Source organism: Chiloscyllium punctatum, chromosome 38, assembly GCF_047496795.1.
Source record: "Chiloscyllium punctatum isolate Juve2018m chromosome 38, sChiPun1.3, whole genome shotgun sequence".
Taxonomy (NCBI): domain Eukaryota; kingdom Metazoa; phylum Chordata; class Chondrichthyes; order Orectolobiformes; family Hemiscylliidae; genus Chiloscyllium; species Chiloscyllium punctatum.
In genome coordinates, this window is record NC_092776.1 from 73,501,979 (window position 1) to 73,646,157 (window position 144,179).

General features: G+C 44.5%; 2 long non-coding RNA genes across 5 annotated transcripts; one reads left to right on the forward strand and one right to left on the reverse strand.

The window, feature by feature from the left end:
• Nucleotides 1–16,935: 16,935 nt before the first annotated feature.
• On the reverse strand, nt 16,936–81,903 carry LOC140463690 (uncharacterized). The gene is made up of 8 exons (XR_011954736.1): nt 81,782–81,903; nt 80,684–80,799; nt 73,068–73,507; nt 52,374–52,510; nt 48,416–48,544; nt 42,313–42,427; nt 26,129–26,239; nt 16,936–18,184 (listed from the first exon to the last, which is right to left on the reverse strand). It is a non-coding gene; the product is annotated as an uncharacterized lncRNA (long non-coding RNA).
• A 16,601-nt stretch (nt 81,904–98,504) lies between these two features.
• On the forward strand, nt 98,505–124,533 carry LOC140463691 (uncharacterized). 4 transcript variants are annotated; one of them, XR_011954739.1, is made up of 7 exons: nt 98,505–98,593; nt 99,231–99,337; nt 102,730–102,812; nt 104,569–104,668; nt 106,395–106,480; nt 119,360–119,477; nt 123,756–124,533. It is a non-coding gene; the product is annotated as an uncharacterized lncRNA (long non-coding RNA). The 4 variants fall into 4 exon arrangements; XR_011954740.1 differs by lacking the exon at nt 106,395–106,480 and adding an exon at nt 115,188–115,236; XR_011954737.1 differs by lacking the exon at nt 106,395–106,480.
• The last annotated feature ends 19,646 nt before the right edge of the window (nt 124,534–144,179 follow it).

Genomic DNA, 144,179 nt, shown 5'->3' on the forward strand with positions numbered 1-144,179 from the left:
CTCACTGTCCTGCATGTACTCAGAGGGCTGTGCAGAAATAAACGAAAATGCAGCTTAAGTTCCTTTGTAGAACAACATTATTCAACCATTCCCTTTTCAAATGAGAGCTGCCATTCTATTGTTCCCATCAAAGTACACAACATCACATCTCTCCCAATTGCTCTCCATCTACCACATATTATCCAAGTAATTTCACTTGTCTCAGTCACTTTGGAGCATTTTTACATCTTTCTCGCCAACTCACATGCTGACGTTGTTTAGTGCTGTCAGCAGACTTGGGAATATTGCATTTGAGCCCGTCAACCAAATATATGATTTGTATTGGGAATAGCTGGGGCCCAAGACACGAACCTTGCTATATCCTCCTAGCCTTCCATTTTAAAAAAAAATGTTGTTTTATTCCTGCGCTGTGTTTCCTGCCAGCTCTCCCATTCTAAAACCATGACCATACGTTAGACCCAGTCCCACAGGATTCGAATTTGCACAATAGGCTTGGGGCTTTATCAAAAATCTTTCTGAGATTCCACTCGTATTACATTGACACCTTCTCCATAATGTTGCTAAAAGCCACTTTCTCAAATATGATTCCCATTTCATAAATCTCTGTTGACTTTGTCTACGTCCATTAATTTCATTCCAATACTTTCTCTAAACTGTTTAGTTGCTAATTTCATTCTATTCCCCTTTTCTCACCAGACTAAAGATCCCTAGTATTGCCAGGAAGTTTTCTTTTTTATTTTGTTTTCCTCTGTGAAGGCATGACTGAAACTTTTGTTACATAGTTCTACCATTTCCTGGTCCTCAATTATCTGACATCAAACTATAAGAAAGCTGTACATTTCTTTCTCTTAATTTTGCCATTAACATATTTTCAGAAAATATCGTAAGTTCTGTCTTATAAACTTTGTTAAGACATTCTTCAGAAACCTATCAATTCCAATTTTAAGGTACTCACTGATTGGCCTTCTACAGTCATACAATCACAGAAGCAAAGACTCTGTACTATCAGAAATACAACATGGTCTACATAAGGCCTACGTTCCAACACAATACACCTAGCCGTGTATCTTAAGGCACTTCAAGTGCACAACCGTGTATTTTCGAATGATTTTGAGTTTGTCATGACATCTCCCCTCTCAAGAAGTGCACTTCAGACCCCAATACACACTGGCTGAAAAGCAATCCTCAAATCCTCACTAAACCCCAAACCCTTCACTTTATAAGTGTGCCCCCTTAACTAAAAGGAACAGCTGCTGTCCATCCACCCTGTCCATGCTCCTCGTAATCCTATCCTTCAGAATCACGTCACCCTCAGCCTCCTCTCCTCCAAACTAAACAACTCAAGTTTATCCAGCCTCTCTCTATAGCTGATATGCACAATCCTAGGGAACATCCTGGTGAATCTCCTCTTCAAACCCTCCCGTGCAGTCACATCCTTCCTGTAATATGGTTCCCAGAACTACACACAGTATTCCATCTTGGCGTCAACAAAGTTCCGCATAGCTCTTATAATCTGTGCCTCAATGAATCAAGGTTATGTTTACAGTCCCCTATGCTTTCCCAAATTGTGTATGAACCTGTCCATCACATTCAGGGATGTGTGGAGAAGCACCCTCTGACCTTCCCAGTGTGCTGCCATTCATTGAGTCCTCTCCTTCTTCCAAAGTGTACCACCTCATATTTATCAGGGTTACATTCCATGTGCCATTGATCTGTCCATCTGACCATTTCATCTGTATCTTCCCGTTACTTAAGGCCTTCCTCCTCACTGCCAGCCAATGGCCAATCTGTGTATCAAACACAAACTTACTTATCACACTCCCCACCCCTCGTCCATATTCACAGCTACATCATTTATGAGTACCACAAATATTAAAGTTGAAAATCACACAACATCAGATTAGAGTCCAACAGGTTTATTCGGAGGCACTAGCTTTCAAAGCGCTACTTCTTCATCAGGTGATTGTGCGCTTTGATGAAGAAGCAGCATTTAGAAAGCTAGTGCCGCCGAATAAACCTATTGGACTATAATCTGTTGTTATGCAATTTTTAGCATTGTCCACCCAGTGCAACACCAGCATCTCCAAATCACAAATAATAAGGGATACAGCACTGATCCCTGTCGTATACCATTGGACACTGGCCTCCAGTCACAAAAGGAGTCAACCACCACCTTGTGTCTCCTACCACTGAACTTCATTTTGATGCAATTTGGCAAGTCACTAATGAGACCTACCTGTTTCCTAGTTATTCTGTTCCGCTGAATACACTTGTAGAATAATTGGGAATCCCTAATCTTGCCCTGCCAGCAGGTTTCCATGCCCCTGTGTTAGTTAGTCCCCCTACGCATGCAGAATTTCCTCCTTATTGCAGTCTTAAATGGTCTGTCCTTTGTCCTGCCATTATTTCCCTTGAATGTGGATTAGGCAGCCGGAGAAGCATCCTGTTAATTTCCAACTTGTCACGTGTTTTGTGAATTTTATACATTTCACAGTGACCCATCTCTAATTCTTTGAAACTCTAGCGAACGCAGGTCGAGTTTCATTATCACGCAATCTCGCCAACTGAGGGATTAATCTGGAGAATGTCCATTGTACTTCCTCTGTGGTCAGTATATTCTTTCTCAGATTTGGTGACCAAAACTGTCCTCAATATTCCAGGTACAGTCTCACCAACACGCTGTTAAACTGCTTCAACATGTCTTTACATCTATATTCTGACTTTCTTAAAGCAATGCAATCCAAACTTTAACTTACCACTTGCATATATTCCTCCAAATACCCTTCACATTCATTGCATTTCCAAACTCATTGTGTGAGTTCTTATAGAAAACCTTCTGATAATCTAAAATATGCCATTTCTACTGGTTCCCCATTATCTGTGCTGTAAGAATCAACTTCAAACAATTCCAAAGCTTGTCAAGTATGATTGCCCTTTCAGAAATACATACGGATTCTCTCCAATGCTGCTGTTAATTTCTAAATAGCGAATATCACATCCTACATAATAGATTCCAACAGTTTCCCCACAAATGTCAAGTTAATTGGTCTGCAGTTCTCCACACTATCTCTTCTTCCTTTTGTAGATGCTTGGATCACTACCGTTCATCTATAGTGCTTGGATCCAGACTATGCAGAATGCACTGGGTAATAGAGCAGAGTCATCGACAATGCAATTAATACTTCAATTAGTGGTTTATTTCTGAAGATTTTGGTATGAGGTACATCTGGTTTGTCTAGGTTAGCAATGCTCAATCCAGATCTATGTTCAAGTTGAGCCTTGTTACTGATATAAATTGACTTTATGTCTTTCGATCCACAAGTTCTGTACGATCACTTCGTATTTCTGGGTGATTTTCTGGATCTTCCTCCATAAAGACAGATGCGAGGTAACTGGTTATTTGCTTGGCCATTTTCCTGTTATCCATAATAAGCTCGTCTCTCCTGATTGCAGATTTCCACATTTGACTATGCTTTTCTCTTTCCTTTGAAAAATAGAACCTAGATTTATGCAGTCCTTGTGTTCCTGTTTGTTTGCATGTATGTTCGCTTTTTGATTTCATTACCCGTTTCATGGCCCTGCTTTTCTGGATTGTAATTTTCTGAGAATTCTCAGGATTCCACAATGTCTGGAATTCTTCTGAAGTTACTTCCTGTGATTCGTGTGATCTTTAATTTATTATGCTAATCATTGTTAACTCACTTTCTCACTCTTGGGTGTTTTACCTGAAATAAATAGACATATTTTTCAGACTTTGCAGTATTTCTATCAATCTCCTGGTCCTGACCATATATATTCAAGAACACTGCAGGAGGACAGGAAAGAAATAGCAGGGGCCCTGGTTGGTACTCTTGCATCATCGGTCGTCAATGGGTAAGGTCCTGGAGGACTGGAGGGTAGTGAATGCTGTGCTGTTATTCAAAAAGGGCTACAAATAAAAACCGGGGAACTATAGACCAGTAAACATAAAATCTGTAGCAGGTAAGTTACTTGACAAGATTCTGAGGGAGAAGATATACATGCATTTGGAAAGACAGGGCCTTGTGAATGGAGGATTATGGCTCACAAGTTTGTTAGACTGCATTGATGAAGTGACCAGTAACTTTGGCAAGGGCATGGTTGTATATATAGATTTCAGTAAGGCCTTCAATAAGGTTCCACATGGTACGCTGCTCTGGAAGGTTAGATCACATGGAATTGAGGGGGAGTTGGCAAATTAGGTCCAACATTAGCTTGATGATAGGAAGAAGAGGGTGGAAGGATGCTTGTCGGACTGGAGGCCTGTGATGAGTGGAATGCCTTAGGGGTCGGTGCTGGGACTATATATTCATATATTACACATATCTATGATTTAGATGAGAATGTACAGGTATGATTTGTATGTTTGAAGGTGACTCTAAAATAGGTGGTATCGTGGACAGTGAGGAAGGTTATCAGAAATCTCAGAAATTACAGCAGTACCATGATCAGGTGGGGAATTGGGCAGAGAAATGGCAAATTGAGTTTAATTCAGGTAAGTGTAAGTTCTTGCATTTTAGAAAGCAGGAGTTTCATGGTGACTGGCAGGGCCTTAAGGAGTGCAGTGGAACAGAGTGACCTTGGAATTCAGGTGCACGATTTTCTGTAAGTGGAGTCCCAGGCTTTTGACTCACTGCCCTTCATCAGTTAGAGCACTGAGTATCGAAATTAGGGAGTTATGTTGCAGTTATACAAGATGTTGGCGGGTCCATACTTGTCGCGCCATGTTCAGTTTTGTTCACTTTGCTCGAGGAAGGATGTTATTAAACTGGAAAGAGTGCAGAAGAAATTTACAAGGATGTTGCCAAGACTCAATGGTCTGAGTTATAGTGAGAGGTTGAACAAGCTAGGAGTTTGTACTTTAGAATGTATGAGGCTGAGGGGGATCTGATAGTAGTGTGTAAGATCATGGGAGACATGGATAGAGTCAATGCACTCAGTCTTTTTTCCCCCAGGATTGGGCAATCACGGTCTAGAGGGCATCAATTTAAGGTCAGAGGGGAAAGAGTAAAAGGGAACTTGAGGGGCAATTTCTTTTACACACAGGGTGGTATGCATATGGGATGAGCTGACAGCTGTAGTTGAGGCGGGTACATTCACAAAATTTAAAATACATTTGGACAAATACAGAGTTAGGAAAGGATTAGAAGGATATAGGGAAATGGCGGGGAAATGCGGTTAGTGCGAATGGATGCTTTTTCCGGGATGGACCAGTTTGGGCCATTGGGCCAGTAGGAGAACAACCATTGTTCTCCTACTGAATGTTATATTGTACTTTCCCAATTCACTGGAGCGAACTTGACACTCACCCCTCTGGGTTTCCATGATGTTTGACCAGAATGTTCAAACATTCCACATTGAATGCAGACGCCGTGTAAAATATAACATATTACTGTCACATTTCCTCCAAAGCTGCTTCAGAGGAAGGTTAGTAATTAGTCCTTCCGATCACACAATAGATAATAAACAATAGGTGCTGGAGTAGGCCATTCTGCCCTTTGAGCCTCCACCACCAATCAATATGATCATGGCTGATCATCCTTAATCAGTATCACACAACACCAAATCCGAAATAACCTGCTCTCTAGTTTGGTTCACAACATACTCTTCAAACTACCTGATATACACTTAAGGAATTTATTTTTCACAACATTAGCAGTCATTTAGTTAACTCAGTTTCGATGCAACTTGACACCATTCATTATTACTGCATAACCCACGAGTATTTGTTACAAATTCACAGGATGGGGGGCTTAGCTGGATAACCAGCATTTACTGGCCATTCCAGACGGCAGTTAAGAGACAACAGCGTTGCCTTGGATCTGGAGTGACATGCAGGCCACATCAGATAAGAAGAGCCATTTCCTTCCCTAAAGGACATTAGTGAACCAGATGAGTTTTTCCAACAATCAGGAATGGATTCCTGATCATCATAAACCCTTGATTCCAGATACATATTGAATTCAAATTACACAATCTGCCATGGCAGGATTTGAAACCATGCCCCCAGAACATTACCTGGGTCTCTGGGTTAAGAGCCCAGCGATAATATCATTATGTCATAGCTTCCCTTTGAGTATAGTTGCATATATAATTTCCAGAGCATATGATGCAAAATATTTGCGCGACAGTTTTGGTTCAGATATACAACATAACAAGTTTGTTTCTCCTTGCTATTTGTAAGACCCACCCAAACTCATTCTATGGAATCTGAGGGACAGAGCCTTTGTCGTTATTAGTGATAGACTTGGATAAGACATTCGGGGAGGCTCACATCGATGCTGAGATGATCTGAAGACATGTCCAGCAATACAGGACAAGCATCAATATCCATTCCGCTCTGTCAGGATAAGTGTCACCGTATATTCTCACTGCTCCCTCACACTCACTGTATGTCTCTTATAGCACCTACCCTCGACCAAGGCTCATACTCTAACTCCAATAAGGTTCAAGCACGACCACTCTCACTGTTGAATTCAGCAGCTTCCCTCCCTCACATTTTCTGTCCCTGATGCAATAGTCCCACACACTAATAGCACGACATAGATACAACACTATGGACAGACTCCCTCCGGCCACCTCACCATATCACACCTCACCAAGTCCAGCACTAACAGCAGGACCATCCACTTCCACCCACACTCCTTCCTTCCCTTTCTCCCATTCCAGGAGAAACAGCCTGGAATAGGACAGAACGGGCCAAGCCGGGTGGTGGAGTGCCAGATATCCGTTCCCTCATACCCCTACCCTGATTTGTGGGGAGGATCCTGGAGAGAGCCGGAGAGGACCAGGAGGCCTTGGGTGGAGATTCGGAAACATCCACGTCCCACCAACCGAATAAGGAGCAGTGTTTAGTAAAGAGCAATTCTCAATTCAAACCTACTGTCAGTTCCAACCTCATCTCTCTCACTCGCAGATAAACAGATACCCCATTGCACAGAGATGCAGGCATTGAAATACACAGACGTATTGGTAAACACCCCAGTATACTAACATGCACAATGCATACAAGCAGATAAGCATGCACACACGGAGAAGCACACAAAGACATAAACAGTCACACACAAATAGACACAAACACAGATAGAAACACACAGGCTGATACAAAGACAGACAGACATAGTCACACAAATACAAAAGTAACACTTAAGTACACATTAAGACACAGACGTGAGTGCCATTAGGACACAAATAAATAAGTTTCTGATTTATAAGGAGATCAAGGATTCTGGGAGAAGGTAAGAGAATGATGTTGAGGAACATTATAGAAATGACTTTTAAGTATATCAGACTCGATAGGCCAAATGGTCTAATTCTGGTCCTTTTTTAATGTTTGTGTGGTGTTATGCTATCAGGTATTCTCTTCCTGAGACAGCAGCAGCAGCATATTTGATTGGAAACAGTCAGTGGTAATGTGGGAAAAGATTGGAGGGCAGAATGGTTAATGTCTATTCCTAGTTATTGTACCACTATATCCGAAAAGGGGCAGTGATTTGAAATGAGGTTGACACAGTTTTTAAAAAATGTGTCCCACAAAGAAAGAAGGATGTCCCTTTCCCTTTAATGTTGTGCTATCTGTGGTGTCCTCATCCTCAGGGAGCAGTGAAGACTCGGTTAATTTAGGTATTTTAGTTTGAGTTTGACTGATCTTTGCCGGACAGGAGAGTCAATGTTTATTAGGAACAGACAGGAAACAGATGGTCAGACACACACGGATCAGCCATGAGCATTCTGAATGGTGCCGCTAAATGGCCAACTGCTGCCCCTATCCAATGTGTTGTTCCCTCAATCCACGCTCCCGGCCGTTACAGAGATATACTGCTGTCCCTACCCCATGTGTTGTTCCCTCAATCCACCACTGAGTGCGATTACAGGGTAGAGGACTATCCCATTCAGCCTGACTGGATCGTTACAATGAGACGGGAGGAGACCATTCTGCCCCTCCAAAGAATTACACAGGAATATAGGATGAAGTAATTCAGCTCGTTGAGTACATTACACAGCCCAGGATGAGGCCATTCAACCCGCCTGAACTGCTGCACAGGAACAGGGATGCTGTTGCTAACAGGAAATAGACAGTAGTGATATATGACCTTTTTAAACAAAACTGTAACTAGTTTTGACTCAGAGATCACTGTAGGGTCATCACTGATCAATAATCTATGTAAAATATCTGGATGAAGGGACAGAATGGATCAAAGCTGAACTACCTCGGACACCAAAATGATCATTCAATTGATCTTCAAATGGAGGGAGTGAATCTGCATTATGATGTAGACAGGGAAGGTTAGTGAGCGTACCCTCAGCAGAAATAATATATTGTGAGTTGTCTATTGCAGTCGGGAACAATTTAAATGGAGACAGATTGCAGAACTCTGTGATGCAGATGTTTTTCATAATCTTGGTACATGAATCATATGAAGTCTGTCTGCAGATGCAGCAAGTGATTCGGAAGGTAAGTAGAATGATGCTGTTTGTGGCAACGGGTATTGGGTTTAATTAGGAATATTTCACTGTATCTGTACAGGGAATTGCTGAGACCACATCAGATACACTGGGTGCAGTTCTGATCCTCTAAACTAAAAAAACGGATACAATTCCTTTCAAAGATGTTCAAAGATGCTTCCCTTTACTCATTCCTGAAATGAAGGCATTTTGTTGTCGGGGATTATCTGTTTAGATCTTAGATGAGAAATCTTACTGAACCACGATTTTCAGAGAAGTCTTTCAGCTGGCTACATATTTTCTCTTGTTAAGAAGACGAAAGCTAGATAATAATCTTTTGAATGATATGCATTGGTATTAACACAAATATTATGAAGATATCAACCCATTTTTAAAAATTACGCAGATGCATATAAGCATCTCATCAAATCATAAAACGGGCACATTATTTTCTTTTGCTGATGCAAAGCAGTGTGCACAACAATGATGCTGCATACAGCATACAGTCTATTATCATCCATTACAGAGAATGTACATGGAGAGTGCACATGGTACAGTTTGGTGTTCAGTTGATATTCTTGAATTTTTCAGCACAGAGACGGAGAAAAATATTACTTGCTTCAGAAGCCGCACCCAATTGGTCTCTCCCTCTCTCTTTCTTACTTTGTTCTGCCTGAAAACAAGGTGTAAGAGCACAAAAATCCTGTGTCATCTTTACCACTCGCGGAGGATTCCTGATGAGGATTCATAGGAATCTCTGTACAGCTCAAAACAAAGGGAATTCAGCCAAATCCAACTGTTCTGGGAAGAAATCCGCTTTCCCAGACATTTGTGTGAGCAGAATAAGTTCAAAGTCAGAAACATGTTCGGGACCCTCTATCATTTTACCATTTGTTCACAGTTCAACCTTCTGTGTCTCAGATTTTTCCAGAAAATTACCCAGTCCGATACCTATATCATTGGACACAGCACTCAACTCGTTACATTTAAAATTTGCTTTCACCAATAGAGGAGTGGGAAAAGACATGATTGACCCTCCTACACTGGTCAGAACACAAACAAGAGATTCACAAAAGGTTTTTAAGGTGTGAATTCCCTTCCACAGAAGATTGTGATGCCTGGATATTTCCATTTGTTCAAAATTATCTATGTAAGACATTTGAAAGACAAATGAATGTCGGGAAATGGTACACTGACAGAAAAGTGCTGCTGAGACCTTAATCAGATCATAGTGCATGGTAGAGCCGTGACAAAGTGTCTGATGACCCACTCTTGCTCCACAGTCCCGGGTTACTATGGTGCATTCAGCCTCTCACAGCTCCTGCAAGGTGCAGATGGGGGCCACTTGCTCCAAATACCTGGTCCACAGTAACACAGGATCTCAAATAATCCCTCACAACTGTCACGTACAGATTGGAAAATGTTATTTGGAAATCCAGGTTGGTTTTGAAAGACGTCTCCGGTCTGTTTACAGAGTGCTCCCTCACTGCAACTTGTTCTTCATTTGTTGGTCTTGGTCTAGACCAGGATTCGTTATGAATAAAGCTCCATACCTCACTCACAAAAATGCTTTGCTAGCTCTGATTACAACATACAATAACAGTACATCCAGGAAAATTACAGCCGTTTACTTTGAAATTACAGAAAATGAAAACATAAGGAACAGGAATAGGTAATTCGGACGATCAAGTCATTGTATACGATCATGGCTGATCTACTGTTAGCATTAACTCCTCCTTATTGCCCAATTCTTCACACTCCTCAGCTCTCTGACAGGTCAAAGATTCATGTACCACCTCTTTAAATACTTTCAGTGATGTAGCTCCCCTAACTCCCTAGTCCAGATAATTCCTGACATTGAGTACCCTCTGTGAGAGGAAAACACTCAACACATACACCGTTACCTATTGATTTGAACAAGAGGTGAACACAGGGGCTCAGGAAAGAGTGAATGGCCTTGATATCAAGGCAGTAGTTGACTGAGGATGTCATCGGGACCACCTAATTTTTTGAGCTTAATGTGAATCAGGTCTAACCTCCTCACTGGTTGGGGTTTTCAGAGCACAAAGGAAGATGTTTGTGGTCGGTGGCCAACAATCCTCTCAGTCCCGGGACATCTCTTCAGGAGATCCTCAGATTAACTTCCTCAGCACAAACATCTTCAGCTCCTTCGTCATCGTCTATGTGCCCCCATTCCCGACGGCCCCCATCTATCCCAAGATCAGAAGCGGAGTGATCACTGAAGATCACACAATATTCAGAACATTTTGTCCCCACTCAGCTCCTGAACTGGTCTGTGTCCATATTCAGCAAGACCCAAACAACATTCACGTTTGTGCTGTTAAAGTGTCGGTAACATTCATGTAACAGAATGGCCAGGCACTGCACATTTCCACAATTAAAAGAGAAGCTCATTCAGCACCTCAAGCTGGTTACATCCGGATATGTGGAAACTATTCAGCCCATCGAAATGACTGATCAAGAAGAGGGACAGCCCATTCAATCCTCCTGCCTGATCCACAGGAAAAGGAGGCGTCTGGTCAGTACATTGAGCTGTTAAACAGTAACAGGCAGAGTCCAGTAAGACCCCTAAATCTGTTCTATGGAACCAGGAGGAGACCATTCACCCCTCGAGACACTTACACAGGAATAGGAGGGTGTCATTGATGCTCCAACCCGGAAAACGAACGGAGCAGAGACCGCACTCATAGACTGCTCACAATGTTCCTCGTGGCTCCATTGCCTGTGGAACAAATGATTCTTTAACGTGTTTTGTCGGCAGTGAGGAAGGAAGACAAATGTTTTGTGCCAAGCCTCAAGGAGGCATCTTCCATCTCCAGGAAGACAGACCCATGTTCTCTGTGGGGATCAGAAGCTGGTGGGAATGGTTATCTGTTTTAGAATGAAGGTATTGTGGCTCCTGTCACGATGGTGGATAACGTGAAGTATGATCACACACCAAATGCACTGTATAAATGTTGGAAGAGTTTAGTTCAAGACTGGTTCTCTCTCTCTCAATCGAAATGGGGAGTGGCGTGGAGTGAGAGGAACGTTCTCAGAGTCTGTTAAGTCTTCCACCCTGTGGACCCACCAGTACTTCAGGGTGGAGGAAACGCTGAAGGCCTTCCTGCACTTGGGACAGCTGAAAGGCCTCTCCCCCAAGTGTGGGAAGGCCTTCAGCAATTCCTCCCTGCTGAAGCACTGGCGGGTCCACACTGGGAAGAGGCCGTTCAGCTACCCGAGTGCTGGAAGGCCTTCAACAATTCCGCCAACCTGCTGACCCACTGATGGGTCAATCATGTAAACCAAGTTAAAAAAACATGGACTTTATCACCGTATTAGTTCTGTTTATTGAACACAAAATACGGGGACAAAATGATTTTCCGTCCGTACTAAACTATGGGAAGTACGAAGAAATAAGATACACTCGTGATATTGAGCTACATAAATTGAAATGTGCATTAGAAAACCACGGAAGTGGTGTGCAATCTTTCTCAATCATTATTTGGCCCACAGCTGAGATGCTGATTTTCCCTCTGTCAGTGATCCACCTCATTGAGATTCTCTGGCGCATTATCTCAGTATTGAGGGGGTTCTCAGTTCCTGCTGCTGTTCACCCAGTCTATTTAAATTAAATCACCTTCTCACTGTAGAGAAATAAAAAAATCACTTGGCCTTTTGGACTCTGTTTAACTGTCAGCAACTCAGCTCTGTGATATTATTGACGATAAATGCTCTGGGACCACAGCCAGTATCCGCACAGTGCTCAAACGGCATGACAATAGATAAAGGCCTTGCCGTCCGTGAGAATTTCTAAATAAAACTTCCATTTTCTGTCCGTTCCTTTCTATCTCCCCTCATGCTGTCTTCTGATCTATCCAACTCACCCTCGTTTAACATCCCTGTTTCCAAATTGTGCAGTTGCACAGCTTGCTTTTTTGGCCATTTTGGAGAAATGGATAGAGCAGGGACAGGACTGATCATTGTAGGGTCCGGGGTTTAGATGCTTCATTGAAAAAAAGGAAAGTACTAACAGTGGGGCGGGGGTGGTGGTTGGGGTGGGGGAGGTTAGCGTGGCATTGAAAATCAAAGACAGCATTACGTTGGTATAAAGGATGCTTGATAAGGACTCGTCTAATGAGGTCGTATGGGAAGAGGTTAGAAACAAAAACGGAGAGGTCACCCTGTTGAAAGTTCTCTATTGCCATCTGAAATGTTCCAGAGATGTAGAGGAAAGGATGACAATGATGATACTGGACAGGAGCGAAAATAACAGAGTAGTTGTTATGTAAGAATTTAACTTTCCAAATATTGATTCGAAATGGTACAGTAGAAATACTTTATTTGGGTCAGTTTTTGTCCAATGTGTGCAGAATGGTTTCCTGACACAGTATGTAGATAGGCCAACAAGGGCCGAGGGCAAATTGGATTTGGTACTGAGTAATGAACCAGACCAGGTGTTAGATTTGGAGGTAGGTGAGCACTTTGCTGATAGTGACTACAATTCAGTTATGTTTACCTTAGCGATGGAAAGGGACAGGTGTATACTGCAGGACAAGTGTTATAGCTGGGGGAAAGGCAATTATGATGCAATTAGGAAAGGTTTTAGGATGAATAGGATGGGGAAGGAAACTGCAGAGGATGGGTACAATTTAAGTGTGGAGCTTTTTCAAACAACAGCTACTGTGTGTCCTTGATAATTTTATACCTGCCAGGAAAGGAGGAAATGGTTGAGTGAGGCTGCTGTGGTTTACTGAAGCAGTTGAATCTCTTGTCAAGAGGAAGAAGGAGGCTTATGTAAAGATGACACATGAAGGCTCAGTTCGGATGCTTGAGAGTTACAAGTTAGCCTGGAAGGACTTTTAAAAAAAAGTTAAGAATAGCCAGGATAGAGCATGACAAGTCTTTGGCAAGTAGGATCGCGGAAAACCCTCAAGCTTTCTATCAGCATGTCACGAATAAAAGAATCACCAAATGAAGATTAATGGCAATCAAACACAGTAGTGTTAAGTTGTGTGTGGAGTCTGAGGAGATAGGACAGGCTGTAAATTAATATTTGAATCAGGATTCACAATGGAAAAAGAAAATGCTGTCAAGGCCAATACTGAGATACAGGCTATTAGTCTAGATGGGATTGAAGTTCGTAATGTGGAGAGGTTAGCAGTTCTGGAGAGTGTGAAAATAGATATGTCCCCTGAGCCAGATGGGATTTATCCTAGAATTCTCTGAGAAGCTAGGGAGGAGTTTATGCAACCAACTGTTCGGATTTTTACATCGCCATTGTCTACAGGAATAGTGCCAGAAGATTGGAGGACAGCAAATGTTCAAGAAATGGAGAAGGGACAACCCTGGTAATTATATACCTGTCTTACTTTGGTTGTGGGTAAAGTGTTGGAAAGGATTATAAGAGATAGGATTTACCATCATCTAGAAAGGAATCATTTGATTAGGAATAGTCAACAAGGTTTTGTGAAGGGTATGTCATGCCTCACAAATCTTATCGAGTTCATTGAGAAGGTGACCAAACAGGTGGATAAGAATAAAGTGAGGTATGTGGATTTCAGTGAAGCGTTTGATAAGGTCCCCCATGGTAGGCTATTGAAGAAAATATGGAGAGCGTGGTGTTGGAAAAGCCGAACAGATGAGGCAGCGTCCAAGCTGCATGCAAGTTGATGTTTCTCTTGTAAGCCTTTCATCAGGAATCAGTTTTCTGGTCTGCAGCATCTGCAGTCTTCATTTTTTCCTCGCTCCTCGGATGTTGCCCGACCTGCTGTGCGTTTCCAGCTCCACAATCTCGACTCTGATCTCAAACATCTGCAGTCCTTACTTTCTCCCAGAAAATATGGAGACGTGGAATTCTGGGCGATTTAGCGTTTGGATCACAAATCGGCTAGCTCAAAGCAGACAGAAGGTGATAGTTGATGGGGAATGTTCATCCTGGATTTCAGTCGCTAGTGGTACACTGCAAGGATCTGCTTTGGAGTGACTGTTGTTTGTCCTTTTGAAAATGACCTTAATTAGGGTAAAGAAGGATGAGTTAGTAAATTTACGGTTGTCAGTAAGGTCGGTGGATCTGTCGGCAGTGCTGAAGGATGTTGTAGGTACTGAGCTGTAATGTTCTATGAGCATGGACCTACAATGGGCTAAATAGCTTCCTTCTGTGATTTTACGATTCTGAGGCACTCTTTTCCACAATAAAAGCTTTAGGTACCTGGAGAGTCAAGCTGGTCCAGTAAAGGACACACAGTGCCATCCATCATCTCTTCCTGTTCTCTGATATACAGCGGCATCAAAATACCAGTCCAAACAAAATAGATTGATTCAAATTCAAGCAGTCAGGAGAACGTTCACCGGAGGGGATTGCCGTCAGAGGATTCAATGAATAATAAGATTTCAGAATAACAAAAAAAAAGCAATATCACAGCAGCATAATAATTGGCAGCAGAGTAAAACTTACAGTTCCAAATATTTCCCAGTGCAGCATTGTGTTCAGTTTTGGTCACCTTGCTGTAGGAAGGATGGTATTAAACTGGAACTTTACAAGGATGTTGCCAGGACTCAAGGGTCTGAGTCATAGGGAGAGGTTGGATAAGCTGGGACATTCCTCTTTAGAGCGCTGGAGACTGAGGGGAGTGAAATGCGTCGAGAGTCTAGTCATGGCCCACATCAGTTCCAGTCTCCCAGCCTGCCTCGATCCCCTACAATTTTCCTACCAGTGGAATGGGTACATAGTGGGTGCCATATCCCTGGAACACCTGGACGACAAGGACACCCACGTCAGATGCCTGCTCATTGACTATAGGTTCACCTTCAACACCATTATTCCCTTCAGAGTAATCACAAAACTCCCTGACCTTAGTCTTGGCTCCGCCCTCTGAAATTGGATCCTCAGCTTTCTGACCCACAGTACACAATCAGTGAAAATAGGTAAGTGTGTCTCTTCCATGATAACATTCAACACTGAAATCCCAAAGGATGTGTCCTCAGCCCCCTACTATACTCCCTGTACACCCACGACTGTGTTGCCAAATTTTGAACGAATGCCATCTACATGTTCACTGATGACACCATCATAGTAGGACAGGTATGTAATGATAACAAGTCAAAATACAGAACGGAAATAGTGGACTTAGTGATATGCTGCACTGAGACCATCCTCTCTTTCAAAGTCGGCAGAACTAACAAACTGATCAATGACTTCAGAAAGAAATGAGGAGAACATGCCCCCATCTGCATCAATGGAACTGAAGTTGAAAGGGTGGAAAGCATTAAGTTGCTCGGAGTGACGATAACCGACCTCTCATGTAGATATGACAGCCGAGATGGCACAAGAACTCCTCTTCTTTCTCTGGCTGCTCAGGACATTTGACATGTTCACAAGGACCCTCACCAATGTCTACAAATGCACCACTGACAGCAAACTATCTGTGTGCTTAATGACCTGGTGTGGCCACAGCCCTGCCAGGACAGTAAGAGAAATGACAGTAGGTTGTGTGCACAGCCCATGCCATCACGGAAACCAACGTCCTATCCAATGTCTCCATTTACACAGCTCACTGCCGCGGAAAGGCTGACAACATGATCAAAGACCCATCGAACCCTGGATCTCCTACAATCTCTTCCATCATGGAGACAATTCAGAATCTTGAACACACAAACCAGCAGCTCATGAACAGCATCTTCCCAGCCCATTATTAAACTGAGGAATGGACTCTCTAACTTCAAATAATGCTGATCTTGATCACATTGATGTTGCCTATAGCATACCCTTTCTGGTGTAGCCTGTATGCCTCAGTCTAAGTTTTTCCTTTACCCTATGACCTGTATGTCCTTGCTTATTGTAGGAGGGAGATTCCCCAGCTAGGGACAAAGACTCTGGAGGCAGAGAGGACACAGGCACGGAATGGACTTTAATTCAAGCTAAACCTGGCTAATGCTGGGAGAATCCCAAAAGGATCTTCCTCGAATCTGGCTTTGACATGAGAAGACAATTGTTTCCTTAATCTTTAGCTCAGATCAGACGGCAAATCAATGACACAATTCGATTTTGCAGTAATAAGACAGTATTTCTATACGTTCTGTGTTGCAATGATCATACACAACCTTGTCAGTGTACCATCCACTCCCCTTCTGCAGAACCAATCTTGTAAAACAACTGATCATTGATGGACACGCCTATGGACAGCCCGAGCTTCTTATTTGTTTCAGATGTTTAACGATTTTTGTTATCTCTAGGCCTTGGGATCTTTCATGCATTCCAAAGTTCGGGGCTCTGCTCTTTTCAGTCATATCCCTCATTGTTTATCTTGCAGGATTGCATGAATTCTATTCTCCAATGGGCAGGCTATCTCTTATCAAATTCCGTATCACATTTTACAGTAAAAAGCTGATTCTGATACAAAATACGTAATATTATTATTTCCACGGTTAACCTTTTTCTTCACGAATTCGACAAGACAAGCCAGGCATCTCTTTAAGGTTTTATTATTATGTTGAAATCTGTGTCCATGATTATTTACCAAATATTTAACTAGAACTTATTACTATTGTAAACAGTTTCAAAGGCACAACAGGCTTCTGAAAGATAACTTGAGATGCTATTTTTGTGGATGAAAATAATCCTTACTGAGATCAGAATAAGTTACTTTTTGTGGTGATTCTTCAAAGTTTTTGTGCTACAATTTCATTTTTTCATCTGTGTTCTGTTACAAATCATCACTTTTTTTAAAAAAAACCTTCTTTACCACTATATTGGCATGTTTCAGAATCTTGCGAATCAGATTATCCTTTCTTTTGCTTTGGAATAATTCCCTGTTCAAAGGCCCTTTTTTCACTGATGCTGAAGCAATCTAATTTAATTTCTGTCTATTTTGTGGCTCTTCCGAAACAGACAGCTGAAGTAGACTTTTAATTTTCGGCCACTCCATGTCTCTAAAAAAAGGCAGCTCCAACTCTCACTATGATCTGCCAGAACTGTGTATAAACAAAGTGTTTCACTCTACTTAGATACATGCGACAATGGATCCTATCAAATCAAATAAAACCAAATCGTATGATCGAGATAGAGAAATTGTCACAAGGTCAATACACCCCGATGAAACCTCTGCAGCCTGCCACATCCGGCCAAAAATCGTGATAGTCGATTAAACAACTAACTGTTAGAGAGGGCTCCACAATTATCCCCATTCTATCAATGGATCAGCTCTGCACATCAGTGTAAAAAACAAGGAAATAGTATCTGTACCGTCCTCAGCCAGGGGTGTTGAGTCAATGATTCAATTCACCGTCATCATGATGCCCACAGGATCACAGATCAGTCTTCAACCAATTCAATTCGCTGCACGTGCCATGAAGAAAAAGCTGAACACAGTAGAAAGGCAAATGCAATGAGTCCTGACCCCATTCCTGCAATAGGACTGAAGACTTGTGCTGTACAACAAGCCGTGCCCCTGGGGAAGCGGTTTCCTTCCAGCTACAACTCTGACATCTCCCGAGCAATGTGGAAAATTACTCAGTGTCGGGGAATAATTACAATCGGACCAATTACAACCCTCTCAGTCTCATCATGATAGTCAAATTGGGAGTTCGTTTTGATAGAGCTGTCAAGCAGCACAGACATAAACTTGCTCAGTGTGGTTTCCGATCGGTCCCCATGTGGAGATGGTGCTGTTTTGGAAAAGTCACTAGATGAATAATCCAGACCAGGCTAATGCTCTGGCAGCTGGTGGAAATTAAAAACAATTAATAAAATATCGAGATCTCAAATCTGGTGTCAGTAACAATGGCCTTGAAGTCAATGTCGATTACAAACACCAATTTCCTTCCCCAATGTACTTTAAGGAAGTGAATCTCCCGTGCTTTCCTGGTCTGGCCGAAAAGCGACTCCAAACACATAGACATGTGAAGATGCACTCTTCAATGGTCTCTGAAAAGGCCAAGTAAGACACTCTGTCGTATCAAACTGCTCTGAAGTCTAAAAGGATAAAACCTGACAGAACACCCAGCCCCCAACCACGGTATGGAAAAGGGAACGGGAAACACAGTCCTGTTAAGCCAGCAGAGACGTCCTTCCTAACATCTGTGAACTTGTGACAACATTTACAGAGCTTTCCCACAAACTGCACAGAAACATCGGGAATGTAATAGGCCATTGAGCCTGCCCCATTCTAGTTAATGTCTGAACATCTCCTCAATGCACTTTCCCCACACACTTTACACACCCATTAATGTGATTAACCTTGTGAAGCTATAAAATAGGAACTACAGTCGTCCCCTTGGTCTGTCGAATTTGCTATCCAATTCAATATAATGATGGTTGACCCTTTATTTCTACACCACACTCCTGCTCTCTACCCCATCCTTTGGTGTCTAGACATCCTTATTAGTCTTTAGTGCCTTGTCTTCCACAGCCTTATGTGAGAGAGAATTCCCGGGTTCACCAGTCTCTGAGTGCAGACATTTATTCGGATCTAAATGCAATGTGACCCATCTGTATTTAATACTGTGGCCTCTTGTTTTAGACTTCCCAGCCAGGGGAATTATCATCACTGCTTCCAATCTAACTCACCCTGTCAGTGTTTTATATATCTCACTGAGATCTCCACTCATTTTCCTAAACCCCATGGGATACAGGCTCAGTTGCCCCAAACTCTGCTCCACAAAAAGTCTGTCATCCCAGAGATCAGTCTGGTCATCCTTCGCTGCACTCCCTCAATGTCAGGTTTGTCCTTTATTAGGTACGGAGACCAAAACTGCACACAACACTGCACAATGTTCGAGTTGAGGTCTCACCAAGGGCCTGTACAGCTGCACTGAGACACCCTTACCCCTGGACTCCAGTCCTTCTGAAATGATGGTCAACAACAATTTATCTTCCTGACTGCTTTCTGCTCCTGCAATATTGCTTTCAGTGACTGGTGTACAGTGAGATCCCAGATCCTTTTCAATGTTACAGCTCCCCACTTGGTGGGTCTGTGTACACTGGTCTGTGTGCCAATGTATTTCCTGTATTGGCTTCTTTCTTCAGAACTCACTGCCCTGCATGGAACTCAGATGTCTGTCTAAACAATAACAGAAGAAAAGTAAAGTACAGTTCCCTTCATAGATCGACATTTCTCAACCACTCCCTTTTCCAATGGTTGGCTGGAACTTTAGTGTTTCACAACAAAGTAGACAACATCACATCTATCCACACTGCTCTTCATCTGCCACATGTTTACTCATTCACTCCGTTTGTTTCAATCTCCTTTAAGTTTTATTGACATCCTCCTCACTTTCAAAATCCTAGTTCCGTCAGCAGACTTGGAAACTTTGCATTTGATTCCCTCAATGAGATGTTTGAGATGTATTGTGAATATCTGGTGCCCCATCACCAATCATTGCGATGCCTCATGAGCCTTCCAAACTGAAAACCATCCATTTATTCCTACTCATTGTTTCCTGTCAACACTCCCATTTTAACACCATGTTCATATATTACCCCCTATCCCATGTGCTTTTACTTTGCACACTAGGCTTGGGACTCTATTAAAATCCTTGCTGAAAATCCAAGTTCAGTGCCTCTATTGTATTTTCTGTAATTCTGTAATTAATCTACCAGTGAGTTTCTCAAATGCTTCCCATTTCATCAATCTGTGTTGTTTTTTTTTTCTATGCCCATTATTTTCAGTTCCAATAATTTCTCCAAATTAGTTTATTTACTAGTTTCATTCCACATTATTTTCTCATCAGACTCAGGTTTTCTCCTATTGCTGGGAAGGCTTTGTTTATGTATTTTTCTGTGAAGGCAGAAGTGAAGTAGCTGTGTCATGTTTCTCTGTTCTCCATTCTCCATTCCCTGGTTTCACTCTGTAAAGAAGCTAAAACTTTGACTAAAAAGAACAGCTGTTGTCTATTCACCCTGTCCATGCCCCTTGTAATCTTATATCTGAATTACATTCCAAGTCAACTTCCTCTGCTCCAAAATAAGTAACTCGCGCTTACCCAGCCTCTCTCCACAGCTCATATGGTCCATCATAGGGAGCATCCTGGTGAATCTCTTCTGCACCTCATCCAGTACAATCACATCCTTCCTGTAACGCGGCTCCTAGAACTGCACACAATATTTCATTTGGCCTTACCAAAGTGCTATGTAGAACTCGGATAATCTTTGGGTCAATGAATATAGGCTTTATCTACAGTCATGCTGAACTCATCAATTATCATATCCAGTCACATTCAGGGATGTGTGGAGAAGCACGCTCTGAGCTTCCTAGTGTGATGCTGTTCTTTGAGTCCTCCCCTGTCTGGTTCCTTCTTCCAAAGTGCATCACCTTATATTTATCAGGGTTACATTCCATTTGCCATTGTTCTGTCCATCTGACCATTCTCTCTGTATCTTCCTGTAATATAAGACCTCCCTCCTCACTGCCAACCACACAGCCAATCTTTGTGTCCAACACAAACTTACTTATCACACTCCCCCTACCCACTTCACATTCACATCACTTATGAATGCCACAAATAATACGGAACACAGCACTGATGTCTACCGGGTACACCAGGGAAATTGGGCTCCAGTCACACAAACAGCCTTCTACCATGAAGTTGAGTTTGGATACAACTTGCCAAGTCACTAATAGGGCCTACATGTTCCCTGGTTGTTCTGTTCCACTTGATATACGTGAAGAATATCTGGGGATTCTCTTTAATCTTGCCCTGCCAGTAGGCTTCCATGCCCCTGTGTTAGTCAGTCCCCTCCGAGGGAAGAATTTCCGCCTTATTATGGTCTTAAATGGCATATCCCTTATCCTGTCATTATTTGCCTTAAATATAGAGTAGACAGCTAGAGAAACATCCTGTTTATTTCCACCTCATCACATGAATCATAGATTTTTGAAATTTCACTGTGATCACCTCTCATGCTTTGAAACTGGAGAGGTCGCAGGACAAATCTCCCCATCAGAAAATCTTGTCATCTCAGGAATTGATCTGGAGAATGTCCATTGCACGTCCTCTGTGATCAGTGTAATCTTTCTTAGATTAGGTCACCGACACTGCACTCAATACCTCAGGTACACTCTCACCAACACTCTATGCAACTGATTCATGATGTCTTTACCTCTATATTCCAATCCCTTTAAACAAACTCCAACCTAACTTTAACTTTCCAATTACATGTATTGCTCCAAATACCATTCACACTAATTGCATTTACAAACTCACTCTGTGAGTTATCGAGGCATAGAGATGTACAGCATGGAAACAGACCTTTCAGTCCAACCCGTCCATGTCGAGCAGATATCCCAACCCAATCTATTCCCACCTGCCCACATCCGACCCATATCCCTCCAAACCCTTCCTATTCATATAACCATCCAAATGTCTTTTAAATGCTGCAATTGTACCAGCCTCCACCACATCCTCTGGCAGCTCATTCCATACACGTACCACCGTATGTGTGAAAAAGTTGCCCCTTAGGTCTCTTTCACGTTTTGATTTTTTAAAGTGTGGAAACAAGTCCACAACGACCCACCAAAGCGCAAACCACCCAGATCCTTCCCCCTACACCCAACAGCACAGGCAATTTAGCATAGCCAATTCACCTAGCCTGCACAAGTTTGGATTGTGGGAGGAAACCCACGCAGACATAGGGAGAATGTGCAAAGTCCACACAGCCTGAGGCAGGAATTGAACCTGAGTCTCATGGCATTGGGAGGTAGCATTGCTAACCACTGTACCACCCAACATCCTTCACTTCTCAGCCTAAACCTATGCCCTTTAGTTCTGGACTCCCTGACGCCAGGGAAAAGACTTTCTCTATTTATCCTCTCCATGCCCTTCACAATTTTGTACATCTCTAGAAGGTCACCCCTCAGCCTCCAACGCTCAAGGATAAACAGCCCCAGCCTGCACAGCCTCTCCTTATACCTCAAATTCTCCAACTCTGTCAATATCCTTGTAAATCTTTCCTGAACCCTTTCAATTTTCACAACATATTTCCGATAGGAAGGAGACCAGAATTCCAGCAATATTCCAACAGTGGGCTAACCAGTGTCCCGTAAAGCCTTTCTTTTCACCCCAACAGGAATATACTTGCTTTGGATTCTTGTTATCTCATTTTTGAAGGCTTCCCATTTTCCAGCCGTCCATTTACCTGTGAACATCTGCCCCCAATCAGGTTTTGAAAGTTCTTGCCAAATACTGTCAAAATTGGTCTTTCTCCAATTTATAACTTCAACTTTAAGATCTGGTCTATCCATTTCCATAATTATTTAAGATCTCATGGTGTTATGGTAGCTGGCCCCAAAGTGCACCTCCACTGACACCTCAGTCACCTGCCCTGCCTTATTTCCCCAGAGTGGGTCAAGTTTTGTACCTTCTCTAGTAGGTTAATCCACATACTGAATCAGAAAATTTTCTTCTACACACTGAATAACTTCCTCTCCATCTAGACTCTTAACGCTACGGCAGTCCCAGTCTATGTTTGGAAAGTTAAAATCTCCTCCCATAATCACCCTACTTTCTTACAGATAGTTGAGATCTTCTCACAAGTTTGTTTCTCAATTTCCCTCTGACTATTAGGGAGTCTATAATACAATCCCAATAAGGCGATCATCCCGTTCTTATTTCTCAGGTCTACCCAAATAACTTCCCTCGATGTATTTCCAGGAATATCCTCCCTTAGTACCCCTGTAATGCTATCCCTAATCAAAAACTCCATTCCCCCTCCTGTCCTGCCTTCCTTTCTATCTTTCCTGTAGAATTTGTAACCTGGAACATTATCTGCCGGTCCTGCCGATCCCTGAGCCATGTTTCTGTAACTGCTATGATATCCCAGTCCCATATTCCTAACCATGCCCTGAGTTCATCTGCCTTCCCTATTCGGCCCCTTTGCATTGAAATAAATGGAGTTTACTTTATTAGTCCTACCTTGTCCCTGCCCGTCCTGACTCTTTGACTCGTTTCTGTTCTCAGTTTACCAATCTCAGATTGATCTATTTCCTCACTATCTCCCGGCCCCCAGCTCCCCACCCCCTCCCCCCCCCCCCCCGCCCAAACTAGTTTAAAACCTCCCGAGCAGCTGTGGCAAATCTTCCTGCCAGTATATTCGCCCCCTTCCAATTTAGGTGCAATCCGTCCTTCTGGTACAGGTTCCTTCTACCTCAAAAGAGATTCCAGTGATCCAAAAATGTGAATACTTCTCCCATACACCAGCTCCTAAGCCATGTATTCATCTGCTCTATCCCTCTATTCCTGTCCTCACTAGCTCATAGCGCCGGGAGTAATACAGATATTATTACTCTCAAGATCCTCTTTTTTAAAATTTCTGCCTATCACCCTGCAATCTCCGTCCATAATCTCAAATGTTTTCCCTTCTTATGTCGTTGGTTACAATTTGGACAATGACCTCTTGCTGGCCCCTCTCCCCATGAGAACATTCTGCACACTTTCTGAGATATCCTTGATCCTGGCACCAGGGAAGCAACACACTAATCTGCTTATTTCTCTGCTGTCCACAGAACCGTCTGTCTGTACCTCAGACTAGCGAGTCCCCTAACACAACTGACCTCATGGAATCCGACGTATCCCTTGTTGCATTAGTGCCAGTCTCCATACCACAAACCTGCCTGTTTGTGCTACGTTCCGTGTGAATCCATCACCCACTACATTTTCCAAAACAGCATATTTGCTTAAAATGGGGACAGCCCCAGAAGACTCCTGCACTAGCTGCTTAACTCTCTTGCCTTTTTTGGAGTTAACCCATCTATGTAACTCTATCTGAGACTGTCCCCCTTCCTATAACTGCCATCCATCACATACTGTTGCTGTTACCAATTCTGTATTGTCTTAAACTGTCTCTCCAACCAATCCATTCGATCTGATAGGATTCACAAGCAGAAGCATTTATTGCAGATATAATCTACAGTAACCTTTAAATCCGATAAATGCACTCCGATATCCAGCGATACATGAATTCAAACAGCAAAAGGCAGTAACTCTGCAGGTACGCTGTCCTGTCAGTTTCTTCCCCTCACCATGTGCTTCCTTTGTCCGTTCTTTTCCCTGTTAAAACTTGCATAAAGGCTTCTGATAATTCAAATACACCATATCCCCTATACCACTACACCCCTCCTACACCCTTACAATTCTGCCATTTATATTCACACCAACAAATTAAATCCAACACGCTCGTTGGCATAGAGACCACTGTCACACAGTTACTGTACTGCCCTTGCCATAAGTACATTCAGCGTCCTGACTGTAACCATATTGACATTCCCATCACTGTTTGGTGCCTACAAAAGAATTCCTGCTAATGGTTGCTGCTGCTTGGTTATTCTCAGCTCCACTTTTGATATTCAGATCTACATGACTGTCTCATTAATGCATTAACCTCATACTTCCTTCACAACTTTTTGGCTTTTTGCCTAGTCTGCATATTGGGATTAGATTTGGTTGGAATATCTGCTCAGCATGGATGGGTTGGACCGAAGGGTCGGTTTCCATGCTGCACATCTCTCTGACTCTATAACTCGATCCCAACAACCCTTCGTATTCACTTCCCAGCAATGGTCATTCTGCAGCTACACCTCCGTAATGACAGTTCCATCATATCTGTTCACTGTCATTCCATCTGCCTTATGGCGAATAAAGGGAGTCATTCCTCAGTAGTGGGGGGTTGAACAGATGGGTAGAGGTTACAGAGATAGGGAGGCTAAGAAGTAAACACAGTGACATCTGGTCAAGAATGTCAGAGGGACAAAGGTGTGTGGGGATTGGAGGAATTTACAGAGAGAGAGGGAGCTGGATTAGATTCTGGAGATAGGGATAGGGATGGAGTTAGGAAGAGGCAGGCAGACTGAGAGGCACAGACAGGGGGCTGTTTCATCTAGGAGATTATTGTGTATACTAACAGAGATATGGAAGGTTGTTGTGATTGAAGACATTTACAGATATAAGAAGGCTTCTAGGCTCTGGAGTCGACATAGATAGGAACGCAATGGAGAAGTCCAGGTTACTGGGTTGGAGACAATTACACAAATGGGGAGGGTTGCGCAAAGTGAAAGAGGTTCCTGAAGTCGGGAGGGGTATGGGGGTCGGGAATGAGGGTGAAATTTAACAAGGTAAAGATCAAAGAATTGGAGAAGGATAAGGAGATTACAAATTTTTCACAGCTAAGGAAGGGTTGTAGGAGCTGGAGAAGATTACATAGGTAGGGACCGATGGAGAGGTTAAAGACAAATACATTGACATGGAGGGTGATAGTGATGGGAGAAGCTTACAGGGATAGACAGGGCTGTCAGGGTTTACAGGGATGAAGGAATTTAGTATCTACTGGAGAAGGTTAGGGATTAGGGTGTTAGGGACTGGAGAACCTGACAGAGACAGAGACAGAGACAGAGAAACAGAAAATGATGTGGACTAGAGGAGACTCCAGACAGAGGAAGGATTATTGGGGCTGGAGGATATTACAGAGATCACGAACACAGCATGGGCCAGGATTGATGCCTGCGATCCCCTGTGCTGTCGCATTGAGGACCAGTACAGCAGAGGTGAAAGCAGGACCCTCACAAGATGGTGAGAATGAAGTCTAGAATGTTGCTGTTCCTTGCCCAGCTCTATATCTCTGTCCTGTCTTCCTGGTCTACCTCCACCCTGTGCTGTTTATTGTGAGTGATCTTACCAGCTGCAGGAATTACTGAAGGCTCCAGATCTCCCTCTCCATTTCTCTTGGCTGACCAACCAGTTTCCATGAGGTGATAGATGAGAAAGGAGTTAGGAACATCCTGATGAGCTGCATGAGACAGAAATAGACAGAATGGGAAATTAGACTGATGCAATGAGGATAACACATGCAGAGTGGCACTGAGTCCAGCAGAGATCTCGATAATTCCAGTCTCCATCCCTTGCCTGTGCTGCTGCATCTCTCTGGAATGGAAAATTCTGTTGACTCATGATCTCAGACCATCTGTAAGAGGGAGAAATGCTGACAGAGGCAGTAAATAGACCCACACAGCGAGGGATACCACATGGAGAGATACTAAGTGATATGACATTATTAAACACTGCATCAACAGGGAATTGTTTGAATTTGTAACAAAGACACTGGGATAATTGTGAGGGGATTCAACCTTTCTATCTCATCATCTCTTTGGCAGTGGCTCACAGATGAGGCTGACTGTCTCCCACTCTCAGTGGGGGTGGGGGAGTCTGGAGTTGGCTGTACAGACCGATGTGGCCTTCCACAGACTCTGTTACACTTGAGGCAGAAGGTGAACGTGGAAAGGGGGTGGGTGGGGTGTTGATATGACAGCGCGCTCCTTGTGCTGTTTTCTCCTCGATTCCCGTTTTCCCCACAGTAAGTCTCGAGGTGTTCGACACCTTCCCAATGCTCCTTCCCACTTCAGATGGTCTTGGCCGATTTGATTAAGAGATGAAAAAAAAACCGATCAATTCTGAAGTAACCAACATTTAGAAATGTGGAGGAGTGCAGTAGGAAGAGGAAATATTGTCAGTGTTTAATCAGAGTAGCGGAACAGGGAGGATTGAAGGTGCTGGAGGTGGTGAGAGTATTACAGAGAGGGGTAAAGGCCTGAACAACGGTACAAAGCCAGTACGGATTGCTGCAGCCAGAGCTGTTTGCAAAGGTAGGGATAGACATATGTATATTTCATTGATTCATTCAAGGCCGAAGGATGTCACCGGATGGACCAGCATCCATTGCCCTCCTGCTAATTGCCCAGAGGCAACTCAGAGCCAGCCATATTGCTGTGGGACTGGAGTCACATGTGAGCCAGACCAGGTAAGAATGTCATATATCCCTCCCTAAAGGACATACGTGAACAAGTTGATTTTTTCCAGATAATCAACAATGCTTATACAGAGGCCTCACTAATGTCCTGTACAGATACACCATGACATCCCAACTCCTACTCTCAATGCTCTGCCCAATGAAGGGTTACCATCCCAAACGCCTGCTTCACCAGACTGTCTACCCGTGACGCTACTTCCAAAAAACTGTGTACCTGCATCCCTGGGTCAATGAAATGATTCACAACAATATCCAAGGCCCAAGCATTAATTGTACAAGTCCAGCCTGGTCTGCTTTACCACAATACAACATCTTGCATTTCTCCACCTGTTATTCCTTACCTCAGTGGTCCAGCAGTACTGTTGATTCCATTGTACTCTTCGATAACCCTCTTCACTGTCCACTTTATTACCAATTTCAGTCTCACTCACAAACTTGCTAACCATGGCTCCTGTATTATCATCTAATCTGTTTATATAAATGATGCACAACAGTGACCCAGCACCGAACCCCATGGCACACCGTTGGTCACAGGCCTGCAGTTTGAGCAGAAACCCTCTATGAACACGCTCTGTCTCCTACAGTCAATCCTGTCGTGTATCCAGTTGGTGAGCGCTCCCTGGTTATGTCTGATCTAAACTTACTAACCAGTCTGCCATGTAGAACCTTGTCAAAGGCCTTGCTAAAGTTCATGTGGACATCGTGTACTGCTCTGCTTTGACCTCTCACTTGTCTACCTCCACACTCACATTTGAGGCATGATTTCCCATGCACAAAGCCATGCTGACGATCGTTAATCTGTCCTTACCTTTCCAAATGCACGATGATCGTTTCTCTCAGAATCTCCTCCAACAACTTACCACCTCTGCATCAGTCTCACTGGTCCGTAGTAGCTGTCGATAATACAAATATCTCTGGGAGGGGCCCTGCAATTTCCTCCCTCGCTTCTCACAAGGCGCTGGGGTATATCTGATCATGTCCAAAGGTTTTATCTAACTTTTCCATTTTAAGACATCCAGCACCTCCTGTTCTCCAATGTGAACTCTTTTCAAGACATCCCTATGTATTTTCCCAAGTTCCCGAGCTTCCATGTCTTTCACCACAGTAAAGCCTAACACAAAATATTTGTTCAATATCTCCATCATCAGCAGTGATTCCACACAGACAGCCTCATTGACCTTTCAGCGGCCCTATTCTCTCACGAGCTAATTTTTAGCCCTTGTTGAAACTTTTCAAAATGCTTCTGAAATTTCAAATATCCCTCTACTGCAACTATCCTCCCCCACCCTTATCTATTCTGCCATTTATGGTCACACCAAAATATAGAATGCAACAGATTTAAAAATATTCCCCTTTTATAAAATCATACATCTCACATTGTTTCTAAGTATCTAGTTCTCATTTATTGTCATATTCTTTATAGCACTTTCCAGCACGTTCCCGACTTACTGTCAGGCTAACACCGTTTGGTTTCAGACTGACTGCACAAAGGATTTTGGGAATCCTTGTGATTCAATCTGAAACAGGTAGCTTACAGGACCAGCAAGTAATTGAGAAGGCAAAGGGAATGGAGTCTAAATATAGGGAGGTCTTGCTAAAACAATGCAAGGTACAAGTCAGACCACACCTAGATTATAATGAATAGTATGTGTGCCCTCAGGAAAGACATTCTTGTGTTGGAGGCAGTCCAGGGAAGGTTCGCTTGGCTGATCCTGGAGATGGCGGGATTTTCCAATGTGAAGAGTTGGAGTAGATTGCCCTTGAACCTATTGGGGTTTTGAAGAATGTGAGAGAAATTGAATGAAATATCCAGGATTCGGAGGGGCTTTGACAGGTTAGATGTCGTTAAGTTAGAAAATGGAACAGTACAGCAGAGTAATAGGCCCTTCGGCCCACCATGGCTGTGCTGACCATGATGCTATTCTCAACTAATCCCATCTGTCTGCACATGGGCGATATCCCTCTATTCTCTGTTTGTTCATGTTTCTGTCTAAATGCCCTTCAAATGTTTGCTCTTGTTGCCACCTCTCCCACCTCCTGTTTGTTTTTTTGCTGATCCTGCCTAAATCCCTACAACCCCTCAATAATCACATTGCTCGGTAAAGACAATTGGCCTCATTCATCTCACTTAAAACTTCTCACTCTCACCTTAAACCGATGCGCCCTAGTATTTGATATTTCGACATTGGAAGGAGGATTCCAACTATCCACACTATTCACGCCTCTCCTCATGCTCTATACCTGTACAAGGTCACCCCTCAGTCTCGAATATTCTCGCAAAACAATCCAACTGCGTCCAACCTCCTTAAGCACAGTCTCATCCAGGCAATATTCTGCCAACCCTCTGTTGGAACCTCCCCAAAACCTCCACATCCTTCCTGTGGTGTGTCGATGAGAATGACACGCAACTTTCCAAACATGGTCGAATGAAGTTTCATTCAGTCACAACATGACATGCAAACGTCTGTACTCAATACTGTGCCCAATAAAGGTAAGCATACCATACTCCCCCTTGACCACCACATCCTGTTGTGTTGTTATTTTTAGGGAGCTATGGATTTGCTTCCAGTGTCTCTCTGTTTATCAATGTTTCCAACTAGTCAATTAGTGTACTTCTCTCTTCCATTTGACTTCATAAATGCTTGTAATTTTTATTAATGACTGTTTGTAATTTTTATTAATGACTTAGATGAGGGAGTCGAAGGGTGGGTCAGTAAATTTGCAGATGATACGAAGATAGGTGGAGTTGTGGACAGTGAGGAGGGCTGTTGTCGGCTGCAGAGGGACTTAGATATGATGCAGAGCTGGGCTGAGGAGTGGCAGATGGAGTTCAACCCTGCCAAGTGTGAGGTTGTCCATTTTGGAAGAACAAATAAGAATGCGGAATACAGGGTTAATGGTAGGGTTCTTAGTCAGGTGGAGGAACAGAGGGATCTTGGGGTCTATGTACATAGATCTTTGAAGGTTGCCACTCAGGTGGATAGAGTTTGTAAGAAGGCCTATGGAGTATTATCGTTCATTAGCAGAGGGATTGAATTCAAGAGTCGTGAAGTGATGTTGCAGCTGTACAGGACTTTGGTTAGGCCACAGTTGGAGTACTGTGTGCAGTTCTGGTCGCCTCACTTTAGGAAAGATGTGGAAGCTTTGGAGAGGGTGCAGAGAAGATTTACCAGGATGTTGCCTGGAATGGAGAGTAGGTCGTATGAGGATAGGTTGAGAGTTCTCGGCCTTTTCTCGTTGGAACGGCGAAGGATGAGGGGTGACTTGATAAGATGATCAGAGGAATAGATAGAGTAGACAGTCAGAAACTTTTTCCCTGGGTACAACAGAGTGTTACAAGGGGGCATAAATTTAAGGTGAAGGGTGGAAGGTAGAGGGGAGATGTCAGGGGTGGGTTCTTTACCCAGAGAGTGGTGGGGGCATGGAATGCGCTGCCCGTGGGAGTGGTAGAGTCAGATTCATTGGCGACCTTTAAGCAGCATTTGGATAGGTACATGGATGGGTTTTTAAATCTAGGTTAGAAGTTCGGCACAACATCGTGGGCCGAAGGGCCTGTTCTGTGCTGTATTGTTCTATGTTCTATGTTCTATGCATCACTTCACACCTGTCCCGATGAAATTCAATTTGCCCCATCTCTGCCCAATGTTACAGCTGATCTACATACTGCTGCAACCTTGAACACTCTTCCTCACTATCCACAATTCCCCTAACTATCCCTAATCATTACATGCCTTTCCAAATGTCGACTGCAAAATTACCACTCAAACTGCTGACCTTTTCATCTGAATCACAGATATAAATTACACACAGACATCACAGCACTGATCCTTGTGAAACAGACGTCCAATCAGAAATTGACCACTGCACATGCCTCTGTCTACTATCACCAAGAAAATATTGCATCCGACTTAACAACATGCATGGATTGTGATTTGATCTCCCAGATCTCCCTTGCTATTTAGAAGCTGTCCATTCAAAATGACTCTATATTTTGATTCCCAGATTAAATTGGCTGTCTCACTAATGCACTGACTGCGGCCTTTCTTCACAACAAAACGGGACCTGTTTGGTTTTTTGCTGATCCTGCCTAAATCCCTACAACCCCTCAATAATCACATCCCAGCGATGGTCATGCTGCAGCCACACCTCCACAATAACAGTTCGATCATATCTGTTCCCTTCAGTTAATGCTGTCATTCCATCTGCCTTGTTGCAAATGCATGGTGCGTGTCACCGAGAGAGGGCCTTTGAGGGATGGTTAGAGGTCACAGAGTGGGAGAGATGTTTGGGGGTGTGACAATGTTGCAGGGTTAAACATAGTTACAGTTGCTACAGATTGTTCGCAGGAGAAAACATTTTATTGTTTGGAGGAAGATAGAGAGATAAAGCGTCTTTGATTAGATTCCAGAGATAGGGATGTGTGTAGGGTTGTGGATCGTTACATGGACAATGTTGATCAGGACGTAGACCATTCACAGAATTCCAGGATTTCGTACATTTAACAACATTTGTGGGATCTGGAGAATATCACAGTGATAAGGAGGATGGTATGGACTGGAGAATGTTACAGGGAAAGGGTGGGTAGTATGGACTGGAGAATGTTGCAAGCACATGGAAGATGATATAAGCTGGAGAATGCTGCAGCAATAGAGAGGAGTATATGGACTGGAGGATGTTGCACGGACAGGGATGAAGTTATAGACTGGATACAGTTAGAAGGAGAGATGAATTTATGCACTGGAAGGTATGTCAGAGAGAGTGAGTGGGGTGCATGCTGCAAGGTACGACAGGGATAGGGAAGCTTGTAGAGACTGGAGGAGAGAGTGATAGAGAGTCTTGTGAGAGACCAGATTCATTTATGAGCATAGGATATGCTATAGTGAGCAGAGCCTTTTGCAGATATAAATGAGGATACAATGGCCACAAAGCAGTCACACCTATACATAGGTATATAGGAACTGAAGGAATTGAACAGATTAAACAGGCTAGGAGTGTTGTATGCAGTGGAGGAGATTAAACTGAAAGGGATGGTTTTAGAGACTCAACAATGTTAGGAAATAACGGGAGTTGCAATTGTTAGAGCAGGTTTCAACAATTCGGAGGATATAGACCTGAAAGAGCTTTGACAGATAGCGATGGAACGGTAAAGGGAATTGTAGTGGCTTCCCTTTCATAAGCAATCCATAAGCACTTAAAATAGCCTGGTTGACATGTGCATTATCTCTCGACCATTCATCAGACAGCGCTGCAAATACTTCACTGGATCTGCCTACCAGCTTAGACTGAACTAGCATCACCCAGAAAACCTCGGACCACTCTCCCTGTCTATGAAATCTTTCAAATGAAATACAGAGTTCCTTGACAGTAGAGTCACAGGTAGTTAGGATCGCGAAGAAGGCGCTTGGTATGCATTCCTTTATTGGTCAGAGTATTGGGTACAGGAGTTGGGAGGTCATGTTGCGGCTGTACAAGACAGTGGTTAGGCCAATTTTGGAATGCTGCATGCAACTCTGTTCTACTTCCGATCGGAAGGATGTTGTGAAACTTGAAAGGGTCCAGAAAAGATTTACAACAACGTTGCCAGGGATGAGCTATAGGGAGAGTTTGAACAGGTGATGGTTGTTTTTCCTGGAGAGTTGGAGGCTGAGGGTGACCTCATCGAGGTTTATAAAATCAAGAGGGACATGGATAGGGTAAAGAGACAAAGTCTTTCTCCTGTGGTGTGCGAGTCCAGAATTATAGGGCGAGGTTTAGAGTGAGAGTAGAAAGATATAAAAGATAAAAAGGGGCAACTTTTTCACGCAGATGATAGTACATATATGGAATGAGCTGCCAGAGGAAGTGGTGGAGGCTAGTACAACTGCAACAGTTAAAAGGCATCTGGATGGGTAGTTGAATAGGAAGGGTTTAGAGGGAGATGGGCCGGGTGCTAGCAGGTGGGACTACATTGGGTTGGGATATCTGATCTGCAGGATGGGACCATGAATGGGTTGGGGAACCTGGAGGATGTTATGATTTGAACCACAGGTAATGTTTGATTGGATCTTTCAGCCAGTCTTACAGATGGTAAAATTGCAACATTTAAGAAGCATTTGGATGGATATATGAATAGAAAGGGTTTGGAGGGAGATAGGCCAGGTACTGGCAGGTGGGACTAGATTGGGTTGGAATACCCTGTCGGCATGGCTGGGTTGGAATGAAGGGTCTGTTTCCATGCTGTACATCTCTATGACTGGAAGATTGGCTGAACGGTCCAATCAAAAATTACCTGTGGTTCAAATCATAATATCCTCCAGGTTCCACAAGCCATCCCTTGTCCTATCCTACAGGTTCAATGAATCCCGGAACACCTAACCTTCTTCAAGACCCACGTCCCTTTCAACATTTGTACCATCCTCCAAGTTCTGCAGCCCTTCATACCTTGTAACATGGTCCAGACTCTCCAACTCCTCCTTCCTCTGCAATGTTCCCCAGAAGGGCACTGGAGGATGGTGGGGGTTACAGAGATACGGAGGGACATCAGGACGGGAGGATTTTGCAGACATTAGGAATATATGGACTTGAGGAGGTTTCACAGTTAATGAGTGTTATAGGGACTGGACGAACTTACAAAGATAGGAATAGTTTTAGATTGGAGGATTCTGCAGAAAACCTGTATGTGGTTAAAGGCAGGATTTTTAGCAGCGATCAGGAACAAAGGGATCCTGTGTCCCTCAGGATCCCACCCAAGTTGACAGGCTGTTAAGAAGGTGGATGGTGTGTTGGCTTTCATTAGCAGGGGGATTGAATTTAAGAGATGTGAGATTTTGCTGCAGCTCTACAGAACCCCAGTTAGACCACACTTCGAATATTGTGAACAGTTCTGTTCGCTTCATTATAGGGAGGACGTGGAAGCTTTAAAGACAGTGCAGAGGAGATTTAGCAGGATGCTGCCTGGACTGGAGGGCATGCCCATAGAAGGTAGGTAGTGGAAGCTAGGGCTTTTCTGATCACAGCGAAGGAGGAAGAATGGTGACTTGATAGAGGTGGACAAGGGAATGAGAGGGATAGATAGAGTGGATAACCAGAGACTACTTCACATGGAGAAATGGCTATCACAAGGGGACATAAGTTTAAGGTAACTGGCGGAAGGTTTAGCTTAGATATCAGAGGGATATGGGCCAGGTGCTGGCAGGTAGGACTAGATTGGGTTGGGATATCCTGTCGGCATGGACGGGACTGGTACGTTATTTGCACAGAGTGTGGTGAGTGTGTGGAATGGACTGCCAGCCGTGGTAGTAGATTCAGACACATTGCAGACATCTAAGCAACTCTTGGATAGGCACAACAATGATAGTAATATGTAAGGTATGTAGGTTCGTTTCATCTTCAGAGTAGGATAAAAGGTCAGCACAATATTGTGGGTGGAAGAGCTTGTACTGGAATGTGCTATTCCATGTTCTAAATAGCAAGGGTTAAGATGGCAGCAAGAGGTTTCGGGAAGCGGGAGAGGATGCGATCTGAATGAAGTGACACAAATAGGAGGCGTTGCTAAAGTTGTATGAGGTAACAGAGACAGCAATGGTCTGATCTGCAGCAGATGACCAGACTGCAAGAATTGTGGGGACTGGAGGTGCTTTCACAGGGAGGGAAGAGCATAGAGCCACAGGAGGTTACAGAAATGTGGAGAGCTGTCGGGCCGACAGGAGTTCATGGAGATGGGGAGGTTGGGAGGAATGGAGCAGTTTACAGGAATAAGGATGTTGGTAGGATGGGGTGTTTTACACAGACAGGAATGTTTCAGGTGAATGGAGCCGAGTACAGAGATAAAGTGGGTTGTACAGATTGGAAAAACAAATAGACGTATGGAGGGTAGTCGGGACTGAAGATGTTTATAGACACAGGAAGGCTTAGGGTCTGCAGGTTATTTAGATAAAGAGGGTGTGGAATTAGACAGATTCTCCAAGTGATAAAGACAGCAATTTTGGTTGGAGACACTTTCACAGATTAGGGAGCATTAGTAACCTCCTCCAGTTTGGTCAGAGTGGGAAGGGTTGTAGGGGAGGGTGATGTTTACACATGTAAGAGTTGGAGGAGATTATGAAAATGATTAGATGGATGGAGACACTGGAGGAGCTTACATTGACAGGGTGGGTGCTGGCAATGAAAAGATATCACATAGATAGAGGGTCTTGTAGGAACTGTATTGAAAGAGTCACAGGCATTGGAATGACTTCTGCAGATTGGGAGTATTACAGGGACTGAGAGGATTGTACGGTCTCCACAGATTGATCGTGTCTTTAAGAATATGTAGATATGGAAATCTTAAACCCAATGCATGCAGTCTTCATTTCAAGACCAGAACCTTATTATCCCTCATCAGCCAAGGATCCCTAACCCTGCCAGCTTTTCCCTTTACCCCAATGGGGCATACTGGTCCTGGATTCTTGAGATCACACTTTGAAAAGCCTCCCATTTGCCAGTTGTTCCTTTTCCTTCAACCAGACTCACCCAATCGATTAGAATCATAATGTGGAGGTGCCGGTGTCGGACTGGGGGTGTACTAAGTTAAAAATCACCGACACTCGGTTCCAGTCCAACCGGTTTATTTGAAAGCACTAGCTTTCAGAACACTGCTTCTTCATCAGGTGGTTGGGGAGCACAATCCTAACAGTACAGAATTTATAGCAACAGGATGGCAGTGTCATGGAATATAATATCAAACAAATTTAGTTTAAGCCTTCCACCTGTTACAGTGATCACCAGCCCTTCCAAAGCGAGTTGGATTATAGCTGGGCATTGTGCAATTTTAAATTCACGGCATTGACGCTAGCCAGATCCTGCCTACTGGCCCCAAACCTGGCCCTTTTCCAGTATTCCTCTTCAATCTGTGGACCTGCTGATCTTTTTCCATAATTATGTTAAAACGAAGACTGTTGTGGGCACTGGACCCAAAGTGCTCTCTGAATGACACTTCAGTCACTTGCTCGACCTCGTTTTCTGAGGGGAGGTCCAGTGTTACACCTGCCTGAGTAGAGTAGGACCCTCTGCATATTGATTTAGGAACCTTCCTTGGACACATTTGAAAAATTGCCCTCCGTCCAGTTCTTTTTATACTCGAGGTGGCCCAGTCAATACAGGGAATATTAAAATCTCCAGCCTGCACTCCTCTATTATTCCTATAGTTATCTACAATCTCTCTACACAGCTGCTCCTCTGGTATCTGTTGGGTCTACAACAGTCTACAATACAGTCCCAACAAAGTGACCACCCCCTTCTTTCGAACTTCTAACCACGTGGAATTTTAAATGAATATATGTTTTAAAAATTGGAATTAACAATCCATAAATAAATATTGATAAAAAATCCAAACACTTGACCTTCAGAGAAAGACACCAGTTCACTCTCATGTGGTCAGCACGACATCCCCATAGCAAAGTGTTTGCCTCTCAATGACCCTGTGAAATGGGTGAGCCAGCTGCTCAGCTCAAGGGCAGCAAGGGATGGGCAATAAAGGCTAGTCAGACAGAGACACCCACATCCCATACCTGATTTTTTTAAAAATCCATTCAGATTGGTCCCAGCACAGTTCCAGTGGAACAATGTCCTGGCCAATCACATTGGTAGATTTATGGACAGGGCTTTAAACTGACAGAGAGTATGCAGGGACAGGCTTCAGGTAAAAGGAGCTTTCCAAATCCAAAGGGAAAAGGTGAAGCATCAGAGCAGCGTGGGAATGTGACCGAAGACAACAGAAAGGAACAGGATGAGACAAAGTTTAACTAAAACTGGAGATCAGCAAATCCATTTGTGACAGGAAATTGTGGGAACGAGTAAATTATGTGTTTTTATGAATGGACAAAGTCTCTGTAACCAGGTAGATGGATTTGTGACACAGAGATAAAAGAGATTGAGACACCAGAGAGATATGGTTACAGGGCGAACAAAAGGTGGAACATAAATATTCAATGGATCACAACCTTGTGCAAATTCAGGCAAAATGGACGACGCTCACAATAATGGGTAAGAAAGGCATTACAGAGAAAGCATTTGGCAACAGATCATAAAGTAGAGTCAGTCTGAATGTTAATTCTGGCTACTACTTGCCAAGGACACAAGGAGCAGAACAGTTTTAGACCACCCACCGAACAGCATTTCATGTCTCATCACTGCAATAAATAGGAATTCATTGGAATTTTTAATATAGGCATGGTGAACATTTAGTTAAATGTCAATATTCGCAAAGTCCGGAACAATCACACTGACAACAGTGATATTGGAAGAGGAGTTCAGAGAATTTTTTTCAGTGTTTCTGAGAATAACACATTGTGCAACTGGCGAGGGACGTAACTGTCTCAGAGAGACTGTTATGTGATAAAACATAGTGAATGAGTAATGTCACCTGGAGAGATCCACAGGGAAATTGTGATAAAGTGCAGTTTAAAGAAATATAAAGTTTTAAAGCGAATCACAGAAAGGACAACTAGAAACAAAAATAGCAAATTACGTGGGTTTGAGATGAGAACTGACCAAGGTAAACAGGCTAAACAGACTGAAATGTGTGTCTGTAAATGAACAGTGGAAAACATTTGAAGGAACAGTGCAAAACACTCAACAAAAGGACATTCCACTGAAACAGATAAAAACTCAGCAAGAAATCCCCACCGGTCCCTCACTCAGAACAAAATGGATCATATTAGGTTATGAGGCTGAGAAGATCACCACAAAGTACATAAAATCCTGAAGTAAGAGAGAGTTTTAGGAGTAAGTTTTAAAGGGATTGTAAAGGGTCTGCTAGCAGGACGAGGGCAGTGGGAAGGGGAATCATTGTCAGGGTTTAATGACACGATAGGAACAGGGAGAGGTGAAGGTGCTGGAGGTGGTGAGAGTGTTACAGAGAGTGGTCAGGGCCTGAACGTGTTACAAAGCCAGTACGGATTGCTGCAGCTGGAGGGGTTTGCAGAGGTAGGGAGGGACATATGGATTTTTACTTATTCATTCATGGGATGTGGGTGTCACTGCCTGGACCAGCATTCTTTGGCCCCATGCGAATTACCCAGAGGTTGTTGGGGCCCTGGTGGATAAATATCATACTTTGCTGGCCACAGGTGAAGTGCTGAATGACTGGAGGATCGGTAATGTGGTTCCTTTGTTCAAGAAGGGCAGCAGGGATAGGCCAGGTAATTACAGAGCAGATAGTCTGACAGCAGGGGGAGGGAAATTATTGGAAACTACTGTGGGGATGAATCAACACTTGGAAAGGTAAGGATCAACTCGGCTTAGTCATCACGGATTTGGCAGAGGAAGATACTGTCTGAGGAATTCAGTCCAGTCTTTTTGAAATGGTGCTTAATTATATTGATGAGGGCTGTGCAGATGATGTGGTTTACATGGACTTGAATAACTGGAAGGCTGGTCCAAAAGGACTGGGTTCCAAGGCAAGTTGGCAATTGGATGCAAAATTGGTGGATAGAATACTTTCACCAGTGGATGTACCACAGAGATCTGTGCAGGAACCATTGAACATTAATAACTCAGATGTGAAAGCAGAAGGTATCATTAGTTCATTTGCAGATGACATGAAAGATGAGGGTGTTGTTCACAGTGAGGAGGATGGTCTCAGTCTGTAGTCCAACGTCGATCAGATGATAATCGAAGCAGAGTTTAGTTCTGATTGAAGTGAGGTAATACTCTGTGGGAGGTACGATAAGAGAAGTACAGACATAATAAACGGTAGGTCCTTGCGGAGTACTGAGGAATACAGGGACCTTGGTGGATAAGTCCATAGATCCCTGAAGGTGTCAGCACAGGGAGACAGGATGGGAAAGGCACCTCAACTGGGAGCGGGAGAGGGACCCATATCCTGGTGGGGTGAATTGCTCGAGCTACTTGAGTGGATATAACCTAGTCTGGCAGGGTGTTGGACCTTAAGTAAACGTAAGGCCAGTAAGAAGATTGAGGCTGGTACTCAATAAATAATAAATAAGTAATAGATTAGACCACAATTGGAGTACTCTGCAATTCCAGTCTCTCTGCTACAGGAAGGATGTTGTGAAACTTGAAAGGGCTCAGAAAAGATTAACAAGATATTGCCCGGGTTGTTGCTGAATAAGCTGGCGTTACTGTCACTGGAGAATCGGAGACTGAGGGATGACCTTACAGAGGTTTATATGAACATGAGCGGTATGGATAGGGTAAGCATACAAGGCCTTTTCCCAGAAGGTGGGGAGTCCAAAACTAGAGGGCATAGGTTTAAGGTTAGAGGTGAATGGTTTACAGAGGGACTGAAGGGACAGCTTCTTCACACACATGGTGATGTGTGTATGGAATGAGCTGAGAAAGAAAGTAGTGGAGACTGATACAATGACAACATTTAAAAGGTATCTGGATGGGCATCTGAATAGTAAGGGTGTAGACGTATATGGGCCAAATGCTGGAAAAGGGAATGATTTATTTAGATCTTCTGGTAAGCCTGGACGAGTTTGGACCGAAGGTTCTATTTCTGTGCTGTATATCTCTATGACTTGAAAAGAGTGCATGTTATAGAAGAGGTGGTGCTGGAGGTTTTAAAACACAAAGCTATGGCAAGTCCCAGAACCTGATTAAGTGTATCACAGGACAATGTGGGATGCTAGGGAAGAAATTGTGGAGCCCCTAGCAAAGGTATGTGTACTACTGACAGCCATGTGTGATGGGCTGGCAGGCTGGAGGGTGGCATCATGGACAGTGAAGGAGGTTTTCTGAGATTACAAAGGGATCTTGATGAAGGGAGTGAATGGGCTGAAAAACTAGAGATGGAATTCAATCTGAATAAATACGAGGTAATGCATTTTGTAAAACAAACAAGGGTAGAGCTTATACAATTAATGTTAAGGCCTCGGTTCGTGTTTTAGATCAGAGGGCACTCCGGGTTCAGGTACATAATTCTTGAAGTTTGCATCACAGGATGGATAAGACACTGCTTGGCATGCCTGACTATGGCTCAGTCCATTGAGTGTAGGATTTGGGACGTCATGTTGAGATTGCAAAGACATTTGAGAGGCCTGTTCTGCAATACTCTGTCCAGTTCTGGTCACCCAGTTAACAGGGAGGATATCATAAAGCTGCAGGATATTCAGAAGAGATTTACCAGGATATTGCTGGGTATGGAAGGCTTGAGTTCTGAAAAATGGCTGGATAGGCTGAGTCTTTTTTTCACTAGAGCCTGGAGGTTGAGACATGATGCTATAAAGGTTTATGAAAAAAAAATGAGGTATATAGATCAATTTAATGGTAGTTGCCTTTTCCTCAGGATGGGAGAGTCTCAAGAGGAGGGGCCACATTTTTAAGGTTAGAGGAGAGAGATGTTCAAAAAAAGATATGGGGCAATTTGCTACACAGAAGGTGGTTTGAGTGTGGAATGAACTTCCTGAGAAAGGGGTTGATGTGGGTACAATTACAACATTTAAAAGATATTTGGATAAACAGGTGAATAGGGAAGGGTTGGAGTGATATGGGCCAGCAACAGGCAGCTGGGAAGAGTTTAGTTTTAGATTATGGTGGGTATCACCTGAAGGGTCAGTTTCCATGCTGTATGGGTCTATGACAAGAATATGGTTTGATTCCATTATTGAAGAAAGGATCAGGGCTGGGCCCACTGATGGGCATCATCGACATAAACAATTTGGTTGAAAATATAGGAGTGATTGTGTGAAAGTTTGTTGATGATCAAATGAATGGTGTCGTGGGCAGTAAATACGGTTATCAAAGAAGATCTTGACCAACTGGGCCAGTGGACCAAGGAATGAAAGATGGAGTTTAATTCAGGTGTTGGATTTTGTTAAGACAAACCAGGGAGGACTAATACAGTTAATGGAAGGGCTCTGGCCAGGGTTGTTGAACACAGAGAGAGAGTGAGAGAGAGAGTGAGAGAGAGAGTGAGAGAGAGAGTGAGAGAGAGAGTGAGAGAGAGAGTGAGAGAGAGAGTGAGAGAGAGAGTGAGAGAGAGAGTGAGAGAGAGAGAGAGAGAGAGAGAGAGTGAGAGAGAGTGAGAGAGAGTGAGAGAGAGCAGGGGGTGCAAGTTACATTGTTCCTCGGAAGTGGCATCACAGGTGGACAAGGTGGGGAAAGCGACATTTGGCACATTTGCTGACATTGGCCAGCACTTTGTTACATACATTGGAGATATTTGTAACATTGTCCTAAATATTTCCCTTGGGCAGAGGAGGCCAAGGGGTGACTCTAAGAATGGTGAATAACCAAGGGTAGGTGAGTCCAAAACTAGAGGGTATAAACGGGAGGTGAGAGAGCAAGGATTTAAAGAGGGAGCTGAGGGGGAATATTATTCACAGAGGATGGTGCATAGATGGAACAGACTGCCTCAGGCATATGGGAGAAACAAGAACAATTACAGCATGGAAAAGACATTTGGGTAGGTACATGGAGAGGAAAAGGTTTGAAGAGATAAGGGCCAAATGCAGGCAAATGAGACTCATTCAGTTTAGGTAACATGGGCAGCATTGAGGAGTTGGACCACAGGTTCTGTTTCCGTGCTGTATCGCTCTGTATCCAGTTAAAGAGGATAAGTGTACCAAAATAAGGCATGTTGGAGACACTGAAGCAAGTTACAGTGATGGGGATGGTCGTCTGGAATGCAGTACATTTCAAATATGTGGAGGGACTATCGGGAAGGGAGGAAGTTACAGGGACAGGGACTATTGTAGGAGTTAAAAATTACTGAAGACACTGGTGCACAAGCCATGCCACAGATACGGTGTTGCAGAGTAGTGAGTCTTAGTACAGTGTTGGAGGGAGAACACAGAACAGAAAGATCCCAGGCAGCATTCACAACCTCTCGTCAGAGGCCTGCTTTCCCCTCTGTTGTCCTGATGCTCACTAAGACAGCACAGGACTGGATTGATAACTATGAACTCCCCATTCTGTCTCAATGCAACATAAGTTAAAGTAGATGTGGTCATTGAGCATGGGGTGTGTCTATACTGTGCTCCCCATCCAGCACTGTATCGATGTCATGTCTTGTTAGCGATGTTTGGAGCCCTCTCACTGCCCTCTGCTCTGTGCACTGTGAGTGATCTTACCTCACTGCAGGATTTATTGAAGTCTCCCTGCCCTTTGTCTCTCTGGCTGACCAACCATCTTCAATGAGGTGATGGATGAGACACACAGCAGTTGAGTTAGCAACTTACTGAGTACCTACAGGAAGAGATGGACAGAATGGGAAATTAGACTGATGCAGTGAGGGTTACACAAGGAGAATGGAAATGAGCCCCACAGAAAATCCCAAACTCCATCTCTGGCCTGTGGTGTTGCGTCTCTGTGGAGTGGAGAATTCTGTTGGCCCAGGATCTGGAGTAGCTGCAATAGCGAGAGACACTGACAGAGGCAGCAATTAGACACACACAGTGAGGGATACCACATGGAGAGAGACTGAGTGATATCACCAGCGTGCTGAAAGACTTCAGGATCATACAATCATGTTGGAAGAATGGGTTTAGCTTCATGTATCAGTGCTCAGGGATGAGCAACCAGTGAGCAGGTGAAATGATGGCCTAGTAACATTATTGTTAGGGCATTTATCCATATCCTCAGCTAATGTTCAGGGGAGGCAGGTTTGAATCCCATCATAAGATATGGTGGAATTTAAAATCAATAATTTTAAAAATAGCAATTCACAATCCATAAACAAATATGAAACCATTGCTGATGTACAAAAGTCACAATCCCTTAGATTAGATTCCCTACAGTGTGGAAACAGGCCTTTCGACCCAACCAGTCCATGCCATCCCTCCAAAGAGTAACCCACTCAGACCCTTCTCCCTCGACCTAATACACCTAACATTATGGGCAATTTCGGATGGCCAATTCGCCTGACCAGAGCATCGGGAGGCAATTCACGCAGACATGGGGAGAATGTGCAAACTCCACACAGTCGCCCGTGGCTGGAATAGAACCTGGGACCCTGGTGTTGTGAGGCAGGAGTGCTAATCACTGAGCCAGCGTGCCGCCCACTTGTCCTTTCGAAAACGAGACCTGATCATCCTCACGTGGTCTGCACGACATACCCACAGCAAAGTGTTTGCCTCTCAATTGCCCTCTGAAATGGCCAAGCAAGCTGCTCAGTTCAAGGGCAGCTCGGCTGGGCAATAAAGGCTAGTCAGCCAGAGACACCCACATCCCCTACCTGATTTATAAAAAAAATCCTATAGGATGGTCCCACTGGAACCGTGCTGGGACCAGTGTCCTGGCCATTCATGTCAGTAGGTTTATTGACAGGTCTTTAAACTGACAGAGACAGGGACAGGGTCCAGGTGAAAGGAGCTTTCCAAATCCAAAGAGAAAAGGTGAAGCATCAGAACAGTATGGGGATGTGGCTGAAGACAATCAGAAAGGAACAGGATGGGACAGCGATTAACTAAAAGTGTACATCAGTGAATAGGTTTGTGACAGGAAATTGTGGGAAAGAGTCAATTATGTTTTTTTTTGAATGGACGAAGTCTTATCAATAAGGCAGATGGATTTGTGACACTGAGATAAAAGAGGTTTAGACACCAGAGAGACATGGTTACAGGGTGAACAAAAGGTGGGCATAAATATTCAATGGTTCACAATCTTGCAGAAACTCAGGCAAAATGGGTTACACGAAGAAAGGCATTACAGAGAAAGCATTTGGTCTCAGATCATGAAGTAGAGTCAGTCTGGATGTAAATCCTGGCTATCACTTGCCAAGGACACAAGCAGCAGAACAGTTTTAGCCACCGAACAGCATTCCATTGCTCATCACTGCATTAAACAGGAGCTCATTGGAATTTTTTTAACAAACACATTGTGATAATTTTGGGAAAAATAAATATTCACAAAATGTGGGACAGTCACACTGGCAAGAGTTATATTGGAAGAGGAGTTCAGAGAATTAGTTTTCAGTGTTTCTTTGAATCACAAATTGTACAACTGGCTAGGGACATAACTATCTCAGAGTTACCATTGTGTGATGAAACTTCGTGAATAAGTAATGTCACCTGGAGAGATCCTCTGGGAAATTGTGATAAAGTGCAGTTTAAATAAATATAAAAAGTTTTAAAGTGAATCACAGAAAGGACAAGCTACAACTAGAAACAAAAATAACCAATTACATGAGTTTGAGATGAGAACTGACCAAGGTAAACAGGCGAAACAGACTGAAATATGTGCCTGTCAATGAACAGTGGAAAACATTTGAAGGAGCAGTGTAAAACATCAACAAAAGGACATTCCATTGAATCAGAAAAATCCTCAGCAAGAAATCCCCATCGGTCCCTCACTCAAGTAAAAAGGATCATATTAGATTATCGGGCTTAGAGGATCACCAAAAAGGACTTAAAATCCTGAAGTGAGAGAATGTCTTAGGAGTGAGTTTTAAAGGGATTGCAAAGGGTCTGCTCGCAGGAGGTGGTCAGATGGAAGAGGGAATAACCGTCAAGGTTTTATGTCCCAAAAGGAACTGGGAGAGCTGAAGGTGCTGGAGGTGGTGAGAGTGTTACAGAGAGTGGTCAGGGACTGAACGGTGTTACAAAGCCAGTACAGATTGCTGCAGCTGGAGGGGTTTGCAGAGGAAGGGAGGGATATATGTAGTTTTATTTATTCATTCATGGGATGAGGATGTCACTGATTGGACCAACATTCTTTGCCCCACTGCCCATTAACCAGAGTAGAGCACAGAGTCAGCCACATTGCTGTGGGTCTGGTGTCACGTGCAGGCCAGACCAGGTTGGAATGTCAGATGGTCTTCTCTAAAGGACGTAAGTGAACCAGGGATAGCATTACAGCTGTGCTGAGGGATAATATTCCCAGAAATACATCCAGGGAAGTTATTTGGGTGGATCTGAGAAATAAGAAAGGGATGATCACCTTATTAGGATTGTATTGCAGACGCCCCAATAATCAAAGGGAAATTGCCAAACAAACTTGTAAGGAGATCTCAGCTATCTGTAAGAATACTAGGGTAGTTATGTAGGGGATTTTAACTTTCCAAACATTGACTGGGACTGCCATAGTGTTAAAGGTTTAGTTGGAGAGGAATTTCTTAAGTGTGTACAAGACAATTTTCTGATTCAGTATGTGGATGTACCTACGAGAGAAGGTGCAAAACTTCACCTACTGTTCGGAAATAAGGCAGGGCAGGAGAGTGAGTTGTCAGTGGGGGAGCACTTTGGGGACAGCGACCATAATTCTATTTGTTTTAAAATAGTGATGGAAAAGGATAGACCAGATCTAAAAGTTGATGTTCTAAATTGGAGAAAGACCAATTTTGACGGTATTAGGCAAGAACTTTTGAAAGCTGATTGGAGGCAGATGTTCGCAGGTAAAGGGACGGCTGGAAAATGGGAATCCTTCAGAAATGAGATAACAAGAGTCCAGAGAAAGTACATTCCTGTCAGGGTGAAAGGGAAGGCTGGTAAGTATTGGGAATTTTGGATGACTAAAGAAATTGAGTGTTTGGTTCAGAAAAAGAAGGAAGCATATGTCAGGTATAGACAGAATAAATCGAGTGAATCCTTAGAAGAGTATAAAGGAAGTAGGAGTGTACTTAAGACAGAAATCAGGAGGGCAAAACGCGGACATGAGATAGGTCTGACAAATAGAATTAAGGAGAATGCAAAGGGTTTTTACAAATATATTAAGGGAAATAGGGTAACTAGGGAGAGAATAGGGCCCCACAAAGATCAGCAAGGCGGCCTTTGTGTGGAGCCGGAGAAAATGGGGGAGATATTAAATGAATATTTTGCATCAGTATTTACTGTGGAAAAGGATATGGAATTTATAGACTGTAGAGAAATAGATGGTGACATCTTGCAAAATATCCAGATTACAGAGGAGGAAGTGCTGGATGTCTTGAAACAGTTAAAGGTGAATAAATCCCCAGGAACTGATCAGGTGTACCCGAGAACTCTGTGGGAAGCTAGAGAAGTGATTGCTGGGCCTCTTGCTGAGATATTTCTATCATTGATAGTCACAGGTGAGGTGCCAGAAGACTGGAGGTTGGCAAACGTTGTGCCACTGTTTAAAAAGGGTGGTAAAGACAAGTCAGGGAATTATAGACCGGTGAGCCTGACCTCGGTGGTGGGCAATTTGTTGGAGGGAATCCTGAGGGACAAGATGCACATGTATTTGGAAAGGCAAGAACTGATTAGGAATAGTCAACATGGCTTTGTGCGTGGGAAATCATGTCTCATAAACTTGATTGAGTTGAGTTTTTTGAAGAAGTAACAAAGAATATTGAGGAGGGCAGAGTGATAGATGTGATCTATATGGAGGCATTCGACAAGGTTCCCCATGGGAGGCTGATTAACAAGGTTAGAACTCATGGAATACAGGGAGAACTAGCCATTTGGATACAGAACTGGCTCAAAGGTAAAAGACAGAGTGGTGGTGGAGGGCTGTTTTTCAGACTGGAGGCCTATGACCAGTGCAGTGACACAAGGATCAGTGCTGGGCCCTCTACTTTTTGTCATTTACATAAATTATTTGGATGCGAGCATAAGAGGTATAGTTAGTAAGTTTAAAGATGACACCAAAATTGGAGGTATAGTGGACAACGAAGAGGGTTACAACAGGATCTGGACCAGATGGGACAATGGGCTAACTGGTAGATGCAGTTTAATTCAGAAAAATGCGATGTGCTGCATTTTGGGAAAGCAAGTCTTAGCAGGACTTATAAACGTAATGGTAAAGTCCTAGGGAGTGTTGTTGACCAAAGAGACCTTGGAGTTCAGGTTCATAGCTCCTTGAAAGTAGAGTCGCAGGTAGATAGGATAGTGAAGGCGGCATTTGGTATGCTTTCCTTTATTGGTCAGAGTATTCAGTACAGGAGATGGGAGGTCATGTTGTGGCTGTACAGGACATTGGTTTGGCCACTGATGGAATATTTTGTGCAATTCCGGCCTCCTTCCTATCGGAAGAATTGTGAAACCTGAAAGGGCTCAGAAAAGATTTACAAGGATGTTTCCAGGGTTGGAGGATTTGAGCTACAGGGAGAGGCTGAACAGGCTGGGGCGGTTTTCCCTGGAGCTTCGGAGGCTGAGGGGTGACCTTACAGAGGTTTACAAAATTATGAGGGGCATGGATAGGATAGGATAAATACACAAAGTTTTTTCTCTGGGGTCAGGGAGTCCAGAACTAGAGGGCATAGGTTTAGGATGAGAGGGGAAAGATATAAAAGAGACCTAAGAGGCAACTTTTTCATGCAGAGGGTGGTACGTGTATGGAACGAGCTGCCAGAGGATGTGGTGGAGGATGGTACAATTGCAACATTTAAGAGGCATTTGGATGGGTATATGAATGGGAAGGGTTTGGAGGAATATGGGCTGGGTGCTGGCAGGTGGGTCTAGATTGGGTTGGGATATCTAGTTGGCATGGACGGGTTGGACCGAAGGGTCTGTTTCCGTGCTGTACATCTCTATGACTCTATCACTCATAGAGGTTATAGAAATAAACTGTGTGTGGTCGCGTCTGGAGGAGATTAAAGGTATAAAGGTTTATAGCTACCGAAGAAAATTACATCAATCGGGACCAGCAGAGTTTACAGAGACTGAGTGCGTTTTAGAGACAGGAAGAGTTCATTGTCATCATTAGAAATGCAGAAACTAATTTATGAGAGAAGCAGGGTCACTCTGCTTTGTGCCCAGAGACAAGGAGGAGTCTAACAGCTGGAGGAGGTTACTGAGGTGCAGCGCTTTTTAGTTGTCGTGACGAGAAGCTTACAGAGATCATGAAGGTAGTAGGAGTTCAAAGAAGTCACAAAGACAGGGAGGTTTTTCAGGTCTGGAAAGGACTACACTGACCAGGATGGCTTAAGGAACTGAAGAGCTGTTTTTCTTCAGTTAAGGAGAGATGTGACAGAACCCGGGATTAAAGGCAAAGGCAGAAACTTGGAGAGTTGTCGTGGTAGGAGGAGCTTACAGGAATAAGCAGGATTGTAGGGGCTGATAGAGATAGGGGAAGTAGTATCAATGAAACAGACAATGGAGAAACTGACAGACATAGGGAGGGTTCTGTGGAACAGATGAATTTACAGACAAGATTGTGATAATGAAGCCTGAGAATTTTTTATGTTCCTTGCCCAGCATTATTCCTACATCATGCCCTCAGGGTCTGAATTAAAGTCCACTAACTCCACCCTGTGCTGTTTACTGTGAGTGATCTTACCGGCTGCAGGATTTACACAAGGCTCCAGATCTCACTCTCCATCTCTCTCTGGCTGACAAACTGTCTTCAATGTGGTGATGGACGAGTTAAGAGTTGGGAATTCTGCTGAGTCAGGGACATCAGGAATACCTAAAGGAGACAGAGAAGTGGACAGAATGGGAAATTAGACAAATGCAATGAAGGTTACACATGGAGAATGGCACTGAGTCCCACAGAGATCTGGAAATCCCCAGTCTCCATCCATGGCCTGACCAGTTGCTTCCCTCTGGAGTGGAGAATGCTGTTGGCGCAGGATCTGGAGTAGCTGCAAGAGCGAGAGACACTGACAGAGGCAGCAATTAGACCCACACAGTGAGGGATAGCACATGGAGAGAGACAGTGATATTAGCAGAGTGCAGGAATGGATCAGGATCACACAATGGTATCATCAGAAGTGGTTCTGACCAGTGAGCACTGTTACCAGTACTCAGGGAGGACTGAGCTATTTTATTGGGATAGGCTCCTCAGGTACCAGGATTAAGCACTGTGCTTTTCACGGACACAGATGAGGAGGGGAACAGATCTCAGGTGAATGGAAATTCCCAAGTCCAAAGAGAAAGGTTGAAATATTCGAACACGCTGGAGATGTGAATGAAGACCAAAAGAAAGAAAGAGTAAGGGACTGAGTTTAATTCAAATATGACATTGTCAAACAGATTTGTGACAGGAAATTATTGGTTAAAATAAAGAAAATGCCATTTCCGCCCCTCACAATTCCTCATACACCACAAGTGACATCACTTCCGCCCCTCACATCATAGCTGATGTCACACACTCAGTGACTTCCACACCCCCCCCACTGCTGTGCTTGCCACCACTTCCGCCCTCACCAACGCCACTCATCTGCATTCTGCTGACACCACCCCCAGGTCCCACCGTCACCATCCCTGCCCCCAGAACCCTGAGGGGAACAGCACCCCTGCTCATGACTCCATGCCCATTCCCCCTAACACCACACCCACTCCAGTTACAGGCTCCGTCGTCTCCCCCATCTCCACACCTACGCCTGGTCCCAGCTCCCAGCCCTGCCGAGTTTTCACCAATCCCCTGACCTCCCCCTCACTGAGGGCGAATGATCAGTCATCAGCAAAGGCCTCACCTTTATCCCCCTCCGTCCACACATCAATGAATTTAATATACGCCGTGACATCGAACACTTCTTCCACCACCTCCGCCTCAGAGTTTACTTTTACAATGAAGGACCCCTTTGCCCACCTCCAACATACTCCATCCACCTGGACACCCCGCGCTGGCCTATTACCTGTCTTCGATTTCTTCATTTCCAACTTCCACCGAGACATTAACCGCCTCACCCTATCTACCCCCTCCCCCACTCCAGCATCTCACCATCACAACGTGCAGCCCTCCACTTCCTCTGCTCCAATACCAACCTCACCATCAAACCAGCAGATAAAGGGGGTGCAGTGGTAGTCTGGTGCACTGACCTCTACACCGCTGAAGCCATGATGCCAACTCAAAGACACCTCCTCCTACCACCCCCTCTACCATGACCCACCTCCCATCACCAAACCGTCATCTCCCAGACCATACAGAACCTCATCACCTCAGGAGGAGATCTCCCACCCACAGCTTCCAATCTCATTGTCCAGGATCCCGCACTGTCCGGTTCTACCTCCTTCCCAAGATCCACAAGCTTGACCACCCTGGCCGACCCATTGTCTCAGCATGCTCCTACCCCACCGAACTCATCTCTGCCTACCTCGACATTGTCTTATCCCCCAGTCCAGGAACTACCCACGTTCATTCGAGACACCACTCACACCCTCCACTCCTCCAAGACTTCCGTTTCCCTGGCCTTCAACGCCTCATCTTCACAATGGATATCCAATCCTTCTACACCTCCATCCACCATGACCAGGACCTTCATGTCCTCCATTTCTTCATCTCCCGACGTCCACAACAGTACCCTTTCACCGATACTCTCATTCGTTTGGCTGAACTTGTCCTCACCCTTAAGAATTTTTCCTTCAAATCCTCCCACTTCCTCCAGACCAAAGGGGTAGCCATGGGCACACGTATGGGCCCCAGCTATGCCTGTCTCTTTGTTGGTTACGTAGAACAGTCCATTTTCCGTAGTTACAATGGCACCACTCCCCAAGTCTTCCTCCGCAACACTGATGACTGCATTGGCACCACCTCGTGCTCCCTCGAGGAGTTTGAGCAATTCATCAACTTCACCAACACATTCCACCCTGACCTTATATTTACCTGGACCATCTCTGATACCTCCCTCCCCTTCCTGGACCTCTCCATCCCCATTAATGACAACTGACTTGACACCGACATTTTTTTTACAAACCTACCGTCTCCCACAGCTACCTAGATTACACATGTTCCAACCCTACCGCCTGCAAAATTCCCAACCCCTATTCCCAATTCCTCCGCCTCTGCCGTACCTGCTCCCAGATGGGCCAGTTCCACCACAGAACACACCAGATGGCCTCCTTCTTTAAAGATCGGAATTTCCCTTCCCACGTGGTAAAAGATGCCCTCCAATGCATCTCGTCCACATCCTGCACCTCCGCCTTCAAACCCCACCCCTCCAACCGTAACAAGGACAGAACCCCCTGGTGCTCACCTTCCACCCTACCAACCTTCGCATAAACCAAATTATCCGCCGGCATTTCCGCCACCTCCAAACGGACCCCAACACCAGGGATATATTTCCCTCCCCACTCCTCTCCACTTTCCGCAAAGATCATTCCCTCTGTGACTACCTAGTCAGTTCCATGCCCCCCCAAAACCCACCCTCCCTTCCTGGCACCTTCTCCTGCCACTGCAGAAATTGCAAAACCTGCGCCCACACCTCCTCCCTCACCACCATCCAAGGCCCCAAAGGAGCCTTCCACATCCAAAGTTTTACCTGCACATCCACCAATATCATTTATTGTATCCGTTGCTCCTGATGCGGTGTCGTCTACATTGGGAAGACTGGACACCTCCGAGCAGAGCACTTTAGGGAACATCTCTAGTACACTCACACCAATCAACCCCACCGCCCTGTGACCCAACATTTCAACTCCCCTCCCAGTCTGCCGAGGACATGCAGGTCCTGGGCTTCCTCCACCACCACTTCCTCACCACCAGACGCCTGGAGGAAGAACGCCTCATCTTCCGCCTCGGAACACTTCAACCCCAGGGCATCAATGTGGACTTCACCAGTTTCCTCATTTCCCCTTCCCCCATCTCACCCCACCTCCAGCCTTCCAGCTCAGCCCCGCCCTCATGACCTGTCCTAATGGCCTATCTCCCTTCCCACCTATCCACTCCACCCTCCTCTCTGACCTATCACCCCCATCCCCACCCCCATTCACCCATTGTACTCTTTGCTACCTTCTCCCATCCCCACACCTCTCTCATTTATCTCCCCACGCTGCAGGCTCCCGGCCTCTGTTCCTGATGAACGGCTTTTGCCCGAAACGTCGATTTCATGCTCCTCATGCTGCCTGACCTGCTGTGCTTTTCCAGCACCACTCTAATCTAGACTCTGGTTTCCACCATCTGCAGTCCTTGTTTTTACCTTATTGGAGGAGGAGACTACCGAGATAAGGCATGTTGTAGACACTGAAGCAAGTTACAGGGATAGGGATGGTAGTCTGGAATGCAGTACATTTCAAATATGTGGAGGGACTATCGGGAAGGGAGGAGGTGAAAGCGATAGGATCTGTTATAGGAATTAAAAATTATAGAAGACACTGGACCACAAGACATGCCATAGATACACTGTTGCAGAGTAGTGAGTTTTAATATAACAGAACTTACATTGGTGTGGTGATTGAGCCTGGGGTGTGTGTGTGTACTGTACTCCCCTCCAGCACTGTATCTATGTCATGTTGTGTTAACAGATGTTTGGAGCCCTCTCATTGTTCTTTGCTCTGTGCACTGTGGGTAACCTTACCTCACTACAGGATTTATTGAAGGCTCCAGATCTCCTTTCCCTTTGTCTCTCTCTGGCAGACCAACTGCGTTCAATGAGGTGATGGACGACCCACCCAGCAGCTGGGAAGGCTATTAAGTCAGGACTTTCCTGAGTACCTACAGGAGACAGAGAAATAGACAGAATGGGAAATTAAACAGATGCAGTGAGGGTTACACATGGAGAATGGCACTGAGTCCCACAGAGATCTGGAAAATGGAGCGATATTAAGTAATAGTCCCAGATTGCTGGAAGATGTCAGGATCACACAGTCATGTTGGAAGAATGGCTTTAGCTTCATGATGCCCTGGTATCAGTGCTCAGGGATGAGCACCCAGTGAGCAGGTGAAGTCATGGCCTAGTGATATTATTGCGAGAGAATGTATCCAAAACCTCAGCTAATGTTCAGGGGAGACAGGATTGAATCCCGCCATCAGAAAAGGAGACATTTGAAATCAATAATTTTAAAAATAATAATTAACAATCCACAAATAAGTATGAAACCATTACTGATGTACAACAAATCCAAACACTTGTCCTTTAGAGAAGGACATCTGCCCATCCTCACGTGGTCTGCACGACATCCCCACAGCAAAGGGTTTGCCTCTCAATTACCCTCTGAAATGGCCGAGCAAGTCACTCAGCTCAAGGGCTTCTGGCGTTGGGCAATAAAGGCTGGTCAGCCAGAGACTCACACATCCCATACCTGATTTTAAAAATAATCTATTAGGATGGTCCCCCTGGAACTGTGCTGGGACCAGTGTCCTGGCCAATCATGTCGGTAGGTTTATGGACAGGGCATTAAACTGACACAGAGGATGCAGGTGAAAGGAGCTTTCCAAATCCACAGAGAAAAGGTGAAGCAATGGAACAGCATGGGAATGTGGCTGAAGACAAGCAGAAAGGAACAGGATGGGACAGAGTTTAACTAAAACTGTACATCAGGGAATCGGTTTGTGACAGAAAATTGTGGAAGAGAGTAGATTACGTTTTTTTTTAATGGACAACGTTGCTGCAATAAGGTCGATGGATTTGTGACACAGAGATAAAAGAGATTTAGACACCAGGGAGACATGGATACAGGGTGAACAAAAATATTCAGTGGTTCGTAATCTTGTGAAAACTCAGGCAAAATGGGCAACGCTAACAATAATCGATGACAAAGGCATTACAGAGAAAGTATTTGTCCTCAGATCATGAAGTAGAGTCAGTCTGAATGTACATTCTGGCTACTCTTTGCCAAGGACACAAGCAGCAGAACAGTTTTAGCCACCAAACAGCATTTCATTGCTCACCATTGCATTAAACAGGAACTCATTGGAATTTTTTAACAAAGGCATTGTGATAATTTTGGAAATCTTCAATATTTGTATAATCTGGGACAATCACACCGTCAACATTGATATTGGAAGGAGTTCGGTTAATTTTTTTTAAGTGTTTCTTTGAAAAACACATTATGCAACTGTTAAGGGACATAACTATCGCAGAGCGACCGTGTAATGAAACTTAGTGAATGAGTAATGTCACCTGGAGAGATCCTCTGGGAAATTGTGATAAAGTGCAGTTTAAAGAAATATAAAGTTTTAAAGTGAATCACAGAAAGGACAAACTACAACTAAAAACAAAAATAGCCAATTACATGTGTGTGAGAGGAGAACTGACCAAGGTAAACAGGCTGAAATATGTGTCTGTAAACGAACAGTGGAAGACATTTGAAGGAACAGTGTAAAACACCCAACAGAAGGACACTCCATTGAAACAGTAAAAACCTCAGCAAGAAATTCCCACTGATCCCACACTCAGGACAAAAGGGATCATACTAGATTATGATGGTGAGAAGATCACCAAAAAGTACTTAAAATCCTGAAGTGAGAGTGTGCTTTAGGTGTAAATGTTAATGGATTGCAATGGGTCTGCTCGCAGGAGGGGGGGCTGTGGGAAGGGGAGCCACGGTCAGGGTTCATTGACATGATAGGAACAGGGAGAGGTGAAGATGCTGGAGGTGGTGAGAGTGTTACAGAGAGTGGTCAGGGTGTTACAAAGCCAGTACGGATTGCTGCAGCTGGAGGGGTTTGCAGAGATACGGAGGGACATAGGTATTTTTATATATTCATTCATGGGATGTAGGTGTCATTGCCTGGAACAACATTCTTTGAACCCAATGCTAATTACGCAGAGGGTAGCTCAGAGTCAGCCATATTGCTGTGGGTCTGGAGTCACATGTCGGCCAGACCAGGTTAGAATATTTGATGTCCTTCCCTAAAGGAGGTTAGTGAATTAGATGAGTTCTTCCTCCTGATCAACAATGTTTTTATGGGGGCCCAACATTGTATTTTACAGATACAACATGACATCCCAACTCTTACTCTCAATGCTCTCCCCAATGAAGGTAACCATCCCAAACGCCTGCTTCACCAGCCTGTCTACCTGGGACACCACACTCAAAGAACTGTGTACCTGCATCCCTGGGTCTCTGACTGACAACACTACCCAGGGCCCGAACATTAACTGTCCAAGTCCCACCCTGGTTTGTTTCACCAAAATGGAACACTTCACATTTATCTAATTAAACCCCATCTGCTATTCTTCAGCCCACTATCCCAGCAGTCCTGTTAATCTTGTTGTGTCATATATAAGCTTCACCAGTAACCACTTTACCACCAATGTCAGTGTCACCCAAGAAGCTTACTTACCACAAAACCAATATTCCCATCCAAACCATTTATCCAAACGACAAACAACAGTGGACCCACTACACCGCTGGTCACATGTCTCCAGTCAGAAAAACAACATGTCCCCCATCACCCTCTGTCTCCTACCGTCAAGCAACTTTTGTATGCAGTTGACTAGCTCCTCCTGAATGCCATATTCTTTTTGCACTGATCTGAGCTTATTACCCAGTTTACCAGACATAACACAGAACACAGAATGGTTCAGCCCAAGACCCTTCAGCCATGATTTCATGCAAACCTTTTATCCAAATGTAAGATCAAACTAACCGACATACCCTTCATTTTACTATTATCCATGTATCTGTCCAAGAGTCTATTAAATGTCCTGGATGTATCTAATTTTACTACCACCATTATCAGTGCATTCCAACCACCCACCATTCTCTATCCTCTTATCCATCCTCCAATCACCTTAAAATTACACCCCCTTGTAATAGCCATTTATGCCGTAGGAGGAAAAGTCTCTGACTATTCACTCACTCTGTGCCTCGCATCACCTTGTTCACCTCTACCAAGTCGCCCCGCCCCCTTCTTCACTCTAATGAGAAAAGCCTTAGCCCCCTCAACATTTCTCCCTAAGAACTGCCCTCCATTCCAGGCAGCATCTTGGTAAATCTCCTGTGTACACTCTCTAAAACTTGCACATCCTTCCTGTAAAGACGGGGCCAGAACTGAACACAATATTCCAAGTGTGGTCTCACCAGGAAGCTATAAAGATGCAGTAAAACCTCGCAGCTCTTAAAATTGATCCCCTTTGCTAAGGAAAGCCAACACAACATATGCCTTTTTAACAAACCTACCAACGTGCGTGGTGATTTTGACATGGACCCCATGATCTCTCTGTTCCTCCGCACTGCCAAGTATTCTGCCTTTCACCCTGTATTCTGTATTCAAATTCAACCTTCCAGAATGAATCACTTCACACTTTTCCAGATTGAACTCCATCTGCCACTTCCAGCCCAGCTCTGCGTCCTGTCAATATCCCATTGCAACCTCCAACAGCCCTCCACATTCCCCACCACTCCACCGACCTTCATGTTATTGGCAAACTTACTAACTCACTCTCCAACATCCACATCCAAGTCATTTATAAAAACTCCCAAAGAGCAGAGTCCCAGAGCCGACTGTTACAGAAAACCACAGGCCAATGAGCTCCAAGATCAATACTGTCCATCTGCTGCCATACTCTGTCTACTCTGGGCCATCCAATCCTGTATCCAAAAGCATCCTTCTTTTTTGAATGAGCCATCAACGTATAATAACATATCCTCAAAGAATTCAATAAGTTTTGTGTGGCATGACCTACCCCTCTCAAACCCATGCTGACTGTCTCTAATCTAACTATGGTTTCCCAAGTAGTCATAATTCCTGTCTTTAGAATCCTTGCCAATAATCTGCACTTCACAGACATTCGACCAAATCTGTAATCCCCAGAATTCTACCTCCATAATATGGTCCGGACTCTCCAAATCTTCCCTCCTCTGCCATGTTCCCCAGAAGGGCACTGGAGGATGGTGGGGGTTACAGAGATAGGGAGGGATATCAGGACAGGAGGATTTTGTAGACATTAGGAGGGTTGCAGTGCCAAAAGGAGGCTTCAGTAATTGTGAGGTTTCATGGTGATGAAGGTATTTGAGGAGGGAGGGAGGGAGGATTGTAGGGAAATGAGAGGTTTACAGTTTAGGTGTTTTGTTAGGACTGCAAAAGGTTACTGAGTTGGGGAGGGTGTAAGCACTGGTGGATATTACATAAACATGTGGTTTTGGTTGCAATGCAGGAAGAGGATTCAGGAAGCGGGAGAGTATGGGGTCTGAACGAGGTTACACAGAGAAGAAGGACCAGAGAGCCACAGGAGGTTACAGAAATGTGGAGAACTATAGGGCCTGCAGGAGTTCATGGAGTTGGGAATGTTGGGAGGGATGGAGAAGCTTACAGGGATAAGGATGTTTGTAGGACAGGACTGGATCACCGACAGGGAGTGTTTTAGGGAGCTGAGCAGATTACAGAGATAAAGAGGTTTGTATCGACTGGAAGAACAAAGAGATATGCAGGGTAGTCGTGACTGAAGATGTTTATAGACATAGGAAGGCTTAGGTTCTGGGGGTTATGGAGATTGTGGAATCTGGATTTCTTTTCAGAGACTACGATAACAATTTTGGTCAGAGACAATTTCACAGATAAGGGAGCATAGCACAAACAAGGAGGAAGTTGTAGGGGAGGGTGACGTTTAAACAGATAGTGGTGTAAGAGCTGGACAAGGTTATGGAGATGGGTAGATGGTGGAGACACAGGAGGAGCTTACATTGACATGGGGGTGATAGTGACAGGAGAGTGTTAAATAGATAGTGGGTTTTGTAGGGACTGGATTGGGAGAGGCACAGGCATGGAGTGAGTTCGACAGATCAGGATTACTGCAGAGACCTGAGAGGATTACACTGATAGGGATGGTGGTCAGGTCTCCACAGACTGTTGGTGTTTAAGGACTGGAAGAGATTTGGTAGATAAGGAGGGATGTAAGTGCTGCAGGAGCTTGTGGAGAGTTGAAGAGTTGGAGCAGTTTGCAGAAGTAGGTTTCTCAGACAGGAGTAGGTTATAGATAGTGAGGGGTATGTGGCCTGAGGAAGTTAAAGAGAGGGGAGTTTTCGGGTCTGGAAGAGGTTACACTGACAGGGACAGTTGAAGAGACTGAAGCAAAAATGCATGGAGAAGGTTACACAGATAGGGAGGTGAGTAGGGACTGAAGGTGAATACACAGACATGGAGGGTTGTATTGTTAGACGGAGCTGAGAGGGATAGGGACTGGTGTAGGGATTTACACAGATAGGGAAGGTTGTGTTTTTGGAGAAGGTTACACTGATACAGACAGTGTTAGGCAGTGTTTAGTGGACTACAGAGGAGCTCAGACAGAATGTATTATGGTGAGTGGAGGAGATTACAGAGACAGAGATGGTTGTCGGGTTGAAAAGACCTTCTATAGATCCTCAGTGCTGTAAGGCTGGAGGGAGATTATAACAGTGAGTGTTACCAAGACTTAATTACTTCACTGAAATAGAGCAGGTCTCAGCACGTAACTGTCAAAGAGAAGTTGAGACAGTCCAGATGAGTTTTCAGAGATACAAATGTTTATGGGAGTTTCAAGAGGGAACAATGATTGGGAGTGCTGTACTAAATGGTAATAGTTATAGGGAGGGTTCTAAAAGCAGGAAGAGGTGACAGACATATCGATCTTTGTAAGGACTGAAGAAGGTTACATAGACAAGGAGTAATTTAGAGTCTGGAAGAGATTGCTGTGTTAAGAGAATATTGGGGATTAGGCAAGGTTTAAGAGATGGGGATGGTTGACAGGGCTGGGCAATAACCTGAATAGAATCGCCATCGTGTGGAACCAGGCCATTCGGCCCAACCAGTCCATTCCAAACCTCTGAAGAGCATTCTCCCCAGACCCACCTCTCTACCTGTACATTAAACCCTGCATTTTTCGTGGTGAACTTACTTAACCCACACATTCCTGAATACGACAGTCAATTTATGATGGCCAATCCACTGATGGTGCAAATGTTGGACACACACAGCAAGGCAGCGACACGCAAACACACAGCGAAGGAAGGACATACACAGTGAGGGAGATACCCGTAAACACACAGCGAGGGAAGGACATGCACACACACAGTGTGCGGGATACACGCAGACACACAGCGAGGAAGGGACACATCAAATTGAGGGAGGGACTCACACAGAGAGGAAGGGACACACACACACACACAGCGAGGGGAACGCGCACACACGCAGCGAGGGAGGGACATGAAGCGAGGGAGGGACATACACACAGACACACAGCCAAGGAGGGACACACACACACACACAGTTTGGGAGTGACATGCATACACACACACACACACGCAGCGAGGGACGGACACTCACATACACTGTAAAGGGTCACACATACACACAGCAAGAGAGGACACGTACACACAGCGAGGGATAGACACGCGCATGCTCAAGCACACAAACACAGACACACAGCGAGAGAGGGACACGCACACACATAGCCAGGGATGGTCATGGACACACGCAAACACACACACACACACACACACACACACACACACACACAGCAAGAGAGGACACGCGCACAAGCAGCTAGGGCAAGACACATGCACACACAGCGAGGGAGGGCCACACACACGCACAGAAAGAGTAACACACATATACAGGGAAGGAAACTGACACATAAACAGTGAGGGAGGGACACACATGCACACACACAAACACACAGCGCGAGGGAAGGACACTCACATACACTGCAAGTGGGACACACATACAGCAAGAAGGGAACACGTACATACAGCGAGGGAAGAACACGCACATGAGCAAGTACAAAATTGCAGACACACAGTGAGAGAGGGGCACACACGCACACAGCCAGTGAGGGACATGGACACACAAACACACACACATACACACAGAGCAAGAGAGGGACATGTGCACACACAGCGAGGAGACACATGCACACGCAGCGAAGGAGGGCCACACACACACACACACACACACACGCACAGAGTTAAGAGACACACACATACACACACATAGGGCAAGGGGGTAACTCACACATACACAGTGAGGGAAGAACACGCACGCACGCACACAGCCAGGGAGGGTCATGCATACACAGCGAGGGAGGGACACACACAAATACACACAGAGAGCAAGAGAGGGACACACGCACACACAGCGAGAGGGGAAGACACATGCTCACACAACGAGGGAGGGCCAAGCACACACACGCACACCAAGAGGGACACACACACAGAGAACAAGGGGGGAAACTCACACATATACAGCGAGGGATGGACACGCACATACACAAACACACCAAGAGAGGGACACACCCACACATACACACACAGTGAGGAGGGACACACACACACAGAGCAAGGGAGGGACACGCACACACCCAGCGAGGGAGGGACACGCAGCGAAGGGATACACACACAGACACAGTGATGGAATGACATGCACACGCACATACACATACACAGAGAGCGAGGGACACACACACACACACACACACACACACACACAGTGAGGGAGGGACACGCTGAGACATGCAGCAAGGGAGGGAGCATGGACACACACAGCGTGGGAGGAACACGCACACACACTGCAAGGGAGTGACATGCACAGACACAGCGAGGGAGGGACACACAGCGAAGGAGGGACAAGCCCACACCGCGCGAGGGGGAGGGCATGTGCACACAAATTGAGAGGGGGCACACAAACACAAAGCAAGACAGGGACACGAACAAATACATACACACAAACACACACACACACACACACAGAGCAATGGAGGGATACGTGCACACACAGCGAGCGTGTGATACACACAGCGAGGAAGCGACACACAAACACACACAGTGAGGGGGTTACCCGCAGACACACAGCGAAGGAGGGACACACACACAAATACGGAGCAAGGGAGGGACATGTGCACACACTGCGAGGGACGGACATGCACACGCACAGCGAGGGAGGGATATGTGCACACACAGCGAGGGAGGGACAAGTGCACGCACAGCGAGGGAGGGACACGTGAACACACAGTGAGGGAGGGACACAAACACACGCAGCGAGTGAGAGACACACACAACAAGGGAGGGACATGCACACACACATAAACACTCAGAGCATGGGAGGGACACGCAAACACAGCAAGGGAAGGACATGCACACACAGTGAGGGAGGCACATGCTCATACACAGCAAGGGAGGGACACACACACACACACACACACACACACACACACACACAGAGGGAAGGAGGGACAAGTGCACACACACGGCGAGGGGGAGGAAATGTGCACAGAAATTGAGAGGGGACACGCACAGACATGGCGAAGGAGGGACACACAGCAAGGGGGGACATGTACTCACACAGCGAGGGGAGAAGCGCACACACAGTGAGGGGCATATACACAAAGTGCAATGTAGGGACACGCACACATACACAAAGAGCGAGGGAGTGACACGCGTACACACTGCAAGAGGGACAAACATACTCACAGCAAGAGGGACACACACACAGAGCAAGGGAGGGACACGTGCATGCGCAAGCACACACACAGAAACACACACAGCGAGAGAAAGACACGCACACACATGGTGAGAGAGGGACATGCGCACACACAGCCAGGGAGGGACACAAACACAAACAGACACAGACAGAGCAAGAGAGGGACACTCGCAAACACAGCGAGGGGGTGACACAAGCACACATAGCAAGGGAGGGCCACGCACGCACGCGCACAGCAAGATGGACACACAGACACACACAGCGATGGAGGGACATGCACATACATGCAGACACACGGCGAGGGAGGGACACACAGAGCGAGGGACAGGGACACACACACGCAAAGCAAAAGAGGGACACGCAAACACACACACAGTGAGGGGGATACACGCTGACACACAGCGAGGGAGGGACTCACACACACACTGCGAGGGATGTGGACACACACACGCAAAGCAAAGGAGGGACACACGCGTGCACACACACACACACACAAACACAGAGCAAGGGAGAGACACGCACACACAGTGAGGAATGGACAAACACACACTCTTACGGTGAGGGGAATACACGCAGACACACAGTGAGGGAGGGACACGCACATACACTGCAAGGGAGGGACACTCACACACCGCAAAGGAGGGACAAGCACACACATGTCGAGGGGGAGGGCATGTGCACAGAAATTGAGAGGGGGCACGCACACACAGCGAGAGGGGACACACACAGACACGGCAAGGGTGGGGCACAAGCACACAGCAAGGTGGTCACACACTCACACACACAAGGGAACGGACACACAAAGTGAGGGAGGGTCACACACACATACATACACACACACAAACACAGAGCAAGGGAGGTACATGCACACGCGCACAAGGGACGGACACACGCAAAGCGAGGGAGGGACACACACACACACACAGCAAGTGAGGGACATGCACACAAGGGACGGACACACACATGCAAAGCGAGGGAGGGATACGCACAGATACACACACACACAAACACTGTGCACGTGTCCGTCCCTTGCTCTCACAGCGAGGGAGCGACATACAAACATACACAGTGAGGGGGTTACCTACAGACACACAGCGAGGGAGGGACACACACATGGCAAGGGGGAGGGCATGTGCACAGAAATTGAGAGGGGGCACACACACACAGTGAGAGGGGACACACACAGACACGGCAAGGGTGGGACACGCACTCACACACACAAGGGACAGACACACACATGCAAAGCGAGGGAGGGGCACGCACACATACATACACACAGAAACACAGAGTAATGGAGGGACATGCACACACGCGCACACACACACACACACACACACACACACACACACACACACACACAAGCAAAGCAAGGGAGGGGCATGCACACACACATACAGACAGAAACACAGAGCAAGGGAGGGACGCACACACACACACACACACACACACACACACACACAAACAGCGAGGGAGTGACACGCGCACACACAGCCAGAGGGACACACACACACACACACACAAAGCGAGTGTGGGACATGCACATACACTGCAAGAGGGATACACATACTTACAGCAAGAGGGACACACACACACACAGAGCAAGGGAGGGACACGCGCATGCGCAAGGACACAAACAGAAACACACACAGCGAGAGAGAGAGACACACACACACACACCACACACAACAAGAGAGGGACACTCACAAACACAGCGAGGGGGAGACACATGCACACACAGCGAGGGAGGGCCATGCACGCACGCGCACAGCAAGAGGGACGGACACACAGACACACACACAGCAAGAGAGGGACACGCGCACACACAGCCAGTGAGGGACATGCACACACAGCGAGAGAGGGTCACACACAAACACACACACACACAGAGCAAGAGAGGGATACATGCACACACAAAGAGGTGGAGACACATGCAAACGCAACGAGGGAGGGCCACGCGTACACGCACGCACAGCAAGAGGGACACACACACAGCAAGTAGGGGAAACTCACACATACACAGTGAGGGTAGGACCACACACACACAGAGCGAGGGAGGGTACACACACACACACACAGCAAAGCAGAGGAGGGACACACACACGCACGCATAGTGAGGGAGGGACGGACACACACAGACAGATACAGTGAGGGGGTACACGCGTGCACACACACAGTAAGGGAGGGCCACACACACACAGCGAGGGAGGGACAGACACACACAAACAGATACAGCAAAGGGGGACACACACACACACACACACACACACGTAAACACACACACACAGAACGAGGGAGGGATACGCACACACACAGCGAGAGAGAGAAACATACACACAACACGACGGAATGACACTCACTCAAACAGCGAGTGAGGGACATGCAGTGAAGGGGGGACACACAAACACAATAAAGTGAGGATGTGACACGTACACACAAACAGGGGGGAAGGGACACACACACAGCGAGAGGGGACATGCACAGGCACAGCGAGGGAGGGACTTGCTGAGACACGCAGTGAGGGAGAGACGCGCGCACACACAGGGAAGGAGGGACAGGCAGACACACAGCAAGGGGGAGGGCATGTGCACAGAAACTGAGAGGGACACACGCACAGAGAGAGAGAGAGGACATGCACAGGCACAGCGAGGGAGGGACACACGCACAGAGAGAGAGAGAGGACATGCACAGGCACAGCGAGGGAGGGACACACGCACAGAGAGAGAGAGAGGACATGCACAGGCACAGCGAGGGAGGGACACATGCACACACAGCAAGGGGGTCATGCATTCACACACCGAGGGGAGATGCGCTCAGTGAGGAGGATATACACAAAGAGCAAGGGAGGGACACACGCGCACACACAGCGAGGGAGGGACACGCGCGCACACACAGCGAGGGAGGGACACGCGCGCACACACAGCGAGGGAGGGACACGCGCGCACACACAGCGAGGGAGGGACACGCGCGCACACACAGCGAGGGAGGGACACGCGCGCAAACACAGCGAGGGAGGGACACGCGCGCACACACAGCGAGGGAGGGACACGCGCGCACACACAGCGAGGGAGGGACACGCGCGCACACACAGCGAGGGAGGGACACGCGCGCACACACAGCGAGGGAGGGACACGCGCGCACACACAGCGAGGGAGGGACACGCGCGCACACACAGCGAGGGAGGGACACGCGCGCACACACAGCGAGGGAGGGACACGCGCGCACACACAGCGAGGGAGGGACACGCGCACACACAGCGAGGGAGGGACACGCGCACACACAGCGAGGGAGGGACACGCGCACACACAGCGAGGGAGGGACACGCGCACACACAGCGAGGGAGGGACACGCGCACACACAGCGAGGGAGGGACACGCGCGCACACACAGCGAGGGAGGGACACGCGCGCACACACAGCGAGGGAGGGACACGCGCGCACACACAGCGAGGGAGGGACACGCGCGCACACACAGCGAGGGAGGGACACGCGCGCACACACAGCGAGGGAGGGACACGCGCACACACAGCGAGGGAGGGACACGCGCACACACAGCGAGGGAGGGACACGCGCACACACAGCGAGGGAGGGACACGCGCACACACAGCGAGGGAGGGACACGCGCACACACAGCGAGGGAGGGACACGCGCACACACAGCGAGGGAGGGACACGCGCACACACAGCGAGGGAGGGACACGCGCACACACAGCGAGGGAGGGACACGCGCACACAGCGAGGGACACACACACACACATTCACAGCGAGGGACACACACACACACATTCACAGCGAGGGAGGGAAAGACATGCACACACACAGTGAGGGAGGGTCATACATAAGCACACACAGCGAGGGAGGGGCAGACACACAAACAGAGATGGAGGGGGACACACACACACACGGTGAGGGGGAGTGCATGTGCACAGAAATTGAGAAGGGACACGCACACACAGCGAGAGGGAACATGCACAGACACGGCGAGGGAAGGACACTCGCAAACACAGCGAGGGTGCGACACATGCACACACAGCGAGGGAGGGCCACGCACACATACGCACTGCAAGAGGGACACACACACATAGAGCAAGGGGGGGGAAACTCACACATACACAGTGAGGGAGGGACACGCACACATACAGACAGCGAGGGTGGGACCACACACACACACCGAGGGGGCGACACATGCACACACAGCGAGGGAAGGCCACACACACACACAGAGCGAGGGAGGGAGGGAGGGACACACGCATACACAGTGTGAGGGAGGGACACATACGCACACACGCAGAGCGAGGGAGGGACACACACAAAGCGAGGGAGGGACACACACACACCCACAGCGAGAGAGGGACATGCACGTACAGTGGGGGAGCGACATGCGCATGAGGAAGCACACAAACACAGACATATACAGCGAGAGGGGGACACGCACAAACACAGCCAGTGAGGGACATGCATACACAGCGAGAGAATGACACGCACAAACACATACACATAGCAAGAGAGGGACACATGCGCACACAGCGAGGGAGGGCCACGCACACACACGCACACCAAGACGGCCACACATACACACACACACACACACACAGAGCAAGCAAGGGGGGGGGGAAACTCATACATACACAGTGAAAGAGGGACACGCATATACACAGCAAGGGAGGGACAGGTGCGCACACATACACAGTGAGTAGGGACAAACACACGCACACGCGGCAAGTGGGGACACGGACACTCACAGCGAGGGAGAGAGAGAGAAACACACACACACACACAGCGAGGTGGTACACGCACATTCACAGCGAGGGAGGGACACACACACATACACACAGAGCGATGAGGGGGACACACACTCACAGCAAGGGAGGGAGACACATTCTCACACAGAGTGAGGGTGGAACACGCATACACACAGCGAGTGAGGAACACGCAGCGAAGGGGGGACACACAAACACAATGTGAGAGTGTGACACGTACACACTAGAGGAAGGGAAACACACACACACAGCAAGCGAGAGACGCACACACACACACACACACACACAAAGCGAGGGAAGGACACCAGTTAGGGGGATACACGCAGACACAGCGAGGGAGGGACACACATACACACAGTGAGGGATGACACTCACATACACATCAAAAGGGACACGTACTCACAGCAAGAGGGGGACACGCGCACACAGCGAGGGAGGGCCACGCGCACACACAGCCAAGGAGGGTCACACACACACACACACACAGAGCAAAAGAGGGATACACGTACACACAAAGAGGTGGAGACACACGCACACACAGCAAGGGAGGGACACACGCACACACACGCACACGCACACACAGCAAGGGAGGGACACACGCACACACAGCAAGGGAGGGACACACGCACACACAGCAAGGGAGGGACACACGCACACACAGCAAGGGAGGGACACACGCACACACAGCAAGGGAGGGACACACGCACACACAGCAAGGGAGGGACACACGCACACACAGCAAGGGAGGGACACACGCACACACAGCAAGGGAGGGACACACGCACACACAGCAAGGGAGGACAAGCAGACACACGGCAAGGGGGAGGCCATGTGCACAGAAATTGAGAGGGACACACGCACAGAGAGAGAGAGAGGACATGCACAGGCACAGCGAGGGAGGGACACATGCACACACAGCAAGGGGGTCATGCACTCACACACCGAGGGGAGATGCGCACATTCAGTGAGGGGGATATACACAAAGAGCAAGGGAGGGACACACACACACACACAGCAAGGGAGTGACACGTGCACATACAGTGAGAGAGGGACATATACATACACAGCGAGGGAGGGACATGCACATACACAGGAAAGGAAGGACACGCGCATACACACACACACACACACACACACACAGAGGAAGGGATGGAGACACACACACAGAGAGCGTGGGGGGACATGCACACTCACAGCGAGGGAGGCAGACGCACACACAGAAGAGAGAGAGAGACACATACACACAACACGAGGGAGTGACACACACGCAACCAGTGAGTGAGTGACACGCAGCGAAGGGGGACACACACAATCATATACTGTGAGGGTGTGACACATACACACACAAAACGAGGAAGGGACACACACAGCAAAGGAGGGACTTGCTGAGACACGCAGAGAGGGAGAAACACGCACATGCACAGCGAGGGAGGGACATGCGCACACACAGCGAGGGATGGACACGCACACACAGTGAGGGAGGGACACGCACAGCGAGAGAGAGAGACACATGCACACAGCGAGGGAGAGACACACACACACGCGCGCACACACACACACAGAGCGAGCGAGAGACACACAAACAGCGAGGGAATGAAACGTACACACACACACACACACAAACATTCACAGCGAGGGAGGGAAAGAAATGCACACACACAGTGAGGGAGGGTCATTCACAAGGACACACAGCGAGGTAGGGGCAGACACACAAACAGGAATGGAGGGAGACACACACACATACAGGGAAGGAGGGACAAGCACACACACGGTGAGGGGGAGGGCATGTGCACAGAAATTGAGAAGGGACACCCACACACAGCGAGAGGGAACTTGCACAGACACGGCGAGGGAAGGACACTCACACACAGCGAGGGGGCGACACATGCACACACAGCGAGGGAGGGCCACGCACACACACGCACAGCAATCGGGACACACACACACACACACACACACAGAGCGAGGGAGGGAGGGACACACGCATACGTAGAGCGAAGGAGGGACACACACACACACACGCAGAGCGAGGGAGTGACACACACACACAGACAGCGAGGGAACGACACGTGCATGAGGAAGCACACAAACACAGACACACACAGCGAGGGAGGGACACACACACACCCCGAGGGGGCGACACATGTACACAAAGCGAGGGAATGCCACGCACAGGAATCGGGACACACACACACAAACACAAACATACACTCAGAGCCAGGGAGGGAGGTAGGGACACACGCATATGCAGAGCGAGGGAGTGACACATACGCACACACACACAGCGAGGGAGACACACACACACAGACACACACAGCGAGAGAGGGACACGCACATACAGTGGGGGAGCGACATGCGCATGAAGAAGCACACAAACACAGATATATACAGCTGACTCACCTAACCTGCACATCTTTGGGCTGCGGGGGGAAACCGGAGTACCTGTCGGAAACTCACGCAGACATGGAGAGAATGTGCAAACTCCACGCAGACAGTCGCCTGGGGCTGGAATTGAAATCACGTCCCTAGTGCTGTGAGGCAGCAGTGCTAACCACTGAGCCACCGAGCTGGCCCATGTAACTCTCTGGAGCCCTGCTTCTACTCCTTGGTTCCTCAAACCAAAGTTATCTTCCTTCTTCCTCTTGACTAGATGTTTTACATCCCTTGGAACCTTGTCAAATGCTTTGCTGAAGTTCATGTAGACAACGCTGACTGCTCTGCCTTCATCGATCTCTTGGTCAACTCCTCGAAGAGTCAATCCGGTTTGTGAAACATGGTTTCCCACTCACAAAGCCATCTGACTATCTCGAATCAACCCTTGCCTTTCCAAATATATGTAGCTCCTTTCGCTCAGAATCTCCTCCAACAACTTACCCAGCACTGGCTCACTGGGCTGTGATTTCCTGGCTGCTCCCTGAAGCCCTTAAGTGATGGAACACCCTCCAGTCTTCCAGTAACTCATTGTGTCTGTTGATAATATAAATATCTCTGTTAGGGACACTGCAGTCTCTTCCCCAGATTCCCACAATATACTAGGATCAACCTAATAAGCGACTGAGGATTGATCTACCTTTATTTGTTTTCAGATTCCAGCATTTTTTCTTCTCTGTTGAAGATTCTTTCCAAGACATCACTATTTATTTCCCCAAGTTCCTGAACTTCCATGACTTTCTCCACAGTAAATTCTGACAACACTATTTTTGTCTAATATCTCACCCACCTCCTGACAGTTAAGGTGCCCTATTCTCTAACAAGTTACTCTTTAGACGTTATTGAAACTTGTGTAAAGGTTTCTGAAAATTCAAGTAAACCGTATCCTCAGTACAACTGCTCCTACACCCGTATCTATTCTGCCATTGATATTCTCACCAATAAAAATAAAAGCCAACAGGTGCAAAAACACATTCTCTTTTTCTTAAAAGCGTTTCTAAGGGTCCAGTTATTGTTCATTGACATATCCTTTCAAACATATTTCAGCTCCCGACCTACGATCAGGCTAACATTGTTTGGTTTCAGACTGGCAGCAGAAAGGGCTTTGGGAGTTCGTGTTTATCAATCGGAAAAAGGTAGCTTACAGGATCAACAGGTAATAGATGTTTTAGAAATAGGGAGGGTCGTGGGGACTGAAGGACATTATGGAGATAGGGAATGATGCGGGGCCTGAAAGGGGCCAAAGAGATCTCCAGGGCTATTGGGCCGAAGGAGGTTGCACAGATCAGGAGGATCATGGGGATTGAAGGAGATTACTCTGAATGGGAGGGTCGTTGGGTCATGATGAGATTATGGAGATAGGGAGGGTCGTGGGGACGTTTGGAGGTTATGGAGTTCGGGAGGTTTGTGGGGAATGATTCAGGTTACATGGATAGGAAGAGTCGTGGGGACTGATGGAGTTTATGGAGATAGGGAGGGCTGTGGGGACTGAAGGAGGTTATATGGATAGTAAGTTTATCGAGAAGCACAGGAAAGAAGAGCAGGTATCGGCCATTTGACCACAGAGTCAGTCCCACCATTCAATGTGATCACGACTGATCATCGAACCCAGTACAGTATTCCTGCTTTCACACCTTACTCTGATATTATAGTGACTACTGGCATTTAGTGATACTACAGCCCGCTGTAACTGGGACGGGGGAGTGCCTTACAGAGATAGGGACGGTTGTGGAAGCTGGAACAGATTACATATCCAGGGAGGGTTTTAGGAATGGGATGACTTTACAGGGATTTGGAGGAATGCAAGGATAGGACATGGTAACAATCACAGGGAGGATTTTGGGAGCTCGACCTGAGACAGGTCCAGCTGAGAACAGAAGTGAGTCAAACAGTCAGGGCAGGCAGGGATAAGATAGGACTAATAAATTAAACTGCATTTATTTAGATGCAAAGGGCCGAACAGGGAAGGCAGACTAACTCAGGGAATGGTTAGGAACATGGGACTGGGATCTCATAGCAATTACAGAAACGTGGCTCAGGGATGGGCAGGACTGGCAGCTAAATGTTCCAGGATACAAATGCTACAGAAAGGATAGAAAGGGAGGCAAGAGAGGAGGGGGAGTGGCATTTTTGATAAGGGATAGCATTACAGCTGTGCTGAGGGAGGATATTCCCAGAAATACATCCAGGGAAGTTATTTGGGTGAAACTGAGAAATGAGAAAGGAATGATCACCTTATTAGGATTGTATTACAGACCCCCCAATAGTCAAAGGGAAATTGATAAACAAACTTGTGAGGAGATCTCACCTATCTGTAAGAAGAATAGGGTAGGTATGGTAGGGGATTTTAACTTTCCAAACATTGACTGGGACTGCCATAGTGTGAAGGTTCAAATGGGGAGGTATTTCTTAAGTGTGTACAAGACAATTTTCTCATTCAGTATGTGTGCGTGCCTACTTAAGAAGGTGCACAACTTGACCTACTCTTGGGAAGTAAGGCAGGGTGTCAGTGGGGGAGCACTTTGGGACCAGTGACCGTAATTCTATTTGTTTTAAAATAGTGATGGAAAAGTATAGGCCCGATCTAAAAGTTGAAGTTCTAAATTGGAGAAAGGCCCATTTTGATGTTATTAAGCAAGACCTTTCGAAAGCTGATTGGAGGCAGATGTTCGCAGGTAAAGGGACCACTGGAAAATGGGAAGCCTTCAGAAATGAGATAACAAGAATCCAGAGAAAGTATATTCCTGTCAGGGTCAAAGGGAAGGCTGGTAGGTATAGGGAATTCTGGATGACTAATGAAATTGAGGGTTTAGTTCAGAAAAAGAAGGAAGCATATATCAGGTATAGACAGGATAGATCGAGTGAATCCTTAGAAGAGTATAAAGGAAGTTGGAGTATACTAAAGAGGGAAATCAGGAGGGCAAAATGCGGACATGAGATAGGTCTGGCTAATAGAATTAAGGAGAATGCAAAGAACTTTTACAAATATATTAAGGACAAAAGGGTAACTAGAGAGAGAATAGGGCCCCTGAAAGGTCAACAAGGCGGCCTTTATGTGGAGCCACAGAAAATGGGAGAGATACTAAATGAATATTTTGCATCAGTATTTACTGTGGAAAAGGACATGGAAGATATAGACTGTCGGGAAATCGATGGTGACATCTTGCAAAATGTCCAGAGAAACAGAGGAGGAAGTGCTGGATGTCTTGAAACTGTTAAAGGTGGATAACTCCCCAGGACCTGATTCAGGTGTACCCGAAAATTCTGTGGGAAGCTAGAGAAGTGATTGCTGGGCCTCTCACTGAGATATTTATATCATGAATAATCACAGGTGATGTGCCGGAAGATTGGAGGTTGGCAAACGTGGTGCCACTGTTTAAGAAGGGTGGTAAAGACAAGCCAGGGAACTATAGACTATAAGCCAGGTGAGCCTGACCTCAGTGGTGGGCAAGTTGTTGGAGGGAATCCTGAGGGACAGGATGTACATGCATTTGGAAAGGCAAGGACTGATTAGGGATAGTCAACATGGCTTTGTCTGTGGGAAATCATGTCCACGCACTTGATTGAGTTTTTTTAGAAGTAGCAAAGAAGATTCATGAGGGCAGAGTCATAGATGTGATCTATGTGGACTTCACTCAGGCATTCGACAAGATTCCCCGTGGGAGACTGATTAGCAAGGTTAGATCTCATGGAATACAGGGAGAAGTAGCCATTTGGATACAGAACTGGCTCAAAGGTAAAAGACAGAAAATGGCAGTGGAGGTTTGTTTTTCAGACTGGAGGCCTGTGACCAGTGGAGTGTCACAAAGATCAGTGCTGGGCCCTCTACTTTTTGTCATTTACATAAATGATTTGGATGAGAGCATAAGAGATACAGTTAGTAAGTTTGCAGATGACAACAAAACTGGAGGTGTAGTGGACAGCGAAGAGGGTTACAACAGGATCTGGACCATCTGGGGACAATGGGCTAAGTGGTAGATGGAGTTTACTTCAGATAAATGCGAGGTGCTGCATTTTGGAAAAGCAAATCTTAGCAGGACTTATATACGTAATGGTAAGGTCCTAGGGAGTGTTGTTGAACAAAGAGACCTTGGAGTGCAGGTTCCTTGCTCTTTGAAAATGGAGTCGCAGATAGATAGGATAGTGAAGGTGGCGTTTGGTATGTTTTCCTTTATTGGTCAGAGTATTATTTCTAGGAATTGGGAGGTCATGTTGCGGCTATACAGGATATTGGTTAGGCCACTGTTGCAATATTTTGTGCAATTCTGGTCTCCTTCCTATCAGGAAAAATGTTGTGAAACTTGAAAGCGTTCAGAAAAGATTTACAAGGATGTTGCCAGGGTTGAAGGATTTGAGCTACAGGGAGGGGCTGAACAGGCTGGGGCTGTGGCGTCGGAGGCTGAGGGACATCAGGAAAAAAGTGAGTAAATGATACGCATGCACAGACATTCAGAGCGAGGGGAGGACCCCCGCGCGCGCACAGAAAGCGAGGGCGGGACACGCGCGCGCACAGAAAGCGAGGGCGGGACACGCGCGCGCACAGAAAGCGAGGGCGGGACACACGCGCACACCCCCACACAGTGAGGGCGGGACAGGCTCACACCCCCACACAGTGAGGGGGGGCATGTTCACATACACAGCGAGGGAGGTACAAACACACACAGTGAGGGAGGGACACACACACATACAAACACAGAACAATGGAGGGACACGTGCACACAGTGATGTGTCTCCTCGGACGTGTAATCGTCCAGCTCTCACTCCAGTCTGCTCCCTCACAGTGTCACCATCTCTGTGACTCCCAGGTACAACTAGGCCTCGATCCTCAGTGCTGATTTATATTCTCCCAGGTGAGAGTCAGCCTCATGCTCCTGCTCCAAGTTGCTCCCTCACACGGTCACTCCCTCTGTGACTCGGTGCTGATTTCGAGCCTCCTGCTCTGCTTTTTATCCAACTCCAAGTCCCAGTCGGCCTTGACCCTCGCTACTGATGTATATTCTCCCGATTTGTGCTGCACTCGCTCAGGTTCTCTCCCCTTGTGGCTCACAGGTAATGGTAGGTATCAAGCCTCAGCTGAGATTTATAACATCCCATTCCGCACTGCTCTCTTACAGGATCGTCGTTGTGCCTGGAAGACAGTGGGAAAGAGGAGGATTAGACAGAGCAGAGAGTGTTACAGTGATTGAGGGAGCTGTAGGGGATGAAACAGGTTATCTGGGGAGCTCGGCAGACCTGCATTAACTAAAGAATGTTCCTGGAAGATACAGCGAGAGTTGCAGACACTGAAAAAGGCAAAGGAAATAGCGAGATGGTGGCTTGTTCATGACGGAGCTTTGTAGAGTCAACAGGGCTTCAAAGTTTGTGAGAAGATTTGTAGCATGGGTGCTCGTTGTGGTTCTGTTCACCGAGTTGGGAATTTATGTTGCAGATATTTTGTCCCCTGTCTAGGTGACATCCTCAGTGCTTGGGAGCCTCCTGTGAAGCGCTTCTGTGATCTTTCCTCCGGCATTTATAGTGATTTGTATCTGCCACTTCCGGTTGTCAGTTCCAGCTGTCCGCTGCAGTGGCCGGTATATTGGGTCCAGGTTGATGAGCTTATTGATTGAAACTGTGGATAAGTGCCATGCCTCTAGGAATTCTCTATACTGGATTAGTGGTGCTGGAAGAGCACAGCAGTTCAGGCAGCATCCAACGAGCAGCGAAATCAACGTTTCGGGCAAAAGCTCTTCATCAGGAATAAATTATTCCTGATGAAGGGCTTTTGCCCGAAACGTTGATTTCGCTACTCGTTGGATGCTGCCTGAACTGCTGTGCTCTTCCAGCACCACTAATCCAGTATTTGATTTTCAGCATCTGCAGTCATTGTTTTTACCTCTAGGAATTCCCTGGCTGTTCTTTGTTTGACTTGTGCTATAATAGTAGTGTTGTCCCAGTCGAACTCACGTTGCTTGTCATCTGCATGTGTGGCTACTAAGGATAGCTGGTCGTGTCGTTTCGTGGCTAGTTGGTGTTCATGTATACGGATCGTTAGCTGTCTTCCTGTTTGTCCTGTGTAGTGTTTTGTGCAGTCCTTGCATGGGATTTTGTACATTACACTGGTTTTGCTCATGCTGGGTATCAGGTCCATCGTCCTGGTGAGTTGTTGTCTGAGAGTGGCTGTTGGTTTGTGTGCTGTTATGAGTCCTAGTGGTCGCAGCAGTCTGGCTGCCAGTTCCGAACTGTTCTTGATGTATGGTAGTGTGGCTAATCCTTTGGGTTGCGGCATGTCTTTGTTCCGTTGTCTTTCCCTGAGGCATCTGTGGATGAAATTGCGTGGAGTTTGACCCCACTCCGCAGCTCACCAATAGGATAATCAACACACTGAGAAGCCTACAAAAAAACGGACAGATAACCAGGTTTGACCTACAGAGAATGAAAACTGAAAGCAACAACACCCCCAGATTCCATGGACTACCTAAAGTGCACAATCCAGACATCCCACTCAGACCCATAGTATCCTCTCAACAAAGACGGCATACTCAAACTACTGGACATGTGCCTCACAACACACTTCACATTCAACAACCAGATATACGAACAAATTAACAGCATACCCATGGGCTCACCCATCTCTTGTCAACAACCGCAGAAGCGGTAATGCAAAGATTAGAATAAAAAGTCTTACCACAAATTCAACCCAAACTCTGGGTCAGATAGGTGGATGACACATTTGTAATCATTAAAAACACAGAAATAGAGAACACACACCAGATCATCAATGCCACACTCACAGGAATCCGATTCACTAGAGAGAAAGAAAAGGACAACCAACTCCCATTCCTAGACGTTTTGGTACAGAGAACACCGAACGGAGAATTGACCACAAAGGTATACAGGAAAGCCACACACACAGGCTATGTCCTAAACTACGAAAACAACCATCCCAGCACACACAAAAGAAGTTGCATCAAGACATTGTTCAAATGGGCCACAACACACTGCAGTACACCAGAACTGCAAAAAGAGGAAGAAGAACACCTATACAATGTATTCGCCAAAAACGGATACCCGCACAATTTCATTTGGGATTGTCTGTATGGATTTGCTAGACGACTGTCCTCTGATATTGATGAGGGCAGTGCAGATGATGTGGTTTATATGGAGTTCATTAAGGTCTTTGACAAGGTCCCACACGGAAGGCTGCTCCAAAAGGGAAGATCCTATGGGATCCAAGGTAAGTTGGTAAATTGGCTCCACAAATGGTGGAGGATTGGTTTTGTGATTGAAAGCCTTTGCCCAGCGGGTGTACCACAGGGATCTGTGCAGGAGCCATTGCTGTTCATTATGGACATTAATCACTCGGATGTGAAAGCAGAAAGTAACATTAGTAAGTTTGCAGATAACATGAAAGGTGAGGGTATTGTCCACAGTGAGGGGGATGGACTCAGGCTGCAGTCTGATATCGATCATATGATAAACTCAGCAGAGTAATGGCAGATGGAGTTTACTTCTGATCACTGTGAGGTAATGCACTGTGGGAAGTCTAATAAACGAATAATATACATCATGAATGGTAGCGCCTCCTGGAGTACTGAGGAATACAGGGACCTTGGTGGGCAAGTCCCTGGATGTCTGAAGATGTCAGCACAGGTAGACAGGGTGAGGAATACACCTGAACTGGGAGCAGGAAGGGGACTCACATCCTGGGGGGAACGTTGCTGGAGCTGCTCGAGAGGATTTAACCTCATCTGGCAGGGCTGTGTGACACCAAAGTAAGGCCAGTAAGAAAGTTGAAGCTGGTAAAAATGTTTAAGAGAGGAATATAAGTAGACAAGGCAGGCAAGAACATAGCAGACAACTAGGGAAAACTGGTGGTTTAAACTGCAGTTATTTCAATGCAAAGGGCCAGACAGAGAAGACAGATGAACCCAGAGCATGGATGGGAACATGGGATTGGGATCCCATAGGTATTACAGAAACACAGCTGAGGGAGCAACAGGAGCAGCAGCTCAATGTTCCGGAGACAGATACTACAGGAAGGATAGAACAGGAGGGAAAACAGGAGGAGAGCTGGTGGGTTTGATTGGGGGGAAACATCCCAGCAGTACCTAGAGGGAGGATTCATGTAGGATCGCCCAGTTAAGCGATATTAGTGGAACTGAGAAATAAAAATTGGCCATTAGTTTTCTCCGTTCGTACTACAGTGATAGGCAATGGGAAATGGAGGAGCAAATATGTCAGGAGATTTCAGATATCTCTTAGAATAATAGTGTTGTAATGATAGGGGATCTGTACTGTTCCAAACCTGGACTGTGATTGCTACTAAGTTAAGCATTTGGATGGAAGGAATTTGTTAAGTGTGTTCTGTAAGTGTCCCAACTGGAGAATGGGGCTAAACCTGACCTCCCCTTGGGACTGAGGTGTTAGTGGGGGAGCACTTTGGAAAGTTACCACAATTATATTCATTTGAAAATAGTGATGGAAAAGGACAGGCCTGGTCCACAAGTTAAAGTTATTCAATGGAACAAGATAGTATTAGACATGAATTTTTAAAGTAGATCTGGGGAGGCTATTTGCAGATAAAGGGAAGTCTGGCAAGTAGGAATATTTTAAAACCGAGATAAAAGGAGCGTTCAGCACCAGCGTGTTGCTGTTAGTGTGCAGCTCAATGCTGACTGAATTAGGAAACACTGACTGAGTTTCGAGGCTGTGGTCAAGGAAAAAGGGTTCACATGTCAGATATAACTGGCTGACTCAAGGGAATCCCTTCAGGAGCATCGGGGCTGTAGAAATACACTTAGGATGGAAATCAGGAATGTAAAAAGGGGACATGAGATCGCTTTGGCAGAGAAAGTTAAGGAGAATCCAAAGAGACTCTACAAGTGTATTAAGGGCAAAAGAAGAGCTCGGGACAAACCCGGTCTCCTTAATGATCAATGAAGGCAACGATGTGGGAAACTACAAGATCCAAAACAAATATTTCACTTTGGAACTTACTGTGGATAAAGACTGGGGCACTCAGGGAACTAAACAGTGTTTGGCCTGACTACTATTGGAATACTGTATACAATTCTGGTCTCAATGCCATCGGAAGGATGTCGTGGAACATGAAAGGGTTCAGAAGAAATGACCAAAGATGTTGCCAGGGTTGGAGGGTTTGTGCTTCAGGGAAAAGCCTGAATAGGCTGGGGCTGTTTTCATTTGAACATGGGAGGATGAGGAGTTAACCGATAAAAGGTGTTTAAAATCATGATGGTCATCAACAGGGTCAATAGACAAGGTCATTTCCCCAGGCGAGGGAAACTTTTCAAAGGGGTCTAAAGGACAACGGTCTCCCGCAGAGTGGATGGAATAAGCTGCCAGAGAAAATAGTGGAGGCTGATAGAAATACATTGAAAAGGCATGTGGATGGGTGTATGAATAGAAAAAGGGTTCAGAGGGATATTGGCAAAATTGTGGCAAATGTGACTAGAAACATCATGCAGGAGTTGGTCCGAAGGGCCTGTTTCCGTGCTGTACATCTCTATGACTCAACGTCTTGAAATGAGTACACATTATAGAAAAGGAGGTGCTGGAGGTTTTAAAACACAAAGGTAGATAAATCCCCAGGAACTGATCAAATGTATCTCAGGACATTGTGGGAAGCTGGTGAAGAAATTGTAGGGTCCCTAGCAGAGATATTTGTACCATAGAGAGCTATGTGTGATTGGCTGATAGAGTGGAGGGTGGCATTGTGGACAGTGAAGAAGGTTTTCTGAGATTACAAAGGGATCCTGATGAAATGTGTGAATGGCTGAAAAACTGTAGATGGAGTTCAATCTGAATAAATGCGAGGTAATGTATTTGGAACAACAAACACAGGCAGGACTTATACAATTAATGGCAAGACCTTCGGTAGTGTTGTAGAACAGAGGGACCTCAGGGTTCAGCTACATAATTCTTTAAAGTTTGCAACATGGAGAGACAGGATAGTTTTAAAAAAGGTGCTTGCCTCACTTGCTTTCATTGCTCAGTCCTTTGGATGTAGGAGTTGGGAAGTCGCATTGAGATTATCCAGGCCATTGGTGAGTCCTCTTCTGGAAGACTGTGTCCAGTTCTGGTTGCCCAGTTATAGGAAGGATATTATTAAGCTGGAAAGGGTTGGGAGGAGATTTACTGGGATGTGGCTGGGTACGAAAGGCTTCAGTATAAAGAAAGGCTGAATAGGTTGGTATTTTTCACTGAAATCTGAATGTTGACAGATGACCTCATAGAAGTTTATAAAATCATGAGGGGGATAGATAGAGTTAATGGGAGTTGTCTTTTCCCATGGACAGGGGAGTTTCAAGACAAGGCACTACATTTTTAAGTTTAGAGGAGAGACATATAAAAAGAAAGACATGAGAAGCACATTGTTACACAGAGAGTGGGTTGTGTGTGAAATGAACTTCCCAAGGAAGGGGTGAACATGGGGACAATTACAATGTTCAAAAGACATTTGGATTAGTACAGGAATAGGAAAGGTTTGAAGGGATATGATCCAGGAATAGGAAGGTGGGATGAGATCAGTTTTAATGTATGGTTAGGTTTAACCAAACAGTGCGGTCTGACTCTCTGACTATGATTATAATGTTGTGTCATTAATTAAGAAAGGCTGCAAGAGAAAGCTAGGGAACTACTGACTGATGAGCGAGACATCAGGGTGGGTCAGTTGTTCGAGGTCATTCTGAGAGGTAGGCCGTCCATGCATTTGGAAAGATAAGGCCTGAATACGGACAGCCAGCATGGCTTTGTGCGTGGGAAAACATGTCCCATAAACTTGACTGGAGTTTGCTCAAGATGTGACCAAAAAGATCGATGAAGGCAGAGCAACAGACGTTGTTTCGGGCTTCCACAAACCCTTGGTCAGGGTGTAGCATGATACATTGGTTAGTAAGGGTAGATCACAAGGGATCAGGGAGAGCTAGCCAACTGGATACAAAATGGGATGACAGTGGGAGACAGCGGGTGGTGGAAGAGGGTTGTTGTTCAGACTGGAGGCCTCTGACCAGCAGTGTGCTGTAAGGATTGGTGCTGGGACCACTGTTGTGCACCATTTACATAAACAATCTGAGTGAAAATATAGGAGTCCCTGTTAGTACGTTTATGGATACCAAGATGAGTGGAAGAGTGGGCAGGAAATATAGTTATCGAAGGGGATGGTAATCAACTGGGCCAGTGGGCCAAGGAATGAAAGATGGAGTTTAATTCAGGTGTTGGATTTAGTTCAGACAAACCAAGGAGGACTAACACAGGTAATGGTCAGGCCCTGGGCAGTGTTGTAGAAAAGGGAGAGACCAAGGGGTGCAGCTACATTGTTCCTTGGACTGGCATCACAGGGTGACAGGGTGTTGAACGCGGCAATTGGCACACTTGTCTTCATTGGTCAGAGCATTGAGTACATGAGTTGGAGATATTTGTAACATTGTTGTCAATATTTCTGCTGGGCAGAGGAGGCCACGGGGTGACCTTATAAAGGTTTATGAAACCATGTAGGACCTAAGTAAGGTGAATAGCCAAGGGTAGGTGTGTCCATAGCAGGAGGCATAAACATGAGGTGTGAGAGCAAGGATTTAAAGAGGGAGCTGAGGGGCAACATTATCCACAGAAGATGGTGCATAGACGGAATGGACTGCCAGAGGAAATGGTGAAAACAAGTACAATTACAACATGGAAAAGACACTCGAGCAGGTACATGGAGAGGAGAAGGTTTGAAGGGGTATGGGCCAAACACAGGCAAATGCAAATCATTCCATTTAGGGAACCTCGGCCGAAGGGTCATGCCGCACAAAAACAGACCCCATGTCTCCAGTTATTGGAGGAGGGGACTATCGAGACAAGGCATGTTGTAGAGACTGAAGCAAGTTACAGTGATAGGGATGGTCATCTGGACTGGAGGTTTCAAATATGTGAAATAATTTTTGAGAGGGGAGGGGATGACAGAGATAGGAACTGTTATAGGAGTTAGAATGATTGAAGACACTGGTCCTCAATATAAGCCATAGATACAGTGTTGGAGAAGGAATAGGGAACAGAAAGATCCCAGGCAGCATTACCACCCTCTCGTGGGAGGCCTGCTTTCCCCTCAGTTGTTCTGATGCTCCCTAAGAAAGCACAGGCCTGGACTGATAACTGGGAACTCCCGATGCTGTCTCATTACAACAAAACTTGCAGCAGGCTTGGTGATTGAGCCTGGGGTGTGTCTGTACTGTGCTCCCCCTCCAGCACTTTCTCTATGTCATGTCTTGTTAGCTGATGTTTGGATCCCCCTTATTACTTTCTGCTCTGTGCACTGGAATGATCTTACCTGGCAGCAGGATTTATTGAAGACACCCGAACTCCCTGACTTTGTCTTTCTGGCTGACCAACCATCGTCCCAACCTGCAGTTGGCAAGTCTATTGAGTCAGGAACACCATGAGTACCTGTAGAAGACACAGAAATAGTCAGAATAGACTAATGCTTTGAGGGCTACACATAGAATGGCACTGAGCCCCACAGAGATCTGGAAAATCCCAGTCTCCATTCCTGACCTGTGCTGCCTCATCTCTCTGGAGTGGAGAACTCTGTTGGCTCATGATCTGGAGTAGCTTCAAAAGTGAGAGACGCTGACAGAGGCAGCAATTAGACCCACACAGTGAGGGATACCACATGGAGAGGTACCGAGTCACATCACCAGAGTGCTGGGTCAAACAATTGTGCAGGAAGAAAGAGTTTTGATTCATGTTGCACTGGGATATACAAACTGTGAGCAGGTGAAGTGATGGCCTAGTGGCATTAATGTGTGACAATTTATCCAGAAACTCAGCAAGTGTTCTCTGGACACAAATTCAAATCCCACCATTGCAAATGATTGAATGAGAAGGAAATGCTTCAAAAATGATGTAATTAAAAACCTGTAAGTGAGTATTAAACAATTGCTTATGTTAAGAAAAATCCATCGGGTGAATTCCTGTCTTTAATGAAGTAATCTAAGATGGGACTGGGATATCACAGGTATTACAGAAACATCCAGCTGAGGGAGGGACAGGACAGGCAGCTCAATGTTCCAGGGGACAGATGCTGCAGGAAGGACAGAAGGGGAGCTGAGAGAGGAGGAGAGCTGCTGGTTCTGATGGGGTGAAACATCCCAGCAGGACTGAGAGAGGATATTCCTGCAGGATCGCCCAGTGACGCTGTGTTCGTGGAATTAATCAATAACAATGGGGCTTCCCTTTCCTCTGATTGTTCTACAGACCCCCAGAGCCCCGCCCTCCTGCACCTTGACCTTCTCAAGATGGCGGCCCTCAGGCCCGCGCTCCCTCTTCCCTCAAACAAATGGCGGCCGTGACCCTGGGCCCCTTCCCTGATCAGAGACCGCCGCCTCCTGACCCAGGCCTGGAGGGTCTTTTTCGAGTTATTTTTAACCTGATTCCAGGACTTGTGAAATCTCTCCGCTCCTTTCTCCCAGCTTGGCTCCCAGACAACAACTCTGAGCGCCGCTCTCTGAAGCTGATCGCAGCCGCTGCCGGAGAAAGCAGCTCCATGTCTATCTTTCTCAGTGTCCTGATCAATGTGACAGTGCGCATGCTCTGTATGGAAACCAAACTGCGCGTGCGTCTGAGATTGCCAGTGAGTTTATCGACAATATTCATAACTGCACAGGATCATGGGTGAAATAATAGTCATTAACAAATGCTCTGTCGAGTTGCAATCATTGAGTGGTTTATATGCAAATAGATTGATCGATCCAATTTAACCATGCTAGCCAGGTATGTAAATTACCAATTGTTCTGGGAGTTTCAAAATAAGTTTCTTACTCGACTTGTGTAAACCGACCTGTGAATTATTCTCAGCTCGTCCCCCTACACTATTTCAAAATCACCCATGTGTTTCTCTCAGGATTGTTTAAATCTCCCTAATGTACGTTATCAGATTCACATCTCAACTATTTCTTAAAAATCTCACATTGATTCATGGGAGAGGTGTCATGCTCCACTGTGTCGTGAGGATGATCAATTCTGCAAAATAGTTTGCTTTCTGACCAATCCTGAAGCGTTCAACCCCGAGAATGCTTTGGTCCCGCTCCTCACTCACTCTGGTTGGCGGACCGGCCGCTGCTCGGTCCTCCAGTCCAGCCCCTTCCTCCCAATTGCAGAGTTGATTCAGGCGTGACTCAGCAGGCTCAGGGACAAGGGAAGTTAGAGTCGATGCCTTGTGATATCTTGAAACTATCCCGAATCTTGGATCGAGAGGCCTGAGAGGTGCAGGTGTCCCGAAGATATTCCCTAAAGTGCTCTGCTCGGAGGTGTCCAGTCTCCCCAATGTAGAGGAGACCGCATCGGGAGCAACGGATACAATAAATGATATTACTGGATGTGCAGGCAAAACTTTGAGGTAATTGGAAGGCTCCTTTAGGGCCTTGGATAGAGGTGAGGGAGGTAGTGTGGGCGCAGGTTTTGCAATTCCTGCAGTGGCAGGGGAAGGTGCCAGATTGGGAGTGTGGGTAGTGGGGGGGCGTGGACCTGACCAGGTAGTCATGGAGGGAACGGTCTTTGCGGAAGTCAGAAAGGGGTGGGGAGGGAAATATATCCCTGGTGGTGGAGTCTGTTTTGAGGTGGCAGAAATGTCGGCGGATGATTTCGTTTATGCGAAGGTTGGTAGGGTGGAAGGTGAGCACCAGGGGCGTTTTGTCCTTGTTATGTTTGAAGGGGTGGGGTCTGAGTGCAGAGGTGTGGGTTGTGGACGAGATGCATTGGAGGGCATCTTTAACCATGTGGGAAGGGAAATTGTGGTCTCTAAAGAAGGAGGCCACCTGGTGTGTTGTGTGGTGAAACTGATCCTCCTGGGAGCAGATACAGCAGAGGCGGAGGAATTGGGAATACCGGATGGCATTTTTGCAAGAGGTAGGGTGGGAACAGGTGTAATCCAGGTAGCTGTGGGAGTCGGTGGGTTTGTAAAAAATATCAGTGTCAAGTCGATCATTATTAATGGAGATGGAGAGGTGTAGGAAGGGGAGGGTGGTGTCAGAGATGGTCCAGGTAAATTTAAGGTCAGGGTGGAATGTGTTGGTGAAGTTGATGAATTGCTCAACCTCCTCGCAGGAACACGAGGTGGCACCAATGCGGTCATCAATGTAGCGGAGGAAGAGGTGGGGAGTGGTGCTGGTGTAACTATGGAAGATCAACTGTTCTACACAGCCAACAAAGAGACAGGCATAGCTGGGGACCTTACGTGTTCCAATGGCTACCCTCTTGTTCTGGATGAAGTGAGAGAATTCAAAGGAGAACTTGTTAAGGGTGAGGACCAGTTCAGCCAAATGAATGAGAGTGTTGGTGTAAGGGTACTGTTGGGGAAGTCGGGAGAGGAAAAACTGGAGGGCTTGGAGTCCCTGGTCATGGCGGATCGAGGTGTAGAGGGATTGAATATCCATGGTGAAGATGAGGCATTAGGGGCCGGGGAAACGGAAGTCTTGGAGGAGGTGGACGGCGTGGGTGGTGTCTCGAATGTATGTGGGGAGTTCCTAGACTAGGGGGGATAGGACAGTGTCGTGGTAGGTAGAGATGAGTTCAGTGGGGCAGGAGCATGTTGAGACAATGGGTCGGCCAGGGTGGTCAGGCTTGTGGATCTTGGGAAGGAGGTGGAACCGGGCAGTGCGGGGTTCCCGGACTGTGAGGTTGGAAGCTGTGGCTGGGAGATTTCCTGAGGCGATAAGGTTCTGCATGGTCTGGGAGATGATGGTTTGGTGATGGGGGTGTGGGGTCATGGTCGAGGGGGCAGGAGGAAGAGGTGTCCTCGAGTTGGCGTTTGGCTTCAGCGGTGTAAAGGTTAGTGTGCCAGACTACCACTGCGCCCCCTTTATCTGCTGGTTTGATGGTGAGGTTGGGATTAGAGCAAAAGGATTGGAGGGCTGCGCGTTGTGAGAGTGAGAGGTTTTAGTGGGGGAGGGGGGACGACAGGTTGAGGCGGTTAATGTCCTGGCGGCAGTTGGAAATGAAGAGGTCGAGGGCAGGTAATAGGCCAGCGCGAGGTGTCCAGGTGGATGCAGTGTGTTGGACATGGGCAAAGGGGTCCTCGGAAGGTGGGCCGGAGTCTTGATTGTGAAAGTAAGCTCGGAGACGGAGGCAACAGAAGAATTGTTCGATGTCACGGCGTGTATTAAATTCATTGATGAGTGGACGGAGGGGGATGAAGGTGAGGCCTTTGCTAAGATCTGATCGTTCGTCCCCAGTGAGGGGAAGGTCTGGAGGGATGGTGAAAACTCGGCAGGTCTGGGAGCTGGGATCTGGTGTGAGTGTGGAGCTGGGAGTAGGGGCGGAGCCTGTAAATGGATGGGGGAAATGGAGGTGGAGTCATGAGCAGGGTTCCACCCCCATTCCCCCCATGCTGACGTCATCATCCTAGGAAAAATACCTCCATTGTCTACCTTTCTAATCCTCTGATCATCTTGTATATCTCTATCAAATCCCCTCTCGCCTTGTTCTTGCCAATGAGAAGAGTTTCAAGTCTCTCAGCCTTTCCTCACAAGACCTTCTCTCCAGACCAGGCAATGTTCTGGTAAATCTCCTCTGCACATTTTCTAATGTTTCCAGATCCTTCCCGAAATATGGGCACCAGAACTGAACACAATATTCCAAGTGTAGCTGCACCAGCATTTTGTATACTTGCAGTATGGTATTTCAACTTCGGAACTCAATCCCTCCACGAATGAAGCCGAACACACCGTTTGCCGCCTTAACAGCACTATCAACCTGGGTGGCAACTTTCAGGGATCTATGTACATGGACTCAAAGATCCCTCTGCACACCACACTACCAAGATTTTTTCCATTGACCCAGTATTCAGCCTTCCTGATATTCTTCTCAAAGTGCATCACCTCACATTTAGTTGCATTGAACTCTATTTGCCACCTCTCAGCCCAATTCTGCAGTTTATCCAAGTCCGCTTGCAACCTGTAACATTCTTCCACATTGTCCACTACTACACTGACTTTAGTGTCATCTGCAAATTTCCTAATCCATTCACCTATACCTGCAGTGGTCCCAAAACAGATCCTGGTGGCACATGACCAGTAACTGGACTCATCACGTTTGCCTCATACGCAAAAGGTCCCCAGTTTGAAACTGGGCAGAAACTGCTTTGTTATTCAACTGCAGAATTTTACATGGACAAGAACGGAGCTTTCTTGCTTGCTTTCCCATCTGCAAACCTGCCTTCGAATTTGCTTGAACAAATCTGCTCTCGTAGTGAGACTTGTTTCTATGCCTCTGCATTTTCTCCAACAGCCTACCATGTGGAACCTTGTCAAAGGCTTTACTTTTGTCCATGTATACCACGTCAAATGCCCTACCCTTATCTACAAGCTTGATGACCGTCTCAAAAAACTCAGAGGTTTGTGAGACATGACCTGCCCTTGACAAAACCAAGTTGACTATCTGAAATCAAATTGATGTTTGCCAGATGATTTTAAATCTTATAATCCTTTTCTAAACCTTTCCTACAACAGAAGTAAGGCTCACTGGTCTATAATTACCTGGATCATCTCTCCTGCCCTTCTTGAACAAGGACACAACATTTGCAATCTTCCACTGCTCTGGTATGAAATCTGCAGACAATGACAACTCAAATATCCAAGCCAAAGGCTATGCTTGTCCATTTTCACTCCTTCCAGCATTGATAACACCTGTTCATAACTAACCTTGATGATTTCTAGTCTAATATCTCATACCTCATTCTGCTCCTCTACAATATTCTCCTTTTGCTGAGTGAAAACTGATGAGAAATGTTCATTTAGCATCTCTCCGATCTCCACAGGGTCAACACTCATCTTCCCATTCTGTCTGTGATTGGCCCTATTACCCCCCTAATCATCTTTTTATTCCTCACATACCTATAGAAAGCTTAAGGGTTCTCTTTTATTCTATATGTTAAAGACTGGTCGTGTCCTCTCTTTGCTCTTTTTAACTCTCTCTCTTTAAATCCTTCTCAGCTGATCTGTAATTCTCCATCTCCTCATCTGAACCATCTTGCCTCATCAACATTTAAAAGCTTCCTTCTTCTTCGTAACAAGAGATGCAGTTTCCACAGTAAACCAAGGTTCCCTTACCTTATCACTTCCTCCTGCCTGACAGGGACATACCTATCAAGGACACGCAATATCTGTTCCTTAAACCAGCTCCACATTTCCATTGTCTGAATTCCCTGCATTTTGCTACCCCATTCTGTGCATCTAATTCTTGCCTAATAGCATTATAATTGCCCTTGCCTGATCAATAACTCTTGACCTGTGGCATGTACTAATTCCTTTCCATCACTAAACTAAACTTAACTGAATTATGGTCACTCTTTCCAAAGTGCTCACCTACAACTAAATCAAACACCTAGTCTGGTTCATTACCAAGGACCAGATCCAATGTGGCCTCCCCTCTTGTCGGCCCTTCAACATACTGTGTCAGGAAACCCTCCTGTACACATTAGATAAAAACCGATCCATCCAACGTATTAGATTAATAACATGTCCAGTCAATTTTGGGGAAGTTAAAGTCCCCCATAATGACCACCCTGTTACTTTCACTCCTATCCAGAATAATTTTGCTAATCCTCTCTTCCACCTCCCTGGAACTCTGCAGAGGCCTATATATAAAATAAATTCCAAGCAGTGTGACCTCCCCTCTTCTGTTTCTAACCTCAGCCCACACTACCTCAGGAGACCAGTCCTCATCAAAAGTTCTCTCAGCCACCGTTATACACTCCTCGACTAACGTGACATGTATGGACCCATTGCAGTGCTTCAAACTCCATGAGGCAGCCATACCCTCAGACAGACAGACTCAGTCTGGAACCTTCTCTGTCCTTAAGACCTTACGCACTGCCTGTGCTCCTCCATTTCCCCTTTGCACATTCCGTTTCCAACCCACCCCACCTGTATCACTCCACGAATGGTGCTGTCAAGGGCAGAAGTCTATGGAATACCCTCCCTCACCTTCTCTATCCTCCTTTTAAGATGTATTTTAAAATCATTCTCTTTAATCAATATTTTGATCATCCATGAAGCACCTTGGGAGATTTGCCATTGTAAAAGACTCCATTCAATGCAAATAGTTGTTGTTATTGCTGTACATTCGGAGAAACTGGAATGATGCATTCAAAATTCCAACAAGAAAGTCACTGACAGATGTTGTGTGCAGGCCACCAAATAATAACATCACATTGGGATGGGGAATAAACAAAGAAATAACTATTGCCGGTAAAATGGTACAGCTATTATCATGGGTGATTTTAATCTACATGTAGTTTGGTCGAACCAGCTCAGTCAGGGTAGCCTTGAGTTTATTAAGTGTATCCATGATAGTTTTCTTGAACAGTATGAAATGGAACTGACAAGGGAGCAATCTATCCAGCATTTGGCCCCTGTGCCATGAGACAGGAATAATTAATGACCTCAGAGTTAGGGATCCTCTTGAAAGAAGTGATCACTGTATGGTTGAATTTAGAATACATATGGAGAGTGTGAAGATAAAATCTAACACCTGGGTCCTGTGCTTCAAAACAGGGAACTACAATAGAATGAGGGAGAACCTGGATAAAGTAGACTGGAAACAAAGATTTTATGGTGGGACAGTTTATGAGCAGTGGAAGATTTTCAGAGGCACTTTACAAAGTGCTCAGCAATGATATATTTCAGTGAAAAGGAAGGACTGTAAGAAAAGGCATACTCTGTGATGGGTATCTACGGAAAGCAATCAAATTGAAAGGGAAAGCATGCAAAGTGGCCAAAAACAGCCTGAAACTAGAACTGGGAAAACTATAAAGGTCAACAGAAAGCCACAGAAGAGCTATAAAGAAAAGTAAGATAGAACATAAGAAAACAGACTATAAAGACAGAAAACAAAATTTTATATTGAATGAGAAAAGAGTGGCTAAAGTAAATGTTGGTCCTTTGGAAAATGAGAAGGAACATTTAATTATGGGATATCACAGTGGAGGACACTAATATCTTGCCAATAATTAGCAAAGAGACAAAGATAGGTGAGGATTTGGAAACTGTCATTATTACGGAACAGCTAGTGTTGGACTGTTGGAGTTAATTGAGCTAATGACAGAAAAGTCTTCTGAGCCTGATGGAATGCATCCCAGGGTACTAAAGGAGATGCCAGGAGAAATAGCAAATGCACTGGCAGTAATTTTCCAAAATTGACTGGACTCTGTGGCAGTCCCAGCAGATTGGAAAGCAGCAAAAGTGACGCCACGTTTTTAAAAAGGAGGTGGACAAAAGGTGGGGAATTATACACAAGTTAGCTTATTCTCTGTCGTGGGAAAGATGCTTGCGTCTATTATTAAGGAAGAAATAGCAGGGAATCTTAATAGCAATTGTCCCATTGGACAACAGAGCGTGGGTTCATGTAGGGCAGGTCATGCTTCACAAATCTTTTGGAATTCTATGAAGACATTTTGAGCAAGGTGGACAACAAGGACCCAGTGGATGCGGTGTACCCAGATTTCCAAAAGGCCTTCAACGAGGTGCTGTGCAAGAGGCAGTTGCATAATATAAAGGTGCATGGTGTTAGGAGTAGAGTATTAGCATGGATAGAAGATTGGTTGACTAACAGGAAGCAAAGTGTGGGGATAAATGAGTACTATTCCGGCTGGCAATCAGTGACTAATAGTGTGGCTCAGGGATCAGTGTTGGGACTGCGATTATTTAGAAATGATACAGATGATTTGGAGTTGGTGACCACATGTAGGGTGTCAAAGTTTGCATATGACACTAAGATGAGTAGCAGAACAAAGTGTGCAGAGAACTGTGAAACTTTGCAGAGGAACATAGATACATTGAGTGAGTGGGCAATGGTCTGGCATTTGGAATAGAATGTTCATAAATGTAAAGTCCTACTGTTTGGTTGAAGTAACATTAAAAATGAGATTATTACTTGAGTTTTAAAAAGTTGCATCATTTGCTATGCAGGGGCACGTGAGTAACCTTCTGCATGAAGGTTGGTCACCAGGTACAACAATCAACTCAGAAGGCAAATGGAATTTTGGCCTTCATTGCTGAAGGGATTGTGTTTAAAAGCAGAGGTTATGTTCCAGCTGTATTGGGTGCTGGTGAGCCCACACCTGGAGTACTGCATGTAGTTTCTGTCTCCTTACTTGCTCAAGGATGTACCGGCACTGGAGGGGGTGCAAAGGAGGTTAACTAGGTTGATTCTGGAGTTGAGGGGGTTATCTTAACAGAGACTGAGTAGATTGGGATTATATTTATTGGAAATCAGAAGAATGGGAAACATATAAAATAATGAATGGAATGGATAAAACAGAAGTAGAGAGAATGTTTCCACTGGCAGGTGAATCTAGGACAAGAGGGCATCACCATAAGACTAGAGGCAGCAAATTTAGGACTGAATTGAGAAGAACTTCTTGACCTCTGTGGAATTCATTACCCAGGGAAGTAGTTGATGCTAGTTCAGTAAACGTTTTAAAGCTAAGGTAGGTTTTTTAAAAAAGAATTAATTAATTAATTAAGGGATATGGTGAGAACGTTGGTAAATGGTTCTGCGTCCACAAAATGATCAGCCATGATCTTAATGAATGGCAGAGCAAGCTCAAAGGACAGGACGGCCTTCTCCTGTTCCTAGTTCTTTTGTTGTTATATTTTGCATTCCTCCCACGCTCTTGACTTTCAGGTGCTGGTGTTAGATTAGGATGGACAAAATTAAAATTCACAGAACACCAGGTTATAGTCCAACAGGTTTATTGGGAAGCACTCGCTTTGCAGCTTCTTCATCAGGTGGTTGTGTGATTTTTAACTTTGTGTCTCACTCTAGTAACTGATAAACAGCAACAAAAGCCACGAAGCAGTGCGCATGCTCCAGGCAACAATGGTCCCTTGGTGGTTGATGTCAGCAGAAGACCAATGGAAAGGCAGGGACTCAGCTGGAGGACCTGGCGGGGCATTTGGTCCTCCGACCAATCAGAGTAAATGAGGGACGGGACTAGACTATACCACGTGATCATCCTCACGGTGGGCGCGGATGTGCGGGACGTGTGGATGGAGAGCTGTTGGTAAGGAAAGAAATAAACAGCAGGAAGTTGGACGGATATGGTGTTGGTATGGGCTGAGAGGTTTTACAAACATTTGGTGCACATCGGAAAATACAAATTTGAAACTTACAGTCCCGTTTTTGCAGTAAACGGGAAAATAACCTCATCGTGTGATCGCCGCCATCTTTATTCGGGGCAATGATTCACTGGACACGTGCGCGGCCGCCAGCTTTTTCGGGGGCAAAGTTCAGAGGTGTGTATGTGCAGCCCTCCCTGGTAGAGAGTCATAGGGCAGGATTTACCCAGAGCACATTCAAACCCAGAGAAATGGATGTTTTTTTTCTGGATTTGTTTCTTCATCCATTTAAATGATTTGGGTGTGAATAGAGCCGGTACAGTTCGTAATTTTGCAGATGACACCAAAATTGGAGGTATTGTGGACAGTGATAAAGGTTGTCTCAGAATACAATGGGATATTGATCAGATGGGCCAATGGGCTGCGGAGTTGTAGATAGGGTTTAATTTAGGTAAATGTGAGGTGCTGCATTTTAGAAAAGCAAATCAGAGCAGGACTCACACTGAATTTTAAGGTCTTGGAGAGTCTTGCTGAACAAAGAGACCTTGGAGTGCATGTTCGTAGTTCCTTGAAAGTAGAGTCACAGATAGAAAGGATAGTGAAGAAATTGTTTGGGATTCTTCCCTTCGTTGGTCAGAGCATTGAGTAAAGGAGCTGTACAGGACATTGGTTCGGCCACTTTTGGAATATTGTGTGCAATTCTGGTCTCCCTCTTATCAGAATGAGGCACTGAAACATGGAAAGTTTGAGAATTGATTTTTTTTAAGGATGTTGCCAGGGTTGGAGGATTTGAGTTGCAGGGAGAGGCATAATAGGCTGGGGCCATTTTCCCTGGAGTGTCACAGGCTGAGGTGTGATGTTGAAGAGGTTTATAAAATCAGAAGGGGCATGGATCGCATAAATAGACAAGGTGTTTACCCTGGGGAGGTGGAGCCCAGAACTAGAGGATATAGGTTTAGGGTGAGATGGGAAAATTCAAAAGGAGCCAAAAGGGCAACCAAAATTGTAACATTTAAAAGGCATTTGAATAGGAAGGGTTCAGAAGGATGTCGGTCAAGTGCTGGCAAATGGGAATAGTTTAGATTAGAATATCTGGTTTGCATAAATGGGTTGGACTGAAGAGTCTGTTTTGGTGCTAGACATCTCTGACTGTGGGATCATGAAAGTGAACACTGCCCTGATTCACCTCTTGGCTCCTTGATATCCAAATGTTCATTATCTCGCTTCCTCAGTCTCACGTGAGTGTATTTTTGCCATGTTTAGTATTTTACTACTACGTTCACAGACCTTTTTGTAAATGGATTGTTCACTGCTGCCCGACTCCTGACCGGATGCTGCTCCATTATCAGGTTATTTTTTCCACAATATCTTTGACAGTCAAGAATTCTTTTTTCCAATAGTGAGTGGATTTTCCTTCCATTTCTGACAGTCAAATTCTGCACCATTTTCATTCCCTATAATTCATATTGCACTCCCTGAAACATCATGTGTATTTCTCCTTCCACAGATACCAGTGATCATTGGCAAAGCCCTGTTGCCTGTGGAGAGGCTGATGTTTGACTTCCTTGTACAGCTGCAGTTTGAATGGTGAAGGTGCTCCTACAATGTGGTTGGGTAAGAGACATTACAGATTATTCACTCAGCGATAGTGAAAAGTAGAAGATATCTGTAAAAATCAACATGTTTTTAATTTCACAAAAATATTGGGAACTTTTGACATAAGGCCACAGATGGAGAATATTATGTCCAGTGACCAAAACCATTGCCAAATAGGCAATTTTTCAGGAATGCCTTAAAGGAAGAAAGCAGATCTTAGAGGGTGGGAATTCCAGACCATGTTGCCTTGGAATCTATAGAAACAGTCACACAGCTGAACTCAAAAATAAACACATCATTGGGAGTCTAAACTAAAATGAGTAATTGAGATATGAAAGGGTGTGTGGTGCAGGAAGATAGGAATGATTACAGCCCGGAATTAAGTCAAGGGTGTGAAAGTAAATTGTTGTTGCTTGTAAATGGGAGCCTTTTGATGGATCAGCAAGTTCTGGTACAAGTGAGCACTTGGGCGGTAGAGTTTTCAATATTCTGAAGGTTATAGGGAGGGTGATTGTGGGATGCTGGCCAGGAGTGGGTTTAAATAATGAAATCTAGAGTTAACAAAAGGAATGAATGAGAGTTTCAGTAAATGAGCTGAGACTGTGGTGAGGTCAGGTGATATCACTGAAGTCGAAATAGTGGTCTTGGAGTGGGACTGGGCTATCACCCTCACCTCACCTCTGGAATTCAGCTGTTTGTCAAAGTTTGTGAATCAAGTTTGTAACAAGATCAGGAGCTGAGTGGCCCTGGCAGAACCCAAACTGGGTTTCACAGAAGGTTATTGCTGAGCAGCTGCGTGGCAGCACTGTTGATGACACCTTCCATCACTTCACTGCTGAGCGAGTGTGGACTGATGGAGGGAAATTGGCTCGGTTGGCTCTGTCCTGCGTTTTTGTGTTGAACATCCCTGGGAAATGTTCCACAATGTCAGTAGGTGCCAGTGCTGGACTTGTCTTGGTGGGCAGCAATTTCTGGAGCACAGCCATCAGTATTATTGCCACAATGTTGACAGCCTTTACACTACTTCTCCATTTCTTGATCTGATTTGAAATAAGTTTTCAACCAAGTTGATTCACGTCTGTGATGTCAGGGACCAATGTAGAAGGCTCATCCACTTGGCACTGCTGGCTGAAGATTGCTGCAAATGCTGTTGTCTTGTCTGTTGCATGGATGTGTGAGATCCCTCCATCAGTAAGGGTGGGGATATCTGTGATGCTTCCTGCAGTGAGTTGTTTAATTGTCCATCACCATTCGTGACCAGGTGTGGTAGAACTGCAGAGCTCAGATCTGATCCATTGGTTGTTGGATCACATAGTTCTATTTGGTATTGTTTGTGCTGTTTGGCATGGAGGTTGGGTAGCTTCACCAGGTTGGCACCACATTTTTAGGTATGCCTGGTATTGCTCCTGGCATGCCCTGTGGAACTCTCCATTGAACTAGGGTTGATCCCCTGGCTTGATGTTAATGATTGAATGGGGATATACCAGGCCATGAGATTTAAGATTGGCCTGGAGTACAATTCTGCTGCTGTTGTTGGCCCACAGTGAGACAGAAGTTGCAGGGTCAAGAGGGCTGATTGTGTTGTATTTTCCAGTGCATTGGTAGATGTAATGTGGTCCATCCAGTTTCATTCCTTTGTTGAGACTGTGCAGTGATTAATACAATGAGTGATTTGATTGGCCAGTGTCAGGAATGCAACTTGTAAAAAAAGGTTTTGTGATTTACACATAAAAGAAGTGAAACTATCATGGTATTCCAACAGATGAAAGACTCAACAGACAATCGAGGTATTTTTCAATGGAGAATTTCATTTACATCACGCTAAATTTTTGCTTTAAATTCTGTGCCTTAGAATTGTGCCCTCCACAATCACCTGATGAAGGAGTGGTGCTCCGAAAGCTAGTGTGCTTCCAAATAAACCTGTTGGACTATAACCTGGTGTTGTGTGATTATTAACTAAGAATATTACAGCACTACTAACAGGGCAGCATGTAAACAGGCTCAGTCCAGTTAATCAATACATTCGGAAGGATTTCCTCCAAGTTTGTTGACGCAATATTAGTCAAAACCATCAACTTCAACCTGCAATCTTTCTCTTTACAAAAACTTCAGGCTGACACAAATCTCCCCACCCCACTGCAATGTGGCAACTGGGCCCGGCCCAGGAATTGGAACTGGGACATTTGTGGACTGTGATCTCAAAGGATGGGAGCAAACATAATTCTGACAGATTAGTCCTCAAAGGTGAGTAGCAAGTTTGAGACAAGGCAGGTGATATGTCATCTTGCACTTAGCTTAATTGCATTTCTTATTTACAGTAGTATTTTGCAATGTATAAAACTCCATTCCATGGTTGGGGAGTTTTACCCTAGTTTATCACAGTTGCTGCCTCTCGCTCCCCAAGTCAAATTATAGGATCTATAACAAAACAATAAACTGCAGATACTGGAGACATAAACCCCAGAAACAAAGTGCTGGAGAAACTTAGCAGTTCTGAGGGCATCGGTGAAGAGAAAAAAATGTTACATTTCAAGTTCACTGACTCTTCATCTGAACGGACAAAAGGTCATGAGACTTTGAACTTAGAATGTTTCTTTTTCCCTCAGAGATGCTGCTGGACCTGCGGTTCTCCAACATTGTGCTTTCTATAGTGAAATTTATTTACAAAACAGATCGGAAAATACTAATCTGCAAAAGTGAAAGGTTCATTGTAAACATGAGCGTGGTGTCCACACTTGAGTTACACAAGCACGCCTCAGTTTAAAAACAAGATTTAACTCAGTAACATTCCATCTCAAAATTATCCAAGTTACACCAGTAATAAAGCTCCTCCACCCAATGAGGCACTTCAGCACAATATCCTGCCGTGTTACACACAGCCACCTTTACCAAAGAATGATCACATGTCACAAAATTAAAGGCCAAGAGCATGTCTCTTTAAAGAAGCTGAAGTCAAACTCTCAATTTTTTTGCAAGGATTTTTATTAAACCTGATTGAAAATTTAAATCTCAGAGCATAATCTTTGCTTTTTTTAAACAAAGTTTGTGAGAAAGATCCCACATCTTGCTAAAGGTTCAGTTCGGTCTGATACATAGAGCCAAAGGTCAAGCAAACATCACATTTTCCATTCACTTCTACAAAGGGGTGACATCACATTTCTTCAGTATTTAAAGAATTTTATAAATTGTTTGTAAAATCATTTGTCATGTTAAAGAACTGGACAATAAATGCCATTGTATACAATCAGAGTGAAGCCTGTGACGGCAGATTTAGCTTTGGGGGGCAGTGTGTGTGCTTTCTAAATTCTGGGAGCACTTTGGGAGACTGCTCCCAGATGGTGATAGTGAGCATATCTGGAATGCACTGTTTAGATTTGGGAATCCTTGGGAGACAATCTTTGATTTCAATAGTACTTGGCTTGTGTTGTTGGTGTACAGTAAGCAATTCATAAATTTACTTGTGTATTGTTGTTGACTACCTGAATACCAGGTTGCCTTCAATTGTGTGAATGTATCTATTGTAAATACTTGGAATATTCCAGAACTGCCCAGTGCTTGGCAAATTCAGGGGGGACAAAAAAATCACAATTGATTAATTTGAAATTCAGAATCCAAGAGGACATAACCACTGAAGTATTCAATTCAAATAGTTAAATGGAGTGCTCACATTTGAAATACCTAATATCCATAGGAATGGATGGACTGACAGACAGACTGGGGAGTGTGAAATGTGCTTTGATAAAGTCACCTGCATTTACCAACAGTAATTTGGCAAGCTCGGAAATTTAAAAAACAATACGAGCTTCAGTGCTGCTCCAGTCGGGTCACAAGCTCTGTGAAAAAAAATAACAATGTTCAGGTTTATTGCATACACTCTGAAACACATGTTTCTTCTACAGATCCTGCAAGTTTCCCCAATGAGCATAGTCGATCCAAATGATGTTCCTAACTTTGGCCAACTCATTTCTTTCCGAGCCTCTATAGCCTGAAGACTGACCAGAAGCAATTACTCCACATATGTGGGAACATTACCAACAAGGAGTTTTTCCTTCAGAATTGACTTCCATATTCAGTGTCCAGAAAACATAAAAAGCTTGTTACCTTTTATAGAGCAATGATTCAGTGGGAGTAAAACGCTAACCTTTTAATAATCAAGCTGCCTAAATTTTAAAAATGAACATTTCTTAATAGTTCACTAGATCCTAACGAAATATTTTGAGCAAAACAAATCACATGATACATACTTATTCAGAGAACAAAACAAGTTTGTTCATTGAAGAACCTAGAGGAAAAGGTACTGAAATAATGTGAGTTTGATTTACATTAATCATCATTTCAAGTGCATTCTCTGCATAAATTCTCCTTTTACTCCTCGAAGTTTTCAACTTCTTGATAATTGATAGAATAAAATCACAGTTGTACAACACAAAATCAGACCCTTCAGTATAACTTGCCCATGCTGACCAGATATCCAAAATTAATCTACACCCATTTGCCAGCATTTGTTCCATATCCAACTTAAACCCTTTCTACTGATTCAGTTTATTTTACTTTATCAGCACTTGAAATACTGACTGTTTTTTTCTCCCAACATTGGTTAAAGAAATCATAATTTCATTCATCAAAGTTAATTTTGTAATCTTTCACCAAGAAACAAGTGAGAACAACATATAGCTGAGTGCAAAACAAAATACTGCAGCTGTGCGTTATCTGGGAACACCCTAAATGTGAGGCACTGATACTTTGGTGTAACCTGCAGTCTGGCCAAATTGCAGCAAAAAGCTGTTCGATTTTATCTGCAGACTATTGAATGCAAAATCTTCCTTGCGCAATAATGAGGCAGCATTTTGGGATGTCATTTTTAAAATATATTATTTTCAAAATTACTCACAATTCAGAGCGATCACTTTTTGCTGTCTGCATAACACAGTACGAAAATGTATTAACAGAAAAAAAAGTTTTTTTCTGAGTCACAAATTCATTGATATTGCGTGGGTCCAGCATTTATAAGTAATCATTTTTAAAAATAAATACAGATACATTTACTTACTATGTTGGAGTACAGTCAAGTTTTTTACTGAACAGTGACAGGATTGGACAGAGTCTACATGGATTTAAGAGGGGAATTATACTTAGCAAATCTACTGAAAGAATCTACAGAGTCGAATATTAAAGTAAGAAATAGAAGAACATTTAGTAAAGCTTATCATTAAACATGGTAGATTGGGTTTTGTGAAAGAGAAACTATATTTGACAAATTTGCGACAGTTCATGGAGGAGATAACGAGCAGGGCTGACAAAGGGCAATCCGTGATGTTCTGTATTTGGATTTTAAAAATGCAAATGTTAAGGTGCTACATAAAAGTTAATTGCACAATTTAGGAGCTCATGGTATCGGGGTAATGTATTAGCATGGATTGAGGATTGGTTAACCACACTTGCTGTTGCCGAGTCCTCATTTGCAGTGCTGTATACAATGTTAGCTCCCATATTTAATAAAGGAGACCATTCAAAAAAGATTCACTTAGCTGCTTCGAGGACGAAAGGATTGACCTATCAAGAATAGATACGGGGTGATCTTATGGAAACAAGATTCTGACAAGCTTGACAGGGTGGATGTTGACTAGATCTTTGAGCACCAGTGAAGTCTCGAACCAGGGGACACTACAGAAGGGAACATTCATTTTAGAAAAAGTAAAGAATTTTTTTCTCTCAGTGAATGACTAGAATTTTCTCGCCCCAACTTTTGTGAAAGTTAAATGGGGGAGTGGAATGGTTGCGTTACTCTTCGGAGGGTTGATCCGGCTTGTTGCGCCGAATGGCCTGTTTCCACACAGTAGGGAATCTATGATTCTATCTCAAATTATTTTAAAAGAGGGTAGTAGATTTTTGAAATATTGAGCAGTTTTGGGCTATGCGGATCAAGTATAAAAGAGGTGTTGTGGTCTGGGTTGACCAAGCCATGATCTGATAGAATGGGGCAACAAGCTGAAAGAGATAAATTGCCTACGCCTGCTCCGATTCCTTGAGGCTCCGTTTCATGTTTTTCTTGTCTCCACAGAAGTGTGCGATACAATGTGCTAAAGATCTCAGATGTTGTGAAAATGGTGTGTTTATGTACTGATTCAGATGGCATTGACTCATCAATCACAGCTATGCAGTCATGAGTAGGAAGGGAATTCCCTCCATGAATAAAGGAAATCTACTGCAGAGCTCACACAAAGGGATCCTTCCCCTCAGTCAACTCTCATCACATTACCCAATATATCAGCTAAAGTCGGACACACTGCGCGTGCGAAAGCCAGCAAAGGGACTCTGGGTGATTGATGTCGGCACCGGACCAATGGAAGGATAGTGGGCGGACCTGGAAGACCTAGTGGGAGGAGCTGGAAGACCTAGTGGGAGGTTGGTCCTCCAACCAATCAAGTGAATGAAGGGCGGGGCTAAACTAAACCATGTGATCACCCTCGCGCGCGGTGCAGAGTCGCTGTAATGAATACTCGGAAGTAATGGAGAGAAAGGATACGGTAAGGAAAGAAATAAACAGGGAAACGGGAGAAAACTGTGTTGCGATGAGCGGAGAGGTTTTACAAACAAATTGTGCACGTCGGAAAACACAAATGTGAACGTCTCAGTCCCGTGTTTGCAGTAAATTAGGACTGGCCTCAGCGCGGCTGCAGACCTGAGTGAGCGCCGCCATCTTTATTCGGGTCAACGATTCACTGGACACGTGCGGAGCCGCCATCTTTGTAGGGGGCAAGGTGCAGCCAGGCGCATGTGCAGCCTTTCTCTATTATAGAGTCATTGGGGTCAGAGCAGCCAATCCTGCTCTGATTCACCTCTGGGCTCCCTCATAACCACTTTGTCAATATCTAGTTTCCTCAGTCTCGAACCATGGGTGTATTTTTGGTCTGTTTACTCCTGTATTACTACTTTTACAGACCCTTTGTAAATGAGTTTTTCACTGCGGCCCAGCCCCTGACCATGTGCTGCTCTATTATCAGATTACTTTTTTCTTGAATACTTTTGACAGTCAAGAATTCTTTTTTCCAATAGGCAAGTGTATTTTCCTTCCATTTCTGACTATCAAATTCTGCACCATTTTCATTCCCTGTATTCTATTTTGCACTCCCTGAAACATCAACTGTGTTTCTCCTTCCACAGATACCAGTGATTAATGCCAAAGTCCTGTTGCTTGTGGAGAGGGTGATGTTTGACTTTCTTGTACAGCTGCAGTTTGTGTGGTGTAGGTGCTCCCACGATATGGTTGGGTAAGAGACATTACATATTATTCATTACAGCACATTGATTATTTGAAGATAATGTCCAAATCAAGAACAGTTTGTAGTTTTATTATCATGCTTATAATTTCACAAAAATACTATTGAGAGTTTTAGATATAAGGCCAGAGATGGAGATATTAGGTCAGGTGATCAAAAACATTGCCAAAAAGCAGGTTTTGAGGGATGTCTTAAAGGTGGAAAGCAGACCTGTGAGGTTTTATCTGCAAATTCCAGACCATGTTGCTTTAGCAACTGTAGAATCAGCCACAAAGTTGAAGTAATGAATTAACAAATCGTTGGGAGTCTCATAGAAAATGGGTTGTTGAGGTCTCAAAGGATGTGTGGTGCAGGGAGCTAGGGATGATCACAGCCAGGAATCAAATCAAGAATGAGAATTTTAAATTGTTGTTGCTTATGAATATGAGCCTTTTGATGGATGAACATGTTTGGGGAGAAGTGAGCACGTGGGCAATAGAGCTTTTATTTTTTCTTGAGATTACAGGGAGGTTGAATTTGGGAGGCTGGCCAGGAGTGTGTTTGGATAATTAAGTCTGGATATAACACACGCTGTATGAGAGTTTCAGTATATGAGCTGAGATCAGGGTGGAATCAGCAAGAATAGTGGTGTTGGAGTGGGACTGGACTGTCACTCTCACCTCACCTCTGGGATTCAGCTTGTGAGAAACAAAGCTCACACACTTCAATAATTGCAGTCCGAGACAAAATCTGAATCAGCAGTGTCCTTTATTTTACACTTGCAAGTGGGTGAGATGTCCAGTGCCTATAAGGTAGAGGACATACACACACCAAATTCAATTCATACACAACATTTATATGAGTTGATGTCTATTGTTTTACACTGCTCCCTCCCCTGTTTACATCCTCCATTTCCCTAAGACCGGCCCCCATTACCCCTGTTTATCTCTTGCCTTATCCGGCCTTGTCTGTGACAAAATGCTTATTTCTGGTCTCACAAGGCTGTTTGACCTCATCCTGCTGTAGGTCATTGTTAGGCATATTCTTTCTTCACCATTATCTACCCCCTTCATCTGTGCCTTTCCTGAGGCCGTTCTGATCCCTATGACCCTTTTAATTGGGGTTTGTTCCTGTGTTTTTGTAAAAGCGGGAAGCAGATGTTTATACCTACTGTTTGTACAGACATATCTAGCTTAACTTCATCCCCTCACAACATCTTATCTATTTGCCCGTAATGTCTACCATTGTTTTACTGGCACATCTCATTCTGACATGCAATTTTAGCTAATACAAAAACAATTATGTATTTCCTCCACATCATTTCCATTCTTGTTGACTCAGCTCGTGGCTAAAACAATTACACACTGGCGTGAGTCCATTTTACTTTGTAAAATGGAATTGCAGAATTGCAGAAGTAACATTAATTTACCTGTATCCCATAAGCTGGTTGTCAGGTTGTGAATCAGGGCGCTAACACAATCGGGAGCTGAGTGGACTTGGTGGAGCCTAAAATGAGTGTCACTCAGCTGGCTGTTGCTGAGCAGCTGCTGCTTGGTAGCCCTGTTGATGAATACTTCCATCACTTTACTGCTGATCGAGTGTGGACTGATAAAGGGAACTTGCCTGGGTTGGATTGCCCTGTGTTTTTGTGTTGAACATCCCTGGGCAATGTTCCACATTGTCAGTCGATGCCAGTGCTGGAGCGGTACTTGGCTTGGTGGGTGGCAAGTTCAGGAGCACAAACCATCAGTGTTATTGCCAGAATGTTAGAAGGACCCATAGCCTTTACACTACTTAACCATTTCTCGATATTATTCGAACTAAATTGAATTGGCTTAAAGCTCACATCTGTGACGTTAGGAACCACTGGAGAATGCTGAGATGGATCAAGCCACTTTGCATCTGGCTGAAAATTGCTGCAAATGCTGTCATCTTATCTTTTACATGGATGTATGAAACCCCTCCATCAGTAAGGGTGGGGATATCCGTAGTGCTTCCTGCAATGAGTTGTTTAATTGTCCATTACCATTCACAACTGGGTGTGGCAGAATTGCAGAGCTCTGATCTGATCCATTGATTGTTAGGATTACTTAGATCTGTTGCTTGCTGCTGATGCTGTTTGATATGCAGATAGTCCTGCTTGGTAGCTTCACCAGGTTGGCACTTCATTTTTAGCTATGCCTGGTGCTGCTCATGGCATGACGTCCTTTCCTGCCCACTGTGTTGGTTGAGTGCGGGATGTACAAACCCATGAGATTACAGATTGTGCTGGAGTACCGTTCTGCTGTTATTATCCCACAGTGTCTCAGAGAGATCTACTTTGAGTTCCTACATCTGTCCCATTTAGCACGGTGATAGTACCACTCGGCACAATGGAGGTTTTTCTCAACTTTAAGGTGAGGCTTTGTCTCCAAAAAGACTGTGGGATGGTCGATCTTTCCGATACTGTCATGGACAGATGCATTTGCAGCTGGCAGATTCATACTGATAAGATCTCGTATGTTTTTCCCTCTTGCTGGTTCCGTTACCACCTGCTGCAAACCCAGTTGAGCAGCTATGTCCTTGAGGACCCGACCAGCTCAGTCAGTCATCCTGCTGCTGAGCTACTCTTGGTAGAGGACATTGAAATCCTGTACCCAGAGGAGCCTTGTCACCATTTTATTGCATCAGTGCTTTCTCCAATTGTTGATCAACATGGCGGAGCACTGATTCATCAGCCGTGGGAGCACGGTACGTGGTAATCAGCAGGAGCCATGAGACTTCCTGGTGTCCAAAGTCAATGCTGAGTACTCCCAAGGCAAATGGTTCCTGTGTGTACACCACTGTGCCATCACCTCCGCCCGGTCTGTCCTGCTGGACAGGACATATCCAGAGATTTCAGGAGAAAGTGAAGACTGCAGATGCTGGAGATCAGAGTCCAGAGTGTGGTGCTGGAAAAGCACAGCAGGTCAGGCTGATGAAGGGCTTAGGCTCGAAACGTCGATTCTCCTTCTCCTTGGATGCTGCCTGACCTGTTGTGCTTTTCCAGCACCACACTCTATCTAGGGATGGTGATGGTGGTGTCTGGCCATTATCTGTAAGGGGTTACTCTGTGAGTATGACTATGCCAGGCTGTTCCTTGACTAGTCTGTGAGACAGCTCGCCACGTTTTGGCACAAAAAAACAGATGTTAGTGAGCAGGATGTTGCAGAGTCGAGAGGGCTGATTCTGTGGTTGTATTTCCTAATGCCTTGTTAGATGCCGAGTGGTCCATCCAGTTTCATTCCTTTGTTGAGACTTTGCAGTGATTAATACAGTGAGTAGATTGTTGGGCGACTGTCACGTTGTGAGGATTTTTTTCGCCATTGACAATGGTTCCATGGAGATCAGGAGATTCCTAATTCGTTACTTTTTCTTGAATTCAGATTCTACCATCTGCCGAGCTGGGATTCGAACAAGGACTTCAGTTGTACATTTTAATATTCTGGATAAAAGTTAAATACATTAGGTTTGTTCACTCATTTTAAATGTCACTAACCCTGGTTTTGTTTCTATGTAAAACACTGTCCATCATCCTGTCTCCTTCATCCTTCCCTCCAACAACAAGAGCAAGGAGCACATTGAGTTTCTCTGTCACTAAGACTGAGACAATCCGATCAGCTGCTTCTGCTGCTTCTCTCCCTCCCACTAGCCCACCGAGACAAGCTGCCTCACATGGTGTTCCTGGTTTTTGTCCCAAACTCACATCTTTCTCCAGTCTCTTGTCAAGCCTTATCAGAGCTCACCTTGATCTTTTACTAGTCTCGCGAAACTACAGACATTCCAACTCTGTTTCCTCCTCATCACTCCCCCTCGCCAATTCACAGGTATTGTTCCTTGTTCTGTCTGTCTGTCTTTTCTGGTTATGTCCTTCTCATCCACTCTGCAAAACAAACTAACATTTGACCTCACTATCATTTGTAAATCCTGCTCTATCACCACTCTCCCTTTCCTTTCTGAATTCCTTGTATTTGGTGTCCCTCTAGGATCTATCCTTGGTCCCTCCTGTTTCTCACCTAAGCACTGCCAGGAGGTGACATCGTCCAAACGCACAGTGTGAGATTTCACATGTACACTGACGATGTCCAGCTCTCCCTCCCCATCATCCCTCTCCATTGCTCCACTGTTGCTCAGTTACCAAACTGCTTATCACATTCCCACTACTCGATTAACTGCAATTTCCTACAAGGAAACATTGTTACGGTTAAACCCATTATCTTCAGTTGCTATTACAAATTCCTTTCCCTTACTGCTGAGCCCCTCCCTCTCACTGGGTGCAGTCTGAGGCAGAACTAGACTCTTCATAACATTGCTGTCATATCTGTAACCCCAAGGTGACCTTCTGACCAGACATCTACACAATCACAAACACCAGGATCCAATCTCTAAAATGTTGCTTGTCTCCACCTCACCCTAGCTCCATTGCAACTGAAACCCCATACCCGTGTCGGTGTTACCTTAAACTTGATGAATCTGAAATGAACCCTTGATTTCGTGACTGACCCAGAATCTGCTAGCTTTGTGTTTCCTGCAGAATTACCTCACCCCCCCCCCCCCCCCCCAATCCCTCTGTGGTGCAGCTTTCTACAGTTTCCACAATGTAAATAGCACTCTGTTCTCTTCTTATCCCCTCCAAAATGACCGACTTCACTTTTTCCCAAATTATACTCCATCTGACAACTTGTTGCCCCCTTCTCCTGTGCATCTCTCTCTCTTCACAATCCTCTTAGAACTTTATAGTTATGCCTTTACTAGGAGTCACCCCCCCCCCCCACCCCCCAATTATGCTAAACATTTACTGGGAGCACTGGGCAGTGTGAAGCATGCAGAGTTGCTCTGTTTTTAGAGATACTCTATGGGAGGAGTTTGCTGCCCATTGGTCAGAATGGAGACAACTTGCCCATCGAGCTGCATGAGCCTTTCACCCCCCCATGTCTTATTGATGAACCACAGCAGCAGCACGGAAGGGAAAAAAGCAGCAAATCCTGCTCTCCACATCTCACTGACTCTTGGAATATTCAGTCCCATGTGTCAAAGATCTGCCCTGTTCAGTCACATGAAATTCCAAGGTGGAAACTCCTAGAAACCCACATAGATTTCCCCCTGAACTGACTGCTGACCTCCACAAGGGGTAATGTGTCCAGTCATCCTGGGCCAGGAGGAGGGGATGGTGCGAGTTTCTAACCTGAACTGACAGTGATGGATTTTATAAACTTGTATTACAGGATACTACAGGTAGACATTCAGATGGTAATCTCAGTCATTGTAACACCTAACTCTGATTGAATTAGTCAATTCATCAGGACCTGGATATTTGCATTGTATGTGAGTATTGTATTTCATCTGAATCCCATTTGCTGCATAAAAATTCTCCTTTGAATCTTCCCAAACCTTTAATATGTGTCCTGTAATCCTTGTATAATGAGCTGATGGGTATAAGGTTTATTATTATAATGTGTAACTTTTCTAAACCCCTCTGTCACAGCTCCTCTCGATTGACTTTGCTACCAGGAGAACACCTTAGTTTCCCCAAACCCCTGATTCCCCAATGTCTGTTTGCTCTCTATAAGGCACACATCAGGATTCTGTTGGAACATTCTCCACTTGCCTGCATCAGTGCAACCCTCAACACTATTAAAGAAAGTGAACATCCTCCAGGACAAAGCATTGTGCCTGAGTGGTGTCCCATCCACTACCTTCAGCATTCCCTCTCCCCATCCCAGAGACACAATGTCATCACTGTGTAAAAGGTAAAGGCAGCACTGTCCTACGAGACCATAGGGATGCTCTCTCATTAGGGAGGAAACTGGAGCCCCTGGAAGAAACCCATGGAGACACTGGGAGAATGTGCCAGTCCCACAGAGACAGTTGTCCAAAGCTGGAATCGAACCTGGGGTCCTGGCAGCAGTGCTAATCACTGAGCCACTGTCCCACCCTAAAATTGTAATCTGATTCACAACTACCACTTCCTCTGATAGTTCATTTCACACATAAACCATTGTCTGAACAAAAATAAAAAAAAAATTCCTGAACGCCTTTTTAACGCCATTCTGCTGTCACCTTAAAAGGTATGTCCCCAGTCTTGAATCGCGTCCCTTCCTGGAAAGGACACCTGCCGTTCACATTACTGATACCAACCCTCCATGATTTGAGAAACGTCTAATAAGGTCACTCCTCAGCCTCCTGCGCGCCAGTGAAAGAAGTCGCAGCCCATCCAGACTCTGCGTATAATTCAAACTATCCATTCCCATCAACATCCTGGTAAATCTCTTCTGAATCCGCTGCAACTACATAATGTCCCGATATCAGCATGACCAGAACTGGACACTGAATTCCAGAAAAGGCCTCCCCAACATCCAAAATAACGTCCCAACTCTTGGACTCAAAGGTCTGAGCAATGAAGGCAAGTGTGCTAAGCACCTTCTTAACCACCCTGTCTACATGTGACACAGACTTGAAAGACCCGAACCCCTCGGCCTCTTTGTTCCATATCACTACTCGAGGCCCTGTTTTAAATTAGTGGAAGTCTGCCCTTGTTTGTTTTATCAAGATATAATATTTTGCATTTATTCCAATCCAAAAATCCCAAAAAACCCTGAGCATTAAAGACAGTAGGAGTATACTTAAGAGGGAAGTCAGGAGAGCAAAAAGTGGACATGAGATAGCTTTGGCAAATAGGGATATGAATAATCCCAAGGGTGTTTATAAATACATTAAGAACAAAAGGGTAACTCGAGAGAGAATAGGGCTCCTCAAAGATCAGCAAGGTAGCCTATGTCTGGAGCAACAGGAGATGGGAGAGATAGTAATTGAATGTTTTGCATCATTGTTTACTGTGGAGAAGGACATGGGCAATATAGAATGTGGGGAAATAGATGTCGACGTGTTGAATATGTCCATCTTACAGAGGAGGACGTGCTGGGTGTCTTGTAACCCGTAAAGCTTGGTTAATCTCCAGCACCTGATCAGGTGTACCCTAGAACTTTGTGGGAAGCTGGGAATGTGATTGCTGGGCCTCTTGCTGAGATATTTGTATCATCGATTATCACAGGTGAGATGCCAAAAGACTAGAGGTTGGTTAACGTGGTGCCACTATTTAAGAAAGGTGGTAAGGACAAGCCAGGGGACGATCGATCGGTGAGACTGACATTGATGCTGGGCAAGTAATTGGAGGGAGTCCTGAGGAACAAGATGTGCATCTATTCTTAAAAGCAAGGACTGATTCGTGATAGTCAGCATGACTATGTGCGTGGGAAATCATGTCTCACAAACTTGATTGAGTTATTTGAAGATGTATCAAAGAGGATTGACGAGGGTGCAGGAATAGGCCATTGTGCCCTTTGAGTCAGCACCACCATTCATTATGATCATGGCTGATCGTCCACAATCAGTATCCTGTTCCTGCCTTATCTCCGTAACACTTGATTCCATTATCTTTAACAGCTCTATCCATCTCTTTCTTGAAAGTATCCAGAGACTTGGCCTCCACTGCCTTCGGAGACAGTGCACTGCATGTGTCCACTACTCTCTGGGTGAAGACATTTCTCCTCAACTCTGTTTTAAATGGCCTCGCCCTTATTTTTAAACTGTGTCCTCTGGTTCTGCACTCACCCATCCGTGGAAACATGCTTCCTGCCTCCAGAGTGTCCAACCCTTTAATAATCTTGTAGGTCTCTGTCAGATCCTCTCTCATTCTTCTAAACTCAAGTGTATACAAGCTGAGTCCCTCCAATCTTTCAACATATGATCATTCCGGGAATTGATCTTTTGACCCTACCCAACACTCCCTCAATAGCCACAATGCTCTTCCTCAAATATGGAGACCAAAACTGCACACAATACTCCAGGTGCGGTCTTACAGGGCCCTGTACAGCTGCAGAAAGACCTCTTTGCTCCTATACTAAATTCCTCTTGGTATGAGGGCCAGTATGCAGTGAGCTTTCTTCACTACCTGCTGTACCTGCATGCTGGCTTTCATTGACTGATGTACAAGAATACTTAGATCTTGTTGTACTTCCCCTTTACCAAACTTGACTCCTTTTAGATAGTAATCTGCCTTCCTGTTCTTGCTTCCAAAGTGGATAACCAGACATTTATCCACATTAAACTGCATCTGCTATGCGTCCGTCCACTCACCTTGCCTATCCAAGTTAACCTGTATTCTCATAACATCCTCCTCAAATTTCACCCTGCCACCCAGCTTTGTGTCATCAGCAAAATTGTGAATATTACTTTTAATATGTTCATCTATATTATTACTGTATATTGTAAACAGCTGCGGTCCCAGCACCGAACCTTGTGGTACCCCACTCGTCACTGCCTGCCATTCCAACAGGAAGCGTTTATCACTACTCTTTGCTTCCTGTCAGCCAGCCAATTTTCAATCCAAGTCAGTATATTCCCCTTTGTAAATCCATGCTGACTCTGACAAATCCTATTACTGCTATCCAAATGAGCCATAATTTCATCTTTTATAATTGACTCCAGCATCTTCCTCACCACTGACATCAGGCTAACTGGTCTATAATTCCTTGTTTTCTCTCTCCCACCTTTCTTGAAAAGTGGGACAACATTAGCCACTCTCCAATCTGACTCCAATCCTGATTCTGTGTCTCCCCTTTCGCAAGGGCCTGAATATCATCCCTCACCAACAGGGCCATCCCACCCCCTCTGCCCATCAGTCTGACCTTTTGATAGCACTGCACTCCATTTATTTCAATGCAAGAGGTTTGACAGGGAAAGCAGATGAGCTTAAGATATGGTTTTGAACATGGGACTGGGATATAGTGGGTATTACAGAAACATGTCTTAGGTTGGAAAGGACAGGTAGCTTAATGTTCCAGGGAATAGATGTAAGAGGAAGGATAGATAACAGAGAAGGTGGAATGGTGTTTTTGATACGGGATAACATTATTGTTGTGCTTAGGGAGGATATTCATGGGAGTTCGCCTGGTGAACTTACTTGGGTGGAGCTGGGAAATAAGAGCAGGATGATCACCTTATTGAGGTTGTCTGTGTGGGTTTCGTCCGGGTGCTCTGGTTTCCTCCCGCAGTCCAAAGATGTGCAGGTTGGGTGGATAATCCAGGCTGAATTGCCCATATTGTTCAGGGATGTGCAGGTTGGGTGGATTGGCCATGTGAAATTGCCTACAGTGTTCAGGGATGTGCAGGCTAGGGAGATTGGCCATGGGAAATGCAGCATTACAGGGGTAAGGTAGGAGGCTCTAAGGGTCAGTATGGATGTGATGGGCCGAATGGTCTGATTCCACACTTGGGATTCACTGACGATAATTCTACTAGTTTTAAAATAGTTACAGAAAATAATAGACCAGATCTAAAAGTTGGTGTTCAAAATTGGACAATGATGAATTATGACGATACAAGGCTAGAACTTTCAATATTTCTTGACAACCCCCAGGTAAAGGGATGGCTGGAAAGTGGGAACATAAGAACAGAAGGAATCGGAGCAGGAGTAGGCCATCTGGTCCCTCGGGCCTGCTCTGCCATTCAATAAGATCAGGGCTGATCTTTTCATGGCCTCAGCTCCACTTTCCTGCTCTCTCACCATAACCCTTAATTCCTTTCCTGTTCATAAATCTACCTTTTGACCTAACGATAGTCAAGTTGATAACGTCAACTGCTACACTCAGCAGGAAATTCCACAGATTCAGAACCCTTTAGCTGAAGAAGTTCCTCCTCAACTCTGTCCTAAATCAGATACACCGTTATTTTGACGCTATGCTCTCTAGGTTGACCCGCCCTTTCCCCCCCCCCCATGGAAATAACCTCCCTGCATCTATTTTATCTATTCCCTTCTTCATTTTATTTTTTCCAATACAACCTCCCATTCTTCTAAATTCCAACAAGTATAGTCCCAGTCTATTCAGTCTCTCCACGTACACCAACCCTCTCAACTTCCGACTCAAACTAGTGACCCTCCTCTGCACCCTCTCCAGTGTCAGTACATCTTTGCTGAAGTAAGGAGATCAAACCTGTACACAGTACTCCAGGTGTGGCCTCACCAGCACCCTGTACAGCTGCAGCATAACCATCGCTCTAGCATGGAAGGACAATAGACTCTTCACCATCTCTTTTAGTCCCCTGGGATGCATTCCATCACGGCCAGGAGACCCATGTACTTTTGGGCCGTTATCTTTCCCAACACAACGTTTTACTGAGAATGACTGTTTCCATGTCCTCATCTGCCATTGCCTCCATAGGCCTGTGAAAATGAGACAACAAGAGTACATAGACAGTATGTTCCTGTTAAGGCCAAGTCTGGTAGGTGTAGAGAATGCTGTGTGTCGAGAGAAATTGTGGGTCTGGTCAAAAATATGAAGGAGGGATATGGCAGGTACAGACAGCTGGGTTTGAGTGAATCCCTCGGAGTATAGGGGCAGTAGGAGTACACTTGAGGGAAAACAGGAGGGCAAAAAGGATACATGAGATAGCTTTGGGGGCAAAGAGGTTTAAGGACAATCCAAAGGGATTCTACAAAACACTAAGGACAAAAGAGTAACCAGGCAGAGAATAGGGACCCTCAAAGGTCAACAAGGATGTCTGTGGAACCACAGAAGGTGGGAGAGATACTATCCGAGGATTTCATGTCAGCTTTTACAGAAAGAGGGTATGGAAGCTGGAGACATTGGAGAAATAAATAGTAATAACTTGACAACTGTCCATATTACAGAGGAGGTTGTACTGGATGTCTTATACATAAAGCTGAGTAAATCTGTGGGACCTGATCAGGTGTATCCCAAATCTTTGTGGGAAGTTAGGGAAGTGATTGTCGGGCCCTTCGCTGAGATATTTCTATCACCGATAGCCACAGGTGAGGTGCTGCAAGACAGGTGCCATTATTTGAGAAAGGTGATGAGGAATGGCCAGGGAACAATACACTGGTAAGCCTGAAGTTAGTGGCAGACAAGGTGTTGGAAGGAATTCTAAAGGACAGGTTTATATGTAATTGGAAAGGCAAGAAGTGATTAGGGATAGTCAGCATGGCTTTGTACATAAATCACTAACTTGGACTTCAGAAAGATATTCAAAAAGGTTCCACATAACAGACTGGTTAGCAAGTTAGACACCATGGGATACAGAGAGAACCAGCTATTTGGATACAAATTGGTTGTAAGGTTGGAAACGGAGGATAGTGCTTTTAGGACTGGAGGCCTGTGATGAGCAATATGGTGTAAGGATCGGTGCTGGGTCCACTGCTTTTCATCATTTATATCAGTGATTTCTGTGTGAATATATGAGGTAAACTTAGTAGGTTTACAGTAGACATCAAAATTGGAGGTGCACTGGACAGCAAAGAAGGTTACCTCAGAGTACAATGGGACTTCAATCAAATGGCTGAGGATTGTCAGATTGAGTTTATTTCAGGTAAATGTGAGGTGCTCCATTTTGGAAAAGCAAATGAGGGCAGGAATTATACACTTAATGGGAAGGTCCTGGGGAATGTTGCTAAACAAAGAGACCTTGGAGTGCAGGTTCATAATTCCTTGGAAGTGCAATCATAGGCAGGGTAGTGAAGAAGCTTGGCAGCACGGTGGCACAGTGGTTAGCACTGCTGCCTATGCACTGGTCAGTGCATTGAGTAGTGGAGTTGGGATGTCATTTTGCGGTTGCACTGCACATTGACTCAGTCACAACAGCACATTGACTCAGCCACTTCTGGAATTCTAGTGTCAGTCCTGGTTTCCCTGCTATCGGAAGGATATTGTGAAACTTGAAAGCGTTCGGAAAAGATCCGCAAAGATGTTGCCCGGGTTGAGGGTTTGAGCTGTGTAGGTAGAGGGTGAATAGGCTGGGGCTGTTTTCTCTGGAGAATCGGATACAATTGTGAGCAGCATGGATAGGGTGAAATCCCAGGAGCTTATTCCCAGGATATGTGAGTCCAAAGCTTGTGGAACAGGCTTCAGGTGTGAGGGAAAAGATTTCAAAGGGATCTAAGGGGCGATGTTTCCAGCTGAACATGGTATGTGTATGGAATGAGCTGCCAGAGGAAATGTGGAGGCTGGTACAATTACCCAATTATGCCTTTGAGATGTTGTACATGATTAGCAAAAGTTTAGAAGGATATAGGCCAAGAGCTGGCATATGGGATGAGATTAATTTAGGATGTCTGGTCGGCATGGAAAAGTCGGATCGAAGGGTCTGTTTCTCTGCTGTACATCTTTATAGCACTACTAAAATTAAGATGGGTTTCTCTTTTATGAAGAGTTAGCAGAAGGTCAGATAATTCTCCTTGGAGCTGAGAAGGTTAGGCAGTGATTTAGACCAGGAGCAGATTTGTTTCCAGGGTATTTAATTTACAGAGAGACAGAGGGAGAAATTATTAACGTCACAATTTTTAGTAACTCCCTTCAGGTAACTGGCAAATAATGCAGGTTAAAAATGTGAGGATTATTTTATTCACTAAGTTCTGAGCATCTGGAACAGTTTGACCGACAGCCGGATGCAGATTCAGTAGTTATTGTCAAAACAAATTTGGAATTTAACATTTTTAAGGAAGGATTTGGAGGGCTACAGACAAATGGGAGGTGAGTTGGGATAGACTGGCCCCATCTCCAGAGGGGGAGAGTACAGCCCCAATGGGCTGAACAGCCCCAAACCCCTGTGCTCTGTGTTACTGCCCATTCACCGTGAATGATGAAGCTCATCCTAGGGCAGAGTCATAGAGACCTACAGCATAGAATTAGACCCTTTGGTCGAACTGGTCCATGTCGACAAGATATCCCAACCTAATCTAGTCCCATTTGCCAACACTTGGCACATATCCCTCTACACCCTTCCTATTCACATACCCATCCAGATGCCAAATGGTGTAATTGTACCAGCCTCCATCACTTCCCTGAACAGGAGATTCCATACACGCACCGATCTCGGAATGAAAAAAGTTGCCTTTTGGGTCCCTTTTAAACCTTTCCCCTCTCACCTTAAACCTACACCTTCTCCTTCTAGACTCCCCCACCTCAGGGAAAAGACCTTGTCTATTTTTCCCATCCATACTCCTCATGATTTTATAAAGCTCTATGAGGTCATTCTTCAGCATCCAATGCTCTGGGGAGGAGCCCACTCATGTCACAATGGGTTTCGGGTGATTGACATCAGCTTCAGACCAATAGGAGAATTGGCTTGATCCTCCAGCCAATGGAAGTGAATTGGGGTGGGTTCAGCAGGCCAACACGTGGCCATGAGCTGTGCAGGCGCAGTGTCACGGTGAGGGGGACCTAGTGAGTGTGAAGGGAGTGGGAGAGTCTGCAAAGTCTGGGGAAGAAATGGAGCGATTGTGGACTGGCGGGTTTATAAATGCACGGTTTTAGGCTGCTAGACTTGAATTTGAAATTCCTGGTAAATTAGAACCAAAAGAACTGCGGATGCTGTCAATCTCACACAACAACCAAAAGGTACTGGAAAAGCTCAGCAGGTCTGGCAGCATCTGTGAAGAGAAACCAGAGTTAAAACTTTGGTCAGCTGACCCTTCCTCAGAACTGATGTTACTGAAAAGAAATGTCGGTTTAAATGTAGAAGGTAGGGGTTAAGGAGTAAATGATAGGTGGTGATAGAGTCCAAAGAGATGGGAGCAGTTGGACAAAGGAGTGGATAACGATCTAGCTGGGGGGGGGGGGGGTGAATAGCTGTTTATGGGAACTGTTAGTGACTAACCATAGGTAATGTGTAATGGTAGGCTGGTATGTGGGTTAAGAGGCTAGGGTGCTAGGACACTGGAGAGTTCAGGACCTAAAATAATTGAATTTGATACTGGGGCTAGAGGGGTGCAGGGTCCCCACGTAGAAGATGAGGTATTGTTCTTCCAGCTTCCGTTAACGTGTGGTGCTGGAGAGGCACAGCAGGTCAGGTAGTATCCCAGGAGCAACAGAATCGTCGTTTTGGGAATATTCTTTTCATCAGGAATGCCAGGATTGGGGGTCGGGGAGAGAGGAGGGGTGTAAGAGGGTTGAGAGATAAGAGGGATGTGTGGGGTTGGTTGGAAGGGAGCAAGGAAGGCAATAGGTAGATGTAGGTGGAGGGTAATGGAGAGAGGGTGGGGTGGAGTGGATAATTGGAAAGGAAGATGGACAAGTGGGACAGTTCGAGGGTGGTGTCGAGTTGGAGGGTTGGATCTGCGATAAGGCAGGGGAGGGGAGATGAGGAAACCTTGATTCTGTGGTTAAAGGGTCCCAATGTGGAAGATGAGGTTTTCTTCCTCAAGGCATCGGGTGGCTTGGGTTTGGTGGTGGAGGTGCCCCAGGACTTGCATGTCCTTGGCGGAGTGAGTAGGGAAGTTGAAGTGGTTGGCCACAGGATGGTGGGGTTGGTTGGTTCATGCATCCGAGAAATCGTCCCTGAAACATTCCATAAGTTGGTGTCCGGACTCCCCAGTGGAGAGGAGACCGCATCGAAAGCAAAGGCCATAATAGGTGGGGTGTTTGGATGTGCAGGAAATCTCTGCTGGTTGTGGAAGGGTCCTTTGGATGTGAGGGGGGAGGTGTGGGCACAAGTTTTACACCTCTTGCATTGACAAGTGAAGGTGCTGGGAGTGGAGGGTGGGTTAGTGGGGACCATGGATCTGACTAGGAATTCACAGGGAATGGTCTCTGTGGAATACTGAAAGGAATGGAAAGGGAAATATATCTCTGGTGGGATCTGATTGTAGGTGGGGGAAGCAGCGGAGGCTGATGCATTGTATCTGGGTGGAAGGTGAGGACTGAGAGGTTCTATCCTTGTTGCAGATGGAGAGGTGTAGTTCAATGCAGAGGTGTGGGATGTGGTGGAGATACACTGGAGAGTATTGTTGACCACACGGGAGGGGAATTTGCAGTCCTTGAAATACGGGGGCGTTTCGGTATGTTCTGGAGTGTTCTGCCAGCTTGCATCAAGCTTCACTGGAACACTGCAGTAAGCATGAGACACATGTTGGCCAGGGAACACACTCGTGTGTTAAAGTGACAGGCAGCTGGAAGCTCGGGGTCTGTTTTGCAGCAGAACGTAGATTATCAGCTGCCATTTCCAGCACCTCCACTGAGATGCTGCCAGACACAGGTTCCTGTCCCCTCCATTAACAGCTATGCACCCTCCCAGCCAGATTGTTGTCCACTCCTTTGTCTTTCCAAATGTTACTGTCTCTTTTGGGCTCTGTCCCTGCCTATTATTTACTCATTGACCACTATCTCCTGCAGTCCAAAGATATGAAATTTCAATGAATTGGCCAAGCTAAATTTCTTGTAGTGTTCAGGGATGTATAGGTTAGGTGCATTAGTCAGGAGAAATGTAGAATAATAGGGTCGGGGAATGGGCTTGGTTGAGAAACTCTTAAGAGGGTGGGTGTGGACTTGTTGGGCCGAATGGCCTGATTCCACACTCTAGGGATTCTAATTTTCCCAGCTGCTATATGTTCTGAGGGAGGGTCACTGGACGTGGAATGACCCTTGGTGTGTATAGGAGGAGGAAACTGGAAAGGGGAGTTGGATCCAGTTTAGACTGGGAGGGTTTAATTACACTCTGTACAGGTAGTTAGGCCTGAATTAGAAACTCTTGGTCCCATGTTTACAGCAAATGGGAAAATGGCTGTGGGCCTCAGGCGGTGATAGGTCCTGGGTTATGGCCGCCATCTTTATTTGGGGCAAGGTACAGCGAGGCACATGGACATGTCCTCTTCCTGGGTGGGTCGGGGTGATTTGAAGAGGAGCATTTACACATCAAACACGCACCAAGAGAAATATTTGTCTTTACTCTTCAGTCTGCACTGACTGAGTTTTGTTTGTGAATTCATTTTATAGGATATTAATTGAGAATAATTGAGACAGGGATCTCAAAAGCAATGTTCTGTCGTCAACAGGGTCATCAGGATCAGAATACCATTGACATTTAAATGTGGAAGGAGAAAGGTGTGTCTGTTCTGTCTGTGGGAAAGTATCTTTTTTTCAAGCAAAAAGCAGAAAGATGTTCAAATTTGTGGTTGGATCACCCTTGTGGTTTGTGCTCAATTCTGGGCCCTGCAGCTGTGGAAGGAGGATTTGGCCTGAGGGGGAGCACTAATTTGTCCAAATTACACCTCGTCTCTTTATATGAACTGTCAGATTTAGACCCAATCACCCACTTCATGATGTTAACCTGCAAGCTCCTTATTTTCAATTCCCTGCAAACTTCTCATTAAAATTCCTTATGGACGATGCAGTTCCTCAGCTCCCATTGAGGTGCATTGGGACAGTACAGGAGGCTGAGGGCAGTGTAGGTGTGAGCAGACAATGAAAATGACAGGGCTGCACTGTGAGGGCTGCTTGGCTCAATGAGAGTGTTCTGGAGTTGGGTGTAAACAGAGCGAGGGGAGACAGGGAGAAGGTGAACCACAGCTGCAGTTTTAGTTCAGGCCGTTCAAAAATTCACATGGTCCCAAAGGGAACAGGCAAGAGTTTTTTAAAAGTTTTTAAAGTATATAATGTCTGCTTCAGTAAAGATCGGGGCTTTTGATTATAATGGAAATGTTTGAAGTGAAGGAAGGTTGCTAGCTCATCAAAATTCTCCTAATGGGTGTAACTAGCTGAAACTAGAGAGACATTGTGACAGGAGACCTTAGACCAGTGGTGTGGTCCTATTGCACAATGTGGGAAATAAGGGACACTTCCAGTGTCCGTGACGGCTATGTGAGCAGGAAGTGGGCCCACCTGCAGCTACTGGGTAACTGCTTTTCAGACCTGGAGCTGAGAGTGAACTCACTGTGGAGCAATATTGAGAATGTCATGGAGAGCATGTTTAGTGAGTTAGTCACACTACAGATGAGGGTTACACAGGCAGAAAGGGAAAGGATGACCATCAGATGAAGTAAAAGGCTCAGGAAGGAAGTGCAGGACTCCCCAGTGATCATTCCCCTTCTCAAACAGATAGTATGCACCACTTGGGATTCTATAAGGGAAGGACAGGTGGGGTGGACTCTCAGGGGAACTCAGCAACAGCCAGGTTCATGACACCACAGATAGATCCGCTGCACAGAACGGGAGGAGGGAGAATGGCAGAGCTATAGTGACAGGGGATCCAGTTTCAGGGTCAGAGGCAGGCGTGTCGTTGGACACAGACATGAATCCAGGACAGTGGAATGGAACCCAGGTCCATTTATTGACAATTGCACAGACCAAATAAAGGTCAGCGTTCCAAATGCAACCTTCAATACTTGATCACCCTGAAGCACTACTTTCCAGGGTTTGTGCAGTTGTTCTGAACCCTTCAGAGAGATGGAAGGGGACAGGGAGAAAACAGGAACAGGATTGTGTTATAATCTACAAAATAACGGTCACTCTCCCAGCTCAGTCTCCCCCTCTGTCTCCCACCCCCCATCGTACCTCCTCCCCACCGCAGAGAAAAGACTTTGTGTATTTACCCTAACCTTGCCCCTACTGATTTTATAAACCTCTATAAGGTCACCCATCAGCCTCTGACCCTCCAGGGAAAACAGTGTATTTATCCTCTCCCTGTAGCTCCAATCCTCCAACCCTAGCAACATGCTTGTAATACTTTTCTGACCCCTTTCAAGTTTCACAATATTGTTTTTTATAGGAAGGAGACCAGAATTGCACGCAATATTCCAAGCATGAACTAACCATTGTCCTGTACAACCGCAATATGACCTCCAAACTCCTATACTCAGTGCTCTGAACAATAAAGGAAAGTATATTAAACACCTTCTTCACTATCCTATTGACCTGCGATTCTGCTTTCAAGGAGCTGTGAACCTGCACTCCAAGGTCTCTTTGTTCAGCAGCACTCCCAAGGACCTTACCATTAAGTGTATCCATCCTGCTCATATTTGCTTTTCCAAAATGCAGCACCTCACATTTATCTAAATTAAACTCCATCTGCCAGTCCTCAGCACATTCAACCATCTGAGCAAGATCCCGTTATTATCTGAGGTAATCCTCTTCACTGTCCACTACAGCTACAATTTTGGTGTCATCTTTCTAACATTACTTCCTATATTCACATCCAAATCATTGATATAAATTATGAAAATTAGTGGATCCAGCACTGATCCTTTGTGACACCCCACTGGTCATGGGTCTCCAATCTGAAAAGCAATCTTCCACTACCACCCTCTGTCTTCTACCTTTGAGCCAGTTTTGTATCCAAATGGCTAGTTCTCTCTGTATTCCATGAGCTCTAACCTTGCTTACCAATCTCCCACGGGGAGCCTTGTTGAACCCCTTTCTGAAGACCATTTCAATCATTTCCACCGCTTTGCCGTCATCAATCCTCTTTGTTGTTACTTCAAAAAAATTGACTCAAGTTCATGAGACGTGATTTCTCACACACAAAGCCGTTATTAATATCCACGACTTAACTCTGTACATTAGGGTCTGTGTCACCCGGTTATGGCTGTTAATATTCTGGATAAAGTTCAAGTACATAGGTTTGTGTTAGTGACTGTATTGAGTCTTGTTAATATTACCAACACAGATGAATTCCTTTTGAAAGGCAGTACCTATATACCTAACCCCCCTCCCACCTGCTCTGTCTCCTCCATTCCCACCGTAGACAGTAAGTGGGAGGAACTCATGGAGTTTCCATGTGAGTGAGGTTGAGAAAATCTTCCCTTCTTTCCACTAGCCCACCAGGAAATGGTGGTAGTGTCCTTACCTCTGAACCAGGAGGATCGGGTTCAGAATTGAGTAACAGCATCTTTGAAGAGACTGATTATAGTAAACATGCCCAAGCCACCAGGCCATACTGTCTCCCAGCTGTCCCTGCCTGAGCCTTGAAACAGAACCATCCTGTAGTTTGTCCTGTCAGACTCTCCCATTGCTCACTTTATTCAGGATCCCCTCTTAGTGCTGCACTGATCCTGTCCATCCCCCAGTGTCCTCCACATTCATTCGTTGTTTACAATCCCATTGTCCCAGTCCTCCAGCCCCACTCCCACCACTCTATTGGGCAGCAGATGCTGTCAATCACCTCGGCTCCTGTGTGATCTGGAGCATGTGCTGTAAGAGGGGAGACTGGTGCACAGGCACAGTGCTGGGCAATTGTTGGCATATGTGCAGGGTGGGTCAGTGCCAGGGAGGGAGGCTGTGGGATTAATCTGTTATTGGCAGCTCCCTCCATTCCTTCCTCTGAGAACAGGTCCCAGGGAATGCTCCCTGCCCTGGTATCGTGACAAGTGGTCGGTGTATCTGTGGGGGAGCATTTTGCAGAAAGTTATCAGAACTCGGGTGAAGATTCAGCAAGGTTATGGAAAGGAACAAACGTGGGCCTGCAACTAAACTTCTAATTTGGTTCATTTTAGTTCAACCAGATATGATTTGGCCAGTGTGTGCAGGATTGGTTCTCATCAGAGGATTGGAGTGGCGGAAATAAATCAGAGGTTCCAGATTGGGGGAAAAAATCAGTGCAGGTCTGACCCGGAAGGAAACCCTGGGAGGTGGGGGGAGGATTCACCAACACCCAGGAGGCTCCGAGTCAGACTCATTGATTTGATTAGATTAGATTTCCTACAGTGTGGAAACAGGCCCTTCGGCCCAACAAGTCCACACCGACCCTCAGGAACAGTAACCCACCCAGACCCATTTCCCTCTGACTAATGCACCTCACGCTATGGGCACTTTAGCATGGCCGATTCACCTGAACTGTGCATCTTTGGATTGTGGGAGGAAACCGGAGCACCCGGAGGAAGCTCACGCAGACACAGGGAGAATGTGCAAACTCCACACAGACAGTCACCCAAGGCTGGAACCGAGCCTAGGACCCGAGTGCTGTGGGGCAGCAGTCCCATCGTGCCACCCCTTTTTTTGGTTCTTACTCTGCAGGCAGGAGCGAGAAAGCTGAATTTAAAGAGAAGAGAGAGAACTGGGTGTGGAGGAAAAGAGTGAGGAGATTGGTTTGGATTTCAGTTAACAAGGGAGAGAAATTTTCAGACTGAGATTTAAAACATTGGAGGAACAAAGAAACTACAATTTAATCCTATAATTGTCTTATGAATTTCCATCCTGTGTTAACGGTGGTGACTTGTTTTCTCTGTTGTAGGGTTCTGAAAGGGCGGATTTGTGGATGAGAAATTCAAATTGAACTTCCTGTTCGGTTTTGATTGTTACTTGATCCGTTTCGTTCTGAATATCATTGGCGTTTTCATGTGGGAGGAAAGGTGTGTATTCTGTCCATGGGCGAATATTTCAAATGTCAGTGTGACTGGAAAAAAGTACTGAGACACAGCCAAATCCATGTAAGTGTGGTGACTGTGGAGAGAGAGTACATTTGTTTTAAAAAGTCTGAAAAAACATGGCACATTTCCCAGGAATAATTAAGTTACAGGTTTGTTTTGTCTGAGGACAAGTTTTTAATTAATCATGCAACCAGAAAGACACAAGGATACCTGCACCATGGAAAATACTGTGAAAACAGGATTGTTGTAAAGGAGTTAATTATTGATCATTGGCGTTGTCACATCGGTTCCAGTGCCGTGGGGAGATCCTGGAAATGTGATGAATGTAATGTAGGTTTCAGTTATTAAACTGGAAATAGTGCAGAAGAAATTTAGAAGACTTTTTGCCAGGGCTCGGGGTCTGAGTTATAGGGAGAGGTTGGACAATCGAGGATGTTTTTTTAGAGCAGAAGAAACAAGGGGAAGCCTTTTTTGAAAGTGTATAACATCATGAGAGGCTTGGGAAAGGTGAATGCACTCAGTCTTTTTCCCAGGGAATCAAGAACTGGAGGGCATCAGTTTAAGGTTAGAGGGGAAATTATGAAAAGGAACCTGAGGGGCACCTGTTTTACCCAGAGGGTGGTATGTATATGGACTGAGCTGACAGTGGAAGTGGTTGAAGTGAGTACATTAACAACATGTAAAAGACATTTGGACAAATACATGGATAGCAACGGTTCAGAAGCAGATGGTCCAAGTGCAGGGAAATGGGTTCGTGTGATGGACATTTTGGCCGACGTGGGCCAGTTTAGGCCAAAGGGCCTGTCTCTGCTGTAGGACCCTGACTCCGAGTATATTTACTATTTCTCCTGCTATCTCTGGTAGCACCCTGGGATGTAATCCACCAGGGCAAAGAGACTTATCTACCTTCAGCTCCATTAGCTTGCCCAGCTCCAACTCTCTTATGATATGGGCGGCACGGTGGCACAGTGGTTAGCACTGCTGCCTCACAGCGCCAGAGACCCGGGTTCAATTCCCACCTCAGGCGACTCTCTGTGTGGAGTTTGCACGTTCTCTCCGTGTCTGCGTGGGTTTCCTCCGGGTGCTCCGGTTTCCTCCCACACTCCAAAGATGTGCAGGTCAGGTGAATTGGCCATGCTAAATTGCCCATAGTGTTAGGTAAGGGGTAGATGTAGGGGTATGGGTGGGTTGCGCTTCGGCGGGTGCGGTGTGGACTTGTTGGGCCGAAGGGCCTGTTTCCACAATGTAAGTTTCTTGCTCCTCACCTTCCTCAGTCTCCTTATCAATTACTGGCATGCTCTTCGTATCCTCCACTGTGAAGACTGACTGCTGTGTACTCATATTCCTGAACCCTGCTGGAGAGGAATAACCAGGCACAGAACTCTGAGAGATCTTCTTTGAGTCTTTTATTGATGAGACATGGCAGTTGCCTGGATAGTGTACATGCAAAACACCTCCAGGCAGCATCAGGTAACTCCCCACCTGTCCGATGTATGGCTCCCATTCTTCTACCTTTGTGGTTTGTGGTTTTGAATGTATGCTCTCTGTCAATATTATCTCCATGGCAATGGCAGTTAAAAAGTCGAGTTCAGCTCAACACTTTGTGGTTTAACCACATACCCCTCCCTCATGGCCCTGTGGCTCAGTCAGGTATCTGACAGGCGGTTCAGTTTCAGTGTGGCTGTCTGTCAGGATTCTGATGTGGAAGAGCCGCTGTTGGAGCGGGGTGGGCAAAGTTAAAAACCAAACATCACCATGTTATAGTCCGACAGGATTATTTGGAAGTACAAGCTTTTGGAGTGTGCTGTAATTTTGAACTTGATCAGGATTATCTCTATGGTAACAGTTATGTGCTTCAACAATTACAGAGGCCATATGTTCCCCACACAATAGGTTCCCCTCCAGCAGTGTGAACTGATATTCTGTCCCTGGGGACAGCTACTCCTCACTTTTCTCCCCCAATTCCATCTAGCTTTTTTTCTAAACTCCTAGTTTCTCCTTGGTCTTTGCCAATTTGTATGTTTTCTATTTCAGTTTGATAGACTCCCTTATTTCCTTAACCACCCACGGCAGATTACTCCTTTTCCGACAGTCCTTCCTTTTCACTGATATATACTTTAGCTGAGCAATTTGAAAAATCCTTTGTTATTCCTCCACTATCTGTCAACTGTCTCACCCTAAAGTCTTTGCCTCTAGTCTACATTAGCCAACTCCTTCCTCATCATATTGTCGTCTCCTTTATCTAAGCACAGGATCTGGATTGGATTCAATCTTCCCAATTTCCATCTGTATTCTAAATTCAACCAGACTTATCACAAGTCTTTTCTCAGATTACGAGGTGAGGAGATGTTACCTGGGTGTTTTGCATTTCATTCTCAAAGACGTTGGCTTTGTAATAAAGTACAGGATAAATATTCACAACAGAGTATTCGGGATGGTGTGAATGTAATACACAGTCTAAAACCATAAATCACTGTCTCCCCTCAGTTTACATGATTTGGAGATGCTGGTGTTGGACTGGGGTGTACAATGTTAAAAATCACACAACACCAGGTTATAGTCCCTCAGGTATAATTGGAAGCACACTAGATTACAGAGTGTTGCTCCTTCATCATGATCCAATTAAACCTGTTGGACTATAACCTGTTGTTGTGTGATTTTTAACTCCCCTCAGTTTAAAATTGCAAAATCATTATCTCCCACATGCTTCCTCACTATCTAAGTTTGGAACGCTAATCCCCCTGACTATCCTGTTTTTTCCAAAAATCTCCTTTGGTGAAGGCGGTGATTTTTGGATTCAGCTTTCCAGTTATTACCGTATGAGGATAAGACCTGGGCACAGGAGAGGCAATGCAGCCCGTTGAACTAGCTCCACCATTTAATATGGCGATGATTGAACTCACCTCGGTCTCAGCTGGACTTTCCCACCTGCTCTTTCTCACTCTTCATCTCATTGCAAATTCAATATCTGTATCTCTTCAGTAAATTTGCTCATTGTCCTGGCATCCACTGCATTTTAAATAGGGAATTCCACAGATTCACAACACATTGAGATAAGTACATTCTTCTTCATAAGAATAGAATAGAATCCCTACAGTGCAGAAACAGGGTATTCGTCCATGGAGTCCACACCAACCCTACAATGAACGTCCCATTCAGACTCTCCCATTCCTTGTATTTCTCATGGTTAATGGCTTAACCTGCACATGCATGGACACTGGGCAATGTAGCATAGCCAATCCACTTTACGTGCACATCTTTGGACAGTGGGATGAAACTGGAGCACCCAGAGGAAACCCGCACAGACACGGTGAGAATGTGTAAACTCCACACAGTCGCCGAAGGCTAGAATCAAATCCAGGTCCCTGACGCTGTGAGTCAGCAATGCTAACCATTGAACCACCTCTGCTTAAAATCTGCTCCTCCTATTAACCACCCCACGCCCCAGTTGGCTGAATCTATATTCCTCACATCAGAAAATCTGGTTGTGGAAGCAGATGTCTCAGTTAGACCCAATGACAGTCCATATGTTCTGTGTGTCTGAATGGGGATCCTAAACACAACCCCCTCCAGCCTATACTTTTCAATCAGTTTCTAGAGACGGGGCTCCAGTGGCTTCATGGAGACTCCCACAATCCCTGAAGCAGGGCCCATACATGTGTGGGGAAACCTGGCACTGTACATGTACAGAATGTGGGCGGGTTTTGGAGCATATGCTTTGGGTAAGTTTTCTTTGTGGAAAGTATTTCACACTGTGATTGGCTGGAGGAGGAATGTATTTGCTTATAGTATTGATCAGTTGGGGGGGTCAAAGTGTCACCACACTCATGTAGGACCACTCTCCGTCCCCAATTCATTATAACGGTGGGAATCAACTAATGGGAAACAAAGAAGGATCTGACCCATTCTCTCAGACTGAAGGTTCCTCTTCTGTCCAGGATCTGTCACCTCCCTTTCTGTTTCCTTTTGTTTCATTCTGCTGTTACATTATTGACTTGCAGCAACTGAAGGGAAAGGAAGTGAACCCAGAAAGGGTGCAGAGTTTAACCAGGGACGGGAAGTGGTGGCATAGATCTGTTTATCAGTAACTCCATGAGAATGGGGAGGGTGTATATTAGGGGGTAGTAGAGTCAGAATGGTGGGAGAGAGTAAGAGGGCTGGAGGGTTACAGCTTCGGGGGAAGAAAGGGGAAAAAGATATTCCAGAGAAACTAGAATTGTCTGCTCTGAATTTCTAACCTGTATACATTCCTTTATACAGGGTGCTAGATGGTGAAGATTTGCAGACTGAAATCTCAACATCATGGGCAGATCATGATTAAGCTAACCAGCGTTTGAAGAAGCAAAGATAGAGAATCACTCAGCCAAACTCCTGTAACACTCTCCCTCCCAGCATTGTCGGTCTCTGCGCCAAATGGACTGTGAATGGTTCAAGACAGCAGCTCACTACCATCTTCTGAAGGGGAACTAGTGATGGGGAATAAATGCGGCTGAGACCGTGATGCCCATATCCTGGAAATGGGTTCTATCTCTAATTGCTGAAATCCAGTTGATGTTCCTGCAGGATGATGAGGGACGCTGAGTGCATCCTCCAGGAGGCAGCACCATCACATTACCACTTCCTACATCCACACACAGGAACACAACCACATCAGTGGAACAAAAGGCAGTGAAGCTAAAGGAGGACTTAGATATAGTTCTTCAAGGTAAAGTCATGAAAGGGGATTGGAACACAGCAGGAACAGGAGACTGAGCTGGATGGTCAGCTGTCTCCCATTGAATGGTGGAGCAGGATTGAAAGGCTGAATGGTCTCCTCCTGCTGCTATCTCCCAGGTATGTATATAACCATGGAGCCCGGGTAGGAAGGAGTGGGCAGGGATTCTCCAGGAGATTGCACTTCCACATCAGTTTTCAGTGAGGGATGGTTTGATGGATTTTATTTAACATTTATCTTTAATACAAGGTTTGTATATTTTGGTTTTTAAAATGTTGTAAAAACTTTTTGCAAAACAAATAAAATTAAAGAAAATAAATTGAACTGTCTGAATATAACCCGTTTTTAAACTTTCAACCTTTGTAAAACAAAATCCTGTCTATTCCCAGACACCATCACTTTCCAGTTACTCAAACTCCAGGGAAATATTCCCTCCCTGTCTGAACCTTTGGTTTGATTTAACTGCTTTTCAGTTCTCGTTCTGTGAGATGTGAAGTGTTCTTTTTACCCATTTCTCTGACCCAGAAATGTGATCACACCAACCTTCCCACCATCAAAATTATCATTACACCGTTTTGCTTTTGGTTAACATATAATCCACCAGCTGTGCAAAAGTGAAGACCGCAGATGCTGGAAATCAGAGCCTAGATTAGAGGGGTGCTGGAAAAGAGCTTTTGCCAAAACGTTGATTTTCCGGCTCCTCAGATCCTGCCTGACCTGCTGTGCTTTTCCAGCATCACTCTCATCTAGACATATCATCACCAGCAGTAAACCATTTGTGTAACAAATTGAATATTTCCAAACAAAGCCCATTATATGGGCCAAGCAAACCATTACAAGTGACAGAGTGAGAAGGGACTAAATCAAAGTAGAGTTGTGGGGAGGGGGCAGCGGTGGAGATAAAGCACGATATCCCCTGCGGTGCCCACATCTATCAAAAGGCACCGAGAGCATTCATACACACCACATGCTCCTTCTCCAAGGACACCCTGCTGTGTAGCCTTTATCCTCAATCATAGACTCGAATCCCTACCGTGTGGAAGGAGAGCATTGGCCCATCAAACCCCACTGACCATCCGAAGAACACTCTATCATTGTAACACTCCATTTCTCTTGGCTGATCCACTGAGTCTGCACAATCCTGGATAATGTGGTCATTTTAGCACGACTGATCCACCTAACCTGCACATCTTTGGACTGTGGGAGGAAACCAGAGCACCTGGAGGAGACCCACACTATCATGGGGAGAATGTGTGAACTCCACACAGGCCATGGACAAGGCATGCTACAAAGCAGCCATGCTACAGTCACAATTTAAATCAAAACTGATGATCCCTGCTCATTGTCACATTGCTGTTTGTGGAGACTTACTGCCCAGGGAGACATCCTGAGGTTCAGAAAGTGGCAATGTAAGTTCAGTCACCTCCAACACAGTTAATGTGATTAACAACAACATCAATACTCCAGCAGTGTCATCATGTACAAGGTCCACTCCTGACTCTGATGGACAGTAACATCAGAATCAGAGTCCTGCAGTCCACATGGAGCAGGGGGATGACCACTTCCCTGTGAGCACTCACTGGGCTCTCAATCTTGTTGACTACGCAGCAAATCCCTTGTCACACAGAGGGGTGAACAGCTCCTACCCAGTGTGAACCCATTGGGGTCTCGGGGGCGGGATGAATCACTGAATCCTCTCTCACACACTGACCATCTGAATGGTCTCTCCCCCTGTGTGGGCTCACTGGGGACTTCACAGGTGCTGCATTTGAGTGAATCTCCCCCCACACTAGGAACAAATGAATGATCTTTCCCCAGAGTGCGCTCCCTGGTGTTTAAGCAGGTCAGAGGACTGATGAATGCTTTCCCACACACTGAGCAGGTGAATGACCTCTCCCCGGTGGGAATGCACTAATGTCTCCGCAGGTGAGATATTTGATTGAATCCTTTCTCACACATGGAGCAGGTGAAATGTCTAAATCCACTGTGCCATCTCTGGTGCCTCAGCAGGTTGTAAGATCGAGTAAATCCCTTCCCATACGTGAGGCAGGTGAATGGCCTCTCCGCAGTGTGACTGTGTCGGTAAGTGTTCCGCTGGGAGGGGTAAGTTAATTCTTAATTCTAATTGAACATGTCCTCCTGTTTTCTCAGCTATTATTGACAATCTTATTCCCCTCACACCAGAATCTGTTCCAGCGAGTGTTCCAGAAAAGGCAAAATGGTCAGCTCCAGCTGGTCACCTGACTGCTCACTGGACACGAACGGTTCACTCTCCACAGATGCTGCCAGATCTGCTGAATTTTTCATGCAATGTCTGTTTTTATTTCTGATTTCCCAGCATTTGCAGATGTTTAGCTTTCCAGTACTCATCTTGTCTGTTGCAGAGGAGTTTAATGATGAAATTAGATAGGTTTGAAAGTTGTACGTTCAGTCACACATCAGCTATGATCATCATGAATGGCGGAGCAGAGCTGAGGGATTGAATGGCCTCCTCCTGTTCCAATGAAAGTTGTCCATCTGCAGCTTTTGGTAACATTTCCCCTCACTGCTCCCTTCACCTCCATGTCTAACACACTGTTACCGACTGAACAAACCTCCTGTGTTTGAAATTAACTTGCTAATGTTCAGTGACTCCCTCTCCTGCCACCCGGGTTTAACTCTCATCATGGAATGCTGTCTCCTATTACTGCGGGAATGCCCACAAGGACTCATCCTGGAGTCTGTATCCCCTGGGATCCAAAAACCCCATTTGTTTCCTTCTTCCTCTTTCATTCTGGCTATTGAACTCTCAGTTTCAATCCAATCTCCTGTCATTCTCTTCAACATGCCCATGTGGGTGGACTAGTGACAGCTGGGATTTAATGAAGGGCAGTGGGGATCAGGTGGAAGCACGAGGAGAGGTGACAGCAAAGAAAGCTCTCATTGTAACGGCAGAGTTTCTCCGTGACCCAGTGAGTGGTGAGGCACCTGAGATTGAATCTGCCTCCCCCCACAATCAGGGATTTGGTAAGACAGTCAGACATTGACCTGTCCATCTGATTGTGAACTCAGACAGATAGAAAGAAAGATGCACATTTAGATAGCATCTTTGATGATCTGGGGTAATGAAACACGCTTCCAACCCAATGATTTCAACCACAAATCTCTGAAAACACAGACACAAAGCTTCCGACTTGTACCAGGTTGTCTCTAAGCCTCCTCTTTTCTTGGGAAAAGCGTTTTGAGCTGTTCAGCCTTTCCTTTTGATTATAACCGCTATGTTCCTGTAAGATTTGTGACTGAACCTTTATTTTCCTGTTCCTTGTGAGTGATGAAAGGAGCAGAAACAGGTTCTGACCTGTGAGGCGTTTCATTTGGAGTATTTATATTTACAAATCCATTCCCACCCTCACATACAGTGCGAAATTGATGTAAAACGTAAGGAAAGGAGTGAGTGAGCACCCACAGAATCATGTGTATCTGAGTTGAATGAACCTGGTATGAGGAAAACATGACAACAATCCCAACTAGTTAGAATCACAGAATCCAGTGGGTGCAGAAAGAGTCTATTTGGCCCATCAAGTCTGCAATGACCTGGTCTCCCACCCTATCCCCATAACCCCACATTGACCATGGCTAGTCCAACCCACCTAAATTTCACACTGCAGGCCATGTTAGCATAGCCAATACAGTAACGTCACACATCTTTGGGGGGGGGGGTCACAAATTACATCCAATTGCTCGGAATTGTGGATGAAGGCTCACAAATACTTGACTCTGACACAAATTCGCTGCTTTTCAAAATAAAGTCTGGAGAAAACTGCAACCAGAAAGATTTCTGATTATCTGAGGAGGAAGAGCATTGAAAACTCGCGCCATTGACCCAGGGGGTGCAGTGAATGTTACAGAGGTCTAGGAACCATCAGAAATGTAACAGGTTGTGAGCAAGGTCGGGGGGAGGGGGGTGGGGAGACAAGGACAAAAAGACTGTCTGTCACGCGGGGGAAGGCAGTAGTGATTAAACAGCAGAAATGGTAGTTCCTCAAGGCCACGGAGAATAGAGTTAGGGCTGGGAAACAAACAAGGAAACAAGAAATACATTTTAAAACCAGATTATAAAAGCATAGAGGGCAGAGTTCACAGTCTGAAATTGTTGTTTTCAATGGTGAGTACAAAAAGCTGTAAAGCCTGGGGAGTTCTATTACAGGATACAGGATACAGGATGTGCCAAGTGGCCTCGATCTGTGCTGTAACTTTCTGATAATTATTTTTCTGACATTTGTAGTTCAAGTCTGATGACACTAATAACTTTTCAAATTGGACTGGAGTTTATTATTCTGTACAAATGTCAAATAAATCACATTGATTACATTCTGCAGACCTTAGTCCGTAACCCTGCATGTTCCAGCATTTCAGTTACATCCATGTCCTGCCGGTGGGACAGGACAGACAGGGATGGTGACGGTGGTGTCTAGGGCATTGTAAGCTATGATTCTGTGCGTATGACTGTGTCAGCTTGTTGCTTGACTGGTCTGCATTTCAGCTCACCCAATAAGATGTTGGCAGGGTGAGACACTACAGTTGGAGCTCCTCTGCTCGCCAGTTCCTTTCCTTTCTGCTTTTTTAAAATTTAATTCTCTCTCACTCTCCCATTTCCAGACTCTGACACAAGTGTCTCAACAGTGAATCATGACAAAATTAAAAAGAAGCATGTCTCCAGAAGAAAAACAATGGAGGAAATGTATTATTCCTGCATCAACTGCATTTTCAATAAACACTCTCTCATTTTTTCCTTCAATTCTATCAAGCGAGCTGTTATATTTTGTCCCTCAGTTTACCGATCTTAATAAATATCCAATCAATTTCAGAACAACATGCTGACAAAGTATTGAACCAATTTATTTGTTTAGGATTTAGCTTTAGTTATCAAGTCATTACCATTACAATAATTGCATAATAATTGTTCTGGGTAACATGTATACTGAGGTTCGCAATTTAATTTATTGACTGTTTGAAAAATGGTACAATATATCCTTTTTTCAGGATTCTAACTAATTATTCAGGCATTTGCATTACAATAATTATAGTATACTTTAGTTTAGTCTTGCTAACAGCTACAGTGAAGTTTATATTTGAATTTACTCCAATCTTCCCTAGTACCTATACAGTAAAATAAAAATCCATTTTATTTCCATTCAACACACCTACAAAAGAATCAATTATTTCTGATGCATCATGCACTGTTAAAAATGACTTTTGCTCATTTGAATGATCTGTGTAATCCCAGCCTTATAAATTTAGAAAAACCTATTACTTTTCCCTGCAACAATTCCTGTTCATTTTTGCAGATAGCACAGTCAAATAACAAGATGAAATTTATCATTATTCTTAAGTATGCTAATAGAGTTTTGAAAATGTATATGTTGCTAATATGTAATAATTGTTCATTTCAGTCCATAGAATATAGAACAGTACAGCACAGTACAGGCCCTTTGGCCACGATGTTGTTCTGACCTTTTATCCAACTCTAAGATCAAACTAACCAACATGCCCTTCATTTACTATCATCCATGTCCCTATCCAAGAGACGCTTAGATGTTCCTGATTGATCTGAATCTACTACCACCACTGGCAGTGCATTCCACGCACCCGCCACTATCTATAAAGAAACTATCTCAGACATCTCCCCACAACTTCCCCCATTCACCTTAAAATTATGCCACTTTGTGGGGAAAAGTCTTTCATTATCCCTCTATCTATGCCTCTCATCATCTTACACAAAGCTATCAAGTAAGCTCTCATCCTCTTTCACTGCAATGACCAAAGCCCCAGCTCCCTCAAACGTTCTTCATAAGACATGCCTTCCAGTCCAAGCAGCATCTTTATAAATTTTATTTGCACCTTCTCTAAAGCTTCTGCATCATATGTATAATGAGGTGATCAGAACCGAACACAATATTCCAAGTGTAGTCTCACCAGAGATCCATAGAGCTGCAGCATAATCTCATGGCTCTTAAACTCAACCTCCCTGCTATTGAAAGCCATCACACCATACACCGTCTGAATAACCTTATCACCTTGGATGTCAGAAATGAGGGATGAATGGACGTGCACCCCACAATCCCTTTGTTCCTCCACTTTGTCAAGAATCCTGCATTTAATCTGAAAATATGCACTCAAATTTGAAATTCCAAAATGAATAACTTCACACTTTCCCAGGTTGTACTCCATCTGTCACTTCTCAGCCCAGCTCTGCCAATGTCCTCTAGCAACCTACAAAAGCCCTCCACACCATTAACAACTCCACCAACCCTCGTGTCATTGGCAAAATTCCTAACCCACCTTTCCACTTCATCATTCAAATCATTTATAAAAATCATAAACAGCAGGGGTCCCAGAACTAATCCCTTCAGAACACCATTGGTCACCGTGCTCTAAGCTGAAAACTATCCATGCAATCTTACCCTGTCTTCTATGGACCAGCCAATTTATTATCTAACTAGGCAGGTTTCCCTGTATCCCATGCCTCATTACTTTCTAAATGAGTCGACCATGGGGAATCTAATCAAACACCTTGCTAAAATCCATGTGCACCACATCCACTGCTCTGTCCTCACCAATATGTTTGTTACATCCTCAAATAATTCAATAAGGCTTGTGAGGCATAACCTGCCACTCACAAAGCCATGCTGACCATCTCTAATCTATGCTTTTCCAAATGATCATAAATCCTGTCTGTCAGAATCCTCTCCAATATTTTACCCACAATCGATGTAAGACTGACTCATCAATTATTCCCAGGATTATGTCAATTGCCTTTCTTGAATAAGGGAATAACGTTTGCCACCCTCCAATCATCTGGTATGACTCCAGTGGACAGGGATGATGCAAAGGCCATCGCCAAAACACAGTAATCCCTTGCCTCGCTTCCCATAACAACCTAAGTTATATCCTTTCTGGCCCAGGGGACTTATCTGGCCCCATGACTTTTCAATATTTTCAGCACATTATCCATCTTAACATCGACCTGTTCGACCATATCAGCCGGTTTCACGCTGTCCTCACAAAGAACAAGGTCCCACTCACTCGTGAATACTGAAGCAAAGTACTGATTAAGAACCTCCCCTACCTCCTCTAACTCCTGGCACAAGTTTGCTTCACTATAAGGGATATTAGTGTTGAATTATGTCTCAGCAATGAAATAATATAAAGATATTGCAGTATACAAACACTCGATTACTTTAAATATTGAACTGTATTTTAACTGAGAAAAAAGTTGAATTGATTTGATTATATTTCACTTCATGTTAACATTTATTTTATTTCAAACCACAATAAGAGTTTCCTTTTTACATATATATAAATTACTTAAAATTAATCATATGCTTATGTAAAGAAAATAGAATTACCATTTGCTTGTCAATCCAACATTAGATTGCTATTATCTACTATATCAATAATCACAAAGTCTGATACTTATTTATGTCAGGTTACCAAGAAATATGTGTACACGTGTCCTCCACTTTTGGAAAGTTTGCTTTTGCCACTTTGCTTTTCCAAAAGACTAACATCTGTCCCTGCTTTCTTTAACTGAAAGAAATCTGAAGAGGATTTTCACTTTTATGAATAAAAGGAAAAAGATTAATGCTTCTTCGATTTACCCCTTTTCAGCTTAGGTAAGGTTTCATAAAAACGCTCTACTTTCGGATAGTGGGGATACCTGTATCTAATTCTGTTTCTTATAAATTCCTGGAGAATATTTGAAAATGTTGCAGAATTAAAGATTACGATGTCTAAGTATTGAGATTGATCTTTTTTTGTTGCAAAGGGGCAAGTCCAAAAAATTGAAACACATTAAACATTATTCTCTAGTGCTATAAATTTGAAATAAAATTGATATCTTCTTCAGTAAACTAACAAATGCTACCACCTATTACTTGTCAGTCAGCTGATTACCTACTTTGTAACTAAATGTTGTAGTTCATCTAAATATTACTCTGTCCTTTGATCAAAGTTAATTTGTAGTTGTTGTTCAGTTTATGAATTGTCAGAAACTTGTTTTTATTTTTCCATTCACCTGTTCATTTTGACTGTAAGATTGAAATGCTTTGAAAATATTGGAGTTTGTTCATTTAATAATAAGGTTTGCACATCTCTCGCATATCTCATTTCTTGTATTATGATTCAAGAATGTTTTCTGGTGGAATTCGAGTAAATTCCAAACATTTGGTGGCTTCAAATAAGGTCTTTAACACCCAATAATCAATCTGTTGTTAATGTTTCAGCTGTTTACATTGACATTGATTAGGTACTCATTCAGAGAGATCAACTTACAATTATAAACTATTTGTAGCATTATTGAATTGAAAGAAAGATTCAGACGTGGAAACATTTTTTGGAAGGAATTGCTTTTTCATTCAAATGTGTAGGCTGTTCAAGAATTCTGTATTGCCTTCCATTGGTTTTCTTGTCGAGAATGCAAATTTATAATTCACGTGAATTTTAATATGTTCTGTATTTTGAGATTAGTATCAGATTTAAGAAGAAAAGGACAAGCAATTAACATGAAAACTTTAGTGAATAGAAAGCAAAGTAAATTAAATTGACAGAAGCAACTTTTAATATAATCTCTGAATATTCAGTCAAATATTTCTCATGTCACTGGAAAAGCACAGCAGTTCAGGCAGCATTCGAGGAGAAGCAGAATCAACGTTGTGGGCATAAGCCCTTCATCAGGATTTTTTCTGATGACGGCCTAATGTTCGAAATGTCGATACTCCTGCTCTTTGGATGTGCCTGCCCTTTTCTATTGCCACAATCTTGGCTCTGATCTTCAGCTTCAGCTTTCCTCATTTTCTCCAAATATATTCAATGAACGTGAACTGAAAATGTTAGCATCAGCAGTTGAACAAGACCAAATTAACACATTATTTCCAATATTTATAGTGAAAACCTGTTTGAGAACATGCAACAAATCAGAGCGAACAACATCTCTTGCCTTTAGAACCCTTGGCCATTCATAATGAAGAATAACCATGCTTTGAACAACCAGTATGATGTATAACTACTGAACTGAAATACCAGAGGGACAACGACTGCATTTATTGGAGGGAATGATAACCAGATACTTACTGTTATAGTGGGGATTGATCTCAGGAAAAATAAGATATTTACTGTGATTATTCCACCAAACAGTAATTAGATGGTCATGAAGATCTTTGTGTGGCTTTATATGCAGTGTTTTGTTTGAACATTGATTTCAGTAACATTGAGATATTTTACAAGATTGGCAATTGACTGTTAAAGATAGGTTTTAAAGGCAACATTTGAAAACAATTGTCGGTTTTGTTTAGCGAAACACAATTCTAATTATATGGAATCCCTACTGTGTGGAAACAGGCCATTTGGCTCAACAAGTCTACACTGACGTTCCAAAGTATAATCCACTCAGCACCATTCTGCTCTCAGATTACTGGACATTTATCACTGACTAATGCATATAACCTACACATCCCTAAACAGACCGTGCAGTTTAGCATGGCCAATTTACCTAATCTGCACATCTTTGGATTGTGGGAGAAAACCAGAACATGCAAACTCCACACAAACATGTGGCCGAGGATGGAATCAAACCCAAGTGGATAACACTGTAAGACACAAGTGCTAACCACTGATCCTCTGTTCTCAATGCCCAGCCCCCATGCAAGAAGTGAGATAAGTGAGAGACGTGCAAAACGAAAAGTAAAAATCCCTAACAAATCATGAATGAACAATAATTAGAAAATTAATATGATCAAAGGACACAACAATATTCAGGTGAATTGCATTGTTTAACAACAAATCTACGAATGAACTTAAGTGAGAGTTATGTAAATTGAACTTTCAAATGAACATACCCTGATATTTTCACACCATTTAAATATCACATTCAATATAAAGAGGTGAATGGAAAGCTAAAAACAAATCTCACACAATTCATAAACTGACCAGTAATTAAAAATTGATAAATAATAGCAAGTGACATTTGTTTATTTTACTGATGAAGTAATTGATCTTTTCTCATTTTTATAGCACTGGAGCATAAAATTCAGTATTGTTTTAAGTAAGATCTACAGAACAAGAGAAAATTAATGACGATCATGACTTTGTATATTTTAGCTTTATGACTGAAACATTCTCAAATATTTTCTGAGGAATATTGATTGAGTGGAATAAGGTACATTTTGCGATGAGTGACCAGAAGAAAGTATATAGCAGATACTGTGATTATTGGAATGGATGATGATACCTCCATATAATCTACTGGTATTGTGATTGGATATACAGTAAATGTCAGCATTGAAGTAAAGTATAATCAAATCAATTCAAAACTTTTTCCAAGTTTAAAATAAATACAATATTCACAATGATTAAGTGATTGTACATTGCAATGTTCTTGCAGAATTTATTGTACAGAAGTATAATTCCACATTTGTAGCCCTTACTGGATTGCACAATTATTAGATATTATAAGAAAACAAAGGGATTTAAAAACTATATATATTCGTGAATTTGACAATAATGAGATATCTCATCCTGATATTAGGCTGAGTAATATGTATAAATGAAGAGTAATATTGCAGGAAAAAGTAATTGGAGGTCTCTGAATTTCAAAGGCTGAGATAATTGTTATATTTCACCTGAGCAAAAATCAGACATTTACAAAGAATTTTGCAAGGGATATTATTGGTCGTTTGGTATGTGTATGGGCCTGAACAAATAGGTATTAATATAGTAGCATTGACAACAAGAAATAATGAATGGAATTTTCAAAAAAACACTGCATTTTTACAAAGTCTATGTTAAATTGCTGTGCAATTATTGTAATTGATAATTGCTTTTAGAATCCTGACAGATAAGTTGCCTTAATATTTTGAAAACACTTTGTTCTTATGTTGATTGGATATTCATTAAGATTAAGAAACTGAAAATTAAAGCATAAAACCTAGCTGTATGATGTGAAAAAAATCATTCAGCAGCAATTGAAAAAAACATGATTTTGTTTAAAAATGCAGGCAATGCAAGATTTATATGCTTTGAATAGTTTTCTTGAAGAATCATGTCAATTTTGTTGATGTAATTTTTACCACAATAAATGTTTCGATACTTATTTCAGAATTAGGAGGAAAAGAATTAGGCCATGAAAGTGACTATTATTGTGAACAAAATATAGAGTCACTGACATTTGATACAGAAAGGAATTCTCATAATTGTGTGATTATTGTTCACTGACATCTTATATGGGAGGAAAAGGAGAATTGTCAACATTTCCAAGCAATTTTTTTCTTATCATGAAATGAAAATAAAAATCCTTTTGGAGGGCAATTTGTTTGAAAAAAGGAAACAGTCATTTCATATGACATTTGAGCTGAAGACTCGTTCCCGTTTCCCCCATTGTAGTCTTTACAATAATTTAAAACTTAATGTTGGTTAAACAAAGGAACAAATGGATATAATCGAAATGTTTTCTTGTACACCAAAAAAAGTAAATGTAAAGCAATTTTATCATGAGAATTATATCGCTCTGAATATAATAATTTCACACACAATAAATGTTTGTATTGAATTGAAATGTCATCATAGCTGTAGGAGTGTTTTCCCCTGACAGGGAATGAGGACTCAGGAGGCAGGCTGAGCTCAGGCATGTGGAAGATGTTTACTCATACAGCAACCAGTTAATATAGGGATCATCCTCCCAGACCAGTCTGGGAAGACAGATCCGTGACACAATGTAATATTTACAGTAATAAGCAGCATTTTTATGTCCTTTCTGCATCACAATGGCCACATGTAATGTGGTTACAGTCCTTCCCTCCTTATCCAACCACCCAACTGAAACACATAATCGCAGATGGGCATTCTAATGGACATCCCCAGATTCCTATTGGGATCTTTCCATGCATCTTATTGACTTAGATTCCAAAGTTATTCCTGAACTCCCTCACGCCTCTCAGGATACCTTATCAGTTGGGACATTTTGAATTCTGCTATTCTTTATATTTTATTTTATCAAAGCCAATTACCCCTCATATTGTTCACTGTCTTAATTATATATGTACAAAGAAATAGAAAAGACGGTTAATTTTAGCTTCCTTGCATTAGTAATATGGCTTGTGTTATAAAGTTCGTTATATTGTGTCCAGCTACTCTTTCTGTTTGGACTTTATAATTAATGAGCAGTCAACATCATACCGTGAAGTTAATTCCTAAAACTAGCTAACTTCAAATCTCTGTCTAAATGCTCTTCTGTAATGTTTTTAGTAAGCATTGGTTACTTGTATCAAACTTATGTTGCAAATTTCCCCTATTATACACAAGAATCTGTAATTAGAACCTTTGTTTAATATTCTGAGTGACTGTAAAATAATAACTATATCTGACAAATGAACTGTTCTGTTGTCATGATAGCTGCTTAGTGAGTGAACTGGGCTGCACCCTGCAGCTGCTGCTTATTCATTTACTGGGACAATTATCCTTTCATTTATGAAGATCCGGATTGGTCATTTGTCTGTATGTCGGCATGCTGTTATCAAGAAATGTCTGGAATGCTGTAGTCCTGGCGTTGGAGTAGGTCCATTGGTAGTGTGCTTTCTTTTAATATAAGACTGGAACGGAATGTTAGTGTAGTTTATCACCCCCCTGACACCTTGTATTTTAGTTCTAAGTTAGGCTGCCTGTTTTTGATTGTCAGGCATTTTGTATGAGCCAATATGGACCATTCTATTCCTGGTGTGGGCAGGCCATGCCCAGAACAGCAAATCAACTAATATTCAAGTATTGAAATAAAAACCACCATTCGCTATCATTGGTTTCTGTACAATGCAATGCGTTTACTTTACTGAACCTTAATTTCACACTTAAAGCCTGATGTACTGGATTTGATCAATTCTTAAATATTAGATATAAGCAACAATTAATCTTAAAAACATTTCATAGCAAACTTAAAAATGATTAGAAATCTCATATAGCTGCCCGTCATGTGTAAAAATGAACAGTATTTATTGGAGTGTAAAATAATCAGATGTCTCATAATATGTAAGGCCGAATATTAATTCAATTATTTCTGTGAACATTCAAATGAGAAGGGAACAGATATTATCTGTGAGTGTTGGATAAGGAATCATTAATTGGTTTGTGTTTGTGTTATCCTGGAATAAGAGAACTATTATTCTTTTCTTTAATATTGACACTAAGAAATACTGGAATAAATTAAAATGTGAATATGACGAAGTCTGTGACAAAACCTAAACTGAATTACTGTGTGATTTTTGGAATGACAATGAATTGATAATTAATTTTAGAACTTTGGCAAAATAAATGATTCAATATTTCCAAATGGATTTGCTCTGATGTTGACTAGATATTTCTTAATCTGTCATCTGAGAATGCAAATTCCGGCATGATGATATGGAAAGGCAGTAGACATTCAGTGAACATTGATCAGAAATGGTTTGTCATTCAAAATCCTCAGATCTTCAAGATTTCTATACTTGGTTGCTCGACTTTTCTTCTGGAGAAATATATATAATAAGAACAAATTCTGCATTGTATTTAATTCATGCAATTTTTCATATCATCAATATTTAGACATTTGAGTCAGAATGAATACGAAAATAAGTCAATAAGGAAGATTTATTTTCACAGAAGCATACAGCGAACAGCATTTATAAACGTATTTGTTTCGATATTTTCTCTGAATAAACGGATAAATACATTTAATGGGGATCTGTTGACAATGTCATGAGCCACAATTACATTTTTATCATAATTTTTGGTTTGGAAATCTATTAGAAAAGAAATCCTATATTTAGGACGTGCTTCATCTCGATACATGTTCCGCATAGTATCCTCAGTCCGAAGTAATAAGGTGTGATCATTGGTCTGGGAAAGATGTAGTGTGTAAATTATAATGTTTCTCTTACATATCTTTGGATCTGGTGAGACTGTGATTATTCATCCTAAGAACAATATTTCATGTACAAAGTGTTTTTCACCGAACAGTAATTAGGTGGTCTTGAAGACCATTACAAGTACTTTGATTTCAAAAATGTTGAGCCGATTTCCATGATCTGGGAAATGTTTCACAACATTTTACCAAAATTCTGGATTCTAAGCATTCAATGGGTTTCGTGCAAACACCCTTCACTTGTCGTCATTTTCAAGCGAGGTGTATAACGCTCAGGCACTTGCTGCAAGTCAAGGTGCCAGGAAGTCTGCTTCAAACTCTCCAAAGCACAACTCTCGGGCTGGTAGTGACTGGATCTCTTGAACCTTTGTGACCTCTTTGACCGGGCTTTCATCAGTTTTCTGGAGCTGATTATTTTGTCTAATGTTTGCTTTAGTTTGGCCTTTTTAGCTCCGATTTCTCCAGCTGTAGGAATATTTAGAATGTTCAATTATGGGTGACAGGACACTTGACCTTAGTGGACAGGTAAAATATGGTTCACTTATTGTTTTAATAACGAATTGAGAATGAATCTTTGCATTTTAACAAATAAAAGTTTCAAATTTTTCAGTGGTTCACAATGACATTGATTAGATAGTCATTAAGAGAGATCAACTGACAATTATAAGCTATTTGCAGGATTATTGAATTGAAAAAGGAGACCTACGTGCAGAGATTCTTTTGGAAGGCATTGCTTTTTCATTCAAATATCTCGGATGTTCAAGAAGTCGATGTAACTGTTCATTGGTTCTCTTGTCCAGATACTAATTTATAATTCATATTGCTTTTATTGCGCCCAGAAGTTTGAGATTTGTCTCAAGGTTAAGAAGAAAACAAGGAGTAATTAATATGAGAACTTGAGTGAATAGAAAGCACAGTAAATTTAAATTACAGAGTGTGATAAACAAAGCTCACTCACTTCAATAATTTCAGTCCAAGACAAGATCTGAAGCAATCAGTATGTTTATTAGACGCTTGCAAGCGTGGTGCCTGGAATAGGGCACACAGAGTTTAGCAAGTAGATACCTTATATAGGACACACTACTCCAAACCCGGTGCCCATTACTATTGTTTGTCGCTTGCCTTATCCGGCCTTGTGCTTAACAAATTACAAGTTTTACTTGGCCATTTCACCACATCCTGCTGTGGCCCATTGTTAGGTCTATCCTCCATCACCTCTATCTAAATCCCCCCCCCCCCTTGTGACATTTCCTCCCTTTCCCCAACCATATTGATCTTTATGACCTTTTAATTGGGGTTTGTTTTTATGTTTTTGCAAAAGTGGGAAACAGATGCTTATAACTACTGCTTGTACAAGCATATCTGGCTTAACCTACATCCTCACAGCACCTTATCTCATTGTGTGTAACATCTACCATTGTTTGCAGGCACATTTCATTCTTGTATGCACATTTTAGCTAATACAAAAACAATTATATATTTCCTTCACATAGTTTTCATTCTAGTTGACTCAGCTCTTGGTTGAAACACTTATATACTGGTGTGAGTGCATTTACCTTGCATTTACCTTGCATAAATAATTATGATTGCAGAAGTGACACTACTTTTCTTTAATTACCATTTGTTATCTTCTGCAGTTTCCATTTAAGCATTGCCCCCAAAATTTACAAGCATCATTCCAGAGATTTCATCCATCTGGGTCTCACTCATCCCCTCATTATTTAATCGACAAAGTTCCTCTGCCTGATTGCCTTTTCGGGGCATCTGTTTTATTAAGGCTGTCTCAATTTTTGGGTGAGCCCCCGTGTACAGGGCAAGATACAACAGCCAATGGCCACCAATACCCCGACTACTACTATCAGGGAAGTAAGGATGGAAACCACCACCCCCTTCCATTTTGCAAACCAGGATTCAAGCCATCCCGTGAGAGATGTGTCTACTCCTGAATTCTCAGCCAGTCCCTCTGCTAAGGTAGTCAATCCCCTTAAGGCCCGAGTAATTGAACCATCAGGCACAGTGTTATTAGGAATAAAGGTGCAACAGCTTCCTCCTAACATCACACACACACACTTTTTCCGTTAAAACCATCTCAAGGGCCATTCTGTTTTCCCATGCCATCCTACTTGTCACATCCAGCTGTTCTGATATTCCTTTAACCACATCTCTTGTATAATTTATAAATCGCTGTTGATTATAGAAAATGTAATTTATCCAATCTACATTTTTATTAATTGTTACCCAACAAAGGAGAGCTGATTCAAAGCCTTCTGCAATCTGTTTACGAGCCTTGAACTCATCAGGTAACCTTCTAGGGACTCCTACAGTATCGAGATAAATCCTGTCATCGAAAGAAGTGTCTAACAGTGATCTCTTACTCCTTCCCTTTTTCCCCACTATCTTTTCCTTCTCAAATGCCAGGGTAAATGGAATTGCCAATTGTACAATTGCACATATCCCTCTCCAATCTGGAGGTAGGGTGGGTCTCAATATTTTGCCTCCACAGTACCACCACAGATCCGCTCGGGGAACCTTTGGTGCTGAATAGTTCTCTCCCTTCTCCGTTTCGGTAACGTCCTTAATCTCTGTACATAATTTCAGCTCCCCCAAATCTCTAGACCGATTTGCACCTTGTCTACACACACACGTCATGTGATTTCCGACTCCGGCTGAAAACGTCGGGGGGTGTGGGGGGGGGGGGGCGCTTTTAAATCTTTCTTCTCCAAGGGAGGGAACAAAGGAGATAGGGAGTTACAATTCCTATCATTCCATGCAGTCTTTTCCTGTTACAGGGCTATCATACATTTCATGCCCTTCCTGTCTCCCTTACACCCGAGTGGAAAGGGAACCACCTGGGCCACTGGTCAACTGGAGGCACATGCACAGCAATTGCTCTTGTTCAGACATTTTAACAATACAATTTACCCATTCAACCCAGGCATTTGCATCCCCATATCCAGTTTCTATTTCGATAGTCTGTTTCAAGTCCTTTATCTCTATAATTTTTACTACTTTAGGATCATCGGGAGGGGTGAAAGGTTGTACCTTATTTTCCAGTAGTTCCGCCCGTTTTCCCTGTCCTATGCTAAATTGAAAACAACAGCCCGAGAAATCCTTCCCATTTGCTTATATTTCTATCCTAAATGTTTCATCTAATTGTATCTCATAGGTGCCCCCCCCACCCCGAGAATTGCTTTGTGCCATGTGGTTTTCTTTATCATTAGGTATATTGGGTTACGCTCTTTATCGGGACAATCGAGAGGTGATCGGAAGGTGGCCCGGTGTATTGTGACAAGACCATTATACCAAGTACTATCCCCAAAGGACTTAAGATGTATCTCTGAGCTGCGGTACTGTCTCTGATTATCTACATCCCCACAATTTACTAAGTTACATGCATCAGGTTTATTACTTGCGGATTATCAGACTCCAGGACGTTAATAACACATATGAAAATTATATTTGACAAAATCCCAATACTAAAAGAGCTAGCATCATAGCTCTAAGCATCCCCAGCATTCTAAAATTTGTGCTGAAGCACAAAAAAACTTAATACACAATCCTACAGAAATAATCCTGCGCTCGCATTGCCACTGTATAATTAGTTACTCTAAGTCTCTTGAGCCTGAGTTTCAGCGGGTCTTGCGTTGATTCGGCTGTCCAGACTTCTTCCTCAACTGGGGATTTTACTGGACCTTTAATCGGAGTGTAGTGAGTCCAGCCTTTCTCCGCTGTCCTTATTGTTGTTTCAGTAATCAAAGGATCCTGATACGGTCTTTACCAGTCCGGCTGCAATTTAGTCTCTGTCCAGGATTTTACTAAGACCCAATCTCCTGGCCGGATGGGATGAAAGGTGAATTCAAGGGGCGGAGTCTGTGCGAATAAACTCTGTTTCCTGAGGAGAGACAAAGAGGCGGACAAGCCCAGTATATACTCCTTTAGAACAAGTCTTTAGTTTCGGGAATTGTCAATTCTCCGTTCGTTCCCAGAGAAGGTAATCCAAATATGATTTCATATGGGGATAGTCCCATATGTTTCCTTGGGGCTGTTTGTACTCGCATGAGAGCTATAGGTAAACATTTGGTCCAAGGGAGTTTGGTTTCTATTATCAATTTAGAGAGTTGTCGTTTGAGTGTTTGGTTCATTCACTCAAACCTTCCTGATGATGGTGGGTGCCATGGACCATGGAACTCCGAGGAAATTCCCAACCTTTTCATTATCTCCTGTAACACTTTAGAGGTAAAATGAATTCCTTGGTCGGAATCTATACGGTTCACTAGCCCATATCGGGGAATTATGTGCTCCAATATTGTTTTAGACACCCCACTCGCAGTTGCGGTAGCTAGGGGGTATGCCTCAACCCAACGAGATAGATGATCTACTATGACCAGTATATATTTTAGTCTTCCTACTCTGGGTAGTTCAGTATAATCTACTTGTATACTCTGGAAAGGTCTCAATCCCGGGTCTCTTCCTCCCGGGGTTTGTTTTCTCAAGACTTTCTTATTTACCTTTCTGCATATGATACATCCCTCACATATGCGTTTAGCAATTGTATATATTCCTTTACATCCATATTCCCTAAGAACTAAAAGATACGTTGCTGGTACTCCCCAATGGCTGAGTTGATGTCGGACAGCCATAATTTCTCCCATCATCATTTTGTTTCACATTTCTCTTCCATCAGGTAACATCCATTGCCCGTCTGCTGTTTTTTTGCAGCCCCAAAATCTTTCAATTATTTTTCTTCTCTTTCCGTAAATATAGGAGCTTCCGGGGATCAGGGACAGTAGGTATTAGGGAATGAATCAGCACTCCTTGTAGGTCCAGGCCTGCTTCCCTAGCCACTTCATCGTCTAATCTATTCCCCCTAATTTCTGGTTTATTTCCTTTCTGATGACCATTTACATGCACTACTGCTATTTCTCGGGGGAGTAATAGGGACTCCAAGACCCGTTTAATCAATTCCTCGTGTACTAATTCCTTCCCCTGGCTATTGATCAGTTCTCTTTCCTGCCATATCTTTCCAAAAGTGTGCACAACACCAAATGCATATTTAGAGTCACTGTATGCTGCTCCCTCTTTATTTTCTAATGCTCTAAGGGCTCTTTCCAATGCATAGAGTTCACAGGTCTGAGCTGACCACCCATTCGGCAAACTTCCTGCCTTCACCACACTACCTTCCATCCCATCGACGACTGCATACCCATTATGTCTTTTCCCTTCAGTCACCCGGGATGATCCAACTATAGAAAGTCAGGCTCCTGCATGAAGTGGAACATCTCTCAGGTCCATGCAGACCTTAGTTTGGTATTCTATAATGTCAAGGCAGCCGTGCCCTGGATTCTGAGGAGAGTCTCCTTCCCCTTTCCAAAGAAAGTCAGCTGGATTTAAACAATTGTCCGTGACCAACACTAGATCATCCTTTTCTATCAATATTGCCTCATATTTCAGAACTCGCGAGTCTGTTAACCATCGCCCAGCATTTTGTTTTCGGATTGTTCTCACTTGGTGTGGAGTGCTTACTATTAGGGCTCCCCCAAATGTAAGCTTCCTGCTTTCCCCCACCAACAGTGCAGTGGCAGCCACGGCCTGCACACACTCAGGCCACCCCCGTTATGCTGGATCCAATAGCTTCGAAAGATATGCTACTGGCTGTCTCATTCCTCCCCACCTCTGGGTTAATACTCCCAAACCCACTCCCTTATCGACAGTAGCAAAGAGCTGGTAAGATTTATCTAGAGAAGGTAAGGCTAACATGGGGGCATGGATCAGATCTCTTTTGAATTCTTAAATAATTCCTTTTCCTCTTCTTCCCAACTCAGACACTTTGGTTCCTCCTCTAATAGTTTGAGATATAATTGATTCATCTTTTGAGCATAAGAATCAATCCACAATCTGCAATATCCCGTTGAACCCCAAAAAATACGTAATTCCTGTTTCGTCCTGGGCAGTGAAATCCCCACTATTCCCTCTATCCGTTCCGGGCTTATCTTTCGCTTTCCCTCACTAACTAAATGTCCCAAGTATTTCACTTCTTGCTCCACAT